This window comes from Centropristis striata, chromosome 1 (genome assembly GCF_030273125.1).
Source record: "Centropristis striata isolate RG_2023a ecotype Rhode Island chromosome 1, C.striata_1.0, whole genome shotgun sequence".
In the NCBI taxonomy this organism is placed as follows: Eukaryota; Metazoa; Chordata; class Actinopteri; order Perciformes; family Serranidae; genus Centropristis; species Centropristis striata.
In genome coordinates this window covers 11,480,232-11,624,410 of record NC_081517.1, presented here as the reverse complement: position 1 = coordinate 11,624,410, position 144,179 = coordinate 11,480,232, and the positions used below count along the sequence as shown (strand labels likewise).

The following is a 144,179-nucleotide window of genomic DNA, read 5'->3' as shown; positions in this document are numbered from 1 at the left end:
TGTGGGTACTTGGAAAATTGTTTATATGCAAATTATTTTATTTACATTTAAAAAAAGAATCTGGGCAGAATCTCTCTGCAGCTCAGCCGTTCACACCTACTATTATTATTCATTTATGTTCCACATGTGGACTGAAGAACTCGCAAATAATTGGAATTAATGAATACAGTAATGACACGATTGTTTCCTAATGTTATCTTAATAACCTGTGTGAATGCTCACATATTAAACATATTATACTTCAGTGAAAGTCGTCAGAATGTGACAGATTATATTATTGCTTGTTATTCACTGAATGTGTGTCTGGGACTGGTGTGAGCGTGAACCTTTGCACGGTGTGCTGCGGCAGTGGTCCTTCAGCCGCGAGCAGTTCCTTCCCTCAAAGTCTTCGGGACATTCACAGACGTAGTCGGCCGCCAGGTTGAAGCACTGACCGCCATTCAGACACGGAGCGTGAGCGCAGTAATCCATGTCCAGCTGAGGAGCAGAGACAAACATCAGGAAACATCTCATACAGGAATATCACTGACGTTTCAGGTGTTTTTTTTAACTCTTTTTACATCCTCCTCTCGGTGTCCTCGTGTTTCACAGCAACATATAAAATCTCTATAAATCTATACGTCCTGCAGCTCTGTGGAATCAGCACAATCAGAACAACTCAAACATGTCTTTGTGCAGAACAAGATGTCACAAAAATATGTCACGAAATGAACAAAAAGAGACACGAAATTACCCAAAAAGGACGTAAACTGACCAAAAAGACACAAAATTACCACACAAAAAAAAGATATATACCACCAAAACAAGTTTCCTTTATGTATGGAACCATGACTTCCATGAAACTTGGCATCTGGACGACCTCTGAACCCCAACGAGACGTTTCAGGGTGCTTTTTGCTCTTTTTACATTCTCTTTCTCTATAGATCTCTAAGTCCTGCAGCACAATCAGAACAACTCAAACATGTCTTTGTGCAGAATAACACAGTTAGAATGACAGAAATCTGAAAAAAAGTTGAACTTATTGGGCTGTGTCTCACCTGGCAGCGTGCTCCGGAGAAGCCCGGCGGGCAGAGGCAGTGGAAGCCGGCGACCTCGTCGTGGCAGCGGCCGCCGTTGAGGCACGGCCCGCTGGCGCAGTCGTCCATGTCCCGCTCACAGTGTTCACCGGAGAAACCGGCAGCACACACACACTGATACCCGTCCAGCAGGTCCTGAAGGACACACACATATATAAAAATATATATCTATATATTTCTTTAAAAGCTGATGTGACGGTCTGAAGCAGGAGGCAGCAACCTCTTCTATCAAAAGCACCAGAAAAGAAAAGAAAAATCCATCTGAAAAACTGAAATTATCATCTGGTTTTTACATTTCTGACGGTCCATGAATGCATCGTGTGTGATAGACGCTACTGTCAGGAGAAATAACCAAATCTGAGCTTAAAATAGTGAAAAGTGAACAGTTCATGAAATGCACTTTATTATTCTTCATGTCTGATTTAAATGAATCCGTCTCGCCTCAAACTGATGCAAAAAATAAAAACACAAAAAGTCACAAAAATGTACGTTTATCATAGCCAGACACTGAAAAAACAGAAATTATAGTGAGATTTCATCTAAATCAGCAGACAGGGACTCAGACACACTGAAAATCTATTTACACAGAGCTGAGAGGAGAGGACAGGAGAGCACAGGAGAGCCTGGAAACTTGGAAATAAAAAAAAAATCCATCTTTAAGCCACAAACTTTGTCTTCAGCAGAGAGGTAAACAGTGTGTGTGTGTGTCTCACCCATAGGCGTAATTTACGGGCCACCATAACCCACCCAATATAATACCATAATTATTGATAATGAATGTTAAGTTTTATAAACACAACAATGTCGTAGATTTTCTCAATTTAGCAGTAAAAAATAGTGACGTTTATGTGCGCCCCCTCCCGCTCTGAGATTTGGTTTCGCCCACCTCAGACCTGTGCGCGTCCCGCCTCCAGTGTCTCACCGTGTATGTAAGAAGCATCCATGGTGATATGAAGACAGCTATAAATCCTAATAAATAATGTATAAATGTATTTTATACAGTCTATGGTATAAACAGCCATTTGTGCATTTAACACAAGCTGAGAGCAGTAAATGTGTTTAGTGCAGGAAACATAAAATGTCAATAAATGTCACTAGCTCATGTAAATGGATGGGCTGTGCAGGTGATTTTACTTAGGCAAAGAATAGGAAAGTTACAACAGTTAGCAAGTTCAGAAAATGAACGGCAATTAAAAATGACACAGTAGGATAACAAAGATTCTATAATAAGGTATCTCCCGACTGTGACAAATGTTATGTGAGGTGTTTGCTCTCATAGTGCATGAGATTGATGCATTTTACTTATAAATGTACAAAATTTTCTCCCGGGGGAGATTATATACACTTAATGATACATTTATGCCCCCAGATCCTCCTAGGTGGTTGGGTAACCCCCCCCCAGACTCTCTCTATATATATATACTCCCCCATCTTCAACTCAAAGTTACGCCCTTGGTCTCACCTTACATTCGGCTCCGTTCTGACACTGCCCTCGACAGCCGTTGATATCTGCAGAGTTAATAGATCAGAAAAAGAAACAGATCAGCTGTTTGCTTCAACACAAAGTAAAAAAAATCTATTTATTAAAAAAGTATATACTATATAGATATTTATTTATTTAAATAAAATCAGTGCTGGTTCTAATTATTGATATCTCACACTATTAAGAAGGAAATCGAAAATCATTTCAGAAAATAATTATTTTATATTTAGTTTTTTCAAATAAAAAGATAAACGACAGTAGCATTATGTAAACAAACTGGCATTTAAATGGTTAAAATAAAAAAAAATGAATGAATAATAAGGACTGAAGTTGGTTTGAAGAAAAATAATATTATTTTAAGACATTTTGTCCTCTGAGGACATCAGAGCGAGTTTTTAAAAAGGGACTCATGAGGATTAAAAAAATTACAAAACAAAAAAGCTGAGGACGTTTTGATGATTTCAGACGTTAAGGTGACGAGCTCATCAGGGTTTCAAAATAAAAGCCTTTTGTCTGTGCAGCGTCTCACTCACTGCGGTCACAGTTGGGACCTGTCCAGCCGGGGTCGCACTCGCAGAAATAGCCTCCGATCAGGTTCCTGCAGGCAGAGGCGTGCAGGCAGGGGCTGTCGGCGCACTCGTTAGCGTCTGGAGGCAGAGACATGAAGCAAAACTTCACTTAAACCAGTAAACCAGCAGCTAAGGGAGCCTAATGTTAGCAGCGTTAGCCTTCAGCATGTGGCACTATCCTGGAAAAGTCACGTTGAAAACTCTGAAACCGACAGTTTTCTTGAAAAAAGAAAAGGAATTAATCTATTTATCACAGCCAGAAACAGCAAAACTAAAAATGATCTGTTAACCAGATATGAGATTTAAATAGTGATGATTCATGAATATGCTTTTTTTTCTCTACCTGTCTTATTTACAGTAATCAGTCTTTTATTTAGAAAAAAAAACAACTATAAAATGTGTGTGTTCATCACAGCCAGAAACTGTAAAAACTGAAAATATTGCCAGGTTTTTATATTTATGAAGGTCCCTAAATGAATCGTGTGAGACAAATGCTTAAATAATGATATAAAAATTACCAGATTACCAATTGCATCAATATCAGCTGTCAGCACAAACATACTGAAAATCTGTTTACACAGAGCAGAGAGGAGAGGACAGGATAGCCCGGAAACATGACAATACTTTAATGTGTAAAGAAATGTTGTTTATATAGATTATATTTTCATGCACATTCAAGAAATTAACTTTTATCAGTTTCTGTCATTCGAACTGTGTTATTCTGCACTAAGACTAAGATTTATAGAGATTTTATATGTTGCAGTGAAACACAAGGGCACAAAAACGTGGAAGACTCGTCAAATTTTTTAAAAATTTCAATCAAAAATGTTTAATTTCACATTATTTTGGACCATTTCATTGTGCAAACATTTGGTAGAAGTTTAAAAATTAAATAAATTAAATTAACTAATAAATACATCTATTTACTTGTTTGAAATCGATCTATTTAAATCTAATAAATGTGGAAAAATGGGGCATAGATAGTTTCCATTTTATTCCAATTATTATAAAACACTAAAAAATTATCAAAGACATTAAACCTGAATCTCATCGATTTTAACTGTTATTCTGCACGAAGACATGTTGGAGTTGTTCTGATTGTGCTGATTCCACAGATCTACGGGACTTATAGATTATAGAGATTTCATATAAGTGATACAACTGACCGATGAGGCAGGTCTTCCCGGTCCATTGAGGAGGACAGATGCACTTGAAGGCGTTCTCCAGGTCCTGACAGGTCCCGCCGTGGCTGCAGGGGTTCCCCAGACACTCGTCCACATCTGAGACACACAGACAGACATGAAGATGCAGGTTCACAGAGGACCTGACACAGGACGGAGCTGTCAGGAGGTCTTACCGATGGAGCAGGAGGGTCCGGTCCACCCGGCGGCACAGAGACACTCGAATCCCAGAACCCCGGTCTCCACGCAGCTGCCTCGGTTCAGACATGGGCTGGACAGACAGGCGCGCTCCGCTGGGACACATAGAGACAGACAGGAGGTCAGCTCAGGGCACCTTAGACTGTCTAAATCCTTGTTACAGAGCGGCAGGACGTCCCGGCTCCTCACCTCTCTCACAGTGGAGCCCCGAGAAGCCGTCGGGACAGGAGCAGTGGTATTTGTCTGGTCCCGTGTTGCTGCAGGTTCCTCCGTTCAGGCAGGGCAGCAGAGTCGCACACATGTTCAGATCTGCAGCACAAACTTTGTTTTTAATGTGCACCGTAAAATAAATGCAGTTATTCTACAGAAATTATTCTACAGAATTTTTCTTTTTCTTTTTCTACATTAGGTGCATAAAAAAAGTAAATTACTTTCATTACAAATATTAACAGTAAAATAAAAGTTATTATTCTACAGATATATAATTTTTAATTAAAATATTTACTGTATATTATGTGTATTTTTAAAGAAATTATCTGTAAACAGCTTTTAACTGTTGCTTGATGGTCAGTATTTCGCAATTTTTTTTACAGTGAAAAACGTTTATTAAATTACTTTTATTACAATTATTAACCATAAAATAAAAGTTGAAATCTGTAAATTATTATAATGGGACATTATAGATTTTTTCTATAGTACAATTAAATGCCTTTAATGTGAAATTACTGTGAATTCTATGTAAAAAAGAAAAAAAAAAAGAAAAAAAAGATACACATCATATTACTGAATGTAAAATTAAGGCAGCTTTAGTTGGGGTTCTTTTTACAGAAAATCTTAAAATCAAATGTAAAAAAAATGTTAAAAGAAATTGTAAAAAAAAAAAAAAATGCCAGACTATTTACAGTTTTTTCACTTTTTTACAGTGCAGATAATCAGCAGCAGACACCCAGCTGAAGACGGACAGAGTGTGTGTGTGTGTGTGTGTGTGTGTGTGTACCTTTGTCACATAGCTGTCCTCCATAGTTGGTGTCACAGAGACACTGCCACGGCTCCACACAGCTGCCGTGAACACACCCGGGGTGAGGGATGCACTGATCACAGTAATCCCCCTGCCAGCCATACAGACACCTGACACACACACACACACACAGTTACAATAAGAGAACTAAAAATGTGGTTTCTTTGATTTATTTATTTTGAGACTGAATGGTCCTGTATCAGTCTCCCTCTCATTTAGTCTGATTGCAAAAAAAATGTGTGTATGTGTGTGTGTGTGTGTGTGTGTGTGTGTGTGTGTGTGTGTGTGTGTGTGTTTGTGTGTGTGTGTGTGTGTGTGTTCTCACTTGCACTCTCCAGGAGCTTTGCAGGAGCCGTGTTCATTGCTGCAGCCCGGCCTGCAGATTGCTGCACAGACACAATCAACAAGAAAACATGAATGATGACGAGAAAATAATGTTCTCTGGTGTATCTTCACTCAGAGAACCAAGTTACAACGTAACCGTACGATCTGATTTCTGTCTGCACCTTCACACGACACGACAGCAGTATTTTATCTGGAATAATTTATCGAAGACATTATAACACCCTGAAACTGTTTCCTGTGATTAAAGGATGCGTGGAGGAGAAGAGTGTCTGCAAACATGAATAAGACGTTCTGTTCTCTTCTCAAATATATCTGGAGTTGTAAAAATAAAACCCCATATCTATGTTATTTAGATCCATATTTATAACATGATTTCAAGAAAATATCATTTATGAACAGCAAATTAACATGTTTCTTTTAACTGATGTAAAACTAAATGTCATTGCATCAAACTGAATATTATTTGACAAAAACTGATTTTTAGTCTTTAGTGTCTGTCCTCCTTTTGGTGTCACATCATGTTTCATTCATGCATTTTATATATATTTTATTGAATAAAACAGCCTCAAACTGTTTGTTGGGGTTCATAGGGTTTAAAGTTTTCCTTTGGACGAACAAATGTCCGTCTGTATGCAGATGATGCTGTTGTTTACTGTGAAGAAATGATGGTTCAAAATTAGATTTGACTTTAATGGAAACAAAGCAGCTGTTTGCTGTGATTGAAGAGTTATATCTCAAATATAATATATCAAATATATCTGTTCGTAAAATAAAACCCCAAATTTACGTTTGAGACTTCACATGATTTCAGGAAATATAATTTATAAACAGCCGCAAATTAACATGGCTTAAATGTTATGTCTTCTTCTGTGGTGTGACAGCAGCTCACCGGTGTTGCAGTCCGGCCCGGCCCAGCCCTCCAGGCACGTCTTGTTGCCGTTGTGATCACACTCGTAGTGTCCGAAGAAGTCGTCACGCGGCCGGCAGAACTTGTTGCAGCCGATGCCGTAGTAGTGCTCGTCGCAGCCGAGGCGGACCTGGAAGGCGAGCTGAGCCACGGCGCCGTCGTGCTGCAGGCTCTGCCACCGCCGGCTCGGGGTAATCATCCCAGAGTGGACCACCTTCTCGATCAGCGCCGCGCTGCCTGTACACACAGCAGGTCAGATCAGCTGATGGATGTGTTTAAATAAAAACAAACAAACAAACAGAGAAACAACCCTCTGAACCCCAACATCCTGCCATGTTGTGTTTAAGAAAAAGAACCATATAAAATACACGCCATCATAGAAAGAAACTGCATAAACAGAAGTTATGGTCAGAGGTTGAACTTTCCAAAGTTCGGTTACAAATTTGTGTTGTAAAAAATGGCTTAAACTTTTGTTAAATGCTGATATTTGTGTCAGAATCTCTTTATTCTACATGTGTCATTTAAAATAAAGCATCTGCACTAACCAGATCCTGTTAAAAACATTAAATAGACACTGTGAAGACATGATTGATTCTGCTGAGACCAACGGTCGGTCAGAGCAGAGAGGAGAGGTCAGGAGAGGCTGGAAACATGACAGTACTTCAATATGTGGAGAAAACTGGTTTTGGTCATTTTAAGTCCTTTTTTTGGTATTTTTATGTTCTTTTTTGTTTTTTTTTAACAATTGTGACACTTGTGGGCACTTTGAAAAAGTGTTTATATATAAATTCTGTTTTATTCACATTTGAAAAAAAATGTATCACAGAAATTCAACTGTTTTCTAATTTCTGTCATTCTAACTGTGGTATTCTGTGCAAAGACATGTTTGAGTTGTTCTGATTGTGCTGATTCCATAGAGCTGCAATGTAAAAAAAAGTAAAAGTAAAATACACACTGAAACAGTTTGTTTGGGGTTCAGAGGGTTAAATAAAATAGTAATAATACTATGCCTCATAATAATAATCATATGAGGCATTTTTATATCATAATGACAATATGTATCTTCATATCCAGTTAGTCTCTGCGTCCTCAGCAGCTGGATGGACATAACCAGGACTCTGGTCCGTCTGTGAGGACGCCGGCTGCTAGAATATTCCACACAGTTTGGAGGTGCTGAAGGTGCTCTGTGGTATTTGGCTGGCGGGGGGAAAGTGTGGTCGGCAGAGGTGACATCGTCTGTTCGACTGCCGAGCAGCTGGATGGAAGCAGCTGCAGGCCGAGCCGCTGGCAGGTAACACCAGCGGCCTGGGAGCAAACTGTGACACTTCACATCACGACGGGGAATAAAAAAAGAAAACAGGTGCTAAAAATGGCACAGAGGTAGCAGAGCTGAAAAAGAGTTAACCTCAAAAAAGCCTGGATCTGTTCCGTCCAGAATATTTGAGCAAATATTCAAAGCTGGCACTTTATCGATGAATACCAGCAGCTGCAGCTCACCACACGGACTGAGGACAGAGCTGCTCACCTCAGCTTATTTACATCTTAATATCCTGATTTAAACCTGATCACAGACAGCAGAGGATCCACTGAAGGAAGTTTAACTGCAGATTCATTCAGCATATTGTAGAAGAAAATGCAGCCAATCAAATAGTTTCTTTCTACATTCTCCTCTCTGTGTCCTTGTGTTTCACTGCAACATATAAAATCTATCTATAAGTCCTGCAGCTCTGTGGAATCAGCATAATCAGAACAACTCAAACATGTCTTTGTGCGGAATAAAAATGGTTAGAATGACAGAAATGAGAAAAAAAAGAGTTGAATTTCTCTGATAAATTATTTTTCAAAATGTGATAAAACAGAATTCATGTTTCAACACTTTTCCAAGTGTCCTGAATGTTGTAAAACCAGTTTTCTCTACATATTGTAAACATTGATGTACAGTCATGTTTTCGAGCGGCTGCGGCTCGGTTGGTAGAGCGGTCGTCCACTGATCGGATAGTTGGTTCTTTGATCCCAGACCATGGCAGCCTACATGTCGAAGTATCCTTGAGCAAGATACTGAACCCCAAATTGCTCCCGATGCTGCGTTCATCGGTGTGTGAATGAATTCCCAATGGTGGCAGGTGGCACCAGTGTGCCCTGGTAGCCTCGGCCACCAGTATGAATGTTTGTTGAATGGGTAAATGAGCGCAGTCTGTAGTGTAAAGCGCTTTGGATAAAAATGCTATATAAGTGCAGTCCATTTGCCATTAACCATTTATTCCAGCCTCTGTCCTCTCCTCTCTGCTCTGTGTAAACAGCCTCTCCTGTATGGAGTAAATTAGCTGTCATAAAGATGCGTGCATGATTCTGGCCATTCTTATTGGTAATTTAAACATTTGTTTGTCAATTAAATAGTTGCACATAAAATTCTGCTTTCATATACGCGAGTCTGATAAATTGTTTGGGTTAGGATTGTTTTTATGCGAGTATGAATCTAAAAGCTGTGAGTGCAATGTCTTGTAAACACAACTCTTAATTTCTACGACTATGAAGTCTTCACTGTGAACATGAATTCAAGTTTGTGGGTATGAGTAGAAAATTGTTGAATTGACGTCACGTAGGTCTAAGGGATAGAAATCGAACCACGATTTCTCCAAACGTGCATGCGCCAAAGCCAAGGATGACTGACAGCAGTGGAGCGGGTGGAGCTGCCAGCTCAGGTGAAGCATCACAGGTAATGTCAGTGTATATCCAGTATTTATCTTATAAAACTGTACTTTTTAAAATAATATACAGTTCATGGAGTTACAGACTTACTGCTTTAGCTTGCGAGCTAACGACATGCTGGCGACGCTAAGTTAGTGCTAGTATTACTAGCATTAGAAGTTAGCTTGTACTAGTTAATTAGCAATGACCTGCTAATATGAAATATGAAATGGTTAATAGTTGATCAAGATATGACTTTTGTCATGCACACATCTTTATGACAGCTATCTTACTCTATACTTCTGTCCTCTCCTTACACAGAGCCAAGAGGAGAGGACAGGAGAGGACATTAAGTCCTTTTTGTGGCAATTTTACGTCATTTTTTGTCATTTGTGTTGTTTTTTTGACAATACTTCAATATGTGGAGTGAACAGTTTTTACTACATTCAGGACAGTAATCAGAGAAATTAAACTTTTTTCTGATTGCTGTCATTCTAACTGTGTTATTCTGCACAAAGACATGTATGAGTTGTTCTGATTGTGCTGATTCCATAGGGCTAAAGGACTTAAAGATTTATAGTGATTTTATATATTGCAGTGAAACACGAGGACACAGAGAGGAGGATGGAAAAAGAGCAAAAAACGCCGTGAAACATCTCGTTGGGGTTCAGAGGATGAACTGCATCTTAACAGGCCCCCAATTCGCTGCCTGCTCTGAGGTCAGCCGACTTCACACCAGGCCTATAATGGTTCCCTGAGGGACGCCAAATACAGCATGCAGCCAACACTCCGTCTTGCTGATAAACACGCTTAGAGTGCAGCTCTCAGTTTTGTGAATGGGAGAGTAAACATGCATCACTACTACAGGCAGCGCTCCAGATCTCTGATCCACTTACCTTTTTTTTTACATTAAGATTAAAATAAACAACAATCAGAACAAATAAAGTAAACTCTCAGGCCGTTAACAGGGACATAAATATTAAATATGATAATGTTTAATATTATAAATAATAATGAAGAGACTCACCTCCGGAGGACGAGTCGTTGTTGAAGTCCAAAGCTTCCACGATCAGCGTGTACGACCGCTGCACACAGAGACATTAACCATTATTATGTTATTAGAACAGATGATTTGATTGACAGGTGGCTGTCATCAGGATAGAAGCAGAACAATGTGTATCCACGGCAACGCGGACATCTAAACATAACTTTGAGCCTTTCACCCTGTTTTCACTTCATCACAGTTTATTTCAACTTTTGGTTAATTTAAAAATGTTGTTCAGCGTTCGGTCGGACTGAAAGACTCCAAGGAGTCGCTGCTCACTTTCTCCACTAGGAGACAAAGAAATACCAAAAAACAGAAAAAAGGTCATAAAAGAGCAACTAAAAACATAAATTCAGCAGGTAACGTACATTTAGTATCAGCATAAACAGTTTATTTTTAGATCGTCCTCCTCCTGCAGACCTTGTATCAGATCAGCTGTTTCTTCTGGTGAATTAGCGAGGAGTTAAATTAAAGCCAATCTGCAGTTTTCACTAATTTAACTACAATTACACTAATTGCCCAACATGCAACTCTGCAACTGTTTAATGAGTTCAGTTGACAGGATCGACAGTGTGTGTGTGTGTGTGTGTGTGTGTGTGTGTGCGTTTGTGTGTGTCTGTGTGTCTTTTATTTTCTTGGTTTTTAAACCTAGGAAAATGTTATTATTGATTTATTTGTACCCGTGTTGTTGTGATTTTCCGTGTGAAGCACTTTGAGTGCAGGAGTTGAACTGGAATATCAACTGACGATTTATTTTTCCTCTCAGCTGATTTTTTCTAACTGGAGTTTGTTCAGAGAGAATAAAGTCTCTCCTCCGTGTCTCCGGAGTTTATTTAACGCTCACTGAAGAGCAGCGACTCCTGCATCACTGCAGGCTGAAACACTGTGGGTGGCTCCATGAGGAGAGGAGGGGGAGGAGGAGGAGGCGAAAGAAAGAGAGAGAGGAGGACCGACAGACGACCACGACGCCGCTGACTGTAGCAACCAGCGCCGTTCATCCCCCGCCACGCCCCGGGGTCAGGGGACCTGGACCAGGACCAGGACCTGGACCTGGATCTGGATCTGACCGCCCCCGCTCACTCCCACAGGGAAAATAAACACTGATGATAATTATGACTTTAAAAGTCAGCTCTATGACTCAGAAACTTTATTACAACTCACAGACTCAAATAAAAAGCTATTAAATATTATAATTCAGACTTTATATGATTCTGTGAACACAAATGTTCAGTAACGAGCTGCGACAATGTTCGACCAGGGACCAAAATGTTATAAAATACACTGATTAAAAGTGAAAAACTACAGCTACATTACATTAAAAAGATTAGTCTTTAGTTTCCTTTTTAAAATACTGAGGGACACTAAAGGAACATTGAAAAGAAAAGATATAAATCAGAATTAAAAAAGTATTTTTGTGTGTTTCTAATATCAAAGAGTGTCTTAATTAATCTAATATTAATTCTTGTTTAGATAGGCCGGCTGTGGCTCAGTTGGTAGAGAGGTCGTCTTCTGATCGAAAGTTGGTGGTTCGATCCCTGACCATGGCAGCCTACATGTCGAAGTATCCTTGAGCAAGATACTGAACCCCAAATTGTTCCCGATGCTGCGTTCATCAGTGTGTGAATGAATTCCCAATGGTGGCAGGTGGCACCAGTGTGCCCTGGTAGCCTCGGCCACCAGTATGAATGTGTGTGTGAACGAGCGTAGCGTGTAGTGTAAAGCGCTTTGGATAAAAGCGCTATATAAGTGCACCCCATTTAATTCTTATTTAGATAAAGCTGCAGCTCCTTGGACTCACTGAACATCTGACAACATTGGAGCAGAACTCGTTCAGCAGCTGAACGTCTGTTTGCAGCAGAGACGGAGACAGACAGAGACCGACACGGAGACTGCAGGACTGTGACTCACCGGCCAGGCGAAGCTGAAGGGCAACAGAATTCGGGCTCCATCGCTCTTCAGAGAAAAGCTGTTCCCGCCGAGGACAGGTGTGGAGGCGGCGCCGAAGCTGCAGGGCCCGGCCGAGGAGACCTTCAGCTGGTACTCCTTCAGACACACCCGGAAGAACGTGTCGCACTCGTCCGCCGCACACCGCCGACCCGCCACGGTGTCCCGGGGCCCGTCACAGCAGGCGCCGGTCTGCAGCCGCCCGTTTACATTCTGCACGGACAGAATCTGAAGCTCGAAGTGTCCTGAAGCTGAAGAGACCTGCAGAGAGGGTCCACAGGTGAGACACAGCAGGACCAACCCAGGACCAGGTCCAGGTGAGTTCGGTTAGCAGCTCATTGGCTGACGGATAACACGACTTCAGACGACATTCAACACACGACGCCAATCCTTCCACATGTGTTAATGGCCAAAAAAACACACAAAAAGACAAAAATGACAGAAAGTTACCAAAATTCCACAAAAGACATAAAATGACAAAAAAAAAAAATCCTCAAAAATTACCAAAAGACACAAAAATACCATAAAAAGACACAAAAACACAACAATAAAGACAGTTACCAAAAAAAATACATAAAATGACCAAAAAAGACACTGTAATACTGTATTATTCTGTAAAATAAAAGACACAAAATTACAAAAATAGTAAAATGACCAAAAATATACACAAAATGACCAAAAAGTTAAAGAAAATGACCAAAAAGACTATCAAAAAAGACGCAAAATTAATTACTTAAAAAAAAAAGTCCCAAAAATTAACAAAAAGTCCCAAAATTAACAAAGATACAAAAAAGACGTGAAACGACCAAAAAAGACAAAATAGGACACAAAAAAAGGTCAACTGTCCCAGCAGAGCAGTGTTGGTTTCCCATGTGACACCAAAGTGCAGCATGTGATTCAAACATCTCTTAACTTCCTGTTTCATGTTTTCACTGAACTATGTCACTTCCAGTAGTCACGTCGTTCTCCTTACTACTTCACTTCCAGCATTTACATCATTTATTTCCTCTTTAAACTGTCTTTTAGAGCCTAACCAGGAACTGTTTGGCCCTAACCTTAGAGAAGTGCTGATGGAGCACAAATTTAACCAAACCAAAGCTTTTTGTTCCAGCAGTGAACCTTACCATTTCCTGAGACTCTCATAGGAGTCTATGGGAGCTGTGGTAGAGACACTGGGGGTCAGAGTAGGCAGGAGGGAGTTTGTGAAAGTGACAAGTCGTGATATTTCTAGTAGATTAAGGGAGCAGGTTACAGTGTTTCACTGCTGCAGGTCTCAGCTTGGTGAGTTTTCTCATTGTTTCTACATTAATGGGACTTTTCTCTGAGTGAGTGAGATCTGCAGCCAGCAGCTGCTGTCTGATCTGCTGAGGCGCTCTGTGTGTCCACCAAAAGTCCCCTTTTTGTCCAAATGTGACCAAAATCAAGTGTAGTTTACATCCTGATGGAGCAGGAGTCCCATTAAACAGACTGATTAATGCACACAGCTCTGAATATGAACTAATGAGGCTTTAAATCCACAAATTAAAGTCTAACTTTAGAGTCAAAGCCCTGAATCACGGAGCAGAGCAGCCAGAGGAGCTGGTTTTACCACTAAGGGTCATTTTATCAGACACATTTAATCTTTATGAGATGTACAAAAAAGAATTTGAAAGAGTTTGAGGTCAATTTAAATGTCTGACAACATTATGGAAAGATCAAAAGCTATTAAATATTATAATTAGGACTTTATGTTCACTCTTTAAATGTTCAAGAACAGAATGACACAGACCCAATAAATAAATAAATAAATAAAACAATAAAACCTTTTCCAAGGCCAAAAAACAAAATGAAATCACCAAAAAAGACCTAAAATTACCAAAAAAGACCTAACATTACCAAAAAAGAAACAAAAAGTTACCAAAAAAGTTTCAAAATTATCAAAAAAGATAAAAAATTACAAAAAAGACCTAAAATTACCAAAAGATGCAAAATTACAAAAAAGACCTAAATTATCAAAAAAGACCTAAAATACCATAAAAGAAACAAAAAGTTACCAAAAAAGTTATAAAATTACCAAAAACAGATACAAAATTACAAAAAAAAGACCTAAAATTACCAAAAGACACTAAATTACAAAAAAAAGACCTAAATGATCAAAAAAGACCTAAAATACCAAAAAATATCTAAAATTACCAAAAAAGAAACAAAAAGTTACCAAAAAAGTTACAAAATTACCAAAAACAGATAAAAAATTACCAAAAAAGACCTAAATGATCAAAAAAGACCTAAATTATCAAAAAGACCTAGAATACCAAAAATATCTTAAATTACCAAAAAAGAAACAAAAAGTTATAAAATTACCAAAAAAGATAGAGCTAAAAGTAGCCTAACCAAAAAAGATACAGAATTACAAAAAAAGTACGTAAAATGACAAAAACAAACAGACATGAAATTACACAGAAAAAAAAGAGGTAAAACAGCAGCAGGTAGAAAAGAAAAAAAAGAAAAAGTCAACATACAACCAATATTTATAACATATATAAACAGCAGAAGAAAAGAAGGACTCATCTGAAGCTGAATGTTGAGGAGTAAAAGTATAAAGTTAAAGTGAAGCAGCTCCAGTAGTAAATGTACTAGTTACATTCCTCCACTGACATTATAAGAAAGGGTCAGAAGTTGAAAACTAGAATGTTTGTGTGAAGTCCGGTCAGCTCTCTGAAGCCGTCAGAAGGATAAATGAAGTTGATTTCATGCAGAGCAGCATATAAACATTGTGTCGGTGCTAACAGAACCGCAGGAGAACCAGCGGGTCTGGCTACCTGGATGCGGGCGCAGAGCAGCAGGCTGACGGCGGCGGGCAGCAGGAGGAGAGTCATGCCGGCGGCGGGCTGCTGCCAGGCGGCTGGGGGGCTCAATCCGGGTGTCCGCCCCTCCGACTGGGACATGCACAGTTGAGCAAAACCAGCAAAAACCTCCACACAGTCCGGACAGAGAGCCTTTTGTCTGCTATTGTCCCTCTGGGAGTCTCCGACGGACCGTCTGCAGCTGGAGCGCTGTGATCCGGGACCCGGAGGAGGCTGGGTAATATTCACCGGGGGCGGGACCGAGCCAGGAAAACAGCCACGCCCCTGTTGAATATTAATGAGCTGCGGTTTGTTTACAGTGAGTTCACATGGAGGTGCAGGAGTGCCTTCGCACATGGAGGCCAAAACCCCCAAAACTGACATGAGAGGAGTTTAACGCCTCAACGATAATTATAGAAACAGAAGAAGAAGAAAGTGGAGATTAACCCTCTGAACCCCAACACACATTCTCCTCTCACTGCAACATATAAAATCTCTAAAATCTAAAGTCCTGCAGCTCTGTCGAATCAGCACAATCAGAACAACTCAAACATGTCTCAGTGCAGAATAACACAGATAGAATGAGAGAAATTGAAGTGAATTAAATGGAATTTATGTATAAACAGTTTTCCAAGTGCCCACAATTGTCACAAAGTTACAAAAAACAACACCAATTACAAAAAAGGACAGAAAATGACCAAAAAAGACATAACATGACCAAAAAAAAGACATTAATAACCACGAAAAGGACTTAAAATGACCAAGGACATTTTTCTCCACAAATTGTCCATTGACATGTTTCCAGCCTCTCCTGTCCTCTCCTCTCTGCTCTGTGTAAACAACCTCTCCTGCAGGAGAAGCAGGAGGAGGAGGAGGAGGAGGAAGAAGAGGAGGAGGAGCAGGAGGAGGAGGTGATGTTTCTTCATGAGATGAGTGACAGAACAAAGCCTCCTCCTCTTTATTCTGCTATTAGAGCAGCTGGGCTCTGATCCCTGGAGGAGCCCCATGAATACATTATTGGACTGTTGTCACTGAAAGAGAGACAAAACACTCCTCCCCCTCCCCCCCTCCTCCTCCCCCCCTCCTCCTCTGCTGCTGCTGGATCAGGCGGACCCCCAGAACCACACAGATCTAATCTGGTCTCAGGTCTGAGCTCTAGACGTTCTGATGAATAAAGATCTTTCTGTGGACGCTCAGGTCTCTGAACGTTTCATCTGGTTCCGTTTGCTTCCACACCACAGACTATATATGAATAAAGGTCATCGTCATGGTGATGTCCCCCGTTGGTTTGTGGACATTTGAAGCGTTACGGCATTTTGTCTTCTGTTGCTCCTTTATTTTATTTATTTATTTATTGGGGGGGGGGGGGGGGGGGGGGGTGATCATGTGTCTTTGCTAATTTATTTGTCTTTTGAGAAATTTGGTGTCTTCTTTTGGTCAGTTTTTGTCTTTTGTGTCTTTTTTTAAAAATATTTTTCTGTAATCTTGTGGGTTTTTTTTTTTTTGGGGGGGGGGGGGGGGGGGGATTGGTCATTTTGTGTTTCTTGTCTTTTAGCGGAGAAAGTGAGCAGCGACTCCTTGGAGTCTTTCAATCTGACTGAATGCTGAACATTTTTCAATGATCCAAATGTTGAATTAAACTGTGATGAAGTGAAAACACGGTGAACAAGTTAAAGTTCTGTTTAGATGTCCACGTTGCCGTGGATACGCATTGTTCTGCTTCTATCCTGATGACAGCCACCTGTCAATCAAACCACACCTGCTTCATCATCTGTTAACTTCTGAATGGGACCATTAGAGACTGAGACCAGAATGTTTTCCAGTGTGTGTGTGTGTGTGTGTGTGTGTGTTCCCTCCTCACCACTTACATCAGCTGATGTTGACTTCCGTGGTTTGATTCAGTCACAACAGGAATTTTCTCAGCGTGCAGTGCTCCATCAGCAGTTCTTGTTGCTGCTTCTTCTCTGCTGAGCAAAATGAAAAGTGTCTCTCAGACTCGGAACTGCTCATATTTAAGCTGCACACAGCAGGAGGCCACGAGGCGTGACTCTTAGCTTTCTACAGCCTTTCTGTTTGGAGTTACATTTAAAACAGATACTTAGAATTTGCCTTTGTCAGTTTAATATCACAACCTGGTTCCATGTTGAGTTTGTCTTTCATCTCTTCAGCAAGCGAAATGTATAAATGCTCGGGCAAACCCCAGGTAACTTCATGTGATTTTAATTACACACACACACACACACACACACACACACACACACACACACACACACATTTTGAGGTTAAAGGGCATAGGTTGCTGTATAAAGAAATACTTGAAAAGGAATGCTTGTTGTAGGTGTGCTCCTTGTATACAATATAGTATCATAACATTACTAGTATTAATTGTTTGAAATCTCTGAAGAATCTCATCATAGTGTACACACACCGGCAGTAGCCCCCGTGGCCCTTTCAGAATTTCCCCAGAGGAAATCTTCTATTTTATATATAAACACTTTTCCAAGTGCCCACCAGTGTCCTGAATGTTGTAAACCCAGTTTTCTGCACATATTGTACATATTGAAGTATTGTCACATCTCCAGCCTCTCCTGTCCTCTCCTCTCTGCTCTGTGTAAACAGCCTCTCCTGTCCTCTCCTCTCTGCTCTGTGTAAACAGATTTTCAGTGAATATTTTTTAACAGGATCTGGTTAGTCAACATTTTAACACAAGATTTTGGTCACTTTTTATAACGGAAAATTTCACAACTGATGATCCATTCAAGGACCGTCAGAAAGTTCAAACTCTGACGATAATGAGTGTTTTTACAGTTTATTTCTACGATAAACGTTGGATTTTTGGCGATCTTAGAAAGAAAACATACTTTTCAAACCTGCTTGTTGTGTTGTTTAAAATATTTACCGTCTCATCAGTTTGTGCCCGCCCACACACATATTGCACCAATCAAACTACAGCACAGAGAGCATCAGTTGAATCCAGAGAGTGAAGTTTCACCACGTAACAACCAGTGGTGTTAAAGTGTTTGTCCTGATTTTGACTGAGCCATTCTAACATCTCGAGGAACATGAAGTAATTGCTAACAGCCTGGTGGTTCTTCTGCATCGTTCTGGAGTCTCTGAGCTGTGTTTTGGCCGATCGTTCTGCAGCCTCGGTGGGAAGACAAACCGTGTCCCAGAGGAGCTGCGGTCACAGTCTCATGTGCTGAACTGAATGTAACAGCTGGAAGGAGACCAGAGCAGCCGACAGGACCTGCAGCCAAACAGCCACAGAGCAGCTCCGACATTTACATTATTCAGTATGTATTTATATAGTACCTGCTTCATACATGAAGACCACACAAGAATAAAACTGAATTTATACATCAAATATTTTCCAAGTGCCCATAAGTGTCACAAATGTTGTGTAAAAAAGACAAATAACTAAAAAAAAGTAAAAAAATAACAAAATATCAAAAAACGATTTAAAAAAACATCAAATAACATCAGAGTCGACTAAAAATATTTTAAAAAGACAAAAAATGACCAAAAACATCTAAAATATATGAAAAATTACCAAAAAAAAAACCATCTTTGAGAAGTGTGAAAGGAATGAACCTCAGAAGTGACCTCAGATAACCCCGACACACACACACACACACACACACACACACCGACCTCCCTCCCTCCCTGCATGTTGATGCGCTCAGGGATACAAACGTTAACTCAATAAACAGGGAGAATCGACCTTCTGTCCTCCCTCAGGATGCGTATCCGTCCCAGAATGCACCGTGGCCGCAGACACAAGCCGCCTCTCTGTGTCGGCGTTCCCACCGCTGGGAATCACATGATGGCGCCGGCGTGGGAACTGAGTGCTGCGAGACACACGAACACAGGAAAAAACCTAAACGCCACACAGAGGTTATCAGACCCAACTTCATCTACTTTCATCCACTTCTTCTGCACTCAGCTGATTCCTACGTTTCCCAGAATGCCTTTTAAATAAAGATTAATGACCTTGTTGCAGCACGCCGCGTCACACGTGTGACCTTCAGGCAACCAGGTGAGTCATCAGGACACGATTCATCCTCAGCAGCTGAAGATGATGTTTAATGATTTTGACTTTTTTATCTTGACTTTAAAGGACTTGACATCTCTGAGTCAGTGATACCAAAACACCTGGAGCGCCCCCTGGTGGAGGGCTGCAGTACAGGTTATAAGCCCCGCCCCCTGGTGGCTCAGTCCTGGATATAAGCCCCGCCCCCAGCATGTTAGTGGATGGGACATGAAATTAAAAACTCAAAGTAGAGGTCAAATAAATGTTTCTGTCAGTTTAGGTAATTTTTTATCAGGCTGATGTTTGTTCAAGTGTTTATTTGTCTCATCAGTTTGGCTTTAATTTGTTATTTGATTCTATAAAACGAAGCTGTGACGTCATTAACTGTTACAAAGTGGAAGAACACACACAGCTGTTTCCTGACCGGCTTCACTCACATCTCTCGAACGTTACACATGACTTTGAATGTGTGTGTGTGTGTGTGTGTGTGTGTGTGTGTGTTTTACACTCCAGAGAGAAGTTTTCATGTCCTGAAAAATTCTCAGTCACAAGTCTGCGTTAGGAGCCCAGATATTTGGCGGAGAGGAGAGTTTATGTGCGATACATGAAAATAATCTTTTCCTGCAGAACTCTTTCGGGGGCCCGATTAGACCTCAGACATCAGAGATCAGAGATCAGAGATCAGAGGAGAGAGACGTTCTGGTTCCTGCTACACGTGAGGAAAGAAAAACAAAAATCTGAAAACATTCCCCAGCTCATAAACTTTGTTCAGACATAGAGCGACTTAATCTGCACATCCTTAGAGGACACCCAAGTCCAAGTCTACCCAAGTCTAAGTCCAAACACCAAGTTTCACAGCAAGATCAACAAGTTTCACATTAAGACCAACAAGTCCCAAGTCAAAATGAGTCTAGACTAGATCCAGACCAATAAGATCCTGGCAGCGGTTTGCAACAAAACCATTCTGGTTCATTTAAACATGTTCAGAGTGATTCCCACACACACACACACACACACTTCTTCTCTGTCTTTTGATGCAGTTTAATGCAATGGGACTTAGAGCTGACCGAGTGCCCAGTTGGTGATGGTGAGGAGGAAACAGTGGAACTCAGGAACTCTCTCTCTCTCTCTCTTTCATTGTGTTTTGGACGCGGCTCAGCTGAACTCTTTAGTCCAGAACAAGATTATTCATTTAGATGCCGAACTGGCTCGGTTTTCATGTGACTGTTCGTGGTTCCCAGAGGATGAACCGTTAGAGAAAGGTCAACACTTTCTTCATTTCTTGCCGCAGTGACTTCTGGAGTCCACGCACGAAAAACCCAGAGATCATTTCTTTAAAAATAAAAATAGGAATAATAAGCAGTTATTCTTAACAATATAAATCTGTAGAATAACTAAAGGGTTTTTTTTTGTCAATAAGACGGGAAATGTTTGGCAACTTTTGCCAGACTTTTTAAAAAATCTCTTTTTTGGTCATTTTATGTCTTTTTGTAATTTCACATCTTTTCTTTTTCAAAAAAGATGTAAAATTACCCAAAAAAGATGTAAAATTACCAAAAAAAGGATGGTAAAATACCCCCCAAAAATATGGAAAATAGAAAAAAAGATGGAAAAATACCAAAGAAAGGATTGAAAAATACCAAGATAAGAGATGGAAAAATACCCCCCAAAAAGATGTAAAATGACAAAAAATAAGAGATGGTAAAATACCCCCAAAACAGATGGAAAAAATACCCCCAAAAAATGGAAAAACCCAAAATAAAAGATGGAAAAATCCCAAAATAAAAGATGGGAAAATACCAACAAAAAAGTGAAATGACCGAAAAAGACCTTCAATTACCAAAAACGCACAAGGCGTATTTTACTTACCTATTTTTCCATCTTTTTTGGGGGGTAATTTTACTTATTTTATTTTGATCATTTTACATCTTTTTTTTTTCCGTCTCCTGGTGAAAGTCCTGGTCTGTTGGACCCACCCACCTCCCCTCCCTCCAACCCGCACTGAATCTTTTGTGCTTTATACTATAATATATAAAATATATAAGAATCACTGTGGCCGCTAGAGGGCGCCACTAACTCCAGACGGAGACATGAGGAAGGACTGAAGTGTTATGTGCTGCAGGACATGATTTTGTCGTCTGCATTGGATGTAATCTGAAGGTCTGAAGTCAAGTTATTTGTACGCTGATTGAAGAGACCGGGCTGGAATCAGACGTTCACTGCAGCTCTGACTCACTCACCTCGACTCAGACGGCTGCAGAGAACAAGAAATAAAAGAAGCAGAAGGAGAGGAGGAGGGTTGTTTTTGTATTTGACATGGGAACGCAGCAGCAAACTACTGAGTCAGGAGAATAAAAACCTTCGGGTGGACTCATAAAGACCTTTAACGAGCGTGTGACCACAGTCTCACTGCTCCGTCCTATCACAGCGCTCAGCTCCGCCTCTTACATCACGTCTATTCTACGTCCTTTGTTTTTGCCTGGACTGTCCAGGTTTACACACTTCATCTGTCAGGTGCACAACTTCTTACCCGGAGGTATAAAAGCATTCAGTGTCCTTGTTTACATGCACAGATTATTTCATTTTTTAGCCTCATTCACAAACAGTGTTTAACACTGATTTTCCTGAGTTCACACATTTGCTGAACAAACAGAATTTGTTGTAACATGACCTGTGTCAAACCAGTGTTTTGTAAATTTTTGGAATAACAGGTCAGGTCTGTGCGCAGGACAGAAGAGACACAACTTTCAAAATGCAAGTTAGCATCATTCACGGCAATGCTCAGTGATGCTACTACATGAACCAAGAATAAAGAGATTTATCTGTGATTTCATGTGAATAAACGGATCTAAAGGATGCTGAAATCACTCCAACATGATGCTGATGTGGAAACAGTCTGAATTGATGCTTATTCATGTCTGAAGAACACAAGAACACTGCTGTTAAAATGATGGTTTTCTGAGTGGAGTCTGGTTGACCGGATATGCTGACAGAATGTTTACAAACGTTTACCATCAATAACAAGAATAAATAACAAAGTGGATACATTTCATGAAATATATATAGATAAAATGTGAGACAAATCTAAATCTAGTAAATAAAGAGACAACAACAATATATGACTGTCAGGTGTAATATAGTGTAGTAGAGGAGTGTGTGTGTCTGTAATATAGTGTAGTAGAGGAGTGTGTGTGTGTGTGTGTGTGTGTCTGTAATATAGTGTAGTAGAGGAGTGTGTGTGTCTGTTATATAGTGTAGTAGAGGAGTGTGTGTGTGTGTAATATAGTGTAGTAGAGGTGTGTGTGTGTGTGTAATATAGTGTAGTAGAGGTGTGTGTGTGTGTGTGTGTGTGTGTGTGTGTGTCTGTAATATAGTGTAGTAGAGGAGTGTGTGTGTGTGTGTAATATAGTGTAGTAGAGGAGTGTGTGTGTGTGTGTGTGTGTGTGTGTGTCTGTAATATAGTGTAGTAGCAGAGTGTGTGTGTCTGTAATATAGTGTAGTAGAGGAGTGTGTGTGTCTGTAATATAGTGTAGTAGAGGAGTGTGTGTGTGTGTGTGTGTGTCTGTAATATAGTGTAGTAGAGGAGTGTGTGTGTCTGTGATATAGTGTAGCAGAGGAGTGTGTGTGTCTGTAATATAGTGTAGTAGAGGAGTGTGTGTGTCTGTAATATAGTGTAGTAGAGGAGTGTGTGTGTCTGTAATATAGTGTAGCAGAGGAGTGTGTGTGTCTGTAATATAGTGTAGTAGAGGAGTGTGTGTGTCTGTAATATAGTGTAGTAGAGGAGTGTGTGTGTCTGTAATATAGTGTAGTAGAGGAGTGTGTGTGTCTGTAATATAGTGTAGTAGAGGAGTGTGTGTGTTCTATGTGTTGTGCTGGTTTTCTCACATCTCGTGCTGTTTCTGTGGTGCTGTTACTATATTCACCAAGGATATGCTGCATTTAGTCTGCTCAGAGAGAGTCTGGGACTTTACATCTCCTTCTAGTAAAGAACTTTGTTCTCTGTTCTTGGTGTGTACTACAGTGTAGTAAGTAGTGCTGCTCTGTCTCCCTCTCTCTGTGGACAGAGCTGACACAGCCGGTCTTCTGTTCTGTTCCGGTCTTCGATTTTACTCTCTCCCTCTTTCTCTCTCTCCCTCTTTCTCTCTCTTTTCTCACCGGGTTTAAAGTCTCTAACAGATTCTCTGCTTGTTTTAAACGTCTCTCTAGTGAACCATCTGCACTGTTTTTTCTCACGTGTTTATGGAGTCGTGAACAATTATGGCTACAAGAAGCAATCCATAAAAACTATTATAGAGCTTTAATACGACGTGTTAAAGTCTTTTCCCAAGATTCAGAGTGAGTGAGTTTTAAACGCCCTCTCATGACCCCAGACAGCAGGACATCTTTACTTCTTCTCTTTATTCTACATGTGTTATTTAAAATAAAGCGTTTGCACTAACCAGATCCTGTTAAAAACATTAAATTCTGCTCCTCAGAGACACTGTGAAGACATGATTGATTCTGCTGAGACCAACGGTCACGTGACAAATATTCACTGAAAATCTGTTTACACAGAGCAGAGAGGAGAGGACAGGAGAGGCAGTTTACACAGAGCAGAAAGGAGAGGACAGGAGAGGCAGTTTACACAGAGCAGAGAGGAGAGGTCAGGAGAGGCTTTTTACACAGAGCACTTTTTTTGTAATTTTGTGACTTTTTGGTAATTTTGTCTTTTTTTTCTTCTTCTTCTTCTTCTTTTTTTTTTTTTTTTTACATTTGTGGGGATGTTTCTGTCATTTTAACTGTGTTATTCTGCACAAAGACATGTTTGATTCTATATATTGCAATGAAATAAAAGGCCACAGTACTCTTTAGGGTTCAGACGGTGAACTAACTTAAAATAAGTCAAATCTATATTTAAACGTATTCTGTTGTTCCTGTAGCGGTATACGTCTCTTCTCTTATATGAAGCTAATAATATTCCTGTACTGCTGTTTCACAGAGTCTCACATTAAACCTGTTGGATTCATAAGAGTCGCGGCTCACGCGGCACTAAACAGGATTAAATCAGCAGCTTTTCATCGACACTGTTGGCATTTAGTTGGCTGTCACGCGTACAGACCTCCTTTGGCTCACAACACTCCTCCAATTATTGTAACACGGCAGTGAAAAGGCAGCTCGTAATCTGCCCCACAATGGCCGACAAACGGAGCTGGGGAGCCGTTCACGCTGCCAGCTGCAGCATCCACTCCTCTTCTGAAGTGCTGAAGGACCGGCTTTGTTCCCCCTCCCTCCTCCCAAAGAAAACAATCACTAAAGTCTCATTTGTTGCCACTTCTTGGTGGCGGGCGTGGCGTTGGACAGAGCCCTTGTGAGCCGCTAAAAGGATTATGAGGGCTTAATTGAGTGTGCTAATTGATGGGACAGTGAATGAGGCTGAAAGGAGCTGAGGGGCAGATGTGGTGTGAAACCCCTGGCTCTTTCTAAAGAATACAAATCAGCTATTCTCCGCTCTCTATAACACTCAATTATCCCTTTCAGGCGGCGAGCAGGGGGCCGGAGGACAGATGGTTTCCAGGCCGGGAGCTGTATGGACCGCCACCTTTTCTTCAGGAGCGATGATGGGCTTTTTATTGGCTATTCATGATGCTCAGGATCTCAGGGGGAACAAAGGAATCGGAAAGAGAGAGCGGAGGTCTGAGAGGAGGGACGGAGCCTGTCTCTGGAGGGGTGGAGACTGTCTCTGGAGGACACCTCAAGTCAAGAACAAGAACGTCCTTCATTCCAGGGGTCTCCATCATCCGGTCCTCTCTGTCTCAACACAAACTGAGACGACTTCTCTCCTCATTTATCATCTCAGAAAACTTTCTGGTCTCAGTTTCTTGTTTCAAGTCTTCTAAAGACAATCTAATGTTAGTGTGTAAATAATGGTCCCATTCAGAAGGAAACAGATGATGAAGCAGGTGTGGTTTGATTGACAGGTGGCTGTCATCAGGACAGAAGCAGCTTTGACCCATTCACTGTGTTTTCACTTCATCACAGTTTATTTCAACATTTGGTTCATTTGAAAAGGTTGTTCAGCATTCGGTCGGACTGAAAGACTCCAAGGAGTCGCTGCTCAGTTTCTCCGCTAGAAGACAAAGAAATAACAAAAAACAGACAGAAAATGACAAAAAAGAAAAAAAATCCCAAAAGAAACTACACAAAATCACCAAAATCTCCTAAAAGAGCAAAAAAAAGACGCAAATTGACAAAAGAAATACAAAAAAAATGCAAAAAAATTACAAAAGAAATACAAGAAAATACACAAAATTTGTGCACAAAAAAAAACTGATTTCTAGACTATTTGGTTGTTCTGATTTGTTTGTTTGAGTGTTCACAGCAGACAAACAACAGTTGGTTTCAGGAGGAACAAACAGCTCATACACACAGACACACAGACACATACACACTGAGGACTTTTCTAACTTCTCTAACAGCGACACAAAGAGGAGCTGGAGTGTGATGGACGGGCAGGGGTGGAGGTCTGGAGGTGTTTTGGGGTTGGATGGGGTGAATCAGCTCACAGCTCATGAATATAAGACCCTGTATTATTACCCCCTTGAGTGTGACCGCCCCCCCTTCTCCCTTCCCCCCTCCCGTCCTGTGTGTGGGGCGGAGCAGCCTGTGAGGCGAGCTGCAGGGCTGAAAACCACCTGTCAGAGTGCCGTACTGAGAGAAATATCCGAGTTACGTCTGTCTAAATATATTTTATTCAGTAAAAACAACCAGAATTATAAAAGGATGGATTGATGGAGAGAACAGGCTACTATTATTTATTTTTCTTAATTATTTTTTTTGTGTTTGAGGAAGCCGCCAGGAAATATATGTCAAACTGCTACTGGGTAAAAAAAAAAAGAAAGAACAGAAAAAGAAAAAAGAATAAAATAAAATAAACATTACAGCTCAAAAGTTTTTTTTGAAAAAAGAAAAGCACATTTTTTAAAATTAAAATAACAGACATTCAGTGTAGTCATTGTTAATGTGGTTTATAGTGTTGAAAGGCTGATTGATTATTAAATCACCTGAGCATCATGTTAGCAGCTGGAAACTGTGTGTGTGTGTGTGTGTGTGTGTGTGTGTGTGTGTGTGTGTGTGTGTGTGTGTGTGTGTGTGTGTGTGTGCCTGTGTGTGTGTGTGTCACATGGCTCAGGACAAAGAGTCATGAAACCATAAAGATGGTGTAGAGGGGGACGAGGAGGACAAGCTTTCTGTTTGTGTAAAAGCCAATTTAAAGATCATTCTGTGATTTAATGCTCCAGATTAAATTGAATGAGTAAAGCAGAGTTGAACTGCATGCACAACCAAATCATTGTGTCTAGCTTTTGCTAGTTTCTATCTCATCTACTCGTATCTTTTGCGGTCCATAGACGGAAAGGATTGTGAAGCAAGGCGTAGAAAAGGTGGAAGACCTGTTTGTTAGTGGGATCCAGCCGTCCTCTGCTGGGGGGGCAGGCTGGTCTTCTGTGTGGCTGTATCTCAGATAGGCCACATGAAGGAGAGGAGAGGAGCTCTGAAGAAGAGGAAGGGGGGTGTTTGCCTGCTGAGGCAAGACCTGTGTCCCAGACAGACCCAGTGGAGAACCAGAGTGGGAATTTTGGGTTTATAACAGGGTCTTCCTGACCAATGAGTCATCACACATCTGTAGAGCCAGAACATGTTGTTGGACTCTTGGGGAAGTTTGTGTCCTCTGTCTGAGAATAAAGAGGAGCCCAGAGATTTTAGAGGAGAAATGCTGCTGCGTTTTCAATTCCAGTCAGTCCAACATGAACAAATGAACAACGTACATCTGTGACATGAATGTGGATGCCAACACATATATACAGTAGAAAATAATGTAAAGATACTGTACATGGAAAAAATATGGAAAAGATTCTATAAAATACTGTAAAAGTACAATACTGTACAATACAACTTTTAGAATTTGAAAGCTGCAGTTTTGTGCACAGTGTCCAAAAGTCCTCATTAAAAAATGTTTTAAAAAAATGCTTCCATTATGATATTTTATTGTTTTCCCACAGAAGAGTCCTTTCCAGAGGGGTTCCCGGGCCTCGGTGACAGGACGGGTCGCTACAATCCTTCTCTCCGGCCTCAGGGTCCTGGGGGCAGGCAACTCCTGCAGATGCAGCCAATCGCCTTCTCGGCAGAGCGAATGATACGCTGCAGTCTGTCTCGGCAGTGGCAGCAGCGTACTAGATGATGAGGCCGGGTAGAAGTCCACCTCATTGTTTTGGCAGGTTGAACTTCTGCAGCTGTTGCAGGAAGTACATCCTCTGCTGGGCTTGGAGCACGGAGCTCCAAGTTGTTCTGTCCACACCAGGTCATCCGTCGGTCAATCTGTAGGTGGACTCGTCCCCACCAGACACGAGACCAAAGAGGGTGGTGTCATTCACAAACTTCTAGAACTTTTGTTTGCACTCATGGCTGTTACTGGTGACTCTCTGCTCTGTGGTAAGGTGGACTTTTGGGTTTTTTAGCATTGTTTTAGAATCAGGATAGCATTTTAATTGTTAGGGTAATGTAGGGTGCATGCACCCTGAGGTATTTGTATTTTAATGATTTTAATTGTGGGTCTGTCATTTGTTTGTAGGACTGAAACATTGACTGTCATAAAGTACAGAGGTATGCAAAATATCAGCATTTAAACCTCGTACTATATGTCCTACAAACTAACAGAGCTTTGTTTGTTTTTAGGCAGAGCACTGACTGCCGTTTATGTTAGTTTAGTATTTTATATTTTAGCCATATTGATTTTATTGTTTATTTTAGATTTGAGCTTGTTTAGTTTTAGGATTTTAACGTTCTGTCTTCTTCTCTTTCTAGTATTGCGGCTGGTGGGGATCTCCATTCACCGGTGTGGCTGGAGTTCACTTTAGATGGTGATAGGGTTTGTGATTGCACATTGAATTAGTGTGGTGTTTTTATTTGAAGTGTGTTGGGTTTATATTTCTTTTGAATATCTAGTATACTCCCAGTGTCCTAGGCAGTGGGTGGTCGGTTTCCCAGTCGTGATATGACTGTCTGTCCTCTTGTCTTTTCTTGACTGTGTTTCTTAGAGTTTTAGTTATTGTAAAATAAATGTGATTGACCCACACTGACTGTTGTGGCCTTCTTAATTGAAGCCCCTGTGTGTTAGATCAAGCCGTGAGGTTACACAAATTATATGTCCTACTATACAGTAGCACTACTAGTAATGTGCAAAACAGTAATTTACTGTAAATTGTATGTGACATCTGCACTTTATCCATAATGCTGTGCAATTTACAGAAATTGACTTGATGTTACACATAGTTATAAGCAGGACATCACAGTGTGAAATGTGTTATTTCCTGTTGCCAGCAGGGGGCACTATGACTAGCATTAATGTTGGATGTGTTCAGGGTGTGAGAATTTGGGGCACATAGGACAGTGAACAAGGGGGTTAAAGGAACCTCCTGTTTCAGGGTGAGTCATCAAAATTTGCCGTGATGCCAGAGCAAAACACCATTTACTAAAAAACTCACAATCAAACAAAAATAACTGTAAATAATTTTTAGTTTCACAGACGTTACTGACCCAGTTTGAAGTGGGTCAGGTTAAATCTCAGGTTTGTTAAAGTATTTGAATTTGAGATGGCTGACTTACTGCTGGTTTTAAGATTCTCTGCATGTTCGCCATGCTCCATTTCCACGACCCCTAACCTAAAATCTCTGTTTTCACCAGACCTGACGTGTGTGCAAAGTGTCACAACTTTTAAAGTATGAAAAAGCCTCCAAAGAGCCAATTAATTTGGTGCTAAATAAAAATAATTCCTGCAGCTCTTACGGGTCAGGGACACCTGAGTCGCTGCTCTCATCTTACCTCTCCTTGATGCTGTTTCCCTGTTGGATCCGACTGAAAACTGACTGGAGACGTAAAGAAAAAAAGACAGCAGCTTCAGACTGTAGCGAGTACTGTCAGAGGCTCATCTGAGGCTGTTTCCTGCTCTTTGTCTCTTGGCTGATCGGCCATTTTTTTTTTTTTGATCGTTTTTTTTACTTTATGTAGTTTCTTTGCAGCTTCAGTCTCTGTCCTGTGATGTCTGATCCTGTGTGTTAATGACTGTAATGATCTCTGGCCTTTGGCTCACGTGAGACTTGACTTTCTGTATAGAAGTGTAGCAGTTCCTTCTTCGTGACTTCTCTCCGTGCTGCGTGAAGTAAAGGCTCTAATTCATCACACCGCAGAGATTTTTTATGAAGCAGCTGACCTCTTGTGTTCAGATCCAGTTTCGTCACTTCCACCAGAAAGTCAAACTGACACTGCACATTTATTACGTCACATAACAACTGGAGCCGCTCGACTGAAACAGTTTCTCAGGCGAGCTCAGAACATGTTGATGAACTTATTGACACGTTTGTCGTATTGCGATGATGTACATTAGCTGGAGAGACGAGCAGAACGACCATGCGGCCTGCAGAGACGCCATGTTTCCTGAACTCATCAGGACGCGTCTACAGAATATTTGTGGTTCAATGCGTCCCAGACCAGCTGGGCAGGTGGTTCCATCACAAAACCTCTTGGACTGTTTGTATCGAGCGCTGACCGCCCGTGAGACTTGTTTAAATCCAAGTGTGAATCAGGTTTTTGTTTGGAGAAGTTCTGATCCTCAGTTTCTCCGGTCAGGACCTTGAAGGTTCTGAGTAGCGTTCTCCAGCCGGGTACCTGAAACCAGCCGCTTATCTTTGTGGAGATAAGACATAAAGTCTCTTTGTCTACAAATCAACAGAACACAACGGCTCTGCTTTTCAAACCTGTCTCCTTCTTTCCCAGACTCCCCGGCGGTGTATCGTGTGAGCAACGCGACGACCTTCGGCCTGAGTGAGGCGGGACTGACCCAGCTGGTTATCGACGGGGTCGCTCTGCTCGTCACCATGGAGACGAGGCTGGAGGGCGGCGGACACATCGACGAGCTCGTTCCTGCGCAGAAGTAGATCTGGATGCTGATTGGCTGGAGGGAGGAGAAGGGCTCCATCTGTTTGACTTAGAAATCATTTAATTATATTGTGATTTGATGCTAAAATAATCAACTCAAACAAACTAATGGAACACTGTTTGATTACATGTTTACTGCCATCACTTTCATTATTTCACATGTGATTTTGCAGATATTTATTGTATTTCTGCATTGTTTTTTGGCCCACAGTGAGTTTGGATGGCGGATGTTCAAAGATGAAACAAACAGAAGTAATTTCTGCCACAAACAACTCTGAGAACGTTTAGTTTGTGTGGTTTTTATTTAAAATGAATCCATGACGGCTCCGCTGGACTTCTGCTACAGTCCTGTTGACGACGAGCCGATGAAGCGGCGGTCGGTTGGTCACATGGTTGCTGTCTGAGAGCTGAGGGCAAGGCTACGTTCAAGTAAGGCGCTCAGATTTGCAGTCTTTCCCACGTGACATGAAGGCAGCGCCATACTCGCTCCTCTCTCCCATCAGACAGCGAGGAGGCTTTTTGTGGGTTTGAGAGCTACAACGAACAGAACCGTGTTCTCCACTTTCAGGAGTGACGGAGAACCCTCCGGACCAACATATACAGAGAAACTGCTGCTTTGGTCTGAACACACAGCAGCACGTTCAGCAGGCCTTCAGTGTTTACAGACACTAACCTGTCAACACAACTGTTTCTGTCAGACGACCAATCGTCCTATAGATTATTGCGTTAACATTATTATTGCAATTAATGCCGCTGATATAATCATAACAAAACAGGAATATAATGCACGTAAACCCTTTCAAAGAGCAATTTAATTCTTAATATTCACACATGAAAAAAAATATTAAAATCCCCTCAAAAGAGCAGATATTGTTATAAGCTCCGCCCCCTGGTGGCTGAAACCAGGAATTAATGGGACTAAAAATATGTTTTCCCAGAACTAGTTTTTGTTGTTCAATGAAATAAAAAAAAATTTAATAAATCTGTTGAAATGTCATGTTTTTTTTATTTTGAATATTTCCAATATTCCCCGGTTGAACTTCCCATGGAAAGTTCCTGGAAATTTAACAGACATTTTCCACCGACGGCGTGCCAGATGTTTCTGTGGAGCCGAACATCTGTCAGCGTGTGGAGATCGAGGTACGGCCTAAACCGTCATAAATACATAAGTCCTGTTTTTGATTTATTGATTGATTGTTTTACACCATCTGGTTTATTGTTTGACACAATTTTAAGCTTCTGATCTTTTTCTGTTGGAAGTGTTTAAAAAAGGAAACATGGTTTTCAGGGTTTTGTGTTTCAATAATGATTATTAATAATTTACTGTGCGGATGAATTAGTGCTTCAAACGCTACAAACATCCACATCTTGCAGCGTCTGCTTACTAAACTTTTGGATTAATTTACCAGTTTTTATAACCACAGCCTCAATATTTTGGGATTGCAGCATGTAAAGTTTTGTTTGAGACACCAGGAGAGATGCAGAGGTCACCGACTGTTTACATGCACTTCAGATCAGGTAATAAACTCACATGCACTTAAAGTATATTAGAACAGACTTTTATTTCCCTCAACAGCTTACAGCTAATTTAGCTTCACCCAGTCACAAAGTCCACAGGTTCAGGTCACATCTTGTGGAAGAATCAGAGCCCGGCTGCACAAAGACTGTCCTTTAAATGAAAACCTTCAAATATAATCTGTTGCACAGAACCTCCTCCAGTCTCCTCCTTCTCTTGGTCTGGTCCTGATCAATGTGTTCAGGTGTGTTAAAGTGTTGCACAGAGGAGCTCAACATCCCTCAGCAATAATTAAATACTCATGTTTATTCTGCAGCCTGCAGAGATTTCTTGACAGTGAGACGAACCTAATGAGGAGCTGGAACTATGGACGCCTTCAAAGCCCAAAGTTTAGTCCGTCTCAGTGGAACTCTGCTGGTTAAATCCTTGTTCCGTTTGGTTTGGGACCCTTGAGCGGTTCGGTCACTGTGACATGATCCGACCCAGTTACAGGACATGCAGCAGAACGAGCTGTGAGACAGATTAACAGGACTGGGAGAGGGCTGACTGGTCAAAAGGTCACCACACAAAAACCCACACACCAGAAAAAACTCACAAATTTACAAGAAAAAAAAAATCACTTATTTAGTGGAAAAATGTTAAAAATTAACAAAAAAAAGTTTGAGAAAAAATCACAAGTATACAAAAAAACCTTTTTCTCATAAATGTCTCGGTTTTAGTGCGTGTAAATGTGAGCTTTTTCTAAAAAATGTTTTAGTGTTTTCCCGGGGTTTTATTCTTGTAAAATTGTTATTTTATGTTGAAAATGTGTAACTTCTTTCTTGTAAATTTGTGAATTTTTTCCCATTGATTGGTGAGAAAAAAAGTTTAAAAAAATTATGAAAAAAATCTCAAATTTACGAGAGAAAAAATGCCTGTTGTTTACTGAACACAGACGGGAGACGCTGAGTAAAGTCACAGAACACAGAGGTTTATAAAGTGCCTGGAGAGCGGAGGAGAAAGGACCGGTGCAGGTCAGATCAGAGTGGAGTCGAGGTAAAGAAACAGATTCTTATGCAGCGTTCAGCTCCGTGTTGCTTTCTTTATTTCCAACCAGCTGCATCTGTACACAACCCTCTGCAAATCTTTTTTATTTTTCATTTGGTCCACTCACATTTCTGCTCTGTGAAATCAAACCAGACTAAATACAAAAAGAACCAAAAGTATAAATTTCCCTGTGATTCTGCAGCCGTGAAAGTTAACTGCAGTTAAACGTTATTGGACCTGTTCTGGTGGATCCTTCCTGGGATTAGTTTCTCTTTTTTGACCAGAACAGATAAACTGTCAGATTTATTAACTCCTGTTGAATTTATTCTGGTTGCAGTTTCGTCCACATTCGTTGCTCCATGTTTGTTATTTTTGGATAAATTTGACTTAGTTTGTTCTTTCTGTCACTAAAGTCTTCTAGAATGATAGCTTTTTTTCCCTCTTTTCTTCTCTTCAGCCGACTGAGAGAAAGTTTAACGGTAGAGTCTCTAACAGAGCTGTGACGAGCTGGACATTTTCTGACTGGAGGAGGAGATGAAGATGCTTTGTGCAGCTGGACCTGAAGTGCATGTAAACAGTGATCAGCTGGAGAAAAGGTGGTTTCATCTGCTGCACCATCAGCTTTAATATTTGGTTTCACTGGCAAACATTTAGTGAGAACATTAAATATTAAGTGTGTCGAGTATAATAATGTGCATTTTCTCAGAGTCATACAGCAGTTGGCCCTGCGTGGCATCCTCCTTGGGTCACAACAGGAAGTGGTTCACAATCTGAGCTCGTTGGCCACTTTGGAGGCGATGTTTTTAAAGGCGATGGATGTGCCAGAGATCCTTTTAAAGCGGACGCCGTTTAGCGAGAGGCGGGGCAGCTTACACACCTCCATCTCCCATTGGACCAGGCTGTCCTGCCGGGCGTCGCCGTGCACGCAGAACAGAGAGTAGCGCTCGCGCTGCTCGTAGTCACAGTTGTTGGCGTCCAGGACCCGCCGGATCTCCTTCATCATGTCCCCCGGCTCCATGGAGGACGTGGTCTTCATGCTCCAGGTGAAGCGCAGGGCTCGAGGCTTCGAGTCCCGGCCCTCCTCTTTGGGCTCGCCTGAAAAACTCCTGCAGGTAGTACAAGTAAACTGTTAATTTAAAAAAAAAAAAAAAAGTTTTTAATTAAAAAAAACGTTTTTAATTAAAAAAAACGTTTTTAATTAAAAAAATTTAACAAAAACTATCAATAAAAAAATCAGTTTTTAATTAAAAAAAGAAAAAGTTTATAATTGACAAAAAAACAGACAAAAAAATGTCTTTAATAAAAAAAACTGTTTTTATTTAAAAAAGAAAAAGTTTTTAATAAAAGAAATATAAACAAAAACTGTTCAATTACTTTTCTTTAAAAAAAAAAAAAACGTTTGAAAAAACAAAATGTTTTTAATATAAAAGAAGAAAAACGTTTTTCATATAAAAAATGTAACAAAAACTGTTTTTGATAAAAGAAAAACAAACTGAGTTTGGCAGGAAGTCTTGTGATGGCGAGCGCCTCCCCGTGACTTCCCGTCTGACTGACCTGCGTACAAACTTGGACGTGATCTTCCCAATGAGCGAGGTGGAGGTGCCGCGGCGAGGCGTGGCCAGCAAAGCGGCGGCGTGCGTGGACAGGCTGGGCGAGGCCGGAGGGCCGTTGTAAGTGGCGGGTCGTCGGTCTCGAAGCTGTGCTCCGTGGAAGGTGGAGCGACTGGACGAGCCGCGGGGGAACCGGGTCCGGTCCGGCGTGGTGCTGCTGCTGCTGGTGACGCTGTAGGCCGAAGGCGATGCCGGAGGCTGCTGGGGGGAGCTGGGGGGAGGGCGACAACATCCATCAGAACACAAGGGCTCAAATAAAACATGTGCATGTAATGCAAACAAACATGGCGACACTAGTTGTCAGATCGCTGCGGTGTAAAAAGGGCGAAAGGTCAACGTCAATGCTACATGAGACCCCAAAACCGTTTAGTCACTTAAAACCCATAAAATTAGCCAAATAGGATGAAAGCATTCTTCAATTTAATCTGTAAATTATTTTTAAAAACCAGTTAACTTTCTTGTGTTAATGTTTTGTGTGTCAGCACCATAAAAACTTTCATATTTTTTCATTATTATTGGTCAATTTTATTTTTTATTCAAATATACCAAATTAGACCTCATTTCAAGAGAAAAAAAAGTAATAAAACCCGAATATTTTTTTAATAGTTATAGTGAAATAATAATTTCTTGATGGGAATGCACAGAGTAGGTTATGTCAGCCTTTAATGAAACTTATGTTTTGAAAGCATTGTTCATTTTTAGATGACATCAAAAATAAAAAAGTATAACACCATTGCTCCTCAGGGGTCAAAAAGGAGCCCATGACATTAGACTGGTTTTAGGACAGAAAACTGACCAATAATAATGAAAACTAGAAAATTTCCTCTGGGGAAATTCTGAAAGGGCCACGGGGGCTACTGCCGTTGTGTGTACACTATGATGAGATTCTTCAGAGATTTCAAACAATTAATACTAGTAATGTTATGATACTATATTATATACAAGGAGCACACCTACAACAAGCATTCCTTTTCAAGTATTTATTTATACAGCAACCTATGCCCTTTAACCTCAAAATGTCTGTGTGTGTGTGTGTGTGTGTGTGTGTGTGTGTGTGTGAGAAACGTGTACCTGGAGGAGTGTGCACGCTTACGCGTGCATTTGTGTGTGTAACGAAAATCGCATTAAGTTACCTGTGTGTGTGTGTGTGCGTGTGCGTGTGCGTGTGCGTGTATCTGTAACTGTAATCACATCAAAGGATCAAAGGCAATCAGAGCAGAGATCAAAGACAATCAGAGCAGAGCAATCAACAAAATTAACTGCCACAAACTGCCGAATGTTCCGGACATAATACCTATCAATGATCCGACTTCACTTCGAGCGTCCTGAGTTCTTCCTGAAGGTCTAGATATGTTTTGTTTTTTAAGAAAAATAAAAAAAATTGTGAGAGCGATCTAAAAAAAACTGTTGCATCTCCCTTTTTCAGAAATCTTCCTTCGTTTTTAATATGGGAGCCAATGAGGCTGTTGGTGCGTGTTGGTGGCGCATCTGTGCGTCCTACGCCCAAACTATAACTCTGACAGCTTTACCAGAGGATTGTGAGTGAGAAGACAAATTTTCCTACGTTTCTATGTATAAATTATTTTTGTTGAGTGGAATTTGCAGCCTGGAGCGCAGTTTTCAAATTTATTTTTTGACTATTTTTTCTCTCCCTCTACACTCTGGCGATGACATCACACACTGTAACACAATCATTCTGTGCAATACACACCCATTATAATCTCAGAATTTCTCCAAAAATGATCATGGTCATTGAACAGGGATTGATAAAAAACTATATGACCTATCGAAACATGGATTAATACACCGATACACAAGACTTGTGTCTACTGTTTAAGGTTTAAATGGAGTCTCTAGCTGAAAGTATGCTGGAGAAGTAGACGTTTAAAAGTCTCCAATTATTGTTCTTTTCCGCTCATTTTTTTTCGGCCATCCCATTCATTTCAATGCAAAATTTTGGGCAGTTTTGAATCGACAGGCGGCTCACCTCTGATATTCGGCGTTGTCGTCGATGGGGGGCAGGCAGGACTTCATTGGATGTCCCGACGCCGACATGGACTTCACGTGGCGGGGGCGAGTGGAGGAGATGGTGGCCCCCGGTGAGGGCAAGGGGGAAGCTGCAGGTACCTCAGGTAAACTGGAACACAGATGGATTAGTTACGGATTTGGAAAATGACGACGTGAAACAAACAATCTCCCAGAATTCCTCTCACCTGCTGTCCTTCCCATTGGGGAGAGCGACTGAGTGGCGTTCAGCGCTCGTCCTCTCGTGAACGTATGTGTTCCTGCGAGTGATGCTCTGAAACACACAGTGGTAAGCCAAAAACGTTTTTAATGAAAAATGTTTCAAGCAAAAACGGTTTTGAAAATAACCCAAAATGTTTTAACTACAAAAAGAAAAACTGTTTCATTAAAAAAAAAGCCAATTTATTTTGCTCCGCCGATTGACACCATGCCCATGCCCCCTTTCATAACTCATCGCCCGTTTGTTGTACACTCTTTTCAGAGGTGGTGGCCGACGATCGCTGGACCCAGGGTGGCTGGCTCCCCCGCAACTCCACTCTGCTTGGTCCTGTTCATCACTGCTCACAGCTTTAATCAGCTTTAATTCTTATTTACAATGATTTTTGGGGCGGGATTTCCGCCTATGATTTACACTGAAAGGTACTAGTGCTATTCGACCTTTGACCCCTGTTTAAACCTAAATCTGGATGCTCTCACCCCTGAGGCGGTGGCTGACCTCCTGCGGTCTGGCGCTCCCGTGGGTGATGCCGGCTCGTCCTTCCTGTCGCTCTCCACACTGTTGGCATGGCAACGCTTGGTGTAGGAGACAGGCGGGGGGATAGAGGGCGCCACTGAGACACGAGACAGAGGAGCACAGAGATCCAGGGTCAACGCTGCGTTCTGACGATCGTCTCCGTCCTGATTACAGAGAGAAACTCACCGTGGTCGCTGAAACGGCGCTGCTTCTGACCGGCCGGCGTGTTGCGAGAGTGGGCTGGGGACTGGCCCGAGCTGTTGAGGTCACTGCTAGGTCGTGACCTTTGAACCAGGTTACCGCTGGACAAGGACTCGCTGGCTTCAAACTGGTGGAGAGAGTCACAGTCACAGAATTTCACAAGGTGAATATCTGCCATTTATATTCTGGATGAAGCTTGATTGAAAAAAAAAATATTTTTTGATGCCAACTTCAGAGTCAGACTACATGATGCTAACTTCAGAGTCAGGCTACATGATGCGAACTTCAGAGTCAGGCTACATGATGCTAACTTCCGAGTCAGGCTACATGATGCTAACTTCAGAGTCAGACTACATGATGCTAACTTCAGAGTCAGGCTACATGATGCTAACTTCAGAGTCAGGCTACATGATGCTAACTTCAGAGTCAGGCTACATGATGCTAACTTCAGAGTCAGGCTACATGATGTTAACTTTAGAGTCAGGCAAATGATGCTAAATTCAGAGTCAGGTTACATGATGCTAACTTCAGAGTCAGGCTACATGATGCTAACTTCAGAGTCAGGCTACATGATGCTAACTTCAGAGTCAGGCTACATGATGCCAACTTCAGAGTCAGACTGAAGACATAATTTTGTTTCCTCTTTTGTTTGCATGTAAACATACTGAATGTTGACGTGGTTAAGAAATTAAACATTCAATATGTGTGTGATTCAAAGAGCTGTCTGTGCACAAAACGCTTCCTAAATGTAACAAAAATAGACAAAGAAGTACAGGGCGTCTATGCTGAAGACTGAAATAAAAGGTGTGACTGTGGAGGAATCAGCAGCGTTTCACTGGAGGTACAAACCTCTCCAGGTTTCCTCCCCAGCAGCAGGTACGTCGCTGTCACCTCGTTGTATTTCTGACCCTCCAGTGCCTTCTTCACTTCCTCCTGAGGGAAGCCCATTGTCCCCATCAGCTCTGAGTGGGCAGGAAATACACAGCAAGCTGAGCTTTGGTTCATGTTCAGACGTGAGTTAAAGAAGTTAAAAATGCAAATGCTTCTATGTCGAGCAGGACTTTCAGTTTGAGAGCAGGATTACTTGATTGCTTTACTGACTTCTCTCAAACCTCTTCTCTCGCACTCAAAATCTGACACTCAGATTTTCTCTCCTTGAGTGTGTTTGTACTCAAAAGTTGCTGCTTCAACATATTTTCTTCCTCGCTCTCACATTTCCTTGGTTGAGCTAGAGCATTCAGAGGATGGATGGCTTTCCACACTAGATTCAAAACAAGTGCTGCCATAAAATCGCACAAAATACACAAATTTACTAAATGTCAAAAGTTTCTGAAACCAGATCAAAGCATGAATTTTTCTCTGCTGCTCTAAAGGTCTAGGAGTCTGGAGGGAGTTTATACATTTTTATTGATTCTCAATAGAAAGAAATAGTTGTATAGAAATAGAAATAGAAATGTGTCTGACCGATGCGTTTGAGGTCGTTGAAGTCTTGTTCTGGCTCGTTGTACGTTTTCAGCTCCTTCTCGTCGTAGCCGACGTTCATCCATCGATCCTTCATGATTTGCTGTGAAACGAACAAACACCGGTGTCGGCATTTTCAAATCCAACACGGCTCAGTGCAAAATTTAGTTTCAAGAAAAGAACTTGTCATCTCTTCTCTGACATGATTATGACTACCTGCAGGCTGCCTCGTTTCCCTGGGTTCAGCACCAACAGCTTCTTCAGCAGGTTCTCGCAGTCAGTCGACATGTAGAAAGGGATCCGGTACTTTCCTCTGAGAACACGCTCCCTTAGCTCCTACACACACACAATTTTTTTTGTAGAAAGCCGTCAGCTGACAAACATTAACTTACTGATGCCAGAAAAATCAGCATTAGCTTGTTAGCTTCTAATTCAGGAAAGTTGTAATCAACAGAAAAGTAATCGCTAACTAACTGACTGACTGACTAACCAACTGACTGACTAACCGACTGATTAACTGACTGACTAAGTAACTGACTAACTAACTAACTAACTGACGAACTGACGAACTAACTAACTGACTAACGGACTGACTTACCGAAAAGCTGACTACCTAACTGACTGATTAATGAACTAACTGACTAACTATAAAAGGGAACTATTGTTGGGGCTTCGGGGTTACCCGGACCTGTTGTGTTGGTGCGCCGGAAGTATTTAGTAAAGAGCCCGTTGAGTACAGTAAAACTCTCTGGTGTTTTTATTGTTTGTATCAAACTGGACTTAACAGTGTCAGAAGTGAAGCAGAAGGAAGAAAGAAAGGAGAAAGAATAAAGAAAGAGGGAAGATGGACAGCGAAGGAGTGGAGCCGCAATTAGCTTCACAGTTAGCTCTGCCGGGCAAGTTCGACTCCTCCAATGGCTGAAACGCTTTGAACGCTACAGGATGGCGTTGCGCCTGGATAAACAGTTGCAGGAGTTTCAGGTGAATACATTCATGTATGCAGCTGGGGATGAGGCCGAAGATATCCTCACTGACGAACAGAGGGGGTCATACGAAGTCGTCAAGGAGGCGTTCAGGAGACATTGTGTCAACAAGCGGAACATAATCTTTGAAAGAGCACGCTTCAACAGACGCAGCAAGGAGCACAGTGAGAGTGTCGAGTCATTCATAACAGCAGTGCACACTCTGGCAGAACATTGTGAATTCGTGGCCCTGAGGGAACAGTTGATAAGGGACCGAATCGTGGTCGGCATCAGAGACGCTAAGCTTTCAGAGAGCCTACAACTGGATCCTGACCTGACGTCAGTAAAATCGTGAGACAGAGTGCCGAGGTGAAAAAACAGCAGCCAGTGTTACGTGGGACAGAACAAACAACCGTACACGTGGAAACAATACGGAAAAAGCAGACGAGATGGCAGAAAGCAGATAAAGAGCAAACAGACACAAAAACGTTTGAATGTGGCAGGTGTGGACTTTTAAAGAAACATCTCTGGAAGGACTGCCCCGCCCATTATGCAGAGTGTAGAAGGTGCTGAAAAAAGGGACACTTTGCAAAGAAATGCAGGTCAACTGGTGGAGTCCATGACATCACAGGGACGCACGCAGATGGTGAGAGGGGAAGAGCTTGATTTTGCCTTCTTAGGGGAAATGTCCTCTGAAGAGGAGGATGAAATTTTGGATTGGAATGGAAGGATTGAAATGTTGAACCTGAATGGGGAAAGTACTGCTTTCAAACTGGACACAGGAGCAAGTGTTACAGCGATCTCAAACAGCAACTACTCCATTAAAAAGCATGGGATATTGCAACCGCCACATAAGGTGCTGTATGCACCGGGAAATCACAGACTGAATGACTGAGTATGTTTCAATGGTGAGCTGATTCTTGAAGAGAACACAACTGAACAATGTATTAATGTTGTAGAGGGATTGTCTAAGCCATTGCTGGGTCTTCTTGCAATAAAAGCTCTAAAGCTAATAGGGCGTATTCATGCCGTTCAAGCAGTAGATTGTAAAGCTCAGTATTCAACAGTGTTTTCAGGCTTAGGGGAATTAAAGGAGCCCTACAAAATTGAGTTTGAGCCTGATGCTATCCCCTATGCCCTGTCATCCTCACGTTGTGTGCCTCTACCACTGAGAGACAAGGTGCAAGCAGAGCTGAAAAAGATGGAGGACATGGGGGTGACTTCGAAAGTGACCCGGCCTACACCCCGGTGTGCTGGCATGGTTGTGGCGCCGAAGGCTCAGCCAGGAAAGATCCGGTTGTGTGTGGACCTCACACACCTGAACAAGTGGCTGCGAAGAGAAAGACATATTCTACCAGCAGTGGACCACACACTAGCAGTGCTGCCCAGAGCTAAGGTGTTAACAAAGCTGGACGCAACCTCTGGTTTCTGGCAGATCCCATTGTCAGAGGAGAGCCGGGCCCTCACAACATTCATCACCCCATTTGGACGATACGCATTCAATCGCCTGCCATTTGGGATTTCATCAGCCCCAGAACACTTCCAGAGCCGTATGTCACAGATGCATGAGGGGTGCAAGGGAGTGGTGTGTCATGCTGATGACATAGTTGTGTATGGAGAGGACGTGCAGCAACACAATGAAATACTACACCAGGTGCTGAGGAAGCTGAAGGGAGAAGGGCTCACTCTGAATGACAAATGTGAGTTCCTGACAAACAGTATTATGTTTGTGGGCCACTGCATCACTGCAGACGGAGTTAAACCTGATCCAGGGATAGTCAGGGCTATCATGGAGATGCCTGATTCAGACGGAGTTGAGGGTATGAGGAGAGTGATGGGAATGGCTAATTATCTTAGCAAGTTTTGACCCGACCTAGCATCATACACCCAACCCATCAAAGATCTGCTCAGTGAGAAGAATGAGTGGTGCTGGGGAATTTCACAGAAAGAGGCTTTTCAGAGACTGAAAATGGAACTGAGTTCACCACGAGTACTAGCGCCATACTCAACCGCAGCAGAGACCTGCGTATCAGCAGCTGCCTCTTCCTGTGGCCTGGGAGCCGTCCTCAGCCAGCAGCAGACAGATGGAACATGGAGCCCCATCATGTTCATCTCAAGAGGCCTGTCAGAGGCCGAAAAACATTATGCACAAATCGAGAAGGAGGCTTTGGCAGCTACCTGGCCTTGTGATCGGCTCACACCTTATCTTCTGGCACTGAAGTTCAAGCTAGAGACAGACCATAAGGCTTTGGTTCCACTTCTCAGCACCAAAGCGTTAGATGAACTCCCTCCCAGAGTGGTGAGATTCAGACTGAGGCTGATGAAGTTCATGTTCGACATAGTACATGTGCCAGGCAAGAAACTGATAACAGCAGTCACTTTGTTAAGAGCTCCTGTAGGATATACGTGCACAGGACGTATAAGTACACAGGAGAAAAAAGACAGTGAGGCTGAAGTCAAAGTGTTTGTGGATGCTGTTATCCAAACCATTCCAGCCACAGAATCAAGATTGAAGGAAATTCAATAGAAAACAGAAAGCTGACCCGGTTTGTGAAAAACTCAAGATGTACTGCAACACAGGGTGGCTGGGGAAACATGCTCTACCTCCAGAGCTGGTGGCATACTGGCCCGAGAGAGAGTCACTCACGCTGGCAGGAGAGCTGCTTCTGAGGGGTCAAAGAATCGACAGTCTGTCTGGTGGCCGGGACTGTCCGTACTGATTGGCCAGCTGGTGGAGAGATGCAACGTATGCTCACAGCACAGGGCGGAGCACAGAGAGAGTTGATGACCACCCCCACCTCCATGTCGCCTCCGCCAAAACAGTTATTGCAGCTCTGAAAGAAGCATTCAGTCGCCACGGGATACCAGAAACTGTCGTGTCTGATAATTGACCACAATACAGCTCTGAGCTCTTCAGTCTTTTCCACCGAATATGGGTTTACAGACGTTACCAGTAGCCCAAGATACGCACAGGCGAACGGGGAGACAGAGTGTGCAGTGGCGACTGTTAAAGGACTGTGGAAAGGAGGAGGAGAAGAGAAACTAAAAGCTCTGATGTCATATCGAGCTACACCTCTGTAATGTGGTTACTCCCCCGCACAACTCCTCGTGGGGAGACAACTAAGAACAACGGTGACATCACTTCCAGCAACCCTACAACCCAGGTGGCCGAACATCAGAGGATTCAGGAAGGCGGAGACACAGGCAAAGATGAACCAACAACGCTGCTATAACCTGCGTCACAGAGCCCGCCCATTGCCACCTCTACAGTCTGGACAGAATGTGTGGCTCCCAAGAGAGGAAAAACAAGGCATAGTTCTTCAGCAGGCTACAACTCCCAGGTCTTACATCATCAACACAGATGAGGGACAGGTCAGAAGAAATCGCACACACCTGCACAAAGTGAACCAGCCTGAACCTCAGGTGTCACTGGAGAAGACTGTAACAGCCACAGAGACAAGTAACACTAACACACAGCCAGTTGTGACCAATGACACAGACAATCACAAACATGAAGTCACAACCGACACCCCCTATGTGACAGCCTCAGGAAGAGTGTCACGCCCTCCAGAGCGTCTGTCAGAAAAAATGTATTTATTAAATATTCTGTTATGAGATGTTTATTAGTTAATATTTATATAATGAAATGAATATTCAGTTATGAGATGTTTATCAGTTCTGAGTAAAATATTAACCAGTAAGAGCATATTTTATGTAATAATTTGATAAAGGGGGATTCTTACTTAAGAGGGGAGGTGTGCTATAAAAGGGAACTATTGTTGGGGCTTGGGGGTTACCCGGACCTGTTGTGTAGGTGCACCGAAAGTATTCAGTAAACAGCCAGTTGAGTACAGTAAAACTCTCTGGTGTTTTCATTGTTTGTATCAAACTGGACTTAACACTAACTAACTAAGACTAACTAACTCACTTACCCACTCACAAACTAAGCAGCAAACTAACTAGATGTAGTTTTTGTTTTACTCTCAGGTGTTTCTGTTATTTTGTCCACACCTTGAGGTTCTGTCCGTCGAAGGGCAGCGAGCCGCTGACCAGCGTGTACAGAATCACTCCCAGACTCCAGACGTCCACCTCCGGCCCGTCGTACTTCTTCCCCTGCAGAGTTAAAGAACTGCATTAGCCAGCAGCCCCTGCTTTACAAACTAACACACTGACTGTGCTCAGGTGCTAAGGCTCAAGATCTGAGTCAATGGTTCCTGAACCCTCTGAACCCCAACGAGACGAGAGTGTTTTTTGCTCTTTTTACATTTTCCTCTCCGTGTCCTTGTCTTTCACTACAACATATAAAATCTCTATAAATCTATAAGTCCTGCAGTTCTAAGGAATCGGCACAATCAGAACAACTCAAACATGTCTTTGTGCAGAATAACACAGTTAGAATGACAGAAATCAGAAAAAAAGTTGAATCTCTCTGATACATTATTTTTCATTATTTCATATTTGAATAAAACAGAATTTATTAATTAATTTAACACTTTTCCAAGTGCACTGAATGTTGTAAAACCAGTTTTCTCCACATATTGTACGTATTGTCATGTTTCGAGCCTCTCCTGTCCTCTCCTCTCTGCTCTGTGTAAACAGATTTTTACTTTTTTTTTGGACACGTTCTAATGACACATGTAGAATAAAGAGATTCTGACACAAATATCAACATTTTAAGACAAGTTTTAGTCACTTTTTATAACAGAAACTGTCGTAACAGACGGTCGTAGAGTTCAAATTCTGACGATAACGCCTGTTTTTACAGTTTCTGTCTACGATAAACGGTGTAATTATGGTGATCTTTTAACCAAATCACACTTTTGGGGTTCGGAGGGTTCATGGAGCATTATAACTGTGACGATGTGGAAACATCAGCAGGTGTTTGTTGTGCAGGTGTGGTGGGCGAGGCCAAGCGATCACCTGGAAGAGTTCAGGAGCAGCGTAGGGAGGAGAGCCACAGAAGGTGTCCAGCTTACTGCCCAGCGTGAACTCGTTACTGAAGCCGAAGTCTGCGATCTTAATGTTCATGTCGGCGTCCAGCAGCAGGTTCTCCGCCTGAGACACAGTTTTTAGAGATCGAACCAATAAAATACTGCACAAATCATCAGCTTTACTCCTCATCAGCATGGCTGGTGCAGCAGCAGAAACAAATCCAGATAAACAACATCTTTATGCAGAATATATCCAGTAAAGTACATATAGGAAGTTAGCATTTTTTTAATGAAATACTACACAGGAGCAATTACACTACAAGGCAAGCACAACATCTGATACATTAAAGTTTTTTTTACATCAGTTAAGGGCTCATTAAAAAAACAACAACAATATAACAATATAAATACAATATAATAATAAATACTTAAATAAATATACTCGAACCTGTAAAACATATTACCATAATATAATACAGCATAATGTGATATGGGATATACAAAATAATATAGTATTCTGTAAAATACATGTAGCACACTATAAAATAAAATAATTATAATACAATAAATTAATAGAAAATATTATAGAAAATATAAATATTCCCTACATGGTATGAATTATCATGCTTACTAACTTTGTATGATTATTTTGGACGATAAGAGACGTGAGAGAAGTAAGTGTGTGTGTGTGTGTGTGTGTGTACCTTGAGGTCTCGGTGTACGATCCTCTTCTGGTGACAGTACTCCACTGCTGACACAATCTGAGACAAACAGAAAAAAGAAGAAAAAATTTCAATGAAGAAGAAAAGATGAAAGAGGAAAAAGTAAACAAGAAGTAAGGGATAAGTGAAGAAAACAAAAAAAGAGGATGAAAATAACAACAAGGAGAAAAATGAAGAAAAAAGAAAGGAAAAATGAAGAAAAGAAGAAAAAGAAAAGTGTAGAAAAGAAGAAAAAAATGAAGAAAGATTAAAAATCACAAAAAGAGGAGAAGAAGCGTGGATGAAATGTCCCACCCTTTAGAATCTTGTCGGTGGGTTTGAAAAGGATGTTTTATTTTGTATAAAATGTTAAATTGCCAAAAATCCCCCATTCATCATAGAGTGAAATGGCAATCATCGCCAGAGATTGAATTTTCTGATGGTCCATGAATGTCTCATTGGATAAACACACCACTAACAGCTGGCAGGGACATGGTGCATTGTGGGAAATTGAGTCTCAGACAGTAGGAAGATGTAAAAGTCACCTGACGAAACTTTGCTCTGGCCTCCTTCTCCTTCATCCGTCCATGAGCCACCAGGTAGTCAAAGACCTCACCTGAAAGATAGACAGACAGTCAGTCAGACAGTCAGACAGACAGACAGACAGACAGACAGACAGACAGACAGACAGACAGACAGACAGACAGACAGACAGACAGACAGGTGAGCGTGTCTTACCTCCGCTGGCATACTCCATCACCAGATACAGAGTTTTTTCCGTCTCAATCACCTCGAACAGTTTCACTGAAAAACAAGAGAAACATTTTACTGCTGCCACATTGTGAGCATGCAGGAGGAGGAGAAGTAGGAGGAGATGGAGGAGAAGAAGGAGGAGGAGGAGGAGCAGGAGGAAGAGCAGGAGGAGGAAGGAGAGGAGGGGAGAGGAGCAGGAGGAGGAGGAAGAGGAGCAGGAGGAAGAGGAGGAGGAGATGGAAGAGAAGGTGGAGCAGGAGGAGGAGGAAGAGCAGGAGGAAGTGGAGGAGGAGGAGGAGGAGGAGAAGGTGGAGCCGGAGGAGAAGGAGGAGGAGAAGCAGGAAGAGAAGCAGGAAGAGGTGGGTGAGCAGGAGGAAGAATAGGAGGAAGAAGAAGAGGAGGAGGAGCAGGAGGAGGAGGTCGAGCAGGAGGAGGAGGAGGAGAAAGAGGAGGAGGAGCAGGAGGAGGAAGTGGAAGAGCAGGACGAAGAGGAGGAGGAGAAGGTGGAGACGGAGCAGAAGGAGGAGGAGCAGGAGGAGGAGGAAGAGCAGGAGGAAGAGGAGGAGAAGAAGGAGGTGCAGGAGGATGAGGAGGAGCAGGAGGAAGAGGAGGAGGAGCAGGAGTAGGAAGAAGAGGAGGAGGAGCAGGAGGAAGAGGGGGAGGAGGTGGAGGAGGAGCAGGAGGAGGGAAGTAGGAGGAAGAGCAGGAGGAGGAGGAAGAGGAAGAAGAACAGGAGGAGGAGCAGGAGGAAGAGGAGCAGGACAAGGAAGAGGAGGAGCAGGAGGAAGAGGGGGAGGAGGAGCAGGAGGAGGAAGAGCAGGAGGAGGAGGAGGAAGAGGAGGAGCAGGAGAAAGAGGAGGTGGAGGAGGAGCAGGAGAAAGAGGAGGTGGAGTAGGAGGAAGAGGGGGTGGAGGAGGAGCAGGAGGAAGAGGGGGTGGAGGAGGAGCAGGAGGAAGAGGGGGTGGAGCAGACTGACCGATGTTGGGGTGGTTGAGGATCTTCATCACACTGACCTCCCTGAAGAGCTGAAGAAACGACGAGACACGATTAACGAATGAAAATATTAGAAAACATAATTATTTAGGAGTTGATGGATTATTATTTAATGTCCACTACAGTTAGTAAAAAGCATAGGATTATAATAATGATTTAACAATTTTATATCAGTATATATTCTTAATAATATTAAGAATAGATAAAACATCAGACAGACTGTATCCTAATGTCAAGGAAGGATGCTCAAACGGCTGGATTTGAAGGACACTACATCATCAACATCCGCCGAAGGACTGTCCCAATGTCCAGGATCCTCCAGAGGACAGAGTCCTTCTTCTGCCCAAATTCCAAGGATGCATGTGTGTATCCTCCGGGAGATTTAAAAATGGCGAGCGAAGAAACAGCGACGCCGGCGGCGCAATATGAATTTAAATATATAAGTATTTTCAGTTTCCACTGAATGTTCTCACATAACTTACAAAACATGTGTTCAAAGTCAAGCAAAACATATACATAAACAAATGACAGTATAAAATGAATGAAAATGACAGCTAAAAGATAATAAACGTCATCTTGATACATTGCTGGTTAATTGATGCCATCTTAGTCGAAAAGTAGCTAAAGTTATTAATTGTTAATTCATAAATATGCGTCAAATGATGACGTACTATGTGCAAAGTATACGTAGCCATACCATTCAGAAAGTTATACATTTGTTTCTTGTGTTAACAGGGATCGACAGTCCGCGATTATCCTTTATTTTTATTAATAAAAAACTGTTATTGTAGGCTACTGTACTGTAAAATAAAATTTTTAAAAAATCACAGAAAACATTTTCATGGCGATGTGTCGCTGCTTTTATGAAACTAAGTAGCGGCTAAATTCAGCCAGGATCAGTGAAATATCCAGGTTTAATCCACCTTGTGGCTTTTACTTGCTAAATCGTGGGGATTCAACCTTTCAAACTCCATTTCTACAAATATTTCTGCCGTTCTGCCAGTGCTGATGCCAAAGCCACATCCATGTTGTGAACTGGTTTTGAAATTGCGGCGCTGAATTTAAGCAGGACGTCCAATCACACAATGACGCACACCTGCACACTCGAAAAGCTGCTCCATTTGTGCGTTATTACAGTGACAGGAAGGATTCTGGCCTGGACTCTGGAGGACCCGACTCTGAAGGAAGGATCCTACGAAGGAAGGATCCTTGACATTGGGATACAGCCACAGACAGACAGAGAGAGAGACAGACAGACAGACCTTCTGCAGGCTGGTGGGGTTCAGTTGAGTTTTATCGATGATCTTGATGGCAACCTGCAATGAAAAACCCAAACAAATCATATAATAATAATAATAATAATAAAATTCCAGAAATTTCACACAAACACTGCGTCACAACGATGTTTTGTTGTGGTAATAATTTAAATATGTCAAATGAACATTCAAACAAATGGAAAGTGTTTTAGAGGTAAATGCTGAGTCAGCAGGAGTTTTATTATGGCTCAGGTCCAAAAAAAAAAAAAAAAATGCTTTAAAGACGATCGATGACATTAAAACAAGAGAGCAGGAAAACCAGGCCAAGGAGCGGCTGATTGGATGGCTCGGAGTCAGGAGACAAATCTTAAAATAAGTGGAGAACACACACACACACACACACACACACATACACACATGCAGTTTGATCTCGGGGAGCTGCTGATGTCAGCAGCATTAATAATTCATCCTGACGTGTTTAGTTTCCAGCAGATTTAACCCGCCGACCCTCTGAGAGTCACTTGAATTATTCTAAATATGTGAGGAAAGAAGCAGCTGGAAACAGAGATCACGCTGCCATAAAACTAAATACAATCAGGGGGAAATAAGCATCATTTTTATACTTGACTGAAGGCGTTTGAAGCTCTCACTGGGCATTTAGGAAAGTATCTCTGAGCAGCTCCTGGATCACTGGGACACTGGAGAAACGTTTAAAACAGGAAGGTTCTCAGGGAGGTTCTGCAGCGGTTCATCTGTGATTTCCGGGGAAGTGTTGGTGCTGATACTTCGCGCCCAAAAAATCAATTTCCCCCCCCAAAAAAGAGATACTCATTTACCTCCTGCGCTCCGTGTCCGGGAAAAGAGGAGGAGCATGGAGCAACAGTCCTGTTTCAGTCAGGGGATGTTTCTGACCCTGTTTCCATCTAGCAGTAACATGTGGTCTGAGTGATCTGAACACAGGTGGACAGCTCTAAATACAGGTGAAAACACTGTCAGGACCAGGCGGCAACCTCCGGGTCTGAGCAAGGAGGCGAACCAGGAAGTGCCTTAAGCTGCATTCTACCGAAAATTCCAGCAGGGGGTGCTAAGTTTGGCTGCAAAAAAATCTGTCCATTAATTTCAATGCAAAATTTGAAAACTTCTCACTTGATTTATTACCTCAGAATTTTTTTTTTAGGACAACACTATGGTCTCAATCACTAGTAAAAACTCTTCATCAAGACAATTTCATGTTAATAGTTCTAATAAGGGCCTTATTTAGAAGAAAATAGAACAATGGTATGATTTGGGGCGTGGCTACTTTTGATTGACAGGTCACTAACAAGGCAAGCCGTCATCAGGAGAGAAGCAGAGCAATGCGTATCCACGGCAACGTGTCATTAAAGTTATATATAACGTTATATAGATATAAAAAAGGACGTTTACCGGTTTGATCTCATAACTTTGACCCTTTCACTGTATTTTCACTTAATGACTGATGATTCATTAAAAATGTCTTGTTCAGCGTTTGGTTGGACTAACAGACACTACAAGGAGTCTCCGTTCAGTTTTCTGAGGTGAGTAACGTACATTTTAGGGGTGCACCGATTGTAATTTTCTGGCCGATCACGGATCACCGATTTTTAAAAAGCCTGACCTGCCGATTCCGATTTTGGCCGATACTAATTTTTTTATAACTCACAGCATACACCTTCAATGTTTGAATCTTATTTTATTAAAAAACAATAACACCGCAGTATTTTTCTTTAACAAATAAAGGAAATCACAATGTCTGAGGTAGTTAATAAAATATTGAACTTAAAATAAATAGCAACAATTTACGGGACAAACTAACAAAAGAACTGCAGCCATAAATAAAGTGTCCTGAGTTTTCGGTTTCGTTATAGTACAACATACATACAACTAGGGATGGACATCAATTTTCGAATATTCGAATATTCAAAAATATCTGTAATATAGTTCATCATATCTGGAAGAAAAAAAAGTTGTATTACTGGTGCCTTCCACAGGGGGGCAGCGTAGCATTTGATGATACAGTGTGGCGGACTCGATGCCAAACTGAAGAAGAAGAAACAAACCGTGACGTTTGGTTTTCACCATCGTTAACTGTGCACAACATCAGCAGCTGAAAGCAGCATGGCTAATTATGCACAGAGTCTCTGCTGATCATAAACATAGTGATCGTGAATTAACCAGCATTGCTAACTGTGCATAGAGTGTCCGGTGCTTGTTGTAAACAAACAGAGATCGCTAACTGAACACCTCCTGCAGCAGCAACACATACACACTGTACTGCTACAGAGCTAACTGTAGCTAATTGCAGCTAACGACGTCTTTTCTTAACAAGCTGGCCTCTGGCTCGTTAAGAGTAAGAAGGAGTCCCCGGATTTGTCTCAAGTCACTTTCTTGAAAAAATAGTTGCTAAGGGGGTCTGAAAAGATGCTAAATTTAGCAACCAAGTTGGGAGCACTGCTTCGCCGGTGGGGGGTTATTATCGAGGTAGATAAGATCGGTTTGACAAAAGAATCGGCCGATCGCCGATCCCGCAAAATTAAATTACATTTTTTTGCTAGCCAAAATTAACATCCCAGTTAATGCTAACATGAATTAGCAGCGGCTTCTCTCAGTCAGGTTGAGGTGTAGAGAGGCGTGTAGTCAGTGATCAGATCCCTCTCGCTCCTCCACAGTCCAAATATGGTGTGCTCCCCGTATCGGAAACAAGATGGCGACGCAAGACGGGAACAAGTGTAACGCTGAACTCGATGCTTCCAACGGGCAGTCCACAAACCAATGGGTGACATCACAGTGACTACGTCCATTATTTATATACAGTCTATGGTCAGGATGCAGTGGCCCTCATTTATCAAACGAGCATAAAAAACGAGTGCAGATCTGAGTGTATATTTCGTCTTACGACAGGGTTCACGTGTGATTCATCAAACAATCGTATCTCTCCAATCACAGCGTAAAAGTGATCGGCTGTTGATAAATGTGGCGGCTCGAAACAAGCGTAATTTAAATACCACGCCCTAATAAATATTATATATATATATATATATATATATATATATATATATATATATATATATATATATATACCTGATTCAGATGGCGCAATACAACCAAAAAGAGGATTTTCCCCCTAAAGTCAGCTGTATTAGCAAAGTGCACCGTCACAAATAACAACAGGAGGAAATAGACATATTACAGAAATATGCAGTGACAGAGGTTTATGAAATAAAAGTACTTATAGTTATAAACTTATAAACAAGTTCTGTGAATATTTTACATTTGGAGCACAGACTTAAAAGTTTTCACAGCTTTTTGGTTTGAAGGAGGCAAACAATGTTTTAAAGTAGGTTTTAATCCAAAAGAAGAGGAATTTCTCAGAGGCAGAAAGTGAAACGCTGACGTACAACAGCTGCAACACAACAAACTGGTTTTGTTTGGCAGCATAAAAAGTGAAAAGGAAGGAAATCAGTGGTGCTGTCAGCAGAGTAGCAGTGGACCATTCAACTATCTCATTTATACATTGTGATATATAAAGCCTAATAAGATATATAATATCCAAATAGTTATTATTACGATGGAGAGATATTATTCACTTCTTTACATTTAGTAATAATTATGTCTCAGTCAGAGGAGTGTGTGGCGCGCTGATTGGAAACGTTTCTATTCAGCCAGAACCGCTGATGGAGGAGACGCTGACGCTCCGGTGTCCAGCTGAATAACAGTAAATAGCAAAAGACAACAACATTTAATATCCTCGGCTAGTATTCCGTTTAAAGAATTTCACGGTCGCAGGGTGTATTTATCTTTTATGAGGTTTTAGTAATAAATGATGTAGCCTAAACATTCTTTGGCTTGTCACCATTAAAAACAAAACACGGCAGAGTTTTATCAGCTCCAGGCATCGATACAATAGTCAAAGATCTATTCTCAGACTCAGACGTGTAGACTTCACGCTGACTCAAATTTGCGTACACGAGCTGGGAGCAGACTGAGATCTGATCGTACCCTCCGCTCACGTCCAGACTGATAAATGCCGAGGCTTGCGCAGAAATGATCGTACGCCCACTTTACGCTCACTTTCTGTCGTACGCTCGCTTGATAAATGAGGGCCACGAAGATCGGATTTCAAAAACCACATTGGGAGGTGGTTTATGTGTCCACATTCAGATAGTCGTGAGACCCGGTCTGTGACTCTTGTCCACATTAAGGACCACCTACTCACCTGCCGCCCCCTGCCAATCAATCTGTGATTTTTATAATGATGAATGAATTACTGAGCTTATTTTTTATCTAAACTTATTTAAACACAAAACACACTTAAATATGAAGATTACTGTGGAAACTAACCTCATGCCTCTTCAGGGGCTAAAACATAAAACATTGAACTCCTTGATATTATCTTTACAGTTTAATCTCACCGAGTTAGTTTAACGATCAACAGGATCAAGTCTCTTTTTGTCCTTTCAAAATAAAAGTGTCCCTTATCAAAACAGGCTTTTGCATAGTCCTGTATATATATTTTTTATTTTGCCCATGTATGCATGTTTTTATTTATACTGGAGTATGTATAAAAACATATCGATTAACTGATTAATTGATCGTTAACGTTATAGATCATCAACGATGTTTCTATCATTGAGCGAGCTGTGCTGTGATAAACATGGAACAACAGCGATCATCTGCCTTGTCTCTCATGTACACAGTCCACTGAACGGCCCAGACGCTCTCACAGACATTTGGGTTTTTCTTTTTAAAATATTTAAACCTCGTGTTTTTCGCTCATCTATTTTTTTCTCACTTGCTGTTGTGTTTTCATACTATCACATTTATTTTACCGGTATATGTGAATCAGGAGCGAGCATGTGAGCGAGTGAAAGAGAGGAGACACCGGGCGTGTATGGGCAAAAACTGGAACCGGCCGGTTAGAAATGAAAAGAGGAAGACGCATGTGGAGACGCATGCTACTGCCAGACTGAGAGCTGATCACTCAGAACACATTACTGCTAAATGGAAACGGTCCCGTCTTGTTTTAACTGTCTTTTTCAGTTAATGTTCTCAACAGGAGATGGAAACTTTCTGAATAAGTTCTGAACATTTAATCACTCGACGGATCAGCTGTTTCCTCTGAAGACTTGCTGTTATTGTTGTTGTTGTCATTATTTTCTCTCTTCTTCTCCTCCTGGGGCCTCATGTATCAACACTGCGTACGCACAAAAACATTGCGTACGCTGTTTTTCCCTCACACGCCACATGTATGAAAAGTGAACTTGCCATGAGAATGTGCGGTGGCACCGCAAACTTTTGATTGGCGGAAACTACTGTCTTTTATGCTCCATTTAAAATATGTTTCATATCTACACTCAAACTACACACAACTGGCTTTGTGTTTACAGTTCATAGCTCTCAGACAATGGAGGAAAACCCTCAATAACCTGTTCTAAATATGAGGGGATAGATTTTTTTTTTTCATGCATTATCATATTTTAGATTTCACATAGTCTACATATTTTGCCATTTACACTATTTTTTATACATATATACAAATTTCCCTCCGGGATCAATAAAGTATTTCTGATTCTGATTATGGAGCGCATATATTTTTCACAGTTACGATCGCCGACTGTTTCCCCTTTGGTTTAACATGGAGATGTTAACACTGCAGGTGCACAGTGATCCATGAACACAGATCCCTCTCCCTGGAGAAAAAACGTGTGTGGGAAATCCTTTCAGAATAAGTCAGGTGTGGTGCATATTGGATCCTGTAGGTGATGATTAATTGGGACAACAAGTTAAGTGTGGCTTATAAACTGATGCGTAAAAATGATTTTGGCACGCAATACGCACTGGCTGCTCTATGAAGGAAAGGTGCGCTGAACCTGGCGTAAGCATGTGGAGGTGAGTTTGCGTACGTACTTTTCTAGTTTTGGGAGTACGCCATCTTTCAGTATGAAAGCTACTCACTTTTTGATACATGAGGCCCCTGGTTACTGACGATCAGCCTACAGCAACACATCACATCACACTGCTGACCAGAGGACGTTACTGCAGCTTTCTTTATTTGATAGAAACTCACTGATTCACTTTTTCTTTAAGGACACTTTTTTTTTTGCTTCAAAGTTCCACGATGCGATTTTATCCTGATACTTGAGTCACAATATGATATTATTGTAATTTTAAGCATTGTGCAATATGGTGAGTATCGATACAATATATTGAGATTTTTAACTGTTTAACTGCATTTTGTGTCCACAAAATTAAATTTAATCAAGAATTGTTTTGTCCAATCAGAGAAAATTCTCAGTGTATTCATCTCACTTCAGTCTTCTTATTTCTCCGCAATGAGAGTCAAACCCACAGACTGACCAACAAAGTATTCAGTCAAACTGAACTGAACTGATATCAAACATGTATGGACGACAACAACTGCAGCATTTTCTCAAACTTTCACAAATGACAAGCTTCCCTGCTAAAAATGTTTCTGAATCAAACAGAAAAAAAGTTTGCACACTTTGCAGTGTTATTTCCACAACTTCCCAACACTATATCCTGACCACATGGAGCCTATAGATTCCTACATCTTCTGGTTTATATGATACCAGGATCTCCAGGAGATTACTAACAGTGAGCCACTATGTCCTCTGGAGAAAACGAACGCTGAAAATACTGAACGCTAGATATCGATACTTGGCGGCCATGAATCAATAAAATATTGCCACGCAAAATATCGCGACACTGTGCTGTATCGATTTTCCCCTCACCTCTACTAAATACACAGCTCACCTCCAAAGTCTGACTTCCTGTAGTTTAGCCCTCCCAACCCCCAGCCCGCCGGGGACGCTGAATAAGTCATGTTTCTCGGCAGTAAAAGTGTCTCGGTGTGTGCTCACCTCTCGGCCGGTCAGAGTATGTTTGGCCAGTTTGACTTTGGCAAAGTTGCCCTTGCCGATTGTCTTCAGCAGGCGGTAGTTGCCGACGTGCGGCTGCTCGTCTGCGGCGCATGTCGCGGCGCTGCGACTCGGCAGCAGACTGTGGCGACTCGATGACTTAGTGGGCGGGGCCGGCGGCTCAGGGAGGCCATCTGAGGTCTTCGTCTGAAAAACAAACAAACAGACAAACAAATTTATGATAAACGTTGAGATCAGAGGTCTCAAACTGATCCAGGAAAGGGCCAAGTGGCTGCAGGTTTTGTTCCAACCTAGCAAGAGCACACCTGATATGACTAATCAACCGAGTGGAGATAGCTCAGGTGATTAGATGAGTGGAGTCATGTGTGCTCCTGCTTGGTTGGAATGAAAACCTGCAGCCACTGGGCCCTTTCCTGGATCAGTTTGAGATCTCTGGTTTAGATGATCCTGAGCTGGATGAGGAACTCAGCCTGGCGTGCCACAGGGAAACATACTTGGACCTTTACTGTTTCCAACAAGTGGAGAATCTGAACCTACAGACAATCCAGTTCTTCACTATAGAAGGAGCTGGTTAGCTTAGCTTAGCATAAATACTGGAAACAAGGGGAAAGCATGTTTGTTTAACCCTCTGAACCCCAACAAAAATATGTGTTCCCTGTGTTTGTATTTTTACATCCTCCTTTCTGTGTCCTTGTTTTTCACATCGTGCAACATATATAAAATCTATATAAATCTATAATATATATTACAATGACAGAAATCAGAAAAAAAGAAAAAGCTTATTTTTTCTAAAAATGTGAATAAAATGGAATTTAAATATAAACACGTTTCCAAGTGCCAACAAGACACAAAATTACCAAAGAAATGACATAAAACGACTATAAAATCTCCTGTCCTCTCCTCTCTGCTCTGTGTAAAAAGCCTCTCCTTTCCTCTCCTCTCTGCTCTGTGTAAAAAGCCTCTCCTGTCCTCTCCTCTCTTAACACAAGTTTTGTTCACTTTTTATAACTGATGATCCATTCAAGGACTGTCGGAAAGTTCAAACTCTGACGATAATATCTGTTTTCACAGATTCTGTCTACAATAAACTGGAGTTTTGGTGATTTGTGGTTGGGAGGGATGCAGGCAGCACTGATTGGGGGCTTCGGTCCGGACAGTAACAACAGAGTGAAGTGTTTTCTTCTCTCAGAGGAACTGTAGCTGATGGAAACCAGTCTGACGGCATCTGAACCCGCCGGAGGAGATCACAGCTCTATGGTTACACCTGCTGATACTCGACTCTCTGAACAACATGACGTCATCGTCTCAGCTCCAACAGATGATCTGGTGTTAAAGGGGACGTATTATAACCATTTTCAGGTTTTCTACCAGAACATGTTTGATGTTTCTTTGTGCTAAAACACCAGCAGCAGCACTACCAAAGAGATTCGCTCAGAAAAGCTTCTAAATGTTACGGTTTGAAGCGTTTAAAAGAGATGGGGACAAAATCGACCATTTCAAAAGGTGGCGGGGACTTAGAGACACCGACCGTCCGTCCACGTCCTGTAAGTCTGTGCATCCACCGAGTCACACATCAGGATTGTCAAAGTGACTCATGGAGGACTGAAGACCTCAGAGAGCTCCTGATATCACAACCTGCACAGTGTTCTGGGAACAATCAATAGTCAGCAGACAGCCGGAGCGCCTGAGCGTCTGAGGACGGACAGACGGCGAGGAGCTGGACGCCACGAGGGACACGGGGATACTGATGGGTCATATACAGTACGTATACACTATTTAACATTCTTTCATCAAGTTGTTTCAGAAAGCAGCATTCTGTCGAAAAGAATAATGACGAGCAGCAGTCTGCAGGTCATTAATATGTTTACATTAATGTTTAAGTTACAACATGGAGACACATGGACACCTCACTGACAAAACAAGGATGCCTCCACCCAGAAACCTCCAGCTCCACCAGCACCAGACAGCCAAAGATCCAAACAGCCAAAGATCCAAACAGCCAAAGACAACAACAAGACTCTTTAATGCTCGATGTGACTTGGTCTCGATGTGATGTTTCTTTTGCTGGACGACTGGAGGTCAGAAAATTTATCCCTAACTCCAAAAAAGATGGGACGCTGTGTAAAAGGGAAATAAAAGACACAAAGTGGTCTGACAAGTCCACATTTCAAATACGGACACAGCGAGGGACTAGGAGACATGTTCAAGGACTAGGAGACACATTGAGGGACTAGGAGACATGTTCAAGGACTAGGAGACAGAGTGAGGGACTAGGAGACATGTTCAAGGACTAGGAGACACATTGAGGGATTAGGAGACATGTTTAAGGACTATGAGACACATTGAGGGACTAGGAGACATGTTCAAGGACTAGGAGACACTTGGAGACACAGTGAGAGATAGTGAGGGACTAGGTGACACAGTGAGACACTAGGAGACACAGTGAGGGACTAGGAGACAAAGTGAGACATTAGAATACTCAGTAAGGCTAGAAGAACACAGTGAGGGACTAGGAGGCACAGTGAGGGACTAGGACACACAGTGAGAGACTAGGGGACACAGTGAGAGACTAGGGGACACTTGGAAATACAGTGAGGGACTAGGAGACACTGGGGGAAACTAGGAGCCACAGTAAGACACAGTGAGAGACTAGGAGACATAGTGAGATACTAGGGGTCATTAGGGGACACTAGGGGACACAAGAAGACACTAGGAGACACTTGGAATCACAGTGAGGGAATAGGAGACACTAGGGGACACAAGGAGATACAGTGAGAGACTAGGAGACATATTGAGAGACTAGGGGACATTAGGGGACACTAGGAGACACAATGAGGACTAGGGGACACAAGGAGACACAATGAGGGACTAGGAGACACTAAGAGACACAGTGAGGAACTAGGAGACACAATGAGAGCCTAGGAGACACAGTGAGGGACTAGGAGACACAATGAGAGACGAGGAGACACAGTGAGGGACTAGGGGACATTAGGAGACACTACGAGACACAGTGAGGGACTAGGGGGCACAGTGGGGGACTAGGGGACACAAGGAGACACAGTTAGGGACTAGGGGACACTAGGAGACACCCGTCCTTTGAACCCGGCTCCGGCTGACCGCAGCAGCTGCAGCAGGACTGAGGGAGCAGTTTTCGGGATGCTGAAGTCTCGGTAAGAACCGGCGGACTGACCTGCTCGGACTCTCTCTCGCTCACCGGGGTCAGAGGCTTCCTGCCGGACATCTTCCTGCGATCCTCCGCTGCTTTCTGCTCGCTTCAGTCCGGGAGAGGCATCTCCTCCGCCGGCCGCTCTACAGCATCTCTCCCCGGGACCCGGGCCACCCTGAGCGGGGCCGAGCTACGAGCACACGCCGGCCGGCCGGAGGGAGAGGGAGGCCGGGGCGGCGGCTACAGGAAGGCCCGCTGGTCGCGTCGGTGCGGGACAGAGACCCGCATGGAGACAAAGAGAGGAGGAGGAGAGAAGGAGGAGGAGGAGGAGGAGGAGAGGAGTCAAAGTAAAATCCTTCCAGCTGTTTGTTGGTTTGTTGTTTCACACAGCGGCACTGCGGACAGACAGCATGACGTCAGAGCTCCTCCTCCTCGTCATCCTCATCTTCATCATGGTGAAAATCTCCCAGCATCCTCAGCTGCTTCCTGCCGAGCCTCACACGGAAGGCTTTTATTTTGTAGGAACGATCTAAATCGTTTTTTCATAAATCGCCTAAAAGTAAAATAATTCACAATGTACACATTTTTTGTTCCCATATTTGTTTTTATATATTTTTCTATTGCTTTAATATAATGTTAGTTTTCAAGGTGTAATTATTCAGTGTTTTATATTCCATCTTATTTTATATTTAATAAAATTGGATTTATTTATTTTCGTATAGAGATATATATTTAAAAACTTTATTATTCAGTTTTTTTATTTTATAAATTATTTCCATTAAATATGGCTGATGTTATTTTCAACTTTTTATTTTTATGTTCCATCTTATTTTACAAAATTCCGTTTTTTCTATTTTGTTTTCCATTAATATGAGGTAAGTTTGTCTAAAAAGCATTATTCTTCAGTGCTTTATTTTTAAAAATGATTATTTCACATTATGGCATTTAAAAAGTTTTTTTTTATATTGTGATTTATGTTTCATCTTACTTTACCATAATTATAGCCATAATTCAAAATCTGTTTTATGTTTAATCTATTTTTTTTCCCGATTAATTTAATTATTTCTTTTTAAATATATACGGTTTTATGTTCCATCTTATTTTGTATTAACTGTAGAATAAAAAAAAATGCATTTCTTAAAATTAAACTTATTAATTATAAAATAGTTAAAAAGTGTTAATATACATTTAATTAAAAAAACTGTATTTTCTATTTTATTTTCTATTAATATGAAGATAATTTCTTAAAAAAACAACAATCTTCTGTGCTTTATATTTAAATTAATTTATATTAAGGCATTACAAAAATATATTTTTATTGTGTTTTGTTTCATCTTACTTTACAAATTAGTTTTATATTCTATATTATTTCCAATTTATCTTATTCAGGTTTTTTTATTTAAGGTATTATGTTCCATCTCATTTTGTATGAATCATGGAATTAAAACAGAAACAAATACATTGTTTAAATTGGTTTATTTTATTTTTATTTATGTTTGATGAATGACATCTTTTACTTTTTATTCAGTGTTTGTTTAATCTTATTTAACATTATAGTGCCAATATAAAGTTAATAAAATTAAAAAATCTGTTTATTTTCCAGCAATATGAAGTTAATTTCTTAAAGAAAACCATTCATTGGTTTATTTTTTATTTTATTTTACATTTACAAGGCATTAAATGTTTATTTTTGTATTTTTTTTTTATTCAATTCATTTTCTAATTTAGTTTTATGTTCCATCTTATTTTGTATTGATTGTGGCATTCAACCAGATTAAACCTTTTTAATTGGTTTATTTTAATTTAATTTTTGATGATTAATTGAAAAAAAAACTTTTTATTCAGTGTTTTATGTTCCATCTTATTTAACATTATAAAATAAAGTTAAAAACATTCAGTGTTATTTTCAATATTTCCCATTAAAATTAATTGTAATTTTTAAACTTTTAATTTTTCAGTGGGTTTCATTTTTAATCGCATGATGCATTCACAATGCATTACATCCCTTTTCACTGCGAAGCATCTTGTGTTGCATTTAATGCAATAAAGAGAAACACAAATAAAGTTTATTATCATCATGATATAAAGAGAGACGGACAGCTGTGTGTGTTGGAGGAGTTTGGTTTAATATTGTATTGAAAAATAAATTAACGAAAATAACTTTAAAATGCAACAGAAGACAGAAAAAGAAAGAAAAAAAGGATCCAGATTATAAACGTGGTTGCCAGCAGGGGGAGTCGCAGCGCTCATTAAGATTAAATTTACAAATATATATATAAAAAAAGGAATTTATTAGACATATCCACAAATCACGAAAGCATTCCTTTACATCCAGTGAGCTGAACCCAAACCGTCGTTCTTCCAGCTACAAAAAGGTCTAGAAAAGTTATATTTATATATGTATATATTTCATACACATGCCCTATGTGTGGATGTAAAAAACTAAACTGTACAGAAAGAAAAAGCAGACGGTGGATGGAATGAGGAGGAATCAAACTCACAACTAAGTGGAATCATTTAGTGCTTCGACTCTAAAAGTGAAAGAGTGAAATATTAAATATGATCAAAGAGCTCTGAGCCGAACGAATGAAAAGCTTCAGTCGGATTCACAGGATGAAACCCGACGAGATCATTAAGACTCAGCTGCAGACGGACGAAGGACGAGAAATGACTCGAGCAGAAATAAATTAATAAATGTAGTTAGAAATAAAATATGTACATAAATAAATGCAAAAAATAAACGGAAATTCTATATTTTTACATTTTTCATGTATTTATTTTTTATTTATTTATTTTATTTTATTTTCTATTTTAAATTGATTTGCATATGGACTTCTACATGTATTTGTATCTGCAGAAATAAATGAATATATAAAATATGCATATAAATAAATGAAAAGAAATTAATTGAAATTCTATATTTCACATTTATTTAAGTATTTTTTATACATTTCTACATTTTTTAATGAATTTAGTTTATTTTCACCATTAATAAATTAATTTAATGTATTCATTTCTACATGTATTTATTTTTTAGATTTCATTCTACATTTATTAATTTATATTTGTAGAAATAAATGAATACATGTATGTATAAATATAAATAAATGTGGGAATTTTTCATGTATTAAGTTTTTTATTTCCGCATTATTTGTAAATAAATGTATTTCATACAAGGATTTCTACATTTATTTATTTATATTATTCGCAGAAATAAATGAATAAACAAATAAATGTAGAAATAACTAAATCAATTGGAAAAAATGAAAATGTAAAAATAAATAAATGCAAAAGAAAGAAATTCTATATATTTACATTTAATTTATTATTTAGGAATTTGTTTTTATTTATTCATTTGCTACTTTTTTCCATGTTTTTAGTTTATTTCCACATTGAACTGTAATTGCAATGTTTTTATTTATTAATTTATTATGTATTCATTTTTAAATAAAAATTTCTGAAATAAATGTGGAAATGTAAAAATACAATAAAAAGGTTGAAATAAATAACATTCATGTAAAAATATAGAATCCCTTATATTTGCACTTTTTAAAAAATATATTTATTTATCCCTACATTTATCTTTTTATTTGTTTATTTCAACTTTGTGCCATTTTTCGTCCTTCACACAACGATCAACAACATCAACGATTCATCTTTTGGTCAATAAAATGTCTTTCAATGTTTTGTCCAGAACGTTCAGCTGAACGAGACGAAACATTTGAGGCTGGAAACAGAATTTTCTAACATTTTGGCATAAAAAAATGATTAATTTTCCTGATGGTTGCAGCTCCGGTATTCACATCTGTTCGTACGTTTAATACGGAGTGAAATAAACTAGAAACACACGAAAAAAGAAAGAAAGTTAATACTGAGAATCATGATCATGGACTCAGCAGGCGACCTCAGTGACCCGCTGCTTCCAGGGAACTTTATGTGATTTACTTGATGCAGAGTGAAAATACTTCGTATAGAAGAATATTTTGGCTCTAAAGCCTGCTGAGACATTTTTAATCTCGCGGATTTAAAAGTTTCATTTCTGTATTTAAAGCATCGAATAGTTCTGAGACATTTTACTGCTCCAGGAAAAAACAAGAACAAATCTAAAACTGCCACGTTTGAAGAGTGGGTAAAAGAATCAAATCAGTTAAAGTGAACGTTGTGTTGGGAGGATTTCCACAGCGGGAGGGTTTTCTACACTCTCCTCAAAGCCACCAGACTCCACTGACAGAAACACTAATTTATGCTCAGAGAAGACGGGAGCTGTCTTTTAACCGTCATTTAATATCTTTATAAAGGCTGTAAACTGTTTATATTTTAACATGGAGGTCAGTGGGGACTGCCTCACTCCTGAAGCCGTTTGTGGAACTGCAGCTTTTTGGTTTTATGTTTATTTGTTTGTCCTTTGAGGTAAAATTACTGTTTTTATTAAGGGAGTCTTTATCTTGTGTCAGTAACTATGTCTACGTCTGGCCCTCTACTGTAGATAATACCTGATAAAACCACTTCAATTAATCCTGGAGCTGAACCGGAGCCGTGCAACCGCTGGACACGCCCTCAACGTAGAAAAACTAAAATCTCCCTGAAACCGAACGGCCGCTGAAGTCCTGAAAACCGAGCGTCAGCCGCAGTTTTCCTGCCCGTGTGTCAGTCCGAGAGCCTTTACGAGTAAAGCTGTAAACTTTGGTTGCGGCGGCAGACAGCGACCTTACGGAGACGACGGAGGGGGGGGGGGGGGGATCTGTGGTCATGCTCTGCACTCATACATTCACATACACTGGAATCATTAATGTGATAGAATAATGGCCCCTCCCACCAATAAATACCTTAACCCCGCCCACTGACAAATAATAAAATACATCACACTGCATCGTCCGGGTCTACAGCAAGTCCTTACACCTACAGCGAGGAACCTTCATCTACAGCCAGAGAACAAATGTACACGTCTCACACCGAGGGGGGGGCGGGGCGAGACGGGGCAGTGGCGTGCTGCTAGTTTTTCTTCTTGACGTTGTTGTTGGAGGCGAGCCGGGGCCGCGGCGCTGGGATCAGACTCCCCAACGGGACTCGACTCCGAGCCACCTCGAAGAGTTTGGAGAAAACCTGCAGGAAGAGAAACAAACATTTCATTCACTATCAGACCTTCAATTAACCATATCCTGTTTTATTTTGAAAAGACAGGCACGCTAGGGCTGGGTGACATGTCGCAAAAAGAATATCAACATAGAAAAATGATACAATACAAAATGAACCATAAATCTAAATTGTAAAGGGAAAATCTCAACAAAAAATTACTTATGAATGTAGAAATAAATAAATAGATAGAAGTTAAAAAAAAGGCAAAATATCAATAAATAAAGCCTACACAATAAATAAATAAATGAATAAATACATAAATTCAATATTTTTATATTTAATTTATTATTTATTCATTTATTTCTGTTATTTTCTGTTTAGTTTGTTAATTCCACATTTTTCTCAAAGTTTACTTTCAATTAACCAAAGTCCTATTTTATTTTGAAAAGAGATGCATATGACAAAATATAGAAAAATATAGAAAATGTGAATTTTTCTGTATGAATAAAAATGATACAAAACAAAAATGAACCATTAATCTAAATTGTAAAGTGAAAATCTCAAAAAATGACTCTAGAATGTATAAATAAATAAATGTTCACATAACAAAAAAAAAAATAATTGAAAAAGAAAATGAATAATAAATCAATAAATAATAATCAATAAATAAAATCTATATTAAAAAAGCAAAAAATGTTTCATGTTTTTTAGTTCATTATTTCCAAATATTTCCTCAAAGTTTACTTTCAACTAACCAAAGTCCAGTTTTATTTTGAAAAGACATGCATGGTAGGGCTGGGCGACATGTCGCTAAAAGAATATCACCGAATTTCAATAACAATATTTTTGAGGATATGACAAAATACTGACAAATATAGAGAAAATGTGAATTCTATATGAATAAAAATTAAACAAAACAAAAATGAACCATAAATCTTAATTGTAAAGTGAAAATCTCAACAAAAACTGACACCTGAATGTCGAAATAAATAAATTAATGTGGACATCATTAAATAAATTTAAAAAAAGAAAATGTTGATAAATCAATAAAAAAAACATGAATAAATAAATGCAAAAAATAAACTCTATAGTTTTACATTTAATTAATCATTAAGGGTTTTTTTTAAGTTATTCATTAATTTGTAAATTGTTCATGTTTGTTATTTCCACATTTTCCCTCAAAGTTTATTTTCAATTAACCAAAGTCCTGTTTTATTTTGAAAAGACATGTTTGACTGAATACTTTGTCGGTCAGTCTGTGGGTTTGACTCTCATTGTGGAGAAATAAAAAGATTGAAGTGAGATGAACAGACTGAAGCGTTTCTGCTCTCATTCTTTGGGACCAAACGAAGGAACCTTATTGAAACTCACCTTTCGTGGAGTCCTCTGGAAGCATTGAGAGAGAATAAAGAGGACGGATTAGAGGAAGAACAGCAGGAGGAGGGAGACAGAACTGGGTTTCTTACTGGGAACCACACTGGGAAACTTGACATTGTGGTCCTTAATAGGCGTATTGTGTTTCTGTAGTCATACCTCCTTTATTTTAACTAACTGTCAATCAATCAATCAATCAATCAACCAACCAACCAACCAATTTATCAGTCAGTGAGACACGAGCCTATACGTTCTGTCTATTGTCATATTTTCTGCTCAGACAGCTGTTATCTCAAACATATCCAACTGAATGTGAGGTTTTTTTTGTGTTAACCGATAGATCATGGCTCCCGGTCTGTTTGTGAGCTTCAATCTATCAGAGTGGAGCTGCCTTCAGCTGCTGAAATGTACTGATTTACTGAATGGTTTTCATGTCGGCTTCACGGTAAGAAATCAACAATGTCTGTATGTATTGATTGATTGGTTGGTTTTATGATACAAACAGACCGGGGGGACTGATCAAACACAGATGTGGTTAGGTAAGTTTAAGTCACACACATATACTGCTGTGTCTGTGTTTTAAAACAGCTGTCTGAGCAGAAAACGCTTAACCAGACGCCACTAAAAGTAGACTTGAGGCGTAAAAACACACAGGGGGCCCCGGCAAAAAGCACTTCTTAAAACACGTCCATTGGGGACTGAATTTTCAGTCTGAGGATTTTTTTTCCCATTTTGCACTCCAAGAAAAAAAGTCTAAATGAGGAGAACAAAGTCTGAATGTGGAGAATAAAGTCTGAATGTGGAGAATAAAGTCTGAATGTGGAGAATAAAGTCTGAATGTGGAGAATAAAGTCTGAATGTGGAGAATAAAGTCTGAATGTGGAGAATAAAGTCTGAATGTGGAGAATAAAGTCTACATGTGGAGAATAAAGTCTGAATGAGGAGAATAAAGTCTTGACGTGGAGAATAAAGTCTTGACATGGAGAATAAAGTCTTGACGTGGAGAATAAAGTCTAAATGTGGAGAATAAAGTCTAAATGATGAGAATAAAGTCTAAATGATGAGAATAAAGTCTAAATGTGGAGAATAAAGTCTAAATGATGAGAATAAAGTCTAAATGTGGAGAATAAAGTCTAAATGATGAGAATAAAGACTAAATGATGAGAATAAAGTCTTAATGTGGAGAATAAGGTCTAAATGTGGAGAATAAAGTCTAAATAATGAGAATAAAGTCTAAATGATGAGAACAAAGTCTGAATGTGGAGAACAAAGTCTGAATGTGGAGAACAAAGTCTGAATGTGGAGAATAAGGTCTAAATAAGGAGAATAAAGTCTAAATGAGGAGTCAGTCATCAGAACTTTGTTTCTATCCAACAGTTTCTGCAGCTAAAACCTGATTCTCATGTCAGAAAATTATCAATAACCTCAATATTTAAGGTGCAGCAGAACTAAAATCATTCAACTCATGAATGAGATATTCTTGGTAGAAGCTGCTACAACTATTGTTTGATAATGATCTGCTTTTATAATAGACGTATTGAGGGGAATCAGGTTGTAGCTCGCAGTCGACTTCAAAAAGTGACTTTATTCTTGTCATTTTTCACTTTTTTCTCAAAGTGCATGATGATTATTTTCCCTCCTCAATATTCTTTCTCCTCCCTGGTCCTGATCCTCTTCTGTAGAAACTCGAGAAGTGAAGACAGAGGGATATAAAGAAGGACAGGTAGCGTCCTCTCACCTGTTCCCAGAGGGTTTCAGCCACCTGGTCGATGGCTCCTCCCACCTCGCGGAACTCTCCGGAATATTTGGCGTAAGCCCAGATGCAGAGCGCCGTCAGAGCCACGCCCATCACCAGGTTACACAGCGTGGCCACAGTGTTGATGCCCACGAAGCCCGTCACCATTGACGCCACGTACATGACGAACATGACGGCGAACAGCGTGGCGGGCGTCCTCGCGGCGTAGAAGATGTTCTTGCCGTCGTTGTGCTTGCTGAAGTTGGCGTAAGCCTCGTCCAGCTCCGCCTCCAGCTGCTCCTGGTAGCGCCGGCAGAAGTCCTCGCCGCCCATCTTCTTAACGGAGCGGAAATGTCGCACGGACGCCTGCCGCAGCTCTGCGTGGCGTCGCTCCAGCTCCGCTGGGGAAATGTAGGGTTTGTCTCCGCCGCAGACCTGCCAACAGTTCACACACACCGTCTGTTACACGACTGAAGTCAGTTATTTCCTTTGACAGCAGCGGCGGCGATGCGTTACCTGCTCCATACTTCTGTGGTACGAGTCTTTGGCTCCTGCTACAGCTGCAAGGTTATTAGCTTCAGCTGTTGCCTAGGTAACAGATGACAAAAATATTTAACACATTATTATTTGAAATTTATATATAAACATATTTGAACCATTTAGAAGGTCTTTACAGTGAGATTATAGATTTAACTCTGACTTTAATCTCTGAACCCAAAGGTTTTTTGGTCTTCACATTTGATTCACTGCAACATATAAAATCTCTATAAATCTATAAGTCCTGCAGCTCTGTGGAATCAGCATAATCAGAACAACTCAAACATGTCTTTGACTTGTTTTTTTAACAGACATGTTTGAGTTGTTTAGATTGTGCTGATTCCACAGAGCTGCAGGACTTATATTATATCATATATATTATTATTATATTAGATCATAGAGATTTATATGTTGTAGTGAAATATGAGGACACAGAGAGGAGAATGTAAAAAGAAGCAGCTTGTTGGGGTTCAGAGGGTTAATCGGCTGTTAAAAAACTATTTCTCTGGTTTTTGGACTTCATGTAATGATGTAAGGTTTGCAGCAGGGGGCGCTGTTTAACAGTAGGATGATCTGAAGGAAGTGTGTGTGTGTGTGTGTGTGTGTGTGTGCTGACCTGCAGCATGGACTTTGGGTGAGGAAGCTCCTCCCCCTGGTAGATTTTCATGTACGCCTGAAAACAACAAGAACCATCAAACCTAAAACATCAAACGGAAACATTCACACGGCATCTCTATATTTTTACATGCATTTTATTTATTTCAACATTTTCTTTTATTTTTACATTTCCACATGTATTTATTTAGATTTTTTAATTTGAAATTGAATCATTTATTTCTGCCAGACTTTTGTCAGCCAGTCATGTTACATCTGAAGCACGACGATTTACGATTAATCTGTAATTATTTTTTTTTAGCAATGAATACTTAAATAAAACATTTAAATTAAATGTGGAAATAAACTAAAAAACCATAAAACAATTAAAAAGAAATTAAAAAAAACAAATGCCTAAATAAATGAAATGTAAAATTATGGAATTTAATTTATGTTTTGCATTTATTTATGTACGTTTTATTTATCCATCTATTTTAATTTTTTTTCAATTTATTTGGTTATGTCTGTATTTACTTACGTCTAAGTAATTTTTTGTTGAGAATCTCATTTTTTAATTTAGATTTATGGTTCATTTTTGTTTTGTTGTTTCATTTTTATTCATAGACTCGAAAATAATTTCAAAAATTTACCTTTTCTATGCATTTACCAGTATTTTGTCATATCCTCCAGAATATGGTTATTGAAATATGTAGATATTCTCTCCAGCACTGTGAATGCATGAATGATAATAGACTGACCTTGAAATACTGCAGCAGGTCTCTGCAGGTGATTTTCTCTCCTCCGATCTCTTTCTCCACCAGGTTCTCTGGAGAGAGCAGCGTGGGGACGAGCTTCACCAGCTGCTCCTTAAAGTCCTCATCGATATCTGAAACACACACACACACACACACACACAGGTTATGAATCCTGCTGGTTCTGGCCGGCTGTCGGCTGCTGTGGAGCCTGCTGGTGTGTTACCGCTCAGCCGCCCGTCAAAGTGCGGGTTGGTGGCCACCCTGAGGCCGGGGTGAGGCAGCAGGAAGCAGCCGATGTTGGAGAAGCAGGAGTGGATGTGTTTCCTGACGTTCTGCAGCTCCTCGTGTTGGTTCTGCTTCACCTGAGGAACACAGAACAAATCATTAAACTCTATAGTTAACCCTCTGAACCACAAGCCGCTCCTGTCTACATTCTCCTCTTTGTGTCCTCATGTTTCACTGTGATATATAAAATCTATATAATCTATAAGTCTGCAGCTCTGTGGAATCAGCACAATCAGAACAACTCAAACACATCTTTGTGCAGAATAACACAGTTAGGATGACAAAAAATAGAAAAAAGTTGAATTTCTCTGATAAATCTTTTTTTTTTTAAATGTGAAAACAGAATGCATATATAATCACTTTTCCAAGTGCCCAAAAGTGTCCTGAATGTTGTAAAAAAAAAAAAAAAAAACACTAAATGACCTTAAACATACAAAATAAAAATATGTAAATTAACAAAAAGACATGTTAAAAAAAGAAAGACAAAATGACCAAAAAAGATGTAAAATGACCCAAAAAAAAGAAGAAGAAAAGAAAGTACAACAGAGGATGTTGTCATGGGGGGTTTGAAAAAGCAGAGCCAGTTTTACACCCGGGGGAAATTCTGTGCTGCTGCCACCCTGGTAGTTGAGTGAAATGAAAAAAGGACGGTGGAGTTAACAGACGGGGATCCCCACCGTCCTGCCACCTGTTCTCTCTGATCGGGCAGATAGTGCTGAACTCACCTGCAGCCGTTTCTCCAGGAAGCTCTGTCCGCCCTCCAGACCGTACGGGTGTTCGTAAGGATAACTCCAGTCTCTGATCAGGAACATCAGAGTCTGAACAGAGACGGACACAACACAGCCACTCGGTTACCAAATGGACACGGGGCATTGACTTGGTCATACAGCACAGTTAAAGGATTATACAAAAAAGTAGCATTATGCTATATTTGCTCTTTACACCGTGTTCAAATATTAATGCACAGCCTGGCTGGACACTGCTCGAGTGTTCTCTTCACAGACATGCCCGCTTTATGCCGACAACATGCAGTTTAAGGTAATACAGTCTGTGAGCTGCATAAATCGGGTCTGACTGGAAAGCTGAGACTCTTGTGGATTCAATGATCCCAATGTTCTTCATGTGTGATGATGTTAGTGAGTGAAACTTGAGCTCAGTGTATAAAATGAGCTGCTGTGACCTCTAGGATAATCACAGCCTCATGAAACTTTACAACCACAAACTAGAGACCTAGAGCATTCAGAGGATGGATGACACACTAGATTCACAATAAGCAGCAACACAACACAAATGCTGCCATACAATCGCACAAAATACACAAATATACTGAATGTCAAAAGTTTCTGAAACCAGATCACAAAATGGATTTTTATCTGCTGCTCTAATAGGCCATAAGGTGAACCCGTTTTTCGTTTCATCTCGTTCCCATGTCTGGGCACTAAATAATTTTTGGTTCTTAAAAAAGATATTTTGGTTTTCAACGAGAAAAAAAAAGTTCTCCTCTTGATATCCTGCAGTATTTTTTTAATTCGTGTTTAAAGTCGGGACTATTTCTTGCTTAGCGTAACAATATTTTCGCTCCGAGAGGTGACGTTTTTGTAACGTGCTTCACATTCGACCAATCAGGTAGCCGCGCAGATCCCAGATGGCGATGTCAACAACGTCTAGTGATGAAGAGGAAAATACTCTAAAACATCTAAAACACCTTAAAAAAGTTAAAAAAAGAACAACAAAATATGCTACATGCATGTTACGTCTGTACGGAATGAAGAGGTGAATGATTTCACTATCAGAAGGTGGGATACTTACAGAAATTGTTTGCAACGGTGGCTTTGCGGTCATAGCGACTCTCATAAATTAGCCGAGACATTTAAATCCTGTATCGATGTTGAATATAAAGATATTCCTGGTGACGCTGGGTTATAAAGGTCTTTGTGTCTGGATGTGGAATTCTGGAGAGATTCAAGACTAATTTTGATCCAAAATTGCTGCAACAACTTCATTGAGCATGAGAATGGACTTCACAGTAATAGATTTAATTAATGAAGTCATTTTTATAACACATTTATGACAAGAACATGTTGATCTGACCTGCTGTCTCCCCCTGAACACCGCCTGCCTCACACACCCAGTCATAGATTATAAAGGTCTCATGTAGCTACTAGATGACTGAGGTTTATGTCGCAGAAGGTAAACCTGGCCTCTAAAAGTCTGAATGTGACGAGGACAGTGGATGTGGTCACCTGAAAGGGTTTCTCGTAGACTTCCTCCATGGCCAGCCGTCCGTACTCCGTGAAGAGCTGAGGAGAGGAAACAACCAGCATCTTAACATCTAATCCAACATCACAGCGAGGTCAGAAAGCTCAGTTAGTGCCAGAACCAATGAGAGCATGTCTGAGTGTTCAGAGCAGCTAATGGAAAAGCTTTCATGGAGCAGATAAAGCACAGACATTAAATTATGAAAAAAGACGTAAAAAGAGACCAAAAAAAAAAAAATACGTATATATGATAAAATTATTTTTTTTAAAAGACAAAATGATAAAAAAAAATATGTAAAATGACAAAAAAGACGTGAAATGACATTTAAAGATAAAAAAGACGGAAAATGGCAAAAAAGGTGAAATGACAAAATGATAAAGGACGTAAATTAACAAAAACACAAAAAATGACCAAAATAAGTTTTCTCCACATATTGTACATGTCCTCTCCTCTCTGCTCTGTGTAAACAGCCTCAGGGGATATATACATTTGTGTGTTTCTTAAATAAGGTGACTCTGGGGAATATTAAACTAGATTTAGTGTTCAGCAACTGATAAAAATACAAAAGTTGAAATTGGAGAAACATCAGTTAATATCAACCACAAAGTCCTTGGATTTGACCTTAACTTATATCTTATAAGTAGATAGATAACGGCTGTCACACCTCAGATAGCTTCACCTGCAGCAGGACGACCTTTGTTTTCAGATAAGTTGGTCTGGTCTCCCGTTTTAAAATTAGGAACCTAAGAAAGGAATTCCACTTAATCCATGTGCAACCTAAACTGCAAAGAGCCCCGCCCTCACAGTTTGATTGACAGCTGATCTCTGCAGTTGGGACCAAAGATGGAAAAGAAGTTTCCAGAGAGATCCGAGTCTGTGCCTCATAAGGTAGCAGGCTGTTGACCCTGAACTGATCCCAGAGCAGCTTTAACAGAAACACGCTGCTGTAAATCTCTCGGATTACAAACCAACACGAGGAAAACTCATGAAAACTAGATGTAAGGCAAAACATCTGGACTAAAAGCGTTGTTTAACTCTCTGAAACACAGCACTCAAACAGGATTTGACAGTGTGTTCTTAGAGAGAGTCAAGTACTGAAATCCAGGAACCAACCCTTGTTCTAGCTTTAGCTCATCTGTGTTAACCCTTTGAACCCCAACAAGCCTCTGAAAGTTCAAACTCTGACGATAATTTCTGTTTTTTACTTTCCTTACACAGTTAATGGTGGTGGGATGGTGCTTCAGAGGGTTAACAATGATCATTTAGATGCTCAGCTGAGGGAGTTACATAAAAATGTAAACTCGTTGAGTCGTAATATCACATTAATGTCACCAAAGGAAGCCAAGCAGAGGGACAGAGGGAGCTCAGCATGGGTTAACAAGACTGAAATTGAGAAGTTTGGACTTATTTTTACATCTGAAAGTGCATTTTTGTTATTTCTGAGAGAGTTCCCCAACAACGTCAATTTCTTTCTCATAAATGTGATTTTTCTTGTAAATTTGTAAAAAAAAAAAAATTGTCGTAGTTTATTTATTTATTTTCCTAAATGTGCTATTTATCCATGTAAATTTGTGATTTTTCCTCGTAATTTTGTAATTTTTCTCACGTAAATTTGTAATTTTAACTTGAAGTTTGGACTCAATTTTACACCTGAAAGTGTTTTTGTTATTGCAGAGAGAGTACACAACAACAACAGCAACTCTTTGAACTCTTTCCTGATTCTAACCAACATTAACCCCGTCTGCAGGCTGATACCGACCTGGAGGTGCTGGAGGTCGTCTTCCTGGACGTTCTGGGACAGGTTGTACACCTAAACACACAAACACACACACACAGTTAGTCCCCTGGTGCTGGCCCAGTCAGACCTTTATTCCTGTACTGGATCCAGGTCCGGCTGCACAAAGCATCTTCAGGTCCTCCTCCAGTGTGAGGACGGAGCTCTGTGCCGCCGGGCCTGGATCCGATATGACCTGGACTGAGCTGGTCTGACCTGGACTGAGCTGGTCATGGTGCTCAGGGCGAACAGCGTGGCGCAGTCTTTGATGGTGGACTGGCTGTCAAACGCCCCCTGTGTGTCGATTAGTAGAACTGCAACCTGCAACAACAGCAACAACAACATGTTTCAGCATCACTTCACTGTAAACACGCTTCATTATACCTGAAACAGGTTTTTTGTTGCAAAGTCACTAAAGTTGAATGAAAAGTTGAACATTTCTGAATGAAGTGTACATTTATGCACAATCCACATAAAAAGGTCTATTTTCATTCCAGCTCAGAAAATGACTATCAGTGATCGATTCCTTTTCCTGCTCCAAAAATCAGCTTATGTGGGAAAAAAACCAACACAGCATAGGATCAGGATATTTAAGGAACTACACTTTTATGAATATCCTGGAGATCCTGGTATCATAAACTAGAAGATCAAAGGAATCAAAAAGCTCCATGTGGTCAGGATATCGTGTCATGAAACGTCGTGATTTAGAAACATATTTTAGCAGTGAAGCTTGCTTTTGAAAGTTTGATAAAATGCTGCAGTTGTTGTCGTCCATACATGTTTGATATCAGTTCAGTTCAGTCCGACATAAAACATGCAGTTAAACAGTTAAATCCCAATGTATTGTATCAATACTCACCATATCGCACAATGCTTCAATTAACAATAAGATCGTTTCGTGACTCAAGTATCGGGATAAAACTGGATCGTCTCCTCTCGGTTTTATTCCTAACCTTGAAAAATGTAACGGCTAACATAAAACCTGTTGGTGTTTCCACAACATTTGCATTTGGTTCTCAAAAATAGATATTTTTCTCTTGTAAATTTGTCTTTTTTTCTCGTAATTTGTAGTTTTGTTCTTGTAAATTTGTCATTTTTGTCTCGTAAATTTGATTTTTTTTTTACTCATAAATTTGTAAAAAAAATTTTGTGATTTTTACATTTTTCAACGTAATTTGCGTTTTTTTTTTCTCCTAAATTTGTGTTTTTTTCTCCTTTCACAGGGGGATCGGTGAACTGACCTTGCAGCCGTCTGGTTTCTCCACCACGAACACCTCGCTCCAGGCCAGGATGCCCGTGGTCTCCCGCTCACAGCCGCCTCGCCAGGTGAAGCCGGTCAGAGGCTCCTCCTCGCCGCCGACCCACGACTCCGACTGCAGAGAGAACAACAGCTTGATGTTACAGAGTCTGAATGGCTCACAGACATAACACACCATTTATCAGAAAACTGTAAAAACAGTAAATCAACTTCAGATTATCACATTTACATTTAGTCATTTAGCAGACGCTTTTATCCAAAGCGACTTACAGGAAGAGTAAAAGCAAACAATCAAGGTATAGTGCAATATGAGCTATTAGTGCTAGTGACAATTCTTTGAGGAGTAGACTTATCATGTGGTCTAGGAGAGAAGATGCTCTCTGAAGAGCTGGGTCTTCAGGAGTTTTTTTTAAAGGTAGAGAGGGACGCCCCTGCTCTGGTGGGAACTGGTAGTGTGTTCCACCAACGGGGGACAAGGAGTGCAAAGAGTTTGGAGTTGGATGGAGTTTAATATCGGTGATCCATAACATTCACAATAATACTAATATATTTTTATACGAGAAAAAAATGCATATAGTGATAACATTCCAACCAAGTAAAAGTACTCAGATTGTTTCATATATTGTTACATTATTTACTGTCGTCGTTTTAACTTAATAAACTTTATGCATATGTACTTAGTTACATTTGCGGCATTATTTTAATTATTTTCCTAATATTTTGTATTTGGCAGCTGTTGAGATTTACACTTTACTCTACAAGTTAGATTTATGGTTGATTTTTTATTTTTTTTATTTGTCAGTATTTTGTCACATCGTCAAGATTATCGTTATGGCAAAAACTAATAATGTAAATAACCAAAGACAAGTTTAAAATGGGTGTGATTCAAAAGTTAGATTATACGGACTCTCCTTCCAAGAGAGGAAGATGATAAGGTAGAACTTTTTAATCACAGAGGAAGTTCTTGTGTCAGATTGCTCCAAAAGTACAACATACAGTAGAACTACAATAAAGAGAAAAACACAATCAAGTGAATTAAAAGGCATGAACATCAGGTTCAGAAGGATACATTGCCTATAAAAAGTTTTCACCCCCCTTGGATGTTTCACCCTTTTTTTTGGCTTTGACACAATATTTTATTTTGTGCGGGCAGTGCATTTTATCTTATTGTATTTTATCGTTCTATTGTCTACCTCATCTTTTTACTGTGCTTTGATTGTGTTATCCATTCATTGCGTTTATATTTTTGTGCAGCACTTTTGAACCCTTGTGTTTGCTAAAATTGTGTTATATAAATAAAGTGTTTTGGATTGGAAATCATGGTCAATATAATTTGGCTTTTTTGACAATAATTTCCCAAAAAAAAAATTGAAAAATTCTATTGACCATGATTTCATGTGTAAAAGCAACAAAAGGGTGGAACATCCATGGGGGGTGAAAACTTTTTATACGCAATGTAAGTTGAGAAGTAGAGGTTATAAAGATGATATCAAGTCAATATGTGTAACAGACTCTCTTTCCAATATTGGTAACACTTTTGTACACACATTTGTTTGGACAAATATAATAACAAAAATAGCTAATAAGAGTTTAATTTAAGAGCTGATATCTAGACATTTTCCATGGTTTTCTTGATAATTATTTTGGTTAACATTAAGTTGTTGTTTGATATCAGTTCAGTTCAGTTTGACTGAATACTTTGTTGGTCAGTCTGTGGGTTTGACTCTTATTGTGGAGAAATAAAAAGACTGAAGTGAGATGAATACACTGAGAATTGTCTCTTATTGGGCAAAGCAATTCTTGATTGAATTTATTTTTGTGATACAAAATGCAGTTACACAGTTAAATCTCAACATATTGTATCAATACACACCATATCACACAAAGAATAAAATCACAATATGTAAACAATGTAAAGGCTAATGAAATTTGGCATTTTTTTCTTGTAAATGTGATTTTTTTTTTCTCTCATAAATTAAAAAAAAAAAAAAAATCCGTAAATTTGTTAATTTTTTTTTGCTGTAAATTTGTTAATTTGCTATCTTTGTCATTATATTTGTCCAAACAAATGTACCTTTAGTTGTTATTAAAATGAACAAGAAATTGAAGAAAACAATGATATATATCTATATATATCTCTCGAACATTGGCATTAATCAGCGCGTTAAACGGTCGTCTGCTTCCGATCCTTTACAGTTAACTGTTCAGCAGCGAATGATGACATCGTGCTGTACGTCTGATCCTCTGACAGACCTGAGATTAAAAAAATGACCTGAGCCGTGTAGACGGGGCTTGTTCTGTGCATAAAGATGGCCTTTATGTGTGGAATAAGCAGCAGCAGCGCCGTGCGGAGGCCCGGCCACAGAGCCGGCATTGTGACCGCCTAAAATCCTCTTTACAGCAGCGTGAACCCTCCAGAATGTTCCTCAGCACTGACTGTAGATTAACACGGCCAAAGGTCCACTCCTCACAACTCTCCGCCACTGCTTCACACTTCTACTGGATTTATTTTCTGCTGGCAGAAAGTTCAAACATTTGTTGTGATGAACGGATGAACACTGTAATCCAGGAGCCAATCAGCAGCTGGGAGAACAAACTGGAATATAGCTTTATCTGGAGTTATCCACCCTCTGAACCCCAACAGCGTTTTTTTACATTACATTACATGTCATTTAGCATTATGCTCTTTTTACATTCTCCTCTGTGTCCTTGTATTTCACTGCAACATATATAAAATCTGTATAATCTACAAGTCCTACAGGTCTTTTCCAAATTCCCACAAGTGTCCTGAATGTAGTAAAACCAGTTTTTGCCACATATTGTAAATATTGAAGTATTGTCATGTTTCTAGCCTCTCCTGTCCTCTCCTCTCTGCTCTGTGTAAACAGTCTCTCCAGTCCTCTCCTCTCTGCTCTGTGTAAACAGTCTCTCCTGTCCTCTCCTCTCTGCTCTGTGTAAACAGATTTTCAGTGAATATTTGTCACGTGACCGTTGGTCTCAGCAGAATCAATCATGTCTTCACAGTGTCTCTGAGGAGCAGAATTTAATGTTTTTAACAGGATCTGTTTAGTGCAAACGCTTTATTTTAAATGACACATGTAGAATAAAGAGATTCTGAAAAATAACACTAAGTTTTGGTTAATTTTTAACAGAAACTTTTTTTTAACTGATAATTCCGTCCAGATCCTTTGAAGGAAAGTTCAAATTTTCGAATTGATTTTATGTCCGTTTCCGCTGCATCTTTTGGTAATTTTTAAATAGAAAACTTTCCTTCAGAGGTTTATGTATATGTGAGTAAACAATAAAGGGCAGATATGAAAACATTTTGCACAATTTAAATTCTTCCTGTGATTTGGAAACTCAAAGCTAGAAGGGGATGGTAAAAACATAAATGGATAAATAACAAACTTGATGTTTGGCAGGTACCTGTTTGTACATGTAGCGCAGCATGAAGTCCAGCAGGAAGGACTTGCCCTTTCGGAAAGCTCCGGCCACGGAGACCACGACCACGTGGAGGTCCTGCACCTCCTCCTTCAGCAGCAGCCGCTCCAGCGCCTCCTCCTGCAGCGAGAACGAGTGTTCCTCCTCATCCGCCACCACGATCTGCACCGGCCGGGCCACGCCCACCTCTTCCTCCTCCAGCAGGTCCTCCTCCTCCTCATGCATCTTCTGGGATGTGTCGGATTTAAAGCTGCGCCCACCTGAGAGGGAAAGCTGCAGTTAGAGTCTGATGACCAGACGACCCAGAACAAAACCTGCAGCCCACGGGACGGACTGCCAGTCCTATTAAACATATTCTGACTTCACTGGATGTAACTAAAGCTGGCAGTCCAGTAACATCCTGGACACTTGTTCAACTTCAGAACCAGTACCGGACATGTTGGGGACCTTCAGAAATTATTTTTCTGGGGAAGAGCCTGTGGTTTGGTTCAAGAGAGTGAGAATGAAGCTCCGACACTCAAAACAAACCTACATAAGCTGAAGACTGCATCTGAACAAAAAAAGTTGGGAATTTGAGATTTTTTTTCTTGGAAATTATTTTCGTCATTAATTTGTAATTTTTTGTTGTAAATTTGTATTTTTCGTAAATTTTTTTTAAAAATTCTCCGAAATTTGTAATTTTTTCATCCTATATTTGTTTTTTCGGCATACATTTGTGATGTTTTTTCGTTGTAAATGCCTTTTTTTCTCTCCAAAATTTGTTTTAGAAAAATTTGTCATATAATTGTCATTTTTTTCTGGTAATTTTTTTTGCAAATTTGTAATTTTTTTTCTTGTAATTTTTTTTCATTTTTTCAGCATAAATGTGATGATATTTCAGTGTAAATTTGTGATTTTTTCAGCAGAAATTTGTATATTTTTTTTAAAGAGCAATGAGCTTTAAATTATTATGAACATTCACACGGTTAACCACCAGATCCTCCTCTCTTCACTAGGCCTGGGCCGATAATCAATAAATCAATTAATCGCACGATAAATTAAATGAACTCAATAATTTTGCCGGCCTCGATATATCGCCATGCGCATGCGTGTTTGTTTTCCTCGTCTGTTGCCTCCAAGCCGGCTGGATGACAAGAGGGTTCACTCTGTGCTCGATCTCAGCACCTGGGCGCTTTTGTTCCATAGCAGAATGAGCGGAGTGAACCCTCCTGTCAGTCATCCAGTCTCTTTGTCTCTGTGGGGAAGGCTGGGCCGCTAGCATTGGCTACACACAGAATGCAGCAGGTGAGCCTCGTGCGGAGCAACGCGAGGAAAAAAGATGATTGCAAAGCCAAATGCCACAGCCCCGCTGTGGGAATATGTCGGTTTCAAAACGAATGAAAAAGGTGAGCCCATCAACACACGGACGAGCCTGTATGCCGAATTTGTTCAAAAGTGGTGGCAACAAAAAAAGCCACCACAACAAACTTGCCTGCCCAAGAACCACCCGACCCAGTTTTCCCAGCTGGGGAAAAAAACTGCACCTGGAGATGCAGAGCCTTCGTCCCGACAGTCAACACTGGTCGACAAAGTAAATATAAATGCTGTGCGCTCACAGAAAGTGGAGTTTGCTACATCGCAAAATAAATGCTGCCCTTTTAAAAAAAAAAAAACGTTTGTTTTATTTATTTAGGATATTTAAACGTTCTTAAAATTACAATTACAATGGTAAAAAACACTGAGAAATAAAAGTGTATTGTATTTGAAAGGGTGTGCATTATTATGATATATTATGTTGACAATAATATCGTTTATCGGCAATAATTTGTGGGACAATATATCGTCCAGCAAAATTTGTTATCGTCCCAGGCCTACTCTTCACTCGCAGAACTTGGTTCTGCCCTCCGATGGTTCGTGTCCTACCTATCAGGAGATCTTTTAGAGTATCTTGGAAGGGAGAAGTTTCCAAACTACAAAACCTTTCCACTGAGGTTCACTCCTGGTTCAGGCCCTTGTGTTATCCCGTTTAGACTACTGCAACTCTCTACTGGTGGGTCTTCCTGCTGCACCACCAAGCCTCTGCAGATGATCCAGAACGTGGCCCGAATCAAATTCAAAGCCTTGTCTCTTGCCTACAAAATAGCAACGGGCACAGCCCCTTCTCATCTAAACTCTTTTGTTCAGATCCACAAACCCTCCGGTCCACTACGCTCCTCGAGTGAGAGACGTCTGGCTCCTCCACCGCTGAAGGCCTCTGCGTCTCAAACCAGACTCTTCTCCTCTGTAGAGCCCCGGTGGTGGAACCAACTTCCAACTCCACCTGTTCTGCTGAGTCCTTCTCAATCTTTAAGAAAAGACTGAAGACCAACTCTTTACTGAACACCTTCACTCCTGATCTACACTGACGACTACAACAAGTATCGTACTGACTGATCTTGCGACCTATAAAAGCACTTGTGTCCTAATGGACTCTACTTAACCCACAGCACTTACTCTTGCTATGTTTCTTGACTTCATCCTTGCTTGTGCTGTATTACTCTCATTTTTTACGTCACTTTGGATAAAAGCGTCTGCTAAATGACATTGTAGAATTGTAGAATTAAGGTTTGTTAAATCCTGCTGGGGGACACATGGAGGTCAGACGGTCATTGTGGTCACGTCCATATATGAAACGATAAGTCAAATATTAACCAATAATTATGTGGACAGGTCTAGTGGTCTTCCTTCCTCTCTGCAGTCTGACGGTTTACACCACAGAAATCAATGAAGTCTGATGTCCAGATGTGTCCAGAGAGTGCATCCTCACCGGAGGTCAGCCACGAGCCCGGCTGCTGCTGCTGCTGCTGCTGCTGCTGCTAGGACGGCAGAGCTGCAGGTTTACAGTAAACCAACGAGCCTTCAGGCGGAGCACCGGAGACCTCGGCTCTCCTTGTACGGCAGCGTTCACACTCCGCTGATCTGCAGCCGTCCGGACCGTTCAGGAGGACGTGTTTGACTGTTTTTGGCTGCTTCAGCCTCCATCTGAGCACTGAGAGGAAAAGGTCGGGTCATGTCTCGCTCACTGCTCCGACACAGGGCCGGGGTCTACTGAGATTCATCTAAATCCATCCAGTTCTGAGTCAGGCCAAGATCTGATCGGAAATCGATTTGATTGAGAATTCCTTTTACAAGAAAAATTGGTGTTGTAGCTGAAATATCTGCAGACTGAATGAGGTATACAGGTGCATCTAAAAAAAAAAATTGAATATTGTGAAAAGGTTCAAATTTTTTGTCAGTTATTTCAGAAAGTGAAACTCTTATATTATATAGATTCATTACACAGAGTGAAATATTTCAAGCCTGTATTTCTTGTAATTTTGATGAATCTCGCTTACAGATAATGAAAACACAAAACTCAGTGTCTCAGAAAATTAGAATATTACATAAGATTAATGAAAAAAAAGGATATTTTAAACAAATGTCAGGCCTCTGAAAAGTATGTTTATTTCTATACACTCAATACTTGGTTGGGCTCCTTTTTCCATGAATTACTGCATTAATATGGTGTGGCATGGAGGTGATCAGCCTGAGGCTGCTGAGGTGTAATGGAAGCCCATGTTGCTCTGACAGCAGCCTTCAGGTCATCTGCGTCTGGTGTCTCTAACCTTCCTCTTAACAACAGTCTCCTATGAGGTTCAGGTCAGCCCAGTTTGCTGGCCAGTGTGGGCAGGTGCCAAGTCCTGCTGGAAAATGATACTAGCATCTCCAAAGAGTTTGTGGAAGCATGAAGAGCTCTAAAATGTCTTAGTAGATGGCTGCGCTGACTGTGGACTTCAGAGAACACATTGGACCAACACCAGCAGAGGACATGGCCCCAAATCATCACTGACTGTGGACTCCAATATTTAACTCTTTCATAATACTCTAATTTTACAAACTGAGTTTTCATTATCTCTAAGCCAGAATCACCAAAATTACAAGAAAAACAGGCTTGAAATATTTCACTCTACGTGTAATGAATCTATATAATGTATGTGGGTTTCACTTTCTGAAATTATTGACAAAAAATATTGAACTTTTTCATGATATTCTAATTTTTTTAGATATACCTGTACCGTAAAAAAAGAAGCATTGAATGAGAAGGTGTGTCCAGACTATTATGGACACACTTTCTCATTCAATGCTTCTTTTTTTCCAACTTTGTAGATTCATATTCAAGAAATCAAAACTATAAAAAAAAAACATGGAAATATGTAGGAAACAAAAAAGTGTTAAACCAGAGTGTTGTAGATTTATTTTCTTATTCTCTCAGCAGCTTCATGAGCTGATCACCTGGACGCTTTTCACGGGAGTTCATTTGTGGAATTTCATTCCATCTTCATGTGTCTGAGAGCATCAAAGCAAAAGGAAGCATCTAAAATATAAAATATTCTGGTTTAACACTTTTTTGTTTACTACATATTTCCATATGTGTTCTTTCACAGCTTTGATGTCTTTAATATTAATCTACAATGTAGAAAATATTATCTACATAAAGATCAATCTCAGAGTTTATTAATCAATATCGGAAAATTAAATCCATGTGATATCCATGTTTGAACCAAGAATACTTTTTTAAGCCCAATGTGACATCAGCTGATCACGCTGCGTAGATGTGGTGAAGTCCTGCAGCGTCTCCACTGCTGGACAAGAGTCTGTTTCTGGGCCATGACCTCTGACCTGGTGGTTACGTGGCAGCGCTCACTCAGACACCGTCTTGTGATTGAGCAGCCTGCGGCCTCCTGGGAAGAAGCCTCCTCATTGAGGTCAGCATGGAGCTGCTGGGCCCATGTGACGCTCCGCAGGCAGCAGCACAAACAGACAGCTCGCCGGTTCACATACACACCGTCACGCCACCACATCAACCCAAGGAGGAAGTGAATAATGTACAGGTCCGCAGAAAAACTGTTTGAGATGAGGACGTTGTGCTTTAACTGAAGCCTTTAAAGAGCAGTGATCCGGTAAATCGGCGTCCCAGTGTTCTGTGTGCAGCACATGAGCTGCCCGAGGAGAAATACTTCTACAGCGCAAAACCCAGAGACTTTACTTCTTCATTTACACAGACCAAAATAGAAACTACAGTTAGTACATCAGACTTTCAGACCAACAGAAACGTTCTATACAAATCTATAAGTTCTGCAGCTCTATGGAATCAGCACAATCAGAACAACTCATGTATTTGTGGAGAACAGTTAGAATGACAAACCAGAAAAAAAGGCTCAACTCGAATTTCTCGGTTACAAAATTCATATATAAACACTTTTCAAAGTGCCCACAAGTGTCCTGAATGCTGTAAAAACAGTTTTCTCTACATATTGTACATATTGAAGTATTGTCATGTTCCCAGCCTTTTCTGTCCTGTCCTCTCTGCTCTGTGTAAACCACAGACCCGTTTGTCTCCTCTCTGCTCTGTGTAAACATCCTCTCCTCTCTGCTCTGTGTAAACAGCCTCTCCTGTCCTCTCCTCTCTGCTCTGTGTAAACAGATTTTCAGTGAATATTTGTCACGTGACCGTTGGTCTCAGCAGAATCAATCATGTCTTCACAGTGTCTCTGAGGAGCAGAATTTAATATTTTTAACAGGATCTGGTTAGTGCAAACTCTATTTTAAATGACACATGGAGAATAAAGAGATTCTGACACAAATCAACATTTAACACAAGTTTTGGTCACTTTTTATCTCAGAAACTTAAAACTTGGACAATGTTAGTAATGATAATTTCCGTTTTAGCACCTGAAAACACCATATTAAAAGGTGTTTTCAGGGACTTGCAGCCCCGTAGGAGCCCTGAAGTTGATCATGTCTTCGCGTCAGTCGTTTTGTGTTCCTGCCTCTGACTTTTCACATTATTAGGACATGAATACATCATGCTACAGACATGAATCAGCATATTTTCCTTCTTATCAACCAGTTTAAGCTGCTCTGTGGATTCCTGTGCAGTCATTTCAGAGGTGAACTTCCTCATCGCAGAGATCTCCCGTCTGGTCGAGTCATCGACTATCATTACAGCGTTTAGCGCAGAGCCTGTTGTTAAAGAGTCTGAAGGACTGGTCCTGAGGTCTGAGGTCACAGAGCGGTTTGGGCTGTGACTATAACCACAAAGAGTTGTTTCTTTTTAATAAGAAGTTGAATTTAAAAGATAAATGTGGCCTGTCATGGTACATTTTTTTAGGATGATATATTTTCCCAGAAACTATCACAATAAAGGATAGTATTGTTGATGTTTTTTTTATGCCACTGATATGATATAGGAGCATAATAATTTAAGTACTTCCTTTTTAAGAGCAATTAACTTTTCATTCTCAAGAATATTGAACAGTGGATTGAAATGCTGGAATGGCTGTTTGGGAAATGGGTTTTTTTTTTTTAGGTAATTCGTACTGCCTATCAAAAGTTTGCAGCATTTCTCCAAACGCTCGTTTCTCCACAGTGTTGAATGGCTGAATCTCTTTCACTATAAAGCGATTAACGCCATCTGTGAGCGTGCGTCATTTTGTGCGGTCATGTTTATATTTGCATTTTTTGGCAAAGATATCCTTAACTGCAAGTTGTAGTTGAGGGCGCTCCATGTCCCGCGGCTCCCACCTTGTTTTCTGTTCCCAGCTGAAGAAATTAGATGGGATGGTTGTATTTTTAATGGACTTTGAGGTTTGTTGTGTTGCCACTTTTTGTTGCGACTATCTTCATACAGATTTGACGTCAGCGGGCTCTCCGCGTTCATCTGGCTTGAATCCAAAATGTTCCTACACCACCGCTGTGGCATTAGGCTTTGGAATGATTCCATTTAGAACGCTCAACTTTCTGTAATTGTACAACTATGGCCGTCGGAAAACTTAGCTTTGAGTACGCCAATTCTTTCTCTCTGCTTCAACGGTGTCCATGCGTGTGTGTGTGTGTGTGTGTGTGTGTGTGTGTGTGCCCCACCTCCCCACAGATTGACAGGAGAGGGAAAGAAGCAGCGTGATTGAATGTTGATGACTTATGGAAACAAACGCGTATGTAAACGACGATTTATTGAGTCCAGAAAACTAACATGTCCATTTTTGTTTATTGAATGATAAGTCGATATATTGATTATCGTGACAGACCTATTGAGGCCGATAATAATCACAATAACAATTTTTTAAGAGAATAGTTTATGTCATTTTAGGACCATTTTATGCCACTGATATAAAGAAATTAGAGCATAAAAATAATTTTCAACAGCAATTATTTTTTAAATCTCAAGAATGTTAAACATTTGAATTGAATTGTGGAAAAGAAATATTAAAATATCCTAGATAAATAAAACAAATAGGTAAATTACAATCAAAACAAATAAAATAAACTCTCAGGCTCTGTTAACAAAAAAAAATGCACTAAGAAATATTTTTTAATTATTTTATATTACAAATAACATAAAAACAGCTGGAATTGCTGCTTGGGAATTTTTTTCTGCAATTCGTACTGCCTGTCAAACATTTGCACAATACTTTAAACACAACACAAAAAAGTATGCAAACAATAATTTATTCAGTCCAGAAAAAACGTTTCTGTCCATTTTGTATATTGAACGATAAGTCTATATTGTAATTATCGTGATAGGCAGAACTGTTAATGTCTGTTTACGTCTCCGCCCTCTCAGCCAGTATAATAACAGCATATAATAGCAGCAGCAGCATTCTAATTTACACTGAACGTGAGATGTTAATGTTGGACTTTGCTGTAAGCTAACGCTAGCGTGCTAGCGCTAGCCCGATAGCCTGCTAGCCCGTATCTATCACATTGCAGTTAAACAAATCAAATAAATGATAAACATTTTAGTTGGTTTCTCTCAACTGCACAGACTTGGTCTCGGTGGCCCAAGTCCCGGATGTAGTGGTTTGTGGTTCAAGACCAGCAAAGAGTTGGTGCCGCTGTGGAACCAGTTTTCCTGGCCGGGAGCTGGCTCGTTGGTGGTGGAAAACCAAAGAACCAATTGGGCAATTGGTCAAACCGGTGCCCAATTGCCCGGCCCAACCGCGAACTCCGTCCAGTGAAAAAACCCTATTACTCTATTAACCCTTGGTCCATGTTTCAGGACGGGTCAGGTGGGTTGGAGACCATGCTGCAGACCCCTTATATGGGAGTTGCTCCCCACCCTACTGACGAGGTCGGACTACACTAAGGACAGTCGGCCCCAGGAGCCGTGGGCCCCGTCCCTCACCACAAGCACCTCCAAGTCGACCTGGAGGCAGTCGTGGCACAGCACCTCGTTTTTTTTTTCACCTCGATCACAAACATTCTGTGCTGTCACAGCCCTTTACAGTGATTTTAATAGATATCACAATTTGAATCCGTTTTTTTTCTTAATGGAAATGTTTGTAACCTTTGATCCATTCAAGGACTGTCAGAAAGTTCAAATTCCGATGGCAATGCAGTCTAGTACGGGAGGCAAACACCCTCTCTTTATTTAAGAGTAAACTGAAAACTTTCCTCTTTGACAAAGCCTATAGTTGGGCTGGCTGAGAACGGCTCTAGCCCAGGCCTGCCTTGGACCAGCCCCTAGTTATGCCGCTATAGGCCCAATGTGTCGGGGGACACGATACACCGGGGCCCTCTTTTCTTCTCTCTCTGTGATGTCCCAATAATACATGACACAAGCTTGTATTTTCCCCAGAGTACTAGCACTTTTCTTTGCTGGCTCTTTCACAGGGTGTGGAGCTGTGGTCCTGCTTGGCATCACTCCTGCTGGTCCCACTGCTGTGGATCTTGTCCGACCCCAGATGAGAATGCTCCTCTCCTGGTCCACTCTACACTCACCATCACTACTGGCCAATGGTGGCGCTTCATCACCTGCTGCTGTGCCCCTCCCAGAACTCCTGCTCCTCTCTGTTTCTGTCTTCTATCTTCTATCTGCCCTGTACAACGACATCTATTGCACGCCTATCTGTCCTGGGGGATGGATCCCTCCTCTGTTGCTCTCCCTGAGGTTTCTTCTTCTTTTTCCCCTGCTAAAAGGGTTTTTTTGAGGAGTTTTTCCCTGGCCGATGTGAGGGTCTAAGGACAGAGGGTGTCGTACCATGAACAGTCTGTAAAGCCCTTTGAGGCAAATCTGTGACTTGTGATTTTGGGCTATATAAATAAAATTGACTCGACTAATGCCCAATATTTTTTTTTTTTACTTTTTTCGTACATGGGGATCTACTAAACCAAATCTGTAGCCTAAATAATTTCTGTTTTGCTTCCGAGTATAATAACAGATCTGTGTGAGTTGTATAACAGCATCCTGAGGCAACTCTTCATTCCTCAGCTCAGCCAAGGCTTTACAATGTGGGCTCAAAAGAAGTTAGAGTATGAGGATAATCACACCAGTACTATTATGCATACATCACATGACACATGGCTCAGTTTTTGCCCCACTTTGGTCTGAGCACACAGTGTGCAGCTCTCCACACATCAGGTGGACGAAGCTCTCTGTAGCAACACAGGCACCAGCAGATTATTATAACACTTAAATTTACTATTCACCCAGATAAACTTTGTTAACCTGTGTTAAACCGCTTTAATGGATCAACAGAACTGGCTGAGACTCAGTCAAAAATATTCAAACCTCACCGACTGTAACCCAGCTCAAACTGATAGCTGATAACATTTACTGATAAGAAACTCAGGAGAGATCTACAACACACCAAAGTCCATTCAAAAATAGCTGATTTTCTTCCAGAGGAAAAAAAAAACCCAACCGTAATAGATGCAGTCGTGTTATCTGGAAAGAACCAGAACCATCTGTCCTCTGCCACCATATCGAGATTAACAACGCCGCGAGCAAAATGGAATTAAAAAGTTGAGACTAAGAATTTCAAATGGCGTCGATTTAAAGGGTAAAGTTTGAATCCTCAAGAGTTAGCTTCATCACACACCAGGCAAGTTAACAGAAGACGGACTTTGGAGAAATTATGAAATTATGTTGATCGCAGGAGTTTTGTCTTCACCATCACAGTAGTTTCTCTCTGTTCATGGTTCAGGAGCTGAAGTATCCACAGAGGTCTCCTCCTCTCCAAAACAAACAGTATGGCTGATTAAAACCCGTAAAGACACTTAAAACCAGTTTAACTTTAAAAATCTGTGTTTCCTTGATGCAGTTTGGCAGAAGCAGGACGTCCTGGAGGCTGTTGCTACGTTCGCTCAGGAAGGAGAGATGTTACACACCAAAGTCCATTCAGAAATAGCTGATTTTCTTTAGAAAATTAAATGTATGAGTGTTACTCCACTAAGAAATTTCTCTATTTGATGACTGCCCTAATTTTAATACAGACAGTTGCATATTATATCATGAACTGGTCGTTGTTTTTACCAGTGAATTTAGGTCTAATAATAATAATAATAATAATAATAATAATAATAATAATAATAATAATAATAAGACAAAACTAATTTTTGTAAGTCAGCTCTGTGTGCTAGCCTGGAAGAGATTACACAGCAGCTGACGTTTCTACACCTCGTTAACCCTCCGAACCGCCAAAATTAAACAAATGATCGTAGAAAGAAACTTAAAAAAACTGAACTTTAACAGTACCTGAATGGATCATAGGTAACAGATGTTTCCGTTATAAAAAGTGACCAAAACTTGTGTTAAAATGTTGATATTTGTGTCAGTTTGTAATCTCTTCATTCTACATGTGTCATTTAAAACAAAGAGTTTGCACTAACAAGATCCTTTTAAAAACATTAAATTCTGCTCCTGAGAGACACTGAAGACATGATTGATTCTGCTGAGACCAACGGTCACGTGACAAATATTCACTGAAAATCTGTTTACACAGAACAGAGAGGAGAGGACAGGAGAGGCTGTTTACACAGAGCAGAGAGGAGAGGACAGGAGAGGCTGTTTACACAGAGCAGAGAGGAGAGGACAGGAGAGGCTGGAAACATGACAATACTTCAATATGTACAATATGTGGAGAAAACTGATTTTTACAACATTTGTGACACTGGTGGGAACTTGGAAAAGAGTTTGTATATAAATTCCAATATTTAAAATATAATATATTATATATAATTTTTTTTCAGATTTTTGTCATTCTAACTGTGTTTTTCTGCACAAAGACATGTTTGAGTTGTTCTGACTGTGCAGATTCCATAGAGCTGCAGGACTTATAAATTATAGAGATTTTATATATTGTAGTGAAATACAAGGACACAGAGAGGAGAATGGAAAAAAAAGCAAAAACCGCCCTGAAACGTCTCGTTGGGGTTCAGAGGCTGAAACACGGTGACAGTACCGGGAGCTAACCGTTATTAGAAACTGAACAATGAAGAATTAGCTGGAAGAGGCTAGCGGCTGTTAGCTGCAGCGCTAACAACAAACAGCCCCAGCTGAAGGTGAGGGGGCTGGACGGCTCCGGACCACACGCCGCGGTCCGCAGGGAGCGGATCGGTATCGGTCCCGGTCACCGGAGACCCGGCACCGTGTTTTCAGCGACATTTCGCCGCTCGGGACGCGCTGATTCGCGGCGAAGCGGCAAGAGACGCGACCATCGACGGAGCGGAGCTGCCCGCAGCGTCCCCTCAGTCCCGCCGAGCCCACGGCCCCGGCCTCACAGCCTCGGCGCGCCGGTAACACCACCCCAACCCTCCGTTAACGTTGCGTTACCTTCTGTGAAGACGCTGTTGGTGTGATTCCGCTGCTTCAACCTGCTCTCCTCCGCCGCCATCTTTCCTGACCTGCAGCAGACTGCCCTGACGTCACACTAACAGAAGCCGCGGAGATGTCCGCGTGGTCCTAAAGTACTCCGCTCGCCCCCCGCCCCCTACCATCCGGCGCGTCATATACACACACCGTGACGTCACCCGTTGGATCGTGGACTGCCTGTTGTTCGGCCTTACGAGGGAGTGGCCAAGATGGCGTCCGATGTGGTTGGGTTGTGAGGAGCTCCGATACTATAAGTTGTACCACGACCAAAAAGACAGTTAAACCAAACATTATTACCGCTGACCTGTTATGTAGAGGAACAAGAGCAGCGTGTGTGAAAAAAACCCAACTTCATTTAAAGTAAGTCTCTCAGGAGAGAGACAAGAGAGAAAAACTCAACGTGACTGCTAGCTTCTGGCTTTATTGAGTTAGCCTTGGTCATCATGGCAAAAAGAGGAGCTAGTAGAAACAGGGACGGAATTTCTTTGATTGAACAAGACATCCAGAACTTTGAAGGTATGTTCAAACTGTTACCTGTAACACCATCAAAGAGTCCGGATCCGTAAAAACAACGTCCCACATCAATCAATCAATCAATCAATCAATCAATCAATCAATCAATCAATCAATCAAACTTTATTTATATAGCGCTTTTCATACATAGAAATGTAACACAAAGTGCTTTACAAAAAATAAGTAAAAACAGACAAAAAAAATAACAAAACCCACCCCTCCCATCCCCACATACACATCTGTATGTACACACACACACACACATAGACACGCATGCACACAAGCACACACTCAGACTCACACACAGCACATATTGATTGACAGTGTAGAGACATGGCAAGGCACCGAGGATCCAGATGAGGAAAAAACAACCTGTAGGAGCATCCACACTGAGAGGTGCCAGAGCCCACAGCCATAGAGGATGCCGTCACAGAGACCACCACGACCCGGGTAGACCGGGGCGGACTCCACACATGGTGCAGAGCCGCCCAGACCCCCGGGCCCAGGGAGTCTCCAAGACCACATCCCCATGGACAGGAAACTTCCAATTAATTAAATGGTGGAAACTAAAGACTAACTTCTCATCTTTTTAACCGTGTACATTGGCCTTGGGTTTACCAGAATGGGCTAAAGGACGCTAACGCTGGTGAATTAGCCCATTGCTAACTGTGGCCCCGTTTACATGAGAACGATTGCGGGTAAAAACGATAAAATATTTTATGGGAAGTGCCTTTCATTTACACGGTGACAGCGTTTTTGGGGCTTAAAAAAGCAATAATCTGAAACCACCCTCCAGAGTGGAAAACTTGAATACACTCCACCGTAGCGTGTCGGTCTACACTTCCAAAACGCAAAACTCTGCTCAGATCTGCTCACTTGTTTACGTCACATACATCTGCCAGCACAGGAAAATAAACAAACGTGTGGGATTATTTCCATGCAGCGGACCTTCAAGCTGCCCTGTCAGCTCTAATAAATTTACAGGAGTCTTTCCACGAAATGTACAGGATGTGTACAGATAGTATTACTGAACAGAGAAGGATCTGTAATTACCTCTATCAAATTTTGGATGCACCAATTCGTCGGAAGCGAGCCAGACGGCTTTGGACGAAACCTGGGAGATCTAGTCGATGGTGGGATAACTTTGTGGAAGGAATATTTGATGAAAATGCGTGGTGTGAAATAGGGGTGTACCGATTGCAATTTTCTGGCCGATCACCGATTTTTAAAAAGCCTGACCTGCCACTTCCGGTTTTTGGCAGATACCGATTTTTTTATAACTCGCAGCATACACCTTCAATGTTTGAATCTTATTATATTGAAAAACAATAACACAGCAGTATTTTTCTTTAACAAATAAAGGAAATCACAATGTTTGAGGTAGTTAATAAAATATTGAACTTAAAATAAATAGCAACAAATTACAGGACAAATTTACAAAAGAACTGCAGCCATAAATAAAGTGGGTTTTTTTCTGTACAACATACAGACAACTACACCGCGTTCCAAATTATTACGCAAATTGTATTTAAGTGTCATAAAGATTAAATTTTTTGTTTTTCAATTAAACTCATGGATGGTATTGTGTCTCAGGGCTCTTTGGATCACTGACAGCAATCTCAGACACCTGTGATAATTAGTTTGCGAGGTGAGCCCAATTAAGGAAAAACTACTTAAGAAGGGCGTTCCACATTATTAAGCAGATGACCATTTCCAAGCAATATGGGAAAGAAAAAGGATCTCTCTGCTGCCGAAAAGCATGAAATAGTTCAATGCCTTGGACAAGGTATGAAAACTTTAGATATTTCACGAAAACGTGATTGTGATCATCGTACTGTTAAGAGATTTGTGCCTGATTCAGAGCACACACGGGTTCGTGCAGATAAAGGCACAATGAGGAAGATTTCTGCCAGACAGAAACATCTGATTAAGAGAACAGCTGCTAAAATGGCATTACAAAGTAGCAAACAGATATTTGAAGCTGCTGGTGCCACTGGAGTCCCACGAACATCAAGGTGTAGGTCCTCCAGAGGCTTGCAGTTATGCGTTATTCTATCAGTTATTCTATTCGGCCCCCCCTAACCAATGCTCACAAGCAGAAACGGCTGCAGTGGGCCCAGAAATACATGAAGACTAATTGTCAAACAGTCTTGTTCACTGATGAGTGCCGTGCAACCCTGGATGGTCCAGATGGATGGAGTGGTGGATGGTTGGTGGACGGCCAACATGTCCCAACAAGGCTGCGACGTCAGCAAGGAGGTGGCGAGGCATGTTTTGGGCCGAATCATGGGGAGAGAGCTGGTCGGCCCCTTTAGGGTCCCTGAAGGTGTGAAAATGACCTCTGTAAAGTATGTGGAGTTTCTGACTGACCACTTTCTCCCATGGTACAAAAAGAAGAACCGTGCTTTCAGTAACAAAATCATCTTCATGCATGACAATGCACCATCTCATGCTGCAAGGAATACCTCTGCATCATTGGCTGCTATGGGCATAAAAGGAGAGAAAGTCATGGTGTGGCCCCCATCCTCCCCTGACCTCAACCCTATTGAGAACCTTTGGAGCATCCTCAAGCAAAAGATCTGTGAGGGTGGGAGGCAGTTCACATCCAAACAGCAGCGCTGGGAGGTTGTTCTGGCATCCTGCAAAGAAATTCAAGCAGAAACTCTCCAAACACTCACAAGGTCAATGGATGCAAGAATTGTGAAGCTGCTATCAAATAAGGGGTCCTAAGTTAAAATGGAACTTGACCTGTTAAGATGATTTTGATTGAAATAGCTTTTGATTTCAGTAAATATGACCTCAGAATGCTGGAAAATCCAAAAATGAGCATTTTCAGTTCTTAAAAACCTATAAAATGTTATAAAACTCTGTTGTGCGTAATAATGTGGAACCGTGCGTTTTAAGTTTTTTATTTTTGAAAAAATACTGTTATCATTGGGGGGTTTGTCCAATCACATTACAATTCATTAAACTAACGGTTGATGACTTAAATTATGCTAACTGTCATTTGCATCGACTATTTAGGAAAACCGGAGAAAAAACTCAATTGCATAATAATTTGGAACACAGTGTAGGGAGGGCATCGATTTTCGAATATTCGAATAGTCATTAAATCATAAAAAATCGAATAGTTCATATCTGGAAGAAGAAAAAGTTGTATTACTGGTGCCTTCCGCACGGCAGCATAGCATTTGATGATACAGTGTGGGGGCTAGATGCCAAACAAACAGAGGAGAGGGTTTTCAACGGCAGTCTGTGGGCGGGACAAGTTAGCCCCCAGAGGGATTTAGAGACTAATCACGATCATTATGTTTATGATCAGCAGAGACACATAATTAGCCATGCTGCTGACGTTGTGCACAGTTAACGACGGCGAAAACCAAACGTCAACTGTGCACAACGTCAGCAGCATGGCTAATTATGTGTCTCTGCTGATCATAAACATAATGATCGTGATTAGTATTGCTAACTATGCACAGAGTGTCCGGTGCTTGTTGAACAAAACAGAAACAAACAGAGATCGCTAAGTGAACACCTGCGCAGCAGCACATACACACTGTACTGCTACAGAGCTAACTGTAACTAACTGCCGCTAACAGCGGCTCTTCTTAACGAGCCGGCCTCCTAACAGCGGCTCGTTAAGAAGAGTAAGAAGCAGTTGCTGGATTTGTCTCCAGTCGCTTTCTTGAAAAATAGTTGCTACGAGGGGGTCTGAAAAGTTGCTGAATTTAGCAACAAAGTTGAGAGCACTGCTTCGCCGGTGGGGGGTTATTATCGAGGTAGATAAGATCGCTAGATAAGATCGGTTTGACGTAAAGGAATCGGCCGATCGCCGATCAAGCAAAATTAAGGAAATCCGCATCGATCGATCGGCCGGCCGTATCCCAACTCGGACACTTGGATCTCCTCGCTGTAAAACAATAAAACAGTTTGGGCTGCTGAGTTTTTCGGGGGAAATTGGGTGTTTCTGGGTAAGCCAAATAAATATCACTGTAATCAACCATCCTTATCAACAAACCCGGACCTTACTTCACAATAAAATACAGTAGCATTTAGTAAAAATACAGATGTACTTTTAAGATCGTCGCCTGAGTGTTCTTACTGCTTTCTCTCATCAGAGGTTCTTTCGTATTGTAATTAGACATGTAAATCTCCATGTACATAAATGAAATTTTACACGTAGATTGTTAAATTTGTATAAATCAATTATACCAACACTGGTGGTGGCGATCTTATTCGAAATGACCGTGAAAACACTGGAAAGTGCGACATTGCCGATGTGTCCAATTTGGGATACAGTCTCTATACATTCATTGAGCATCCAGGTCAAAGTTCAAACAACTTCACGGCTGATTAGACATACACATTGCCGTGGATACGCATTGTTCTGCTTCTATCCTGTTAGCCACCTGTCAATCAAAGGTAGCCTTGCGCCAAACCACAACCTGCTTCATCATCTGTTTCCTTCTGAATGGGACCATTATTTACACACTAACATCAGATTGTCTTTAGAAGACACTGGAGAACTAGGTCTAGAGACTGGGACCAGAATGTTTTCCAAGATAATAAATGAGGTGAGAAGTCGCCTCAGTTTGTAATGAGATAGAAAGGACCAGAGTTTGCCTCACTGGTAGGAACCGGAGCTGTCTGGTCAAATGGTCAACTTTGGTTCAACTTGTGAACTGTCTCAGAACCTCAGAACTCTTTTCCACAGAGAGCTACGTCATTATGTCACTGTATACATCTGTATAGGTCGGTACAAACCCCGCCCCCTGGTGGTTGCAGTGTAGGTTATAAGCCCGGCCCCCTGGTTGTAGGATGCAGTACAGGTTATAAGCTCCACCCCCTGGTGGCTGCAGTATAGGTTATAAGCCCCTCCCCCTGGTGGCGTGCTGCAGTACAGGTTATAAGCCCCGCCCCCTGGTGGAGGGCTGGAGTACAGGTTATTCATGTGAATGCCTCAAGGGAATTTATTAACATGTGAAACAAACATCCACTTGGACTCGAGGATGAACTGGTTTGATTTTGGAGGTCAGATGTCACGATGACCTCACAAAATATGTTTTTGGCCAAAACTCAGGAAGCCAAAACTTCACCTCACACATAATTTGTTGTGTCCATTATTGAACGCTGTGACTTAGGAACAGAAGAGGAGTTTTTAGAGTCTGGAGAGACATGGAGATTCAACTGCGAGTCACACGGTATTTCTATTTTCTCCGGGAGTTTTAATCCTTCCAGGATTTTCACAGAGCTCTGCTGAAAATGAACAAAACTTCAAATCCAAACCAGAAATAATTCAGGTTGAATGTCGGAACTTGTTTTTGAAAGCTTGTGACTTTTCTGTAGAAAATGGATTTTAGGGTGGAGACAGTCTGCTGACTCCGTCCTGAATCACTCCAAAGCCATTCTCAGCCAAAAAACAACAACTATGGAGCCAAAGGATTAAAGTGGCAAATTAACAAGAAATTAGCAAAAAAATTACAAGAAATAAATGTAATGTTCTCTGAGATTATAAAGCCATAGATTTGCGAGAAATTCCGTGAGATTAAATGTCACAAAATTTACAAGAAAAAAAAAGAAAAGAAAATTACACGACAGAACTTGAATATTCTCGGAGATTATAAAGCCGTACGTTTTTCTTTTACACTCATAAATTCTCTGAGATTAAAGTGGTAAAAACAAAAGAATTGCAAGAAAAAACTTGACTGTTATCTGAGATTGCAAAGCCATACATTTTGTGGAAAAAACAACAAAAAAAAGAAATAAATTCTCTCAGATTAAAGTGGAAAAATTAAGGAAAAAAGTCACAAATTTACTAGAAAAAATAAATATATTTACAATGCATTATTTAAATATTTTCTGAGATTATCAAGACAAATTCTGTGAAAAAAACCTCATAAATTCTCTGAGATTAAATTGGTAAATGTACGAGAAAAAGTCACAAATAAAGAAAAAAATGTTCTCTTGAGATCATAGTCACAAATTTACTAGAATAAGTTGGAATCCGCTTATTATTCCCATGTGTGTATGAACACCAATAAAATATAAAAAAGCAATATAAAAAACACAAATATATCCAATTCATAAAAATACAAAATATCAATATTATTTTCCACTTCCAGAGTTAAACTTTTCAACAAACATCAGTCCTGATCATAACTACACAATATTCATTTATTTATTATAAGATTTATTTATTTATAAGAAAATATACATTTAAATATAACATTTTTAATACTTTTTTTAACACTAAAGCTAAGGGTCTTTTTCACAATCTGAGATATTTTATTTATGATCAGCAATAAAATATAAAAGCAGTAAAAAAAAAAAAAAAAAAAACCCTCTTGTTACCTTTTTCATAAATTTAGATTTAGATTTAGAGATTATCAAGGCAAATTCTGTAGAAAAAAAACTTTCTCTGAGATTAAAGTGGTAAATGTACGGAAAAAAAAGTCACATATAAAGAAAACAATATTCTCTTGAGATCATATAGTCACAAATTTAGTTCTCTCAGATTAAAGTGGTAAACATGAGAAGCCAGTTGTCCCAGTGAGCTGCAGGAGGCTGGCCTGATTTCCTCCTGCAGCGAGTCACAGTTCGTCCTCTGCAGCTGCTCTGATCAGATTACAGTCTGTCTCCACAGCTGGATGTCGGTGTGGTGGCGTGTTATCTGACGGCAGCCAGTCAGAGCGGCTCTCTGCTGCAGGTGTCACACATGCAGACAACACACCAACCGTCACCACAGCACTCAACACTGTAAGGCCTGTTTTTAACACCGCCACATAACACAACACTAAAGAAACTAGAAAAGCTCACTCAGTGGAGATCTCTGGCAGGCAAACTCTGCTGTACCAGACTCCATTCAGGAAACCATCATTTTAACAGCAGTGTTCTTGTGTTCTTCAGACAGACCGGCAAAGCATCAGTTAAGACTGTTCCCACATCAGCATCATGATGGAGTTATCTCAGCATCCTTTAGATCAATTTATTCACATTAAATCACAGATAAATCTCTTTAGTTTTTGCTTCAGACTGATAATACTGTCTTTAAAGAACATGAAATTGGCCAAATAACACAAAACTATCCCTTAATTTATACCTCAAATGATGTAAATTATTCAGTTAACTTTTTGTTTTGTGTTTCAGCCTTTTAAAAACCCCTTCAACTCCATAAAGCCATAAAGCACTTCCTAATGATCACATCCATTAATTTGTAACTTTGATAGAACCAGACTCAATTCAGAAAACCATCATTTTAACAGCAGTGTTCTTGTGTTCTTCAGACAGACCGGCAAAGCATCAGTTAAGACTGTTCCCACATCAGCATCATGATGGAGTTATCTCAGCATCCTTTAGATCAATTTATTCACATTAAATCACAGATAAATCTCTTTAGTTTTTGCTTCAGACTGATAATACTGTCTTTAAAGAACATGAAATTGGCCAAATAACACAAAACTATCCCTTAATTTATACCTCAAATGATGTAAATTATTCAGTTAACTTTTTGTTTTGTGTTTCAGCCTTTTAAAAACCCCTTCAACTCCATAAAGCCATAAAGCACTTCCTAATGATCACATCCATTAATTTGTAACTTTGATAGAACCAGACTCAATTCAGAAAACCATCATTTTAACAGCAGTGTTCTTGTGTTCTTCAGACAGACCGGCAAAGCATCAGTTAAGACTGTTCCCACATCAGCACCATGATGGAGTTATTTCAGCATCCTTAAGATCCGTTTATTCTCATAAAATCACTTTATTTTGGCTTCATCCAGATTGTAATGTCTTTAAAAAAAAACATAAAATAGGCCAAATGACACAAAAGAATCCCTTAATTTAAACCTGAAATGATCTAAATATTTCAGTGAACTTTGTTTTTCTGTTGTGTGTTTCAGCCTCTTAAAAACTCAACTGAACAACAATCCATAAAAAATGCCTAATAAATAATATCCATTGATTTGTAACTCTGCTGCACCAGACTCCATTGAGAAAACCATCGTTTTAACAGCAGTGTTCTTGTGTTCTTCAGACCTGACAAAGCATCAATTCAGACTGTTTCCACATCAGCATCATGTTGTAGTTATTTCAGCACTTTTAGATCCGTTTTTTCTCATCAAATCACAGATAAATAACTTTTGATTTGTCTTCATGCTGATATATTGGTGCTGTACCAGCAGTTACCCAGACAGCTCCTGGAAAATGCCAAAATAGTTGTTCGGTGCCTGTAGGAAACGTCTTTGCTCTGTAACTGAAGCAGCTGTTGATGAGTTTGCGCCCCCTGCAGGCCGGAGGGGTGAGGAGTGACCACGGAGGCCTCTTGAAAATGAAAACATGATGCCACCGTGTTCTGTTTTGCAGCAGCACATGGAGGACTCACTGATGGATCCATATAGAGGTGAGACAGACAAGGCTCTGACCTGCAGTTTGCATGTGGTGCTGCACGGTGAGCTGGACGGAGGCTCCACACACACACCTGAAATCATTTAGTCTCTAAACAGTAAAGCAGCTGCAGGATAATCAGAGATGAAAAGTTGAATCAGATGGTGTTCCTGCTTCCTGTTACTGAGACTACAGGAGAACTTCAGCTCTGCATTCAGTTCATCTCAGCTGCTGATACAAGTGGAATTATTTCAATAACCCACAGTTATTATAATCCAGACATAAAAGGGCCATTTTAGGTAAGAAAACAAAAACAAAAAACATTTGAAAGATTTGTGAGACATTTTCTGAGATTAAAGTGGTAAATTTCCGACTAAATGTCACAAAATTTACAAGAAAAAAACAAAAATTCAAGACAGAACTTGAATATTCTTGGAGATCATAAAGCCATAAATTGTTCTTTCAAACTCATAAATTCTGTAAGATCACAGTGAGTAAAACAAAACAATTGCAAGAAAAAACTATCTGAGATTACTAAACCATACATATTGTGGAAAAAACAACAAACAAAACAGAAGTTATCTCAGATTAAAGTGGTAAATTTACAGAAAAAAGTCACAAATTTAAAAAAAATACATTTGCAATACATCATTTAAATAATTTCTGACAAATTCTGTGAATTGAAAAAAAAACTTTCTCTGAAATTTAAGTGGTAAATGTACGAGAAAGTCACAAATAAAAGAAATAAATATTCTCTTGACCCATACATATTGTGGAAAAAAAACATAAATTCTCTCAGATTAAAGTGGGCAAATTTACAGAAAAAAATGACAAATTTAAAAGAAAAAAAAAAGATTTACAATGAATGATTTAAATATTTTATGAGATTATAAAGACATGTAAAAAAACTTTCTCTGAGATTAAAGTGGTAAACGTACGAGAGTAAGTCACAAATAAAGAAAAATATTCTCTTGAGCTAATATAGTCACAAATTTACTAGAAAACGTTGGAAGATGTTTATTATTCCCACATATGTATGAACACCAATAAAATATAAAAAGAAATATAAAAAAAACACAAATATCCCCTTTATAAAAATACTAAACATTAATATTATTTTCCACTTCCTGAGTTAAACTTTTCAACAAACATCAGTCCTGATCACAAGACGCAATTTTAATTTATTTCCAGAATTTTAAACCTTTAATTTTTTTTTTTACATATTGATCCTATTACTTGTTTAACAAAAGTAACATATTAAAAAAATATAATAAGGTATTTGCATTATATTCATTCAGTTTAATAAAAAAAACAAAAACATTACATTTAAATAGTAATAAGGAGCTTTTTCACAGTCTGGGATATTTAATTTATGATCAACAATAAAATATAAAAGCAGTAAAAAAATAGATTTAAAAAAAACCCTTGTTACCTTTTCTAAAACTGCTATAAAACAACTTACCGGTATATTATTTTTTCCCCACTTTCTGAGTTTTTCAACAAACATCACCTAACAAATATAACTTCAAATATTAATAATCTTTCATAAAATATTAATAATATAATCTTTTTATTTGTGATAAACAAATCAGTTTTTCAAAAAACATCAGTCCTGATTATAACTAGCAAATATTAATTTATTTTCAGAATTTTAAACCTTTAATTACCTATTTGTTTACATATTGATCCTCTTACTTTTATTTTTTTTAAAAGGTAACATATTAACATATTAAAAAATTATAATAGGGTATTTTCTGTCATATTTGCATTAACAACATTAAAGTTAAAAAAAATAAAATAAAAAAGACTGGAAAAAAAGGTCTCAGGATGCACAAGGGTAATAAAAATAAAAATGTATTAATTTAATTAACACACAAATAAAACCCAAACTAATAATTTAAAAAATCTCCCTGAGTTTTCTTTCAGATATTCCTGTTTGAGCCTTTTTGTGGAGGAAAAAGTCATTTATTGATCTGATTTCTCATCTTCTGTCGTTCATCTCGTCTCTCTGTAAAGAATAAAAAGTCTGCTCGCTCCGGTGCTCCTGCAGGACCCGGCGGCTCACAGGTGGGAAGAGGTGGAGAAGCAGAGTTTCAGGGTGAAGGGGTTGGAGCTGTCTGCAGGTCGAGGAAATACAGACATTTTTATGAAACACAAACTATTATTTTCAGGTCCAGGAGTTTTTAATATTTAACAGCTTGAGCGGATACGTTCCGCAGATATCTGAGGTGAGGATCACTGAGAGCCGCTCACTACAATCAGATGATGAAGAGAGAACAGGCATGTGCACACATAGGGTCCTAGGGGCACTTGAGCCCCTGCCCTTTTTGCCTTGTATTAAAAAGTGCCCTCTGAGTGTTTTTTTTTTTTTTTAAATAACATGAATAAATAGGGATGTAAAAAAAACGGCGCTACAAAAACTCCACGGTATTTTACCGTACCCATTTTCTTGTAATACGGGGTTGAGAGAGACAGAGTGAGAGCGGGCGAGTTAGTGAGAGGGAGAGAAGCCGCTGCCCCCTGGATAACTGAGGAGACGTGACAGTGGAGCAACTTGAACCTGTGAGTTATGGTCTAACTAGTCGCTGTCCACCGCTAAAATATGGGTCATATTTCAGAAAAACGCCCTATTTTAGTCAATGTGTCAGCTTCCATCGGCTGCAGCTCTGCTGTATCACGGCTCTATTTTTACCGGACGTCGGAGCACACCGCAGGAAATCGTGTACAAAATACATTTGTTTTTTTTCTTTTTTCAAATACATTTTAAAAATAAAATGCAACGTGTTTACGGCGTATCATATTTCCCTCACTACAGGTCTGAGGTTTTAACATCACAAAATAGGTAGATCAACAGGTCTGCACCGAGTTGTTGTCCTACTTTCTTCTGTAGAGGAAGGTCTGGTGGCGAGAATATTTTCCTACTACTCTTCTGGATCAAAATGAGGTGTTTTTGGTTTTGTGGTTCTTACAACCCCTCTGGTGTGGGCTGTTTATCATGCCACAGTTCTGAAACCTGCTATTCTAGTCTAGATATAAAGTTTATTGTGACTTTGCTACTACTCTATGGGATAACAAAATAATAATGATAATAATAATATAGTAATTTCAGCATATCAGGGATATAAACTGTAGGTTATATTCATTCATTAACCTTAACCGCAATCGGGTTGCGGGGGGCTGGAGCCTATCCCAGCTGACATTGGACAAGAGGCAGGTCGCCAGACTATCGCAGGGCTAATACCGCAGACAATCACACTCTCATTCACACCTATGGGTGACCCTCTTGCTGTGAGGCGAAAGCGCTAACCACTACACCATGGTGTTCGAAATATTACCATCTGTATTTAAACTTGATTCATGTTGATGTTGACCAGTGTTTTATTGCTTTGCATGTCTTCCAAGCCTATGATAATGTGAATGAACTCATGTTGACAATAATTTGTTGTCAAAAAATAAATGGCAATTGCATATAACATTCACCTACGCAGGATAGTAGTTAGCTTTCTATCAGTACTTTTTAAATTTTACATTAATTTCCATATTGTGTAAAGGAGTGGAAAAAAAAATGTGGGGTGCCTTTTGCGCGCACACATGCTGCCCTTTTCTGACTTTGAGCCCCTGCCCCTCTATAATCATGTGCACGTCCTTGAGAGAGAATGACCTTCTTTATTCACAACACTGCCCTCTAGTGGCCGCAGTGATTAATACACCAGTGAAGGAGGACGTGAAAGGAAGAACTCACTGGGGATTCTGATCTGGTGGTGGTTTAGAACCATCAGAGCCTCCACAGCTTCAGTCCTGCTGTCAAACTCCACCAGACCAGACACGGTCTTGGAGCTGGCTGCTGGGAAGAGCAGGAGGAGGAGGAGAAGGAGAGAGGAGGAGGAGGATGAGAGGAGGAGCAGGAGCAGGAGGGGAAAGAATAAAATGAGCTCGGCTTTATATTGTTTTTATTTTCAGTATTAATATAAAAAGTGTTGCATGATGTTTCTTCTGCTGTTAAACTCACGTTTGGCGTCGAAGACTTTAAACTTGTTAAAGGCGGGAGCACCATGGTCACTGCAGAGCTGCAGAGTGACAGAGGACAAAACAAGGAGGAGTTTGTGAACAATGAGCAGGAGGAGGAGGAGGAAGACCCACCCCCCCCCCAAAAAAGTGTTCGTTTCTAAAAAAATAAACTTCACACTTAAAGAAGCAAAAAGGAAATCTGGCAGTCTGACCCGCTCAGCCCTGGTTCTGGTTCTCCTGCGCCCCCGTTCCCTGCAGCTAGCCGGCCAAACAGCGCCGGCTGCCAGAAGGTGAGAGGAGGAGCTGATGCTGGGGGGAGGACAGTTAAAGTTGTTGCTAATGGTCTCGTTTGCTTATGTAGGGCATCCAGAGGCATCATTCATGAAATGAGACGTTTTTTATAAATGGTTTAAGGTTCCTTGTAGTTATTTGCTCGTACGGCAACATCTCATCACTGAAGGTGTCCCTCAGGGCTTCATCCTGGGCCCATTCTGCTCTCAGTCCATCAGAATCAGAATCGTTTTATTGTCATTGCACAGGAGTACAGCAAAATGTAAAAAGAGCAGCTCTCGTTTAGTGGAAACAGATAACAATAATTTAAACATACATAATAAAAAATATAAACTATTCATATTACTTTATAATATTAAGTCTAAAATACACAAATCTTTGAATAGAATTGTTAAACCCTTTTAAAGAGTGCAGTAACTACATTTCTGGGGTTAAAGGTGAATGGATGGATGATGGATGAATGAACAGATGGATGGATGGATGAATGATGGATGGAGATGATGGATGGATGATGGTTGGATGGATGGATGGATGGATGGATGCATGATGGATAGATGGATGGATGATGGATAGATGGATGGATGATGGATGGATAGATGCATGAATGGTAGGGGTGGGCGATATGGCCCTAAAAGATTATCACGAGTATTATCGCGATAACGATATTCTTGACGATATCAAAAATACTGAAAAATATACAGAAAATTATTTTTTAGTCCGTATAAATAAATAAAAATTGTACAACAAAATAAAAATCAATCATGAATCTAAATGTAGTGTAAATTGCAAATCTCAAGAGTTGCCAAATACAAAAAAATTACTTACTTGAGTATTAGCGAATAATAATAAAAAATAACCTTCTAGGGGGTCTGGGGGCCCCCTGGGAGAAAATTTTGTACATTTTATAGTACAATGTGATCAATCTCGTCCACTTTGAGAGCTAAATGTGAGCAAACACCTCACAAACACATCATTGCCTATTTTAATTCATTATTGTAAAGGATAAAGGTTCTTCAATGTTTTATTTAAGGCATCTTATTTTGACAGTCTTGTAATTCCTGTGGTGGATTCTGTGCTCTTATTTTGAAAGCTGCATTTGTGAAGCGACAGGAAGTAATAGTAGCTTTTTGTGATTAAAACAACTTTAATTGTTAGCTAATGTTAGCTCGCGGCTAACGAACGGCACAATGCAACAGTGTGTTTGGACCGTTTGGACCTCTGACAACACAGGTTGACAGTATTAAGATCGGCACACGCAGACGCACAGAGAGAGAGTGGGGATGGGACTGATACATTAAAGACAGGTAGGTGCTTGTTTTGAAGCGCAGTGGGAGGGCAGCTCGGTATATTCAGTGCATGTGTGTGAATGCGTGCGCATGTCTCGGAGGAGGACAGAGAGGTGGGTCGGGGTTTTGACTGACTGACGGGTGACAGACACACTGCTGAGCAGAGACACAACGCAAAATAACTTTATGTTATGAATAGTGTAGATATACTTTCAGTAGCTTGAAATGTGACGTTAGAGCAGCACAAGAGACTCTGGCGGGCCGCCAAGGTCTAGGTAATTAATAGGAAATCCTTATGGCACTTTGTTAAGAAGTAGTATATCGTGATACGCATTTTTTTTACCCATAAAAAAAATATACCGGTATTATCGTGAACGATACGATATGGCACACCCCTAATGAATGGATGATGGATAGATGGATGATCATTAAAATGACATCATCAATACATGTAGAAATAAGTGTCATATCACTTATCTACCTATAACCCATTTGGCCTGCCAGTTAAAAAACTTTAAAGCAGTTTTACCCTTTGCGTAGTTACTGTAGTTAGGCTTTGTAGGGCAAAAAACTATTTAACAAATGCATATCAAGTATTTTGTAGGGCAGTATACTTCATACTCTTCAGAAAGCTCTCGCCATCATCCAACAAATAAAAAACAGCCCGTGTCCTGCAGGTGTGAGCTCACCTGGTGCAGCTGGTGCTGGCTGAGGGTGGGCGGGGCGTTGTAGAAGTGCAGGACGGTGGCGGGCGGCTGGATGACGTTCCGGCCGCTCTGCGAGCCGCCGAAACGGTTGTTTCTGGTCAGACTGAAGTCCTGGAAGCTGCTGCTGCCGTCAGCCAGCTCAAACACCTGACTGGGAATCACCGCCTGCTGCTTGGACACACTGAGAGGTGTGTGTGTGTGTGTGTGTGTGTGTGTATGTGTGTGTGTGTGTGTGTGTGGCGGTCAGTCATGGAGACACAAAACTGTGAAGCAAAAATTTCAGACTTCAGGAATTAAAAGTCAAAACAGAGCATCCTGTTAGGTGAAAGTCAGTTTGTTTTCAACAGTTTTTAGAAATATTGACAGAAAATAAGCAGAAGAAAACACAGCTAGGAGAAGAAGGAGAATGAAGTGATTACATTTCTGAAGAAATGTCACAAAATTTACAAGAAAAGAAAAAACAAAAAGAAATTACACGACAGAACTCGAATGTTCTTGGATATAATAAAGCCATACATTTTTCTTTTAAACTCAGAAATTCTCTGAGATTAAAGTGGTCAAAACAAAAGAATTGCAAGAAAAAACTTGAATGTTATCTGCGATTACAAAAACCATACATTCTGTGAAAAAAACCCAACTCATACATTCTCTGAGATTAAAGTGGTAAACGTACGAGAATAAGTCACAAATAAAGAGAAATATTCTCTTGAGATCATAAAGCCAAATTTACTAGAAAAAGTTGGAAGCTGTTTATTATTCCCATGTATGTATGAACACCAATAAAATATAAAAAGACAAAACACAAATATCCCCTTTATAAAAATACTAAACATTAGTATTATTTTAGAATTTTTAACCTTTAATTAATTTTTTTTTACATATTGTTCCTCTTACTTGTTTAAAAAAATAAAGTAACATGTTTAAAAATATATAATAAGGTACTTTATGTCATATTTGCATTAAATTCATTAAATTTGATAGAAAATTTTACATTTAAATATTTTTTGAATTTCTGAGTTTTTCAACAAACATCAACTAACAAATATAACTTAATATATTTACATATATTCATTTATATTTTTTATATATTTATATTATATATTTAAATATTTACATAAAATAAGCAGAAGAAAACACAGCTGATTGCTTGTTTTCGTCCCCTGCTGGTGAATGAAGGTTAGTAAATTAAGGATAAACAGCTGATGGAGCTCATCCTCCTCTCACTCTAACTTCTTCAGAAATCTCTCGCATTCTTCTAAATAACCCGATACATTTTCTTGAACGAGATGACTGGTGCAAACAGAAGAGTCAGGGTGATATCAAGACATCGAAGCGATCTGTGTCAGATCCCTGTCCACTCACTGCTGGGGTCCCTCAAGGCTCTGTCCTTGGTCCGCTCCTTTTCTTGGTTTACACTAACTCGCTCAGCTCTCTCTTCCACTCGCATGGCTTCTCTGATTATAGTTATGCCCATGACACCCAGGTAATCCTTTCATTTCCCCAGTCTGAAACACAGACAGCAGCACGTATCTCCGCATGTCTGGCCGACATCTCCAAGTGGATGTCCTCACACCACCTCAAACTCTAGATAAAACCAAGCTACCTTACCTTCTGACCTCCAGAACACTGTGGTTACCTCCACCTAGACCGCTAAACCACTCTCGACAACCAACTGTCCCTCACTGCAAACATTACCGCTACTACCAGATCCTGCAGATTCTTGCTGCATAACATCAGGAGAATCTGCCCATTTCTCACTCAGAAGGCAGCTCAGGTCCTTGTCCAGGCGCTGGTCATCTCATGCCTGGATTACTGCAACTCCCTCATGGCAGGTCTGCCTGCCAAAGCCATCCGACCTCTGCAACTCATCCAGAATGCAGCTGCTCGGTTGGTCTACAATTCTACAATTCTAAAATGTCATTTAGCAGACGCTTTCATCCAAAGCGAGGAACAAATGAGAGTTAATACAATACAAGCAAGGATGAAGTCAAGAAACATGGCAAGAGTAAGTGCTGTGGGCTAAGTTTGAGTCCATTAGGACACAAGTGCTTTTAGGTTGCAAGGGCGGTCAGTGCGATACTTGTCATAGTCATCTGTGTGGATCACAGCAGATCGGATGGAGTTTGGAAGTTCGTTCTACCACCGGGGGCACTATAGAGAAGAAGAGTCTGGTCTTGTCTTCAATCTTCCCAAATTTTCACACACAACACCACTCCTCCGCTCCCTCCACTGGTTACCATTGGATACCCTTCAAGACGCTAGCTCTGGCGTACTCCGCTGCTAATGGTTCAGGCCCAGCTTACATCCAGGATCTGGTCAAACCCTTCACCCCTCCCTGTCCTCTACGCTCTGCATCAGCCAAACAGCTGGCGACTCCCACCCTGCGAAGATCTACTTGCCTCAAAACCACTTCCAGACTTTTCTCAGTCCTGGCACTAAAATGGTAGAACGAGCTCCCCACCGATATCAGGACCTCAGAAAGCCTAGACATCTTCCGCCGCAGGCTGAAGACCTACCTCTTTCAACAATACCTCGGTTAAGTCATGGTCGCTAATAATAATAATAATAATAATAATAAAATAAAATTTAAAAAACCCTCTTCCTTCTTTGCTCTTTTTCTTTAGCACATTGCGTTACACTTATATAGCACTCCTGTAGCGGTTACAGATGGCTCTTTAAGTTATGCACTTACTTGGTTCCTGTGGTCTGAGGCTTGTACCATCAGCTAAATGACATGAAATGTAATGTAACATCAGGACTCACCAGACGTTCAGTTTCCTGTCGAACACCTTGAGGCTGTTGAGGTGAGTCACGGCTCGATCCACGGCGTATTCGTCCCCCATCTCCACCAACGCCGTGCCGGGAACGCTCCTCATGAACTTCACCTGCAGACAACAGCAGGCAGGCATTCAGAGGGACGATCAAACAGCTGCAGACAGGCGTCCAGGGCGACACGCACCTTCTCCACGTTCCCGTACAGACAGAACAGGTTGAAGACGTGGCTGCAGTTCATCTTGGTGGGATGGAGGCCACTTGCCATAGCGACAGAGCTGGAGGCGGCATGACCCTGGAAGGACGAGGTCTTAGGGAGGAGCAGCGGGTAGGACACCATGTCCTGAACCTCCTCACTGCGCCTCCTGTACGTGCTTTTACTGGGCACAGCCAGCAGGGGACAGTGTGGACCTGCAGAGACATAGAGAGACAGACAGGCAGACAGAGAGATAGGGTGAGAGACAGACAGACAGACAGACGGACAGACAGACAGACAGGCAAACAGAGAGACGGACAGACAGACAGACAGACAGACAGACAGACAGACAGACCGTTGGATGGATGCTCTCCAAGGATGGCCTGGCGCTGCCGGCCCTTTCCTGCAACACACAGATGCAGAAATCTTTAGTTAATAAGAGCTGACACACAGTTCACAACAGTACGTTTTCTTTCAAAGATCGCCAAAAATTCACTGTAGAAAGAAACTATAAAAACAGACGTTATTGCCAAAGTTTGAACTTTCCGATGATGAATGGATCATCAGTTATAAAAAGTGCCCAAAACTTGTGTTAAATGTTGATATTTGTGTCAGAATCTCTTTATTCTACATGTGCCGTTTAAAATAAAGCATTTGCACTGACCAGATCCTGTTAAAAACATTAAATTCTGCTTCTCAGAGACACTGTGAAGACATGACTGATCCTGCTGAGACCAACAGTCACGTGACAAATATTCAATGAAAATCTGTTTACACAGAGCTGAGAGGAGAGGACAGGAGAGGCTGTTTACACAGAGCAGAGAGGAGAGGACAGGAGAGGCTGTTTACACAGAGCAGAGAGGACAGGAGAGGCTGGAAACATGACAATACTTTAACATGTGGAGAAAACTGGTTTGGGCTTTCTACGTCTTTTTGGTATCTTTTTTGAAATTTTGTCTTTTTCATTCAAATTTCATTCTTGACACTTGTGAGCACTTGGAAAAATGTGTATATATAAATTATGTTTTATTACAATTAAAAAATAATATTTCATCAGAGAAATTAAACTTTTTTCTGATTTCTGTCATTCTAACTGTGTTATTCTGCAAAGACATGTTTGAGTTGTTCTGATTGTGCTGATTCCATAGAGCTGCAGGACTTATAAATTATAGAGATTTTATATGTTGCAGTGAAACACAAGGACACAGAGAGGAGAATGTAAAAAGAGCAAAAAGCACCCTGAAACAACTCGTTAGGGTTCAGTAACAAAAATATTACTCAGCCTCATAGGGCTGTGTGTGTGTGTGTGTGTGTGTCTGTGTGTCTTACCTCTCTGCAGCAGGAAGGGTTTGGTGTAGTCCCAGCTGCTGCTGTTGTCGTTACGGACGACGTTCAGTCTGTTGGGCTGCAGGGGGCGACAGAGCACAGTACCTCTTGGTGTGGGCATGAGACTGAGGGCGTTTTCACACCTGAAAGTCTGAACCAAGGTCCGTGTTCTGTTACATTGTATACATTTGGCCCTGTTGGTTTTGGTTTCACACTGCAAAAGGTATAACGGACTTTACAAGACAATTCTACTGGACACGTCATCTCCCTGTGTACTTCCGCGGCTCATTTTGTTTTGGTTACGCTGCGTTGTTAGGCCGGCCGGCATCTGACGTCAGTTTTACTTCCTTAACGTGTTTACACAACATGAATCCAGCGAGCCACCTTTTACCTGTGGTAATACTTTTGCTACCAGCAGCACCAGCTTCATGAGCAATACTTGAGAGTGCTTGGTATTCGCAAGATGAGCCTCCTCATCATGCGAAAACTGTATCGCCGTCAACAGGAGAGGAGGAGAAAACGGCTCTCCCGTCCTCTCGAAACCTCGCTCTCTCATCCTCTCAGAAAACAAGTTGAAAGTCTCGTTATTTTTATGTGTTTTCTCCAGTTGGCTCTTTATGAAGTTGTCCGACCAGATTTCAATCAGGCATCTAATCTCCTCATCTCCCCATGTACTGCTGCGGCTCATTTTGTCATATATTTTGTTTTATCTGCTAGGCTAATTGTGTTTTGCTGTAACAGCTGATTAGCGTGACATTGATACGAAGGTCTGAACTATGAAAAAAGTTGTTTTCACACTGCAAAAAGTTCAGACCTTGGTTCGTTTGGTTCGGACCGAGACCACCTCTTTTGGTCGGACCAAACTTTGGTCCTTTGGTGCGGACCGTGGTCCGCGGCACCTTTCACACCTGGAATTTAGGGTCGGATCAAACTGAAAAGTCCTTAAGTCCGGACCAAATGAGATAGGTGTGAAAGCGCCCTGAGAGTGTGTCTGTGTGCATGTTTGCGGCAACTTCAGGCACTGAAAGTACCTTACAGAAAATGTAGTTGTAGTAACAAACGTATTATTGCAAAATAAAAACATTTTCTTTTCATATCTTAAACTTTTATTTGATGTTGAGTGTGTGTGTGTCTGCGTGCATGTGTGTGTGTCTGTGTGTGTGTGTATTTCTGTGTGTGTGTCTATGTGCGTGTGTGTGTATGTCTGTGTGTGTGTGTGTGTGTGTCTGTGTGTGTGTGTGTGTGTGTGTGTGTGTGTGTGTGTGTGTGAGTGTGTCTGTCTGTGTGTGTGTGTGTTTACCCGAGCGTATTCGATCTTGAGCGTGCAGCAGCCGGAGTAGATGTCGGCTCCATTCAGGGACAGTTTGGCCTTCTGAGCATCCTCCGCTGACTCAAATGTTAACGAGCTTGTTAAGGATGACATCATCAGGAGACGCAGAGCAACTAGCCAATCAGAGGAGTGGAACGGTGTATGTACATTTGTGCTACTTTATTCTTCAACTTCACCACATCTCAGAGGGAATATATATACATTTTTAAGAGCAACACTTTCTATAATTGAATAATCCGATTCTGACAAAATGAGACAAATGCATGCCGGTTCTCCAGAGGTATTTATACAAACACACACACACACACACACACACACACACACACACACACACACACAGTCAGGATATTCCACCATGGCCTGGATGCCATTGCGTTTGAAGATGACTATGCGCAGGACGTTAACCACCGAGTTACAGACGGAGTACAGGACATCCTGAGAGACAGACAGACAGACAGACAGACAGACAGACAGACAGACAGACAGGGAGAGAGAGAGGGTCAGAGGTCAAACAGCAAAAACAACTTAAATGTTTTTCAATCATCACATGATTTGTTGGGGACAGGACGTTGTTGGGGACAGTCCTTGTGGACTCACGGTGGTGATGGGGTACAGCGGGTCCTGGATGGACAGCAGCAGGACTTTGTTACCGGTGGCAGGGTTGTCATTGGTGGGTCTGGTGATCCTCTGGCTGGTGGAGAAGTTGAAGAAGGCCCGCTGCTCCGCCACGCACACGGCCTCACGGGCCGCATGCCGCACGCAGCACCCGGCACTCGCCACGCTGTCGAACTCCACCAGAGCCTGCCGCTTAAACGGCATCATCATCACGTAGCTGTGGGTGGACCAGACGAGCCAGTCAGGGAGGAGCTTAGCACAATAAGAGTCTGAGAGGTAACTGCGTCTTAACAAGGCTGTTTTTCAAAATAATAGCCCTAGAAAGTAACATAGTACAATGAAAGGCTGAGAGGTAACTGTGTCTAAGCAAGGCTGTTTTTCAAAATAAAAGCCCTAAAAAGAAAGTTAGTAACTGTGTCTTAGCAAGGCTGTTTTTCAAAATAAAAGCCCAAAAAACTTAGTACAATGAAAATCTGAGATAACTGTGTCTTAACAAGGCTGATTTTCAAGATAAAAGCCCCACAAATAAACATAGTACAATAAAAGCTTGAGAGGTAATTGTGTCTTAACTAGGCTGATTTTCAAAATAAAAGCCCCACAAAGTAACTAAGTACAATGAAAGCCTGATAGGTAACTGTGTCTAAACAAGGCTGTTTTTCAAAAATAAAAGCCCCAAAAAGTAACTCAGTACAATAAAAGCCTGAGAGGTAACTGTGGCTCAGCAAGGTTGTTTTTCAAAATAAATGCCCCACAAAGTAACTATATCCTAATAGGAAAGAGAGATAGACAGAGGTTAAGGATTTAGGGAATGATCAGGAATATTGTGAAAATTGCAAAAAACTGTGATAAAATGTCCCATAGAACGCAATGAGAAATCGGCAAGTAATTAGGTGATGAACAGCTGACTTTGGGGCTGAGCCAGCTCTCTAAACATTAACGTTAAAACATGATTTAAAGTTTAAACGGCTCAGGAGACTTGGTACCATAGGGATGTGAGAATGAGAAGTGGGATCACACTTTTCTAAGCTGCTGTCTTGCTCACATGTTATTACTACAGATATGAAACCTACATCAACGTGTTCAGCAGAGACTTTTCTTGCTCATCACACGTGAAAATAAAAGCCCAGAATGGGATCTGTGTGTGAACAGGAATCTTAGAGTTTTACAGGAACGAGTATTTGCTTGGCAACAAGTTTAGCAGAACAAAAGCTTGGCAGGTAACTGTGTCTTCACAAAATAAAAGCCCCACAACTTAACTTATCTTAATAGGAAGTTAAGGATGTCCAAACATTTCAAAACAAAATTAATCCAAACATGCGTGAAAAAATTAGAATGAAAGTGTGCATGCTTGGTGTTCTGGAGGTAAAATGTTACCAGATGTTGCCGAACTTGGCAAGCGCCTCCACTAGGTCGGCCTCCACCACGGCACCACACAGCCCGCGGACGTGGACCACCGGGGACGGAGCGATGCGGTGACTGTCCTCCACGCCGTCCTGCAGTGAGAAGACGATTCTGTGAGACAAAAGATTCTGACAAAGCTTCTTCTGTCCCCAGATAGATCATCATCATCATCATCATCATCATTGTCATCATGCTGAGATGCATAAAGCTGAAAATACTAGTGTACTTTTTACTGCATAAAGCTGAGAATACTTGTGTACTTTTACTGCATTAAGCTGAGAATACTTGTGTACTTTTACTGCATTAAGCTGATAATACTTGTGTACTTTTACTGCATATGGCTGAGAATAATTGTGTACTTTTACTGCATGACGCTGAGAATAATTGTGTACTTTTACTGCATGAAGCTGAGAATAATTGTGTACTTTTACAGCATGAAGCTGAGAATACTTGTGTACTTATACTGCATGAAGCTGAGGATACTTGTGTACTTTTAGTGCATGAAGCTTAGAATATGTCTGTACTTTTACTGCATTGGGCTGAGAATATTTGTGTACTTTAACTGCATGAAGCTGAAGTACTTAGGTACTTTTACTGCGTGAAGCTGATAATACTTTTGTACTTTTACTGTATTAAGCTGAGAATACCTGTGTACTCTTACTGCATGAGGGTGAGAATACTTATGTACTTTTACTGCATGAAGGTGAGAATACTTGTGTACTTATGCTGCATGAAGCTGAGGACACTTGAGTACTTTTACTGCATGAAGCTGAGAATACTTGTGTACTTTTACTGCATAAAGCTGAGAATGCTATTTTACTTTAACTGCATGAAGCTGAAGTACTTGGGTACTTTTACTGCATTAAGCTGAGAATACTTATGTACTTTTATTGAATAAAGCTGAGAATACTAGCATACTTTTACTGCATGAAGCTGAAGTACTTGAGTACTTTTACTGCATGAAGCTGAGAATATTAGCATACTTTTACTGCATGAAGCTGAAGTACTTGAGTACTTTTACTGCATGAAGCTGAGAATACTTCTGTGCTTTTTACTGAAATTGCTCTAACTGTCAGCACAGTACTTTTCCACGGGGTTATTTTACTCAGAAACCGTTACGGACGGAAACTCTCCTCGCAGCGTCAGAGACGACAACATGTTTGCGCCTCTTGTCTCTCAGGAAGAGGAGCAGAAGTGAACGCTGCTGCAGGTTTTGCAGCCCAACCTGTTTTCTGTTTCTCTGCAGGAAGTCGATCTGATTTAGGTCGTCTGAGGCTATGACCTCCACCTGATCTACATCACACACAGGAGGAGGAGGAGGAGAAAGAGGAGGAGGAGGAAGAGGAGAAAGAATTAGGAGGAGGAGGAGCAGGAGAAGGAGATGGAGAGAGGAGGAGGAGGAGGAGGAGGAGGAGGAGAGAGAGAGAGGAGGAGAGGAAGAGGAGCAGGAGGAGGGGGAGGAGGAGGAAAGAGGAAGAGGAGGAAGAAGAGAAGGACAAGGAAGAGGAGGAGCAGGAAGAGGAGAAAGGAGGAGGAGCAGGAGGAGGGAGGAGGAAGAAGAGAAGGACGAGGAAGAGGAGAGAAGAGCAGGAGGAGCAGGAGGAGGTGGAATAGGAGAGAGAGAGTAGGAGAAGGAGAAGGAGAAGGAGGAGGAGGGGGAAGATGAGGAGGAGGAGAAGAGAGAGAGAGAAGGAGGAGGAAGAGGAGGAAGACCAGGAGGAGAGAGGAGGAGGAAGAGGAGTAGGAGGAGGAGAAGGGAGGAAGAAGAGGAGGAAGAGGAGAGAGAAAGAGCAGGAGGAGGAGGACGTGAAGGCAGTAGTGACACACACTAAGTAAAGACACATGGTTTTAGTCGTTACAGCTGTCACTGAGGTTCTAACCTCAGAGTGACAGAGATAACTCTGAGGTTAGTGTCTTCACATTTCTGTCTCTGAGTCGTTTCCTTTATACAATGAGTCTGTGAGGTGACAGGAAGTGGCTGCAGGAGGTGAGGCCATCTGTCCACCGTATCAGTGTTCAGGTTTAGATCACACCTAACGCTGCAGAAACACTTAAAGTTAATGTTGTCCCTACAACAGAATGTGTGTGATAAAGAAAAGTGTGATGAGAAAGAAAAGGCGCGTTGATGTAGATTTTATGTCTGTAGTAAAAACATGTGAGCAAGATTGCAGCTTAGAAAAGTTCTCGGTTGTCGTTGGTCCCTATGGGACAGTTGGTCGGTACGTACTAAGTCTCCTGAGCCGTTTAAAGTTTAAATCATGTTTCTACGTTAAAGTTTAGAGTCTTGGCTCAGCCCCAACGTCTGCTGTTCATCACCTCTTTACGTGCTGATTTCTCATTGTATTCTGTGGGACATTTTATCACAGTTTTTTGCAATTTTCACGCCATTCCCAATCATTTCCTACATCCATCCTCTGTCTGTCTCTCTTTCCTATTGTACTGAGTTACTTTAGCCATGTTTCCTTTAGGGGGAAGAGTGACACCGGGAAAGTCTCAGGCCACGCCCTCTCAAATGTCCGCTCTGCGTGTCTCCATTACAAAAAGGCCGCAGAGGGATTTACGAGAGGCCGGAGGCGACGTTTGGTTTTCAATCGTCGAGGAATAGCTTACCAACGGTTTCGACCGTGATCCGTGATTACATACGCGACAAATTAAACACGGGAGACTCAATTTTGGCCGCCGTCGCTAACTGCACAACATCAGCAGCTCATCATAAACAAAGCAGCATGGCTAAATATGCACAGCGTCTCCGCTGATCACAAACATCCTGATCGTGAATTAACCGGCATCGCTAACTGTGCACAGTGTCCGGTGCTTGTTGTAAACAAACAGAGATCTCTAAGTGAACACCTCCTGCAGCAGCAGCACATACACACTGTACTGCTACAGAGCTAACTGTTAGCCTGTTAGCAATTTGCAGACTGGATGCTAACGGGTTAACATCCCCTTCGGCTCTGTGACTGCAGCTGGAAGAGACTGCTGCAGGAGGAAAGTGCCACTTCGACGTGGGGCCGGCATCTCATTAAGAAGAATAAGAACGAGTCTCCAAAAGTCTCCAATAACACCAGAAAAAGTTGCTGGATTTGAAAAATGGCGTGTTGTTTGTTGTCCTGCTTAGCACCTATCCTATCAGCAACCAGGGTTTTTTCAGGGGAGAAAAACGGCCCTGCTCTTCCACAGGGCCAAAAAAAGTCCTGTCAAAAGGACTCCGGACGGCTCATATTCAAATTAGGCGTTTCGGCGAGTGAGACCCACCTCATTCCAGGTATTGGGCTATAGTGGAAACACCCTTTTTGTGGGGCTTTTAATTTGAAAAACAGCCTTGTTAAGACACAGTTACCTCTCAGGCTTTTATTATACTAAGTTACTTTGTAGGGCTTTTATTTTGAAGATGGCAGCTTAGAAAAGTCTGCTCCCAGTCCTCATTGTTCTCTATGGGACAGTCTGTCGGTACGTCATATTGATTCCAGAGTAGGATCATCAGTAGGTCACAGCCTCTCTCCACTCTAGCTGTGATGTCATCCACTACACACCCTCTCTCCTTGTGTTCTATGGGAGATTTTACGTCATTTAAAATCTTGCTCACCAAATATTTTAATGATGATCTGCTGAGTAAAACCAGAGTAACGGTCAAATATATTTAGTGTAAAATACAGAACCAGATGTTCTCCTCATGTTACCAACCAGCGCTCATTATTCTTCACAGATTTTTTTGTGTGTTGAGCTCATAGAGGCGAGGCTAACACCAACAGGACTCAGAAACTGAATCAAAAATTCCAAAGGGTTATTGGGGACTTCCACTGGGCGCGGAACGGCCGCATAGCGAGTCAGCCGTTTACACGCGAGATAGTGAGAACACGCGATAATCCTGAACGTACGGGAGACCGCAAGATCCCGTGATAAACTGTGTGTATAAAGTAAACAACAACAACAAACAGCCTATTTTGCTTCTCTGATGTGGAAGATCTGTTGATCTGACCATCTATCCTTATAAAAAGAATGTGTTATGTCATAAATGACTGTATGCTGTTCCACTTCAACAATCAGTCTCGTCGTCCATGTCTCCGACCCTCTGAGACCCTTTGATTGATTGATTGCTGATCTGGCGCCCCCGGTCAAGACGTAATGTTAATGTGAAGTACTTTTAGGCTGCATGAACTGCGTTTTGTGTCTTATTTTGAAAGGGGGCAGAAGTGTATTACGTTGATTCTGAGTCAGATTTCCTATCTGGTGCAATCTCCTCTCTTGAGCTTGATGCGGTTTAGCAACGGCTCGCAGAGAAAATAGAAGTGCTACGAACTACTCGCGCAGCGGAGCAGAGAGCTGCGGCTGGGATGCTGCTGAGACGTTCCGCAGCGCGCCAGGTGTAAATGGTCTCATTGATTAGGGTGGCAGCGAGCAGCCGTTACCCGTCCGGTGGAAATTCTTGGTTAAAAATTCAATCAATTTAAAATCCACATCAGATGCTCCTGGTTGCCCTGTTCACTCTGAAAAATACCCACAGTACACTGTAAACATTTTTTACTGTATTATTTTAGAGCTTTTCTTGAAACATTAAGTGCAAATGGCATAAAAAAAAAATAAATTAAAAAATTTTAAAAAAGCATTCAATTAAATAATAAAAATATTTTAAATTCATACAATAGGACAATATTGATTTATTTAGTTGGTCTTCAATGATAAATAAAAGTGAATTATATGTAAGACTAGAAAATTTCCTCTGGGGAAATTCTGAAAGGGCCACGGGGGCTACTGCCGGTGTGTGTACACTATGATGAGATTTTTCAGATAATTTCAAGTATTTCTTTATAGCAACCTATGCCCTTTAACCTCAAAATGTGTGTGTGTGTGTGTCTGTGTGTGTCTGTGTGTGTCTGTCTGTGTGTGTGTGTGTGTGTGTGTGTGTATGTGTGTGTGTGTGTGTGTGTGTGTGTGTGTGTGTGTGTGTGTGAAAAATGTGTAGGACTGTGCGCGCTTACGCGCGCATTTGTGTGTGTGTAACAAAAATCGCATAAAGTTACCTGTGTGTGTGTGTATAATTAAAATCACATAAAGTTACGCGTGTGTGTGTGTGCGCCGCGTGTGTGTTTGAAGCATGTGTATGCATGTGTGAGGAGTGTGCGTGCTTTCGCGCATGTGTGTGTGTGTGTATCTGTAACTGTAATCACATCAAAGATAATCAGAGCAGAGCAATCAACGGAATTAACTGACACCACCTGTCGAATGTTCCAGAAGAGTGACAGCAGCCAGAGGTGGACAGACTGGAATGAGTCTGGAGCGCAGTTTTCAAATTTATTTTTTGACAATTTTTTCTCTCCCTCTACACTGGCGATGACATCACACACTGTGACACGAACATTCTGTGCAATACACACCCATTATAATCTCAGAATTTCTCCAAAAATGATCATTGGTCATTGAACAGGGATTGATAAAAAACTATATGACCTATCGAAACGTGGATTAATACACCGATACACAAGACTTGTGTCTACTGTTTAAAGTTTAAATGGAGTCTCTAGGTGAAATTATGCCAGAGAAGTAGTAGTTTAAAAATCTCCAATTATTGTTCTTTTTCGCTCATTTTTTTTCGGCCGTCCCACTCATTTTAATACAAAATTTTGGGCAGTTTTTCGTCGCGAAAAATTCATATTCTGTAGAGAAAAGTAATAGCACACCGATCCCGATCAAACCACACGTTCTGATATATAATTTGTCCTGCAACTCTTCAAGTTGTAGGACTAGTAGCGGGACGAAATTTCGTCCGGAAGAGGAAGAACAAGAAATCCACAGTATAACAGTAGCGCCGAGCACTGGTCCCTACAGCTATTGCTGTATGGGACTAGTGCTCGGTGCGATTGCTCCGTGGCCCTAAAAATCCACAGTATAACAATAGTCAGACGCGGTTTTACAATAGAGGCAAGGTAGGCAACTGCCTGGGGCCCCACCAACTTCCCCGAACTGCAGGGGCCCCCAGACCAGCTGCCCACTCTCCATTCAGCTGGGAATCGGGGCACTCAGTGATCCCCAGCCATTGCGTTTTTAAATGTAAATGTAAATTTGTATGTTTAAATCGGAAACAAAGACAACAAACTAAAATACAAAGAAATAAAGTATCCGTCTACACCCCCTCCCATTTCGTGTTATAATGGACTATTCCATCCAGGCCATGATCACGAGAGTTCCAAAGTTATGTGACGGAAGTGGAGGGAAGTTTGGAAGACGTTACGTGAGCGGTGAAATTGATATCAACAGTTGGAAAATGAAGCGAAACTACCCAAGTGGTGCCACCAAAAGAAGGAAGCGGGAGGAGGCGAAATCAAAAAATGACACACTCCCGAAGTTGACAACATTTTTTAATGTTTCGACAACACCGCCGGTTGTCGAGGAGCAGCAGGAGGCAGCGGCTAATTCAGAAGGGGAGGAGGTAACCATAGTAACCGCGTCATGCTTGAGCTCTGACAGAAGAGATGTTAACAATGAGGAGGTGTTGAGTAGCAGTCCTGATTCTGTTGACCACCACGAAAGTGTTGTCATCATCGGAGATGATCCGGCGTTGTGGCCCAACGTTTTCAGTGACTGTCAACGTAAACTGCAAACTAGTAACTAACTGTAAAAAATGTTTGTAGAAATTACAGTAAAACACTGTAAAATTGCATCTGAAATAGGTTGTAAACATTGTACATCACCCTAGTAGATACATTTAGTTACTGTAAATCAAAGAATAGTATAAAACTTTAAATTCTACAGCCATAAACTGTAGAAAAGAAAGTAAAGTTGTAAAGTTAATGGAGAAATACCATGATGACACAATTATCCTAAAAGTAATGGGATTATTCAGTATAAAATTACAGTTTCTGCTGATATTTACATTTACATACGCTCACTGTATTTTTACGGTGAAGTTCTGGCAACCACAGCTGGTATTTTACCGTAATTTAAACAGATTTTTGTTTTTACAGTGTATATAGCCTATATGTATACATATGTATAGTTGAAATGATCCCTATCTTGACAACAGTGAAACGCTGCTTACATAAATCTATCAATAATAATAATAATCAAATAATATATGTAAAATGTAAAAAACAATCTGAGTGGAGCCATTCTGCATGATGAGTACTTTTACTTTTGATACTTTAAGTACATTTTGATGTTGATACTTTTTTACTTTTACCTCAGTAAGTTTTGAATGCTGGACTTTTACTTGTAGTGGAGTAATTTCACAGTGTTGTATCAGTACTTTTACTTAAGTAAGAGATCTGAATACTTATTCCACCACTGTTAGTTACATTCCAACAGTGCGTAAACAGCGTCAGGTGAGTGTCACCATGGTGCTCACCTAGCAGCAGGATTTTAACCACGTTCATCATGGTATTTCTCCATTAACTTTACAACTTTATTTTCTTTTCTACAGTTTATGGCTGTAGAATTTAAAGTTTTATACTATTCTTTGATTTACAGTAACTAAATGTATCTACTAGGGTGATGTACAATGTTTACGACCTATTTCAGATGCAATTTTACAGTGTTTTACTGTAATTTCTACAAACATTTTTTACAGTGTGTGTGTGTGTGTATATATGCTGTAAATATATATATACAGCAAAAAAAGTCAACAGAATTAAATAACATAAAACTCTTTTTGTTAAAAGTAAGGATTTGAAGGGCCCCCTAGCTAAATTCGCCTTGGGCCCCCAAATTGCTAAATCCGCCACTGACAATAGTTATACAGCAACCTATGCCCTTCAACCTCAAAATGTGTGTGTGTGTGTGTGTGTGTGTGTGTGTGAGAGAGAGAGAGAGAAACACACAGCTATTGCTGTATGGGACCAGTGCTCGGTGCGATTGCCCCGTGGCCCTAAATACAAAAAACTTTTTTTTTTATGGTAAAACTAAATTTAGTGTAAATAAGTACAAAATTAGATGGTAAAAAGTCTGGCAGTTAAAGTTTGCAAACTCTTACCAACATATTAAAGTAAAACCACTTAAGTTATTCGACGTGTGTGTGTGTGTGTGTGTGTGTGTGTGTGTGTGTGTGTGTGTGTGTGTTTCCTGTTATTTGAGATGTGTTTGGAAACTTTGGCTGACAGACTATTGTTTTTACAGTGTATACAAAACTATGCTGAGTCAGAACTCAGATATTTTAATTTGATGTATGTCTATCAGAAGCGCATTGACCAGCAGCACTGACACGCACGCACGCACACACGCGCACGCGCGCACACACACACACACACACACACACACACACACACTGCCTCACCGTCCCTCCGCCGCTCCGGCTCCCCGCCGCCTCCTCTCCGGGGGAGTCTTCCTCCTGCTCGCCATCCTCCGGCGCCTCCCCCTCGGCCTCCTGCTCTGTGCGGAGCCGCTTGGCCGGCCGGGGGTCTCCTGCTGCCCGCTGCATCTCTCGTTGTGCCTCGCTCGGTGAACTCACGGAGGAAGGTTTGGGGTTTTCTCTCGCTCCAAAGATAGGGAGGCGAGAAAAAGAAGTCTCACCCTGACACGTTTTCAGCCTCGTTATGACCATATAAGGACTGTCTCTGCACACGCGCACTGATTACTGATGATCTGAAATTTAAGATCTGCTGAGTTCAACATCATCTGCACAGATTTTCACCTGAAGCGAGATGTTTACCCTGGAAATCCACTAAAACTCTGAGTTTTAGATCCCACCACCTCCACACTGTAAAAAAAGAAAATTATAATAAAACGGTAAAAACATTTACTGATAAATAACAGTAAAGTTATTTTACAGATAATTTCTTTTAAAAACAGGGATAATATACAGTAACTATTTGTATTTAATATATATGTAGAATAACAAGTTTTTAAATAAAAACAACACTTTAATATGACGGGAAATGAAAGTTATTCACTGTAAAAAAAAAAGGGACAATTAAAAAAGGGTAAAAAGTCTGACGAGGAGGAGAAATACACACACAGACACACACACAAACTAATACTACTGTTGTGAATTTTTGTTCTCTAATTCAGTGAGTTTTAATGGGTTTTTAGAGTTAGTTTGCTAGTTTTATTTTAGTATTTATTTTTGAAATGCTTTAGTTTTAGTTTAGTTTTTATTAGTTTTAGTGTTAGTTTTAGTTTTTTTTGTAATGGAGTATTTGTTCGGTGGGAGATTCAAAGAGGTCACAGTAACTGTTGCCTTTATTTCCTTTGCCTTATCCATCTTCATTATGTATGAAAAAAGTTTACATAGAGGAAAATGAAGGACATTTTCATTTTCATTTCTGTTGGTTAAAAACGTGTTCCGGCCCTCACTATGTAGTAAGTACAAGAACACACACACACACACACACACACACACACACACACACACTCACTCGTGTCTTGTGAGATTTATTTTAATGTTTACTTCTTATTGAATATTTGATTATTTGTGTCAAACATGTGACATGATGGAGTGAAACTGTGCTGCAGGTCTTCAGACTGACCCAGAGCCTGGAGAACAGGATTATACAGAGATAATTCATGGTTCATACAGGTCATCAGCTGAGATGTCCCAGAGTGGCTCTACTGTTCTCTTCCTCTCCTTCTGCTTTTCTTTACCATCACTCTGTACGCTCTTGTTTTTGTTTTTCTCAGTCGATAAAGACTCGTTCTGAAAATCACCTGCCTGACGCCTCATGTTTACAGCTCTGGCTATAAAGTAGTTTCAGGGAGTTTAGATCGTTTTTCCTTTTCACAGTGAGACTTCGTGTCAATAAACAATCTCTCACGCAAACTGAAACATGTCACTGAGGTGAATATAGTAAATATTTAGTAAATATATAGTTTAACTGCAGTGATGCGTCCCGTTAGACACTAGCTCCCCCTGGTGGTCGTTCATTTAATCTGTTCAGTAAAGTTCTTATTGTTCTAACCTTCTTCTTGTGTTAGGGTCGCCACCGACCCGTTTTAGGCTTTAAATGCATATATATGAGTATATGTATATGAGTGAATATTTAGAGGCTATGATCAGGACTGATGATGGTTAAAAACATTTAACTCATTGAAAGTGTAAATTAACATTAATATAGAATATTTTAATTGCAGTTTTAGAAAGGGGACATTTTTTCTTTAAAAAAAACAAATGATAATACTTCTCACGGGTTCAGCAGTCTGAAATCACCTTCTGCAAGAAACTGATTCAACATTCTTTAATGGAGGATTTATTAATGAAGTGTGAACAGCTCACACAAAGTCACAGCGAGAAGTCATGAAATGTACTGCATCAGTTTAGTAAAACTAATGATACGATTATTACAAGTTACACTGGAAGAGAGCTGGAACAGGAAGTTCATCCGAGGATTGATTTCACATCTTCTGCTCCTCTCTGACCTGCAGGACGTCAGAGTCCCAACAGCCTTGAAATAAACCAGAACAAACTAACAAGCTGAGTAAATTCCATTTGCACAGAAACATGAATCTCGCCTTGAGCTTCTCCTCAAGCTTCTGTTGAACATAAATAAACCATATTTGGACTGTGGAGGAGCGAGAGAGATCGAATGACACTGACTAAACACCTCTCTACACCTCAACCTGACTGATTGATGTTAGCATTAACTGGAGCATTAACTGGGATGCAAAAAACATAAACAAAATGTTCGTTACTTACCTCATAAAAATGAACAGCAACTCCTTGGAGTGTCTGTTAGTCCAAACAAATGCTGAACAAGACATTTAATGAACAAAACGTTCAAATTGTCATTAAGTGAAAATGCAGTGAAGGCTCAAACCGCTAAACGTCCTTTATGTATATATATATATATATATATATATAACTTCATTGAAACATTGCCATGGATACGCATTGTTCTGCTTCTCTCCTTATGAGGGCTCACCTTCTTAGTGACCTGTCAATCAAAGGTAGCCACGTCCCAAATCATACGATTCTTTATCTTCTATTTTCTTCTAAATGCTAAATGGGGCCATTATTTACACTATTAACATCAAATTGTCTGATTGAGACCATAGTGTTGTCCTAAAAAACATTCTGAGGTAATAAATCAAGAAAGAAGTTTTCTCATTTTGTACTGACATGAATGGACCCAAATGCTTCTGCAGCCGTCAGCCCCCCCTGCTTGAATTTTTGGTAGAATGGTTCGCCTCACTGCTCAGACCTGGAGGTTTCCGCCTGGTTGGCACCCACATGTTGCACCACTCTGTGTTAACATTGACTTACGACAAAGGAAATATATCCCACAGCCTGTTTTCTGTTCTGACTCTGCAGGGATGCTACACTACACAAAATGGAAATATTTAAAAAATAATTAAAAAAATACTGCAAATGTAACTAAGTAAATTTAATCGAGTAGTATCCTTAACTTTTCCATTCATGTCCCTTTATATTTCTTCACTACATTAAGCTGACAGCTTCAGTTACTTTTCACATCAAGATTTAACATAAATAACGTGATGAAACATTTTAATAAATTAAAGCAAATAAAGTATATTAAGTAGACTCAGAGAGTAGAGACTCAGAGAGTGGAGACTCAGAGAGTAGAGACTCGGAGAGTAGAGACTCAGAGAGTAAAGACTCAGAGAGTGGAGAATCAGAGAGTAGAGACTCAGAGAGTAAAGACTCAGAGAGTAAAGACTCAGAGAGTGGAGAATCAGAGAGTAGAGACTCAGAGAGTAAAGACTCAGAGAGTGGAGAATCAGAGAGTAGAGACTCAGAGAGTAAAGACTCAGAGAGTAAAGACTCAGAGAGTAGAGACTCAGAGAGTAGAGACCCAGAGACTCAGATAAACCAACCTGCTAATATTACTAATAGGTCATACTGATAATTTATTAATGTGTTTGTGAGAATACAGCGAGGACCGGGTGAAATCATGGCAGTCTGTGGCCTAGAGGTGAGGAACTGGGCTTGTAACCGGTTAGAATCCCAGAACTGACCGGTCAAGGACTGACGTGCCCTTGAGCAAGTCACCCAAACCCCCCACTCAGCTCCCCTGGTGCAGTAATGTGCTGCCCACTGCTCCTCAGCATGGTGTGTTCACTGGTGTGTAAAATGATGGTTATATACAAAGGCTGGATCTCCTTGGTGTGGGACTAATAAAGTGATTAATCTAATCCAAAACAGAAGAAATATCTCAAAAGATTTGGAATCAAAAGGTATTCTAGACAAGTATAACTTTTTCTTCACATCACAAGGAGCTACTGCAGATGGCATCAAGAGCCACATGTGTCCCCGGAGCCGACCCCTGACCCCTGACCTCAACTGACCCTTAAAACCAGGTCTTCGCCCTGAAACGGGACTCAGAGGACGTGACTGTTGTTTTGACTTATTTAGCTCCTCACTATGTAGGAAGTTCAACTCAAGACCCATGACACACACACAGACACACACAGACACACACAGACACACACACACACACACGCCACATGACACACACACACACACACACACACAGAGCACCACCCTCTCTCTGTCTCCTTTCGGTGTGAGAGGAGACCGAGACCAGAGACCAGAGGACCAGAGGACCAGACCAGATCGGTCCACTATGCGGTTCGATGAGATCCTGGACCATGTTGGTGGATTCTCCAGGTTCCAGTTCCTGCTGCTGTCCATCCTGTCGCTGCCCCGCGGCATCCTCCCGCTACACTTCCTCCTGCACAACTTCATCTCCGCCACGCCACCGCACCACTGCGCCCCAGGGAGCCCGCAGGACGGAGATGGGGTTTCCTCCTCCGGCTCCTGCAGCGTGACCTCCGACCTCACCCCGGGAAACAGCACGGCACCTTGTCCTGACGGCTGGACCTACGACCGGTCACAGTTCACCTCCACCACCGTCACCGAGGTTTTTAATCTTTTTCCGTTGTTTAATGGTCTGTGAATTTTGTGGAAAAATACAGGCGATTATATTCCTGAAAATAAAATTAAGGAAACTTTCAGTTCTTTTACAGCTAAACTTTACATTTAAATTATGTAGCTGGAAATATTATATATATATATATATATATATATATATATATATATATATATATATATATTTCTGGATAATAACCAAAATTATTTTATTAAAAAAAAGTCTACATATCAGCTCTTAGATTGAACTCTTGTCCAAACAAATTAAAATTAAGAAAACGAAGAAAACAAGGGTCGTCTTATCATTTTTCCATGACTGTATATATGTATGTATGTATGTATGTATGCATATATGTGTGTGTGTGTGTATATATACATACAAATATATATATATATATATATATATATATATAAATGTATGTTACATATACCCAAAAACAACCAATATTTCTTAAAAATGTCTTTCTAAAATTTCTTTTTTATTATTTTTAATATATATATACAGTATATATATATATATCCATAAACTGTTTTCTTGTAAGTTTTGCTGTGAGTGGGACCTGCCATGTGTGTGTTGCACCTGTCTGTCTCTCTGCACTGCAAAAAAAGCCAACTTGTATTTTTTTGCCTAAAACAGTGATTTAAGTTGGTAAAACTTGGAAATATAAATTATTGACATTTAGGGCAATAATGTAAGTTAGCACAACAAAGGAAGCCAGTTGTCTTCTCAAAAACAAGTTTGTGAGTTGTTGTTACTTATATCTTTAAGTTGGGGTTCACAACAAGTGACAATAGTTCTGCTAACTCTTATTTCTTTGTTGTGAAATGCAGGAAAGCGCTGAAATTCGGTCATTAGCGAAAGCTAGCTAACTGATACTAGCGGCTAAATGATGCTAACGACTAACTGATGCTAGCGGCGCTGCTTGTTACAGCTACAACAGTAGCCATTAGCGTATCAATGCTAACTCAAAATTGTGGTCGCAAACATTAGCTGACATTTCATAGCGGCGTTACAATCATGCCAATTCTAATGAATTATATGAATTATAAATTGAAAACTCTGAATTCAGAGTTGAGCAAACTCAAAAACAAAACTTTAAATATTTAGTTTAATTGTCCAACTTAAAATTTTATCGAAGTTTGTTGCCTTGAAATTTTGAGTTCACCCAACTTTTCTCACTCAAACTTTCAGTGTGCAGTCGGACCTGCTGTGTGTGTGTTAAACCTGTCTGTCTCTCTGCAGTGGGACCTGGTGTGTGATAATAAGAAGCTGAATCAGGCTCTCGCTACATATTTCTTCCTCGGCGTGACATTTGGAGCCGTTTTGTTCGGTCAGCTCTCTGATAAGTGAGTTTGTTTTAACGACTGATTATGTTGATTTTTTTGTAAAAGAAAACCTCATCACAATGATTACCGTTATTCAATTAAAACCTGTAAAAGTCTTTTCTCTTCTTAACCCTCATAACGTACCAAAAAAGACAGAAGAGTATTACATTTACATTTAGTCATTTAGCAGACGCTTTTATCCAAAACGACTTACAGGAAGATAGTATAGGGAACAAATGGCAATGCTTCAATTTGTCACATGACCTCCTGGAGTCCATATTGGCCCTACTTTGCAGACTTTTCCAAAGGAAACAGCTTTGCCATTTTGCGCCACAAAAAAATCACTCAAAACATAATTTCGTGGCCCTTTCCCATCTGGAAAAAAAATCTATTCCTACTGATGGGTGAGTAAACCTTCATTTGATAGTTTCACACTTAAACTGTTCAAGACAATAATTTTAATGGGTTGTTGGTTAAAGGCAACATCCAGACAAGAAACCGGTTTTAAAAAGTTCCTTTTATCATGTTTTTAAATTTAATATGTTATGTATTGTAACTTGTTGAAGCCACTGAATCTTTTACACATGTTTATTAAATAAAATATGTTAAAATTAATAAAAAAAACTTTCTTTTTCACTTTTACACCGGTATGGTACAATGTTGCCTACAGGCAACAACCCCCCAAAAAAAGAATGATAAAATTTCTTCAGATCATATTTATTTGGTCTATTTTAAGACAAAAAACCCCACTCCAAAAAGTTTTTCCTTACTGGCATCATAATGCCTACCACAGAGCGATACAATTCAGAAAAAGTTGATTCAGAGTGTGAATGCATCCATATCTCCTGTACATCTATTTGAATGTTCTGTGTTTTACGTGACGACTCAGAACTGATTATTGAACTTCAGTTAAAACATTTTTCAACCCTTAATTAACCGCTTTATCATCACTCCCTCTCCTGTGATATTTACCAGGTTTTCTAACCATCGGTTGCAGTTTTATAAAAGCCTAAAACATTTTTTATATAGAATCTTTACAAATAATTTTGAAACCATGCAACAATAAACTCTTAAATAACATACATTACATCAATAATTGTTTATTATTAGAGGTTGTTATTATAAAATGTTGAACTGAATCTTACGTCTGACAGCTCCTCCTTCAGCTGAGGATCTAAAACCCATTTTTGATCAGCAGGAAAAGTTGTTTTTATGACTTTTAAGATAGCAAATTTATTTATTTTTTCAATTTTTTCAATTAAATTAAAGGGTTTTGAGGTTTGATATCATTTTTTAAAGAACATTTTAATTTATGTTAAGATTTTTAGCTCTTGAATGTATTTTTTATACTTTAGAAATATTTTTAGGACAACCATTCCTGACTCCCAGGAGGGCTTTAATAATCTCACTGAACATCATTATGAGTTCATTCATAAAGCACCTTTTAACAACAGGACAAGTCAAATTGCTTTTCAGTAACAAAGTCAGCTGCTGGTCAGCTGATACCAACGTGTGTGTGTGTGTGTGTGTGTGTGTGTGTGTGTGTGTGTGTGTGTGTGTGTGTGTGTGTGTAACTGCTGATTTTTCACATGACTCTATTGTTGAATAAATTTGTTTATTATTGAATACAATTCAAAATGTCAGTTCTCTAATATTACCAGTCAACACAGAACAACAACAACACACACACACACACACACACACACACTGAGTAATTAAGTATAGTGTGTTGTTTTGTAGTTTTGTTTATGTTATTATCTTTATTATTATTTATTATTATTAACCGTGGAGATGTCTCTTCCAGGTCAGGTCAGTCGCTGCTGCTTTCAAAAATGTTTTTTTATCATCATGAATTTACTTGATCGAAGGTTGAGTCAAAGGTCAGTCTGAAACAAGACACTGATGAAATAGTTTCACAACAAAGTCTGTGTGTGTGTGTGTGTGTGTGTGTGTGTGTGTGTGTGTGTGTGTGTGTGTTTATGTGTGTGTGTGTGTGTGTGTGTGTGTGTGTGTGTTTATGTGTGTGTGTGTGTGCTGCAGGTTTGGTCGTAGGTCTGTTCTCCTGGTGTGTTTCCTGTTAGCGACCTCGTTTGGAGTGGCCTCTGCATTCTCTTCGTCCTACACCATGTTCGCCGTGTGCCGGGCGCTGTGTGGCGCGGCGCTCAGCGGGCTGTCCATCATCGGCGTGGCTCTGGGTAAGAACTCACCGTCAGGGTGAAAGGTCGAGCTCCAACACTCACTGCAGTGAGCTGGACTCTCTGTGTCTCTTGTTGGTTTCTTCATTTAAACAAAAGTCCAGAATCTGTGAAGGAAACAGATTACCCTTTTTACACTTTTTTCCTTGTAAATGTGTGACAATTTCCCCCAAAATTTGTGGGTTTCCTTATAAATATTTTTTTTTATTTAATTAAGTTTATCGTGAATTTGTAAATCAATTCCTGTAAATTTCAGTTTTTTTCTCATAGTTTTTTTTAATGTTTCCTGTAATTTTGTGAATTTTATTCTCATAAATTTGTAACATTTTTCATGTAAATTTGTGGGTTTTTTCTCCCAAATTTAATTTTTTTCTTGTACATTTGTTACAATTTTCTCATATATTTGTAACATTTTCCCCATAAATTTGTAACAATTTTCTCATAGATTTTTTTTCTCATAATTGTTTAATTTTTTTTCTCATAATTGTTTAATTTTTTTTCTGTAAATTTATGATTTTTTTGTCTTGTAAATTTGCAACATTTTTCCCATAAATTTGTGAATTTTCTTTCCATACATTTGTAAAATGTTTTCATAAATGTGTAACAATTTTCTCATAGATTTTCTTTTCATAATTTTTAAACTTTTTTTCATTATATTTGTGATATTTGTAAAATTTTTCTCATAAATTTGTAACAATTTTCTTGTAAATGTATGGCTTTTTTCTCACAAATTTTTGATTTTTTTCTTGTAAATTTGTGATTAAAAAAAAAAAATTCCAACATTTTTCTCAGAAATTTGTAATTTTTTTCTCGTTAATGTGTTTTTTTCTCACCATTTTTTTCTTTTAAATTTGTGATTTTTTTTTCTAAAGTATTTGGAACATTTTTCTCGTAAATTTGTAAAAAAATAAAAATAAAAATCTCATACATTTTTATTTTTTTCTGTGAATTTTTTGTGTTTGATTCTTTTTTAATATGGAACATTTTTTCCATAAATTTGAAAATTTTTTCCCGTAAATTTTCAACTTTTTTTCTCATGAATTTGTTTGAATGTGATGACCTTTGACCTTTCCTGTTTAATGAGTTGCTGGTGAATTTTCAATCCATTGTGTGGCTAAATCATTGTCCACACTTGTTGTTTGATACAGATTTATGATTAAAACACATGTCTCTCTATCTCAGTCGCAGCTCCATCCCCGGGGTATACAACATTAACTCCCTCAGTGTTATCTCAGCGTTTAGAAAGAAATCTTGCTCTTTTGTTGCATCAAACTGGTTTCCCGTCTCTGTTTTGTTCACTGCAGTCTGCTTGTTGCTCAGGCATCGAGTGGACGGATGTGAAGCACCGGACGTTCACCGGCACCGTCCTGAGCCTGTCGTGGAGCGTGGGGAACATGCTGCTGGCGCTGCTGGCCTACTTGATCCGGGACTGGCGCCACCTGATGCTGGCGGTGACGGCGCCCTGCGTGGCCGCCATCGTCTCCTGGTGGTGAGGTGGAAGTTCGGAGGAGTTTCTGACAGTCAGTATCTTTAAAGTGTTTCTTTTTTAAAGCCCGTTTACTGTGTCGGCGTCAGGTGGCTGCCGGAGTCGGCCCGCTGGCTGCTGGCCAACGGCAGAGCGGAGGAAGCCAAGAAGTACCTGGGTCAGTGCGCTGAGATGAACCAGAAGAGTGAAAACACACCCAGCCTGGACAGTGAGGTACAGCCGACTGACTCATTGTGGCCGCCCCCAATCCAGTCTGTGAAACAGGGGTCTCCAGCATCCGGTCCTCTCTGTCTCAACACAAACTGAGACGACTTCTCTCCTCATTTATTAAATCAGAAAACATTCTGGTCTCAGTTTCTAGTTTCAAGTCTTCTAAAGACAATCTGATGTTAGTGTGTAAATAATGGTCCCATTCAGAAGGAAACAGATGATGAAGCAAATGTATTTTGATTGACAGGTGGCTGTCATCAGGACAGAAGCAGAACAATGCGTATCCACGGCAACGTGGACATCTAAACACAACTTTGAGCCTTTCAGCGTGTTTTCACTTCATCACAGTTTATTTCAACATTTGGTTCATTTAAAATTGTTGTTCAGCGTTCAGTCGGAGTGAAAGACAAGGAGTCCAAGGAGTCGCTGCTCACTTTCTCAACTAAAAGACAAAGAAATAACAAAAAACAGACACAAAATGACAAAAAAATTTAAAAAAATGTCCAAAATTACAAAAAGTCACAGTGACCAATAAAAGAAATTATCGTTTTGCGAGATCTCCCAAAACCTTTGTGAGATATTAAGGGGCTCCATAATTTTGCGTCTTTTTTGCTCTTTTTTCAACTTTTTTGGTCACTGTGACTTTTTGTAATTTTGGGGTTTTTTTTGTATTTTTTTGTCATTTTGTGTCTGTTTTTTGTTATTTCTTTGTCTTTTAGCGGAGAAAGTGAGCAGCGACTCCTTGGAGTCTTTCAGTCTGACGGAACGATGAACAACAATTTTAAACAATTAACCAAATGTTGAAAATGTTTTTTTCTTTCAATGTCCCTTAAGGGGCTCCGTACAAAATTACCAAAAAAATACACACAAAAAAATACCCAAAATAACCCAAAAATACCCCAAATTACCTAAATATAAACGAGCAAACGAGCAGCAAAAGACATAAAAACGACCAGGTTATCTACATTTAGTTTGAGTGTTAACAGTTTCTGTTTAACACACCCGTCCCTGCTCCTCCACAGTCAGATCCGGGGCCTCATGTATCAACGCTTCGTACGCACAAAAACATTGCTTACGCTGATTTTTCCCGAACACATCACATGTATGAAAAGTGAACTTGCCGTGAGAATGTGCGTTGGCACCGCAAACTTTTGTTTGGCGGAAACTACTGTCTTTCATACTACAAAACGTGTTTCATGTCTCATAAACTCAAACTCCACACAACTGGCTTTGTATTCACAGTTAATATCTCATACAATGGAGGAAAATGCAGTTTTCCACCCTCAATAACCCGTTCTAAATATGAGCGGACGGATGATTAATTTTCATTATCATATTTTATATTTCACCTGCGTATTGCTGCTTACTTGTGCAATGATAGTATGTTGAAGTCTACATGTTTTGATGTTAAGATTGTATATTTTGATTGTGGTTCAGGCACAACACGGGCAATGCTTCCTGCAAACACAAACACAAATTTTTATCAAGGAACTTTAGAAACAAGTGCAGTACCCGCTCTCTCTCGCTCCCTCTCCCGCTCTCGCTCTCTCGCTCTCTCGCTCTCTCGCTCTCTCGCTCTCTCGCTCTCTCGCTCCCCCTCTCGATCTTTCTCGCTCTCTCTCTCTTGCTCTCTCTCTCTCACTCTCTCTCTCTCTCTCTCTCTCTTAAGTCTATAGCCTATATTTAGCTATTTCCACTATTTTTATATATATACCGAATTTCCCTCAATAAAGTACTTCTGATTCTGATTATGGAGCGCATATATATTTCACAGTTAACCTGCCATAATTACTGTGTGAAAGTGCCGATCGCCGACTGTTTCGTCTTTGGTTTAACATGGAGATGTTAACGCACATCGATCCATAACCACAGATCCCTCTCCCTGGAGAAAAAACGTGATTTGGAAATCCTTTCAGAATAAGTCAGGTGTGGTGCATATTTGATCCTGTATGTGATGTTTAATTGGGACAACAAGTTACCTGTGGCCTTTAAACTGATGCTATTGTGATTGTGGCACGCATCACGCACTGGCTGCTCTAACAGCTCTGAATAAATTAACAACGGTGGAGTTTAGAAGGAGTGTGTGTTCAGGGACCCTTCTGCCATGGTGCAGGTCTCTGATCCGGCTGCATTAACAGCCACAGTGACACCTTGTCGCTGATCCCAGAACTGAGGCACTAAAAAGCTAATTTTTCCTGCCTCCACCCCGGAGATCACCTCGCGCGCAGTGGCAGCTCATTGATTTGCCATTGTTTTGTTGATAATCAGCAGGCATGCCAGTGATTTATAGTCATTTGCATCTGCGTATTCATTTTCGGGAGGAGTTGGTGGCTTGTGCGCTCAGTTCCAGCTGACTGGGATGTATCACGGAAAGGTGCGCTGAACCTGACGTAAGCACAGTTTGATACATGTGGAGATGAGTTTGCATACGTACTTTTCTAGTTTTGGGAGTACGCCATCTTTCAGTATGAAAGCTACGCACTCTTTGATGCATGAGGCATCTGGACTCTGTTGGTTTCAACAAACAGAGATGGAGACAGACGTTACGTCCACTCCTGGGTGAGGACAGCTGGTTCTCTGGTTGTACGGACGCTAAAAAAGAAATGGCAAAAATTAGCATAAACGTGGAATATTCAGCGAAAGAAAACCGTGCGTGTGTGGGATAAAAGGTGAGTGTGGGTGATGCTGTTTCTGTTTCAGACTCTGGGGAAGGTGACGGTGTCCGAGGTGGCAGAGAGGAACCACTCCTACCTGGACCTGGTCCGAACGCCCCAGATGAGGAAGATCACCCTCTGCTCTGGAACGTTCTGGTACCGAATCCTTAACTTTAACATTTAAGCAAATGATTATGAGTTGCTCCGATACTTATGAAGGTGATAAAATTATAACATGTAGTCTGGAACAAGGCAGCACATTACCAACAGCAGCACATTACAGCTCTTTCACAATAAAAGCTCAAGGTTAAACTCCATTGTCCCCAAAGGGAAAAGTTGCTTGGGCACAGTTCATCTCATAAAAACATCACAACACCAAAATGAACATTAAAAACTACATCACACGGGGAAAACATAAAAACAAAAGAAACGTTGGTGACAGCATGGAAATCTGTGAATAAAGAGTATGAGCTAAAGTGCTGATGTGGCTGTTTCACAAGGTTTGAATAAATTGCATGTGCAAAACTGCTGGAATGTTTACTGCACATTGTTCTATTGCACAAACATTACAAGTAAAGTGCTGAGTGCTGACGTGAGCTCATATTTTTTGCACATTGCACAATTCAACAAAACAGCTCAGGACTCAACAGAAACCCTGACAGGATCCTCCCCAGGTGGCCAGGCTGCTCACACTAAAATAAACCCGCAGGACCAGCTAACACTACTCACTGCTCCATCAGCAAAGATTCGAGCTTGTCTTGCAGCCTTTTAATTCATGAAGCTCCCTTAAAGTTAATGCAAGATTGACTGTTGTCCAGCGGCCTCTTGCTTGGTCACTCAGTCTGTTTCTCTTCTTAGCGTTCTCCATAAATGTTCTCTACAGTCTCTTCAAGTCTCTTCTGTTGTCTGAGTAGATTTGGGCTGAGGACCAATTAGATTGATGAATGTTTTATGCTTTTTTAAAAATGTTTTTTGTAATGTTTTTTTTAATTCTTTTTATGTTTTTGTGTTTTTTTTTATGTTTGTAATGTTTATTATGTTTTTGGGTTTTTTGATTTTCATGTTTTTGTGTTTTTTAAGTTTTTTAAAAATGTTTTTAATGTTTTTTGGTTTTTGTTTTTTAATGTTTTTATTTTTTTAACATTTTTCTGTGCTTTTTTAATGTCTATTATCTTTATGTTTATGTTTTTTGTTTTATTTGGTTTTTATGTTTTTGTGTTTTTTTATGTTTCCACACATGTTGCTCTCCCTCTCTCTCGCTCCCGTTCTCTCTCGCTCCCTTTCTGTCCCTCTCTCTCCCTCTTGTTCTCTCTCTCTGACTCTCGTGATCTCTCGCTCTTTCTCGCTCTCTCTCTCACTCCCTCTCTCGCTCTCTCTCTGCTGTGGTTCAGGCACAACACGGGCAATGCTTCCTGCAAACACAAACACAAGTTTTTATCAAGGAACTTTAGAAACAAGTGCAGTACCCGCTCTCTCTCGCTCCCTCTCCCGCTCTCGCTCTCTCGCTCCCCCTCTCGATCTTTCTCGCTCTCTCTCTCTTGCTCTCTCTCTCTCACTCTCTCTCTCTCTCTCTCGCTCGCTCTCTTTCTCACTCTCTCTCTCTGCTGCGGTTCGAGCACAACATGGGCAATGCTTCCTGCAAACACAAACACAAGTTTTTGTCAAGGAACTTTAGAAACAAATGCAGTACGTGTCGTGGCCTCTGAGAACTAAAGACAACATCCTGTTGTCGCCCGGGTGAACAATAATACCGATTGGAAATGCAAGAGAGGTAAAGTTTTTCTGTCTGCTGCTGTGGAGTTCATACTGAACTGTGGTCCTGCAGGTTTGCCGTGGCCTTCCTGTACTACGGGATCAGCTTCAACATCTCGGGTTTCGGCGTCAGTATCTACCTCACACATTTCATCTATGGCGCCATCGAGGTTCCTGCCAAAATCCTGACCTTCTTCGTCCTGGACTGGATCGGCCGCCGGAATGGCCAGGCGATGTTTCTGATCACAACGGGAGCTCTGATCGGAATAAACACCGCCATACCTTTAGGTGACGTCACTTCCTGTCTCTGCATAAACGCAACCGCTGACTGTGTCCAGAGAGGACGGATAAACAAATTGCTTTTCGGCATTCAACCAAACTGACAACTGAGAGATCAGGAAGAGAAAAAGTCTCTTTCACACATTTCCATCACAATATGGCGATGGTATGGTGTAGGACAATCAAATGTCTCTCTCGCTCCCTCTCGCTCCCTCGCTCTCTCTCGCTCCCTCTCTTGCTGTCTCGCACTCTCTCTCTTGCTTTCTCTCTGACTCTCTGTCTCTCTCTCGCTCCCTCTCTTGCTCTCTCGCACTCTCTCTCTCTCTCGCTCCCTCTCGCTCTCTCTTGCTCTCACATGCCATCTCTTGCTCTCTCGGGCTCTCACTCTCTCTTGCTCCCTCTCGCTCCCTCTTGCTCCCTCGCTCTCTCTCGCTCCCTCTCGCTCCCTCTCTTGCTCTCTCGCACTCTCTCTCTCTCTCTTGCTTTCTCTCTGACTCTCTGTCTCTCTCTCTCTCTCTCGCTCCCTCTCACTCTCTCTCGCTCTCACATGCCATCTCTTGCTCTCTCGGGCTCTCCCTCTCTGTCTCTCTCTCGCCCTCTCTCTCACGCTCTCTCTTGCTCTCTCTCTCTCTCTCTCGCTCTCTCTCTATCTAGCTCTTTCTTGCGCTCTCTCTCTTTAGGTCTCTCTCTCTCACTCTCTCTGGCTCTCTCTCTCGCTCTTTCTTGCTCTCTCTCTCTCTCTCTCTCTCTATCTCATTCTCTCTGGCTCTCTCTGTCTCTCTCTCCTGAACCTCTCAGACAGCAGGTGTTAACAAGGCTAAAGATTCCTCAGAAAAATCAGCAAACAAAAGCGAGCAACCCATCCAAATGTGTTGAGGTTCATAAACACAGTGACCTGGTTTATGTTGAGCTTGATCTCTGTCGTGTTTCTTCATGTCGTTAATCATCTGCTCCTCCCTCAGAGTTCACGGTGATTCGAACCTGCATTGCTGTGGTGGCGAAGGGTTTGTCCGAGGCGGCGTTCACCACTGCGTTCCTTTACTCCGCCGAGCTCTACCCGACCGTGCTCAGGTAGGAACCAGAAACACGAGGGGCCGACCTCGAACCACATCAAGGTCAGCTGTGTTGAACAAACAAAAGTTTTATTTAACAAGACTGAACGCTGACGATCAAATGTGGTGTTGTATCACATGAATCGTGGATTAAGTTTAAATTTAACCCTTATGTTGTCGGAACTTTCTGTATACATAAAAACTGACCCGCCTTCCCTGAACCCCTTAAATAAAGCAGCTTGATTTCATTTTAAACCCCAAATCTATTTTGCATAAAGAAACAACCATCACTCATCACAAACCGTGTAAATATGGAGGTTTGTCCTCTTAAAGAGCAGAAAAACTGTTGAATCAGTGGAATCCTTTTTATTACAGCACACCTTTCACAACTGGTTTACTGGTTTACTAAAGCAGGCTTTGTTTTACTGTCATTTTACTGCCAAAGGTACTGCACAGTTGTAAACATAACTGTTTAGCAAGCGTGCATGCATACATGGTTTTTAAATGTATTTTGTGTTTTTTATGTTTTTTTGTGGTTTTTTAATGTTTTTTTAGTGTTTTTTTCGTTTTGATGTTTTTAATGTGTTTTATATATTTTGTGTTTTTATGTTTATGCTTGTTTTTTATTTTTTGTGTTTTTTTTACTTTTTAATGTTATTTTGTGTTTTGGGTGTCTTTTCAATGTTTTTTTAAATGTTTTTTTGTGTTTTTAAAAAAAAAAAGTTTTTTATGTACATGTTTATGTTTTTTAATGTTTTTTGTGGAATGAAAATGATAAGACCAGAGTTGTCCCCTGTTGGTGTTCAGCTTTCATAGAAATATGAACAAAAGCAATGTTTCTCATGTCGGGGTCATTCTAGGAAAAGCCAGAAAAGATCATTCAGGGTGTTTCTGCTGTAAACACTGAGAACTCTGTGTTGGTGACTCTGCTGCGTGTCGCTGCAGGCAGTGCGGTCTGGGCTTCACCTCCTGCGTCTGCCGGTTTGGTGGCTCGCTCGCTCCGCTGATCATGCTGCTGGATGACGTCTGGCTGCAGTTGCCGCCGCTGATCTTCGCCGGGATGGGGATATTCAGCGGCGGCCTGGTCTTCATGCTGCCGGAGACGCTCAACGTGCGTCTGCCTGAAAACGTCCTGGACGTGGAGGAGGGAAGGTGAAGCCGTTCTTCTGATTATTATAATTTTTTATCACTAAAGGTTACCACACAGGTGGAAACATCATTACCGAGCAAGCGCACATGCATGGTTTTGTGTTTATGCTTTCTGTGGGTTTTTTGTGGTTTGTGTGTGTGTGTGTGTGTGTGTGTGTGTGTGTGTGTGTTTTAAATGTATTTTGTGTTTTAAAAAAATCTATATTTTTATGTTTTCTATGTTTCTTTTAATGTTTTTGTGTTTTTTTAAAAATGTTTTTGTGTTTTTTTAAAAATGTTTTTGTATTTCACGGTTTTTAAAAAAATATATTTTCTATGGGTTTTTCAAAAAAAATTTAAAAACATTTTTTTTTATGTTTTTTGTGTTTGGTTTTTTAAACGTTTTTGTGATCTTTTTGAGTGTTTTTTATGTTTATTTATTTTTAATGTGTTTGTGTTTGTTCTTTTTTTGTGTTTATGTTTTTTTGTTTCAGCTTCTTTTTTTTTTTTATTCTTTTTTTTTTGGCATTTTTGCTTTATTGAAAGTGATAGATAGAAAGGGGGAGACAAAGGGGAGGACATGCGGCAAAGGGACCTCAGGCCGGATTCGAACCCAGGTCCGCAGCAGGAAGGACTCAGCCTTAATGGTACGCGCTCTACCATTGTGAGCCACCAGACGCTGTTTCAGCTTCTTAAAGCTGCGGTCGATTCCGTTGAGGCACAACAGAACTTTGCCGCCTTTTTCCTTCTGCTCTCCTCAGCTGCCATGAGCAGATGTGTTAGAATAATAAAACTTGAAGATAATAGATCATTTTTCATCAGGGTGGGTTAAATAACGACTTCCCTTCCTGTCTATTTAGACACAGGCAGAGTGATGCAGGCAGAGCTGCACAGGTGGAGCTGAAGGAGGCGAGCTGTGAGGACGTCCTGCGGCAGAGACTAGAAGATTAAAAAGTGAATATTCTCTAGAGTCTGATGTGGATTTATCGGTGCTCTTTTTTCTTCACATGACAGATAATATCAGTAGAATATGCAAATAAAATGTTTGTCTTCTTCACTTTGTCTTTTTCTTCCTGAAGAAAACCAACAGCGCCCCGTGCATTTCTGCCATTAAAGAATATTTGTACAATATGATATTGCAAAAAAAAAAAAGGAGAAAGAGACGGGAAACATTTCCTCAGATAAACTCTTTATTATGTTCTTGTTTATTAAATCCATTTAAAGTCTCTCTATGACATGAAACTTCACTTCACTCTTTGTTTGGATTGTGGGTCATTATCATTATTGAAGCTGGAGAAAAGAACAGGATACATGAAGACACAGAATCACAAAGGTTTCACATAAGAAGCTCAGGAAGAACTGAGCCAAGAGCAAAGAACACGAGAGGCTGAAACGATCTGTTCTGATAATGAGTTGGCGAGTTACAGGTGTGGACTGAGATATGGAGGGAAACACGAAGCCACGTCCTCAACACACAACAAATGCTACCTATACATCAGAAGACTTTAAAAAGATTTGGAAAAGACTCACGGAAAACTATTAGCTCAGACCAAAGACAAGTGTTTAGAGTTTTTAGTCCCAACCTAGTCTCACACTGAGATTTTAGACAGACTGTGAATCTTGCAGGGTAACTATTTACAAGACTACAACTAGATTCTTCTTACCATTTTTTTCCTACCATGCAATTTTTTCCCATCATGCTCTTAGTAAAAACTTACAAATGGAGGAGAAGCAGCTTTTGGCTCCAGCTGCTCTAGTGTGTGCAGTGGTTTGTGTTGAAAAAAACCAACAACAAAAAGAAGAGGAGAAGACGCCACAAAATGCCCCCTCACAAAGCTGAAAAAGGGTTTCTGTTTTTCTGACATGAAAAGTTGATTATTTTACAGTAAAAAAATAAATAAGGAAGAATAAAGAAAAGGAAAATTTAGAAATGAATTCATGACATTCATGTATGTCCTATTTAATTATAATGTGTTTAATTGAATAATTATATTTATCAGTTCTATCAACTTTAATTTAGTTAATCATACATTAATCATCGATTATTTATTACTTATTCATGTATACATGTATTTATACATTGTAACTGGGTCTCCTTACGGTTCTCTTTACTAAGAAACAGCGCCCCCAAAAATCTAAATATATTACATCACTATATTTTTATTTAGGACTGAGCTCACTAGCATTATTGTGATGTTACTTTTTCCTGTCGAAGTGGTTTTACTGCCCGGTCTGGAACTGGGGACCTTTCCCCTGCTCATGTATTGGTTGTTGATTGTGTTACTGCGTCTTGTGATAATATCAAACACGTTTGATATTATCGCAAACCCAAGACTAAGAAAAGACTGATATGAAACAGTGCAGATTACTACCTTAGGCTTAACGATCGAGATGACAGGAGCATGCTGTGACTCCAGTAAAAAAGATTTACTAAAGACTTTCAGTTTTTAGTCTTGGACTGTGAAAATAATTTGGTGTAAGCCCAGCAAAAGATGTTAAAATGGCCAAAAAAATCACCATAAAATGACACAAAATGACCACAAAAGAAACAAGGTGACCAAAAATGACACAAAATGACCAAATAAGACACAAAATGGCCAAATAAAGACATAAAATGACCAAAATAGACACAAATGACCAAAAAAGACAAAAAAAAATCTACAAAAAAGACACAAAATGACCAAGGAAGACAAAAAAATCTACAAAAAAGACACAACATAACCAAAAAAGGACACAAAATGACAAAAAAATACACAAAAGTTATCTAAAGAGAGAGTAAAGGATCTGTGCTTGTCTGGATGCTGAAGCTGCTACATCAGGAGCTGACGGCCTGAAAGCTTCCAATCAGTTCCTGATGCAGTAACACCAACACCAGGAACCTGTTTCTACAGACACACACACACACACACACACACACACACACACCAGTTTCCCAAGTGTCTGTTGTATTGAAAAAACAGCACAACTAAGAGAAAGGCTGAAAAATATAAAATATAGGGTGAAAACGAAACATCAAATCACCAAAAATAAATTATTTCTATTATTATTATTATTATCATTATTATTATTGTTATTATTATAATTATTATAATTATTATTATTATTATTATTATTATTATTTTACGTCTCCTCAGTGACTTATTCCCCCTGAAGTGTAAAAATAAACAAACAAAAAGGTTAAAAAAAACTGCAAAAATGAAATAAAGTGAAGATGTGATGTTTTATTGGAAAATGAGACGCGCAGAATAAACTCTTCTGGTTCACGTCTGTGATCTCTGTCACAGCGCCCCCTGCAGGCCGGCCCGTGCTGCGTTCAGGAGAACCTCAGGCGGCTCTGCGAGGCGTTCAAGGCTCACAGTTGCCAGCTGAGATTAAACTGCACCACAGCAATGTTATTGTGTTTCTAATTTATCTCACTGTCATATAGCCCGCAAGAGTAAATAAACAAACAAAGTATAAAAAAAAACAAGGTAAGCAACATTCATCAAGTGAATGTTTAAATTTTTTTTTAAAAAACACAGAATCATTGAAGTCATCCTCCAACTCTTCAGGTTTACAGAGCGAGCTGATCGTCTCTGCAGGTGAATGTGAGGAAACATGTGACATCACAGTTGCCTGCAGAGATTAACAAGTCGCTCTGAGGAGCTGGAAACACACACACACACACACACACACACACACACACACACACACACTCTTGAGGGTCAAAATGACCCGTCTTCACTGAACCCCTTAAATAAAGCATTGGATTTTAAAACCCTAAATCTATTTTGCATAAAGAATCAACCATCAGTCATCCCAAACTGTGTGAATATGGAGGTTTGTCCTCTTACAGGGCAGAAAAACTGTTGAATCTGTGGAATCCTTTTTATTACAGCACCTCTTTCAGAACTGGTTTACTGGTTTACTGGTTCACTAAAGCAGGCTTTATTTTTTATTATTTTATTGCTAAAGGTACTGATCAGGTGTCAATAGAACTTTTTAGCAAGCGAGAATGCATGATATTTATGTTTTTAAAAAAACATATTTTTTATATTTTTTTTGTGGTATGAAATTATTTATAGCTGCCTAAGACGAGATGTGTCCCCTGTTGGTGTTCAGCTTTCATGGAAATATTAAAATGACACAAAATGACCAAAAAAAACCCCCATAAAATTACATAAAAGTACCAAATGAGACACAAAACTACCAAAATGACCAAAAAAGACACAAATTAATTAAAAAAAGACACAAATCTATCAAAAAGACGCAAAATGACCAAAAAAGACACAAAATTACCAAAAAAAGACACAAATCTACCAAAAAGACACAAAACGACCAAAGAATACATAAAATGACCAAAAAGACACAAAATAACCACAATAGACACAAAATGACCAAAAATATGTAAAAATGAAATATGAACAAAGGCAATGTAAGACTTTCACATTCTAGGAAAAGTCCTGGAAGTTAAATTAAATGACTGAGTTGTTTCCTTGGAGGCTTCGGCCTCCAGCAGGAACATGTTGTTGTTTCTGCTGATGCTCATGGAAAGTTCTGCCTTCGTGTGAAAGAAGCATCTCAGAAAATGTACAAGGTTTTGTGAACCTGGAGATACACAAACACACTCGGACGCCACGTTGGATTTGTTCCGGGCTGCGGGCGCCGGGCGCTCTAACGAGGCGACACACGGGCGGACAAAGCTCCAATTAGAGCGGTGGGTGTCCGCCCATTGTCCCTGCACGGACAACACAAAGATAAAGACAATGAGATTTGGTTCTGCTGAGGTGAACCCCAAAGGCCTCGCTGCGTGACACACACACACACACACACACACACACGCACACACTTTTCATCTGTTTCTGCCTATGGTTTCTGCTCAAACAGCTTCACTAATAATCACCACTGAACCACTGAAGCCTCAAAGTGTACACGACACATTCACAGTCCAGTTATAACAGACTATCATGTCAGAATTACAATAGTTTGTCATTAAATTGTGCACAAAACAAGAACAGTTCTGTCACAGAAGAATTATTTCACTGAGCTGGATTCGTACAGCAGGTCAAAGCTGGTTTTTGGTCACATGTGACGTTATAATATTCTGACTGAAGCTAGTTTTAACAGGATATCTATAAAAGTTAACAGGTGAGAAAAAAAATAATTCTCTGTGAAGCATAAAGAGTTTGTGTCCTTTAAATTGTACCAAATGATGAAACCTGTGAACAGCTGACACACACACACACACACACACACACACACACACACACACGTTCTTTTTTACTCATCTCGTTGAAAACAATATGATTTTATCAGGTGAAACCTTTCAAAAATAAGAGATTGTCTTACCTCAGTGATAAACACGTGCAGACTGGCAGCAGAGGGAGAGAGAGAGAGAGAGAGAGAGAGAGAGAGAGAGAGAGAGAGAGAGAGAGAGAGAGAGAGAGAGAGCCCAGCAACCACTCACACACACACACACACACACACACACACACACCTCATTCATATATGTAAAAATGACCCCCAAAAGTTGGAGCATTATATATCATTTGTAAATGACTGAATGAATGATCTTTTGTTTCTACACAAAATGACCAGCTTATATAGAAATAATCATATATATATATATATATATATATATATATATATATATATATATATCACAATCAATAATTGAAGAAAGGGACAGGCTGATGACAGATCCAAGGAAACACCCAGAATAAAAGTAATAAACGACAAATAAATACACTACTACATTAATTAACTGTCAGATTTTATTGATTTTTATCAAAACAAAAACACAAACGCTACAGATAGGAAAATAAACCACCATCCAAACCAAAATGACTTCAAGTAGCTCATGACTGACCTCACTCAAAAAAAAAAAAAGAAAGGCAGCAATAAGAGAAAAGGGATCAATTTACATTATAATCATTAATTACTATACATTATTTCAAACTCATCATTAAGTCTTACAGACAGATCCAATATGAAGGAGGCAATAATCTGTTAATACTGTTTATATTTCTGGTTTATACTGCTTGTTTACTATTTATTGTTATTTTTCTCTCCACTCTGCTGCTGTAATTGTGGATATTTCCTCATTGTGGGACGGATAAAGGAAAAAATAAATAAAAATTGTGGATTCACGATATCCAGTATTATTTATGACTCTAGCAGCTGTTTTCTGAAGGTTATTTATGCATCTGTGTCTGTTTCATATCATCAGATTCTTGTTTCTCCGTCTGGAAGTCAAGTTGCCACTCGAGTCACTGATTAACTCGTTGCAGGACTCGCTGTGACCTGCAGTCTTGGTGTTTGGTGTCGTGTGTTTCTCTTATCGTTCTTCCCACGAGACTTTCCAGCTGCTGCAGCTGACGCTTCACACACACACACACACACACACACACACACACACACACACACACACTGTGGATCAGTCATAAAACAATAAATCATAAAAAAGACCATTTATTAAATACATAGTATCATTTATTTTATGTTTAGTCCTGAGTCTTCCTTTCATGAGTATTTATTTAATTAGTATTTTTAATTTTTATATATTTTTCCCCACTTGTTTAACTGAGTTTTTTAGATTAATTTCAGACAGATTCTTCTATATTATATATATATATATATATATATATATATATATATATATATACATATATATATATATATATATATATATACATATATATATATATATATATATATATATATATATATATACATATATATATATATATATATATATATATATATATATATATATATATATATAATATTTTTTTTATTATTATTTTTGTCTTCTCAGCACTTTAAGGCTCCAGCTGTCAACACTTAAGTTTGTTGTGGGAATTAAAAGGAATTTATGGGAAAAACCGAGAATTTACTAAATTGAAAGTTGGCCCTTAACATGGAACTTGAATATCATTGGGAAAATATATTTGAGTATAATCTCAACTAAAACAACCAGATTTCATGCAAGTACACTTGAATAATTCTGCTAAAACTCAATCAATTTTTAATTTATAGTTTATTTTGAAGTTTTGTTTGACAACTTAAAAAAATAGATATTTGTTAGATTTATTATGATTGAAATAAAATATACATTAGCTGATAAATAATGATATGTTGTTACAGATTAAGCTTCTGCGCAGGACATAAATAATTAAAATGAGCCCCAACATTTAATAATTATGATTATATGAT

At 40.2% G+C, this 144,179-nt stretch overlaps 5 protein-coding genes across 8 annotated transcripts in view; 1 reads left to right on the top strand and 4 right to left on the bottom strand.

The window, feature by feature from the left end:
- Positions 1 to 15,956, bottom strand: part of LOC131970506 (protein jagged-1a-like) — a 25,468-nt gene extending 9,512 nt beyond the window's left edge. The window contains exons 1-13 of the mRNA XM_059331922.1: positions 15,253 to 15,956; positions 12,419 to 12,715; positions 10,493 to 10,550; positions 6,760 to 7,014; positions 5,851 to 5,911; positions 5,505 to 5,635; positions 4,697 to 4,816; positions 4,486 to 4,602; positions 4,295 to 4,408; positions 3,093 to 3,206; positions 2,539 to 2,585; positions 1,038 to 1,211; positions 327 to 477 (exon numbers count right to left, since the gene is read on the bottom strand). Coding sequence (XP_059187905.1) covers positions 327 to 477; positions 1,038 to 1,211; positions 2,539 to 2,585; positions 3,093 to 3,206; positions 4,295 to 4,408; positions 4,486 to 4,602; positions 4,697 to 4,816; positions 5,505 to 5,635; positions 5,851 to 5,911; positions 6,760 to 7,014; positions 10,493 to 10,550; positions 12,419 to 12,715; positions 15,253 to 15,660 — 2,047 coding nt within the window. The 5' untranslated portion in view covers positions 15,661 to 15,956. The remainder of the gene's footprint in view (positions 1 to 326; positions 478 to 1,037; positions 1,212 to 2,538; positions 2,586 to 3,092; positions 3,207 to 4,294; positions 4,409 to 4,485; positions 4,603 to 4,696; positions 4,817 to 5,504; positions 5,636 to 5,850; positions 5,912 to 6,759; positions 7,015 to 10,492; positions 10,551 to 12,418; positions 12,716 to 15,252) is intronic.
- Positions 15,957 to 30,557: 14,601 nt separating this feature from the next.
- On the bottom strand, positions 30,558 to 59,013 carry LOC131969583 (serine/threonine-protein kinase MARK1-like). 2 transcript variants are annotated; one of them, XM_059330660.1, is made up of 18 exons: positions 58,550 to 59,013; positions 55,342 to 55,545; positions 48,449 to 48,502; positions 47,170 to 47,218; positions 46,179 to 46,244; positions 45,986 to 46,056; positions 45,444 to 45,500; positions 44,729 to 44,863; positions 43,820 to 43,921; positions 39,063 to 39,182; positions 38,850 to 38,949; positions 38,235 to 38,347; positions 37,371 to 37,512; positions 37,148 to 37,281; positions 36,640 to 36,725; positions 36,414 to 36,563; positions 34,371 to 34,637; positions 30,558 to 33,922 (listed from the first exon to the last, which is right to left on the bottom strand). In XM_059330660.1, exons 1-18 carry the CDS (start codon positions 58,598 to 58,600, stop codon positions 33,580 to 33,582), a joined length of 2,244 nt encoding a protein of 747 aa, XP_059186643.1. In that variant the 5' UTR covers positions 58,601 to 59,013; the 3' UTR covers positions 30,558 to 33,579. The 2 variants fall into 2 exon arrangements, with proteins under 2 accessions (XP_059186643.1, XP_059186649.1); XM_059330666.1 differs by having other exon boundaries at positions 58,574 to 59,013.
- Positions 59,014 to 62,102: 3,089 nt separating this feature from the next.
- On the bottom strand, positions 62,103 to 89,334 carry LOC131969553 (atlastin-2-like). Of its 3 annotated transcripts, XM_059330606.1 has the most exons (14): positions 89,225 to 89,334; positions 77,599 to 77,873; positions 74,156 to 74,287; positions 73,131 to 73,235; positions 72,900 to 72,950; positions 71,125 to 71,181; positions 69,607 to 69,699; positions 68,820 to 68,958; positions 68,600 to 68,727; positions 67,864 to 67,920; positions 67,227 to 67,298; positions 66,714 to 67,145; positions 64,973 to 64,987; positions 62,103 to 63,628 (listed from the first exon to the last, which is right to left on the bottom strand). In XM_059330606.1, the coding sequence occupies exons 1-14, from the start codon at positions 89,283 to 89,285 to the stop codon at positions 63,518 to 63,520; spliced, it is 1,728 nt and encodes a 575-aa protein (XP_059186589.1). In that variant the 5' UTR covers positions 89,286 to 89,334; the 3' UTR covers positions 62,103 to 63,517. The 3 variants fall into 3 exon arrangements, with proteins under 3 accessions (XP_059186589.1, XP_059186596.1, XP_059186606.1); XM_059330613.1 differs by lacking the exon at positions 64,973 to 64,987; XM_059330623.1 differs by lacking the exons at positions 73,131 to 73,235; positions 74,156 to 74,287; positions 77,599 to 77,873; positions 89,225 to 89,334 and adding an exon at positions 73,111 to 73,120.
- A 9,825-nt stretch (positions 89,335 to 99,159) lies between these two features.
- LOC131969567 (heterogeneous nuclear ribonucleoprotein L-like) lies at positions 99,160 to 120,616 on the bottom strand. Its single transcript, XM_059330636.1, has 13 exons — positions 120,356 to 120,616; positions 112,063 to 112,181; positions 110,671 to 110,905; positions 110,423 to 110,508; positions 110,044 to 110,140; positions 108,747 to 108,822; positions 107,773 to 107,820; positions 107,409 to 107,632; positions 107,213 to 107,334; positions 104,432 to 104,630; positions 102,167 to 102,224; positions 101,900 to 102,001; positions 99,160 to 100,274 (listed from the first exon to the last, which is right to left on the bottom strand). Exons 1-13 carry the CDS (start codon positions 120,497 to 120,499, stop codon positions 100,219 to 100,221), a joined length of 1,566 nt encoding a protein of 521 aa, XP_059186619.1. The 5' UTR covers positions 120,500 to 120,616; the 3' UTR covers positions 99,160 to 100,218.
- Positions 120,617 to 124,598: 3,982 nt separating this feature from the next.
- Positions 124,599 to 137,013, top strand: slc22a7a (solute carrier family 22 member 7a). The gene is made up of 9 exons (XM_059330648.1): positions 124,599 to 124,895; positions 126,147 to 126,250; positions 128,270 to 128,424; positions 129,745 to 129,913; positions 130,000 to 130,123; positions 132,821 to 132,930; positions 134,600 to 134,814; positions 135,768 to 135,876; positions 136,803 to 137,013. Exons 1-9 carry the CDS (start codon positions 124,599 to 124,601, stop codon positions 137,011 to 137,013), a joined length of 1,494 nt encoding a protein of 497 aa, XP_059186631.1.
- Positions 137,014 to 144,179: the final 7,166 nt, after the last annotated feature.

Bases quoted from the DNA above. Each gene is read 5' to 3' on its own strand.
- slc22a7a (XM_059330648.1), top strand. From the start codon at position 124,599: ATGCGGTTCGATGAGATCCTGGACCATGTTGGTGGATTCTCCAGGTTC. The intron at 128,425-129,744 runs GTAAGAACTCAC...CTTGTTGCTCAG, and splicing joins CATCATCGGCGTGGCTCTGG to GCATCGAGTGGACGGATGTG. The intron at 132,931-134,599 runs GTACCGAATCCT...GTGGTCCTGCAG, and splicing joins CTCTGCTCTGGAACGTTCTG to GTTTGCCGTGGCCTTCCTGT.
- LOC131969567 (XM_059330636.1), bottom strand. From the start codon at position 120,499: ATGCAGCGGGCAGCAGGAGACCCCCGGCCGGCCAAGCGGCTCCGCACA. The intron at 102,225-104,431 runs GTGAGCTCACAC...GTCACTCTGCAG, and splicing joins GCCAGCACCAGCTGCACCAG to CTCTGCAGTGACCATGGTGC. The intron at 100,275-101,899 runs GTGAGTTCTTCC...CTCGACCTGCAG, and splicing joins CCACCAGATCAGAATCCCCA to ACAGCTCCAACCCCTTCACC.
- LOC131969583 (XM_059330660.1), bottom strand. From the start codon at position 58,600: ATGTCCGGCAGGAAGCCTCTGACCCCGGTGAGCGAGAGAGAGTCCGAG. The intron at 36,726-37,147 runs GTGAGAGCATCC...TGTGTGTTTCAG, and splicing joins GGTCAGCCACCGCCTCAGGG to AGCATCACTCGCAGGAACAC. The intron at 36,564-36,639 runs GTGAGAGGAATT...TCTGTGTTCCAG, and splicing joins CCCAATGGGAAGGACAGCAG to TTTACCTGAGGTACCTGCAG.
- LOC131969553 (XM_059330606.1), bottom strand. From the start codon at position 89,285: ATGGCGGCGGAGGAGAGCAGGTTGAAGCAGCGGAATCACACCAACAGC. The intron at 73,236-74,155 runs GTCAGTTCACCG...CTGTTGTTGCAG, and splicing joins AGAAACCAGACGGCTGCAAG to GTTGCAGTTCTACTAATCGA. The intron at 72,951-73,130 runs GTCAGACCAGCT...TTGTGTGTTTAG, and splicing joins CCATGACCAGCTCAGTCCAG to GTGTACAACCTGTCCCAGAA.